The 144,179-nt window shown below is 42.2% G+C and overlaps 2 protein-coding genes across 25 annotated transcripts; one reads left to right on the forward strand and one right to left on the reverse strand.

Moving 5' to 3' along the window:
* Positions 1–426: 426 nt before the first annotated feature.
* SRP54 (signal recognition particle 54) lies at positions 427–50,178 on the reverse strand. Of its 6 annotated transcripts, none has more exons than XM_089309762.1 (16): positions 50,039–50,178; positions 37,403–37,509; positions 33,483–33,574; positions 32,482–32,566; positions 28,045–28,149; positions 25,386–25,452; positions 25,248–25,305; positions 22,372–22,522; positions 20,833–20,981; positions 20,495–20,595; positions 19,919–20,005; positions 17,016–17,089; positions 16,706–16,814; positions 7,901–8,071; positions 1,778–1,873; positions 427–939 (listed from the first exon to the last, which is right to left on the reverse strand). In XM_089309762.1, exons 2-16 carry the CDS (start codon positions 37,478–37,480, stop codon positions 848–850), a joined length of 1,515 nt encoding a protein of 504 aa, XP_089165888.1. In that variant the 5' UTR covers positions 37,481–37,509; positions 50,039–50,178; the 3' UTR covers positions 427–847. The 6 variants fall into 6 exon arrangements, with proteins under 6 accessions (XP_089165888.1, XP_089165887.1, XP_069909852.1 ...); XM_089309761.1 differs by having other exon boundaries at positions 16,694–16,814; XM_070053751.2 differs by having other exon boundaries at positions 49,954–50,092.
* Positions 50,179–50,243: 65 nt separating this feature from the next.
* On the forward strand, positions 50,244–116,173 carry LOC100355643 (uncharacterized). 19 transcript variants are annotated; one of them, XR_016217878.1, is made up of 9 exons: positions 50,244–50,487; positions 67,676–67,797; positions 70,296–70,434; positions 72,508–72,714; positions 76,068–76,178; positions 80,175–80,281; positions 85,377–85,467; positions 98,467–98,729; positions 115,838–116,173. XR_016217878.1 is itself a non-coding variant. In XM_089309774.1 (9 exons), exons 4-9 carry the CDS (start codon positions 70,383–70,385, stop codon positions 87,361–87,363), a joined length of 600 nt encoding a protein of 199 aa, XP_089165900.1. In that variant the 5' UTR covers positions 50,244–50,487; positions 51,492–51,617; positions 67,676–67,797; positions 70,296–70,382; the 3' UTR covers positions 87,364–87,582. The 19 variants fall into 19 exon arrangements, 10 of the variants coding, with proteins under 10 accessions (XP_089165900.1, XP_089165897.1, XP_002718182.1 ...); XR_016217876.1 differs by having other exon boundaries at positions 72,508–72,629; XM_089309774.1 differs by lacking the exons at positions 98,467–98,729; positions 115,838–116,173 and adding exons at positions 51,492–51,617; positions 87,247–87,582 and having other exon boundaries at positions 72,508–72,629.
* The last annotated feature ends 28,006 nt before the right edge of the window (positions 116,174–144,179 follow it).

Raw genomic sequence — 144,179 nt, forward strand, 5'->3', positions numbered from 1 at the left:
ACAGCCTAATACTTGCAATATTTTCTCATTTGGTCTATACATTAGCTGTTTTTATCAAAGTATATCTGTTTCTTTAAGTAGATTTTTGGTATGTAAGAAACATAAGTGGCTTTAAAAAAATCAAGAATTGCCATTAAGGCTTTAAAAATAGGTTAAAAACACAAGTTATATACAAAATATTACACATTGCAAATTGTAATCAAATTATCAATCTGTTTTAATGGCAGAGCTAAGATTTTCTATGGCAAAATTATCATAATTCTAAGTTAAATAAAAATACCTAATACTCATGGTTAAGTTACGCTACCATATTTCTCATAAGGTATATTTCCAGGCATAGCTTTAAATGACATGTATATATTTGCTTTCCTACCTTTTTGTGTGATACACTGATCATTTTAAACCATAAAGAAAGTTAACAACCCCTTAACTTATAACCACTTTTAAGTTTATTTTACAGCATTTTTATTGAGATATCATTTAACTACTGACCAGGACTGTTTACAAATGTAATGCTTGGCCTTTTGAGACAATTAAAAACCTTTAAGTACTAAAATTTTACATCATGATTTGATTAACTTAAGAAGTATTATTATGGTGAAAACTAAGAAGAAAATCTAAAGCAAAAATATAATGATTTCCACAAAAACCATATATATTCTTCCCTTGTATGAAAGGAAGGGAGGGAAAGAAGGACAGAAGGGAAAAGAGGGGGAAAGATGAGAGGAAAAAAAGAAAGATAGGCAAGAAAAATACTCTTTTTTCCCCCCATTTGCAAAAAGAAGGGAAACTGAGGTCTCAGCAAATAATGCAATCAACTCAGTCAGTTTATAGTAAGGCATCTTCTTTACATATTATTGAATCCCATCATGCCTTTCATATTGCCAGCAGCACCCTGTTGAAATTGCCTCATCATGGACTGAAGTCCTGCCATACCACCTAGAGCCAAAGTAAAGTAAAAACAGATAATTATTAAGCAGAAGTTGACACACTTTATCACTTTTATCTAACAAGTACATTAACTACTAAAAAATACTGGATTCTGGCTATAATTTTGTCATCAGTCTTAAAGAATATATCAACTAAAACTTTATATTATCAACAGTATCCTCATCTACAAGAAATGATGAATAATCTATCTCATTGAAGAATACAGGCAACCATCTTAGAATAATACCTGCCACACATTCAATAAATCTAACTATATTTTTCTGTCAAGTCCAAAACAATCTTGCCATAAACAGTAGTAAGTTACATAAAAGTAATCAATGAGAAGCTGTTTCAAATGACTTACAGAAAGAAAAAAAATTCACCATTTATTAAAAATCTACTATATGCTTTCATTATATATTAGCTTATTTAATTGTCACAATTTCCTCATTAGCTATTATCTGTGATTTCACAGAAGGGTAAAGTAAAGTTTAGAAAGTTTAAGATACTTATCAAAGTTACACAGTAAAAGTATTCACAATCCTTGAGTAATTTCAAAGTCTCATCATTGAAAACATCTGGGTTCCAAAACAGAGCAAAAAGTCACTAAAACAAGCATTCGCAAAAGATGATTACATAGCTTGCTCAAAAATCACACAGGTGGCAGCAGGAGTGAATAAAATCCACTCACAGAGCTCCACTGCAGCAATTCAAGATTCAGACAGCCACTGCCCTCAAATCATATGTTTTGAACACATTTTCATATCACAACAGAAGGCTTATCACTAAAGCTCAACCCTTATAAACTAAACTATGTGTTAGCAACTGGCAATAAGTTCGTATTTACCCATGTGATGAAGAACTCTTGGATCCATCATCTTGGCCATTTGTTGATTCAATTTTGCCATCTGTGACTGGCTCACATTTTTAGACATGTCACCGCCTGAAAAATTTTGAACAGATGCAGGATGTAATATCAGAGTATCACAGAAAGTTGTTTTTTTAAAGTTTTATTTATTTATTTATTTGAAAGAGTTACAGGCCGGCGCCGCGGCTCACTAGGCTAATCCTCCGCCTAGCGGCGCCGGCACACCGGGTTCTAGTCCCGGTCGGGGCGCCGGATTCTGTCCCGGTTGCCCCTCTTCCAGGCCAGCCCTCTGCTGTGGCCAGGGAGTGCAGTGGAGGATGGCCCAGGTGCTTGGGCCCTGCACCCCATGGGAGACCAGGAAAAGCACCTGGCTCCTGGCTCCTGCCATCGGATCAGCGCGCTGCGCCGGCCGCAGCGCGCCGGCCGCGGCGGCCATTGGAGGGTGAACCAACGGCAAAGGAAGACCTTTCTCTCTGTCTCTCTCTCTCACTGTCCACTCTGCCTGTCAAAATAAAATTAAAAAAAAAAAAAAAAAAAAAAAAAAAAAAGAAAGAGTTACAGAGAAGGGGAAGCAGAGAAAGAGAGAGACAAATAGACAGATCCATCCCCTGGTTCACTCCCCAAATGGCTGCAATGGCCAGGGCTTGGCCAGGCCAAAGCCAGGAGCTAGGAGCTTCATCTGGGTCTCCCAAGTGGGTGCAGGGGCCCAAGTACTTGGGCCATCCATCCCTGCTTTCCTAGGTGCATTAGCAGGGAGCTAGATCTGAAGTGGAGTATCCAGGACTCAAATTGGCACCCATATGGGATGCCAGCACTGCAGGTGGTGGCTCCACCCCTACACCACAGCAGCAGCCCCAAATACAAAAATATCAAGATCATTTCTATTTGTACATATGCCCTTCTAATCTTTATCTCAATTACACTTTTTTTTTTTTTTTTTTGAGGAAGAACAAGAAAAATTCCACATAAAGGGACAAAGAACTTTCTTAAGGCTATGATTTTGTTAATCCTTTCAGGTGTACATGTGAATGACGCATTATCAACAAAATCGTATCCAGCCATTACTAACAGAAAACAATAGTAACAATAGCTCAGTAGCACTTTGGGAGAAGGTGAAACAAAAAGCTGAGTTTACAGATACCAGTCAGTTTGGAAGGAGACTGGGTGACTGGTAAATGAATGTGAAAAAATGAGTCTGAGAGATCCTGAAGCATGGTATAATTCTAAGAAGCTTTTCAAAAATGCACACACTGGAGCAGGCATTTGGCTAACAGTTGATGTGCCCACATCCCATAGTCAGGGTTAGATTCCTAGCTCCAACTCCTGACAGCTTCCCACCAATGCAGAGCCTGCGAAGCAGCAATGGCTCAAGTAATTGAGTTCTTGCTTTCCATGTGGGAGATCCGGACTATGTTCCCTCCTCTGGGCTATGGCCCAGGCCCAGGCACAGTCATTGTGGGCATCTGGGAAGTTAAACAATGGATATGCACTCACTTTGTCCTCTGCCTCTGAAATAAACAGAAAAAAAGTTTAATTCCACACACTTAGATTTTCAAAGGAAACAGGGCAGCCAAGGAGAGAGATGCCCTCTGGGCCAGAATAAGTACAAACATCTTTTAAAGAACAGCTGTATGATCAAGATGCAGGAAAGAAGATAGATCATCAATGCAATAACAATAGGTAGAGCTGCATCAGCAAAATTGTTTCAAAAGAACATCAACTATGAACTTCTCAGGAGCAGTGACAAAAATGAAAATCAATGTTTTCCCTGATTCTCTGATCACAGCTGGCTAATCTGAAAAAAATTACATGAATTAGCACTAAAGTGGGGACCAGCACTGTGGTACAGTGGTGTGGGTTGCCACCTGTGAGCTGACATCTCCTGTGGTTTGAGTCTTGGTTACTCCACTTCCTGTCCAGTTCCCTCCTGGGTGCCTGGTGCTTGTGGAAGCAGTGGAAGATGGCCTAAGTGCCTTGGCCCCTGTACCCAGGTGGGAGACCTGGATGGAGTTCCAGGCTTCCAGCTTTAGCCTAGCCCAGCACTGGCAACTGCAGTCATCTGGGGAGTGAACATGCAGATGGAAATCTTGGTCTCTCCCTCTCTATCTGTAAATCTGCCATTCAAATAAATGAAATAAAAACCTAAAAATAAATAAATACTATGAATGAAAGAGAAGATATGTTTTTACAACAAGACATAAAAATCTGTGAAAGAAATTCATGGTTAATAAATATGTAAAAGATGTGAATTCCATGTTCACTGGAATTTGTTCAAAGAGTTTGCTTCTCAGAACTTAAAGCTTCTGGCCGGCGCCGCGGCTCACTAGGCTAATCCTCCACCTTGCGGCGCCGACACACCAGGTTCTAGTCCCGGTCGGGGCGCCGGATTCTGTCCCGGTTGCCCCTCTTCCAGGCCAGCTCTCTGCTGTGGCCAGGGAGTGCAGTGGAGGATGGCCCAAGTGCTTGGGCCCTGCACCCGCATGGGAGACCAGGATAAGTACCTGGCTCCTGCCATCGGATCAGCGTGATGCGGCGCCGGCCATGGCGGCCATTGGAGGGTGAACCAACGGCAAAGGAAGACCTTTCTCTCTGTCTCTCTCTCTCACTGTCCACTCTGCTTGTCAAAAAAAAAAAGAACTTAAAGCTTCTAAAAAATAAGGGTTTGCTGTGACAGGTACATGTGCACATCCACTGCCCACTTTATTTGGGTATGTCTTTTTTTTTTTTTTTTTTTTTGACAGGCAGAGTGGACAGTGAGAGAGAGACAGAGAGAAAGGTCTTCCTTTGCCATTGGTTCACCCTCCAATGGCCGCTGGGGCCGGTGCGCTGCGGCCGGCGCACCGCGCTGATCCGATGGCAAAAGCCAGGTACTTCTCCTGGTCTCCCATGGGGTGCAGGGCCCAAGCACCTGGGCCATCCTCCACTGCACTCCCTGGCCACAGCAGAGAGCTAGCCTGGAAGAGGGGCAACCGGGACAAAATCCAGCACCCCGACCGGGACTAGAATCTGCAGTGCCAGCGCCACAAGGCGGAGGATTAGCCTAGTGAGCCGCGGCGCCGGCCTTGGGTATGTCTTTATTGAAAACCAATCTTTAAACAAGATCTGGCTGATAGATCTGCAATAGTTCCATCAAGAATAATCAGGATCAGTTGAGAAAGATGGTAAATTGACACAATTTGTTTATTAATCACTACCTGAAATAGCATGAACTGTTTGGAATTATAACCAATTTTAAACATGTTTGTCTAACTTTTCTCCCTCATCATAAGAGAAAATAGGACACTGCAAACAAGGAAAATAAAGTACCAGCAACAAAAGATAACAAAAATACCTGTAAATACTCATTCTCTTTAAAAGCTTATCATTGGGGGCCGGCGCTGTGACAGTGGGTTAAAGCCCTGGCCTGAAGTGCCAGCATCCCATATGAACACCGGTTCTAGTCCTGGCTGCTCCTCTTCCAATCCGGCTCTCTGCTATGGCCTGGGAAAGCAGTGGAAGATGGCCCAAGCCCTTGGGCTCCTACACCCACATTGGAGACTCGGAAGAGGCTCCTGGCTCCTGATGGGCGCAGCTCCAGCCGTTGCGGCCATCTGAGGAGTGAACCAGCAGATGGAAGACTTCTCTCTCTGTCTCTACCCTTCTCTGTAACTCTGTCTTTCAAATAAATAAAATAAATCTTTAAAAAAAAAGTCTTATCATTGGTGCTATTCATCTCTGGAGCTTCCCTACTCAAATTTTTTGGAATAAAATAAATTCATTTTAATGGCTGTTTACATTATAGAAAAAAACTTAAAAAGAGGTCTAGAACAGTTGATCAACTCTTTGGAAAAACAAGTTATCTTTCTACCTTACACAATACGTGGCAAAGTAAATTTGAATTTCGATAAAATGAAAAAAAAAATTAATAAAAAAGAAACCTAACACAAATAGAAAAACATACAGATATCAACATGAGAAAGGCTTTCATAAGCATAAAACAAATCCAAGGAAAAGATAAATAGGTTTGGCTACACAAAAAATGGAAACTTATCTTTATTAAAAATAAAAATAAAAGCAAATGAAAAACTGGAGAAATATTTAGATATAAACCAAGGATTTTAAAATATTACTACAAAACAGTAAGGGAGGGACTGGGGTGGTGGTGCAGTGCATTAAGCTAGCATCCCATTAAGAAGTTCTAGCATCCCATATGGGCGCCCATTAATGTCCTGGTTGCTCCACTTCCAATCCAGCTCTCTGCTAGTGTGCCTGAGAAGGCAGTGGAAGATGGCCCAAGTGCTTGGGCTGCTGCACCCACATGGGAGACCTGGAAGAAGCTCCTAGTTCCTGGCTTTGGATTGGCCCAGTTCTGGCCATTGTAGCCAATGGGGAGTGAATCAGCGGATGAAAGGTCTCTCTCCCTCTCTCTCTCTCTCCTAACTCTGCCTTTCAAATAAACAAATAAATCTTTTTTTTTTTTTTTTAAAGGGAAAACAATGGAAAGACTGGACAAGGAACATGAAGAAGTGGTATACAAATTAAATGTCAATAAATGTACAAAGAAATGTTAAACTTAGGAAGTAATCTAAAACACATATAGTGAAAAAATATTGGATCATTAACTTGGAGACGGCATTATTACAAAATTGATTCAACATCCACTATGTTTTTGATGAGAACAGAGAAAATCCATGGCATCCTGGAATGATACAGAAACTGAGACAAATATAGAAGTGAATGAACCAGCCTAATTATTAGACAAAGAGGAATTAAACAGTTACATGTATAACTGGAACAGCAATAATCAGGGATAAAAATTAATATTTTCATGGCCAGCATTGTGGCATAGCGGGTTAAGCTGCCGTCTGCAGCACCAATGTCCCATATGGGTACCTGTTGCTCCACTTCTGACCCAGCTCCCTGCTAATATGCCTGGGAAAGCAGTGAAGGATGGCCCAAGGGCCGTTTCATCCATGAGGGAGATCCAGAAGAAGCTTCTAGCTCCTGGCTTTGAACTGGCCCAGCTCCAGGCATTGTGGCCATCTGAGGAGTGAACCAGGGATGGAAGATCTCTGTCTCTCCCTCAGTCTCTCTCTACAATTCTGCCTTTCAAATAAAATAAATAAGTCTTTTAAAAAATCTAATATTTTAAAGAATACTTAACATTCTCAGATAGTCATGATTTACTAGATGAAAGCATTAGTTATATCAAATGTTTTGCAATAAGGTCCATAGTCTGTTTTTTAAAATATTAATGTTTATTACCTTGAATCTGAAAATAGATTAAATCAAAGATCACAATGGAAATCCAAGAAGTACTTAAATATAACATGAAATTCAGCAGTGAATTTTTCAATATTGGCAGTACTTCCTGACTTTAAAATTTTTTTCTATTTTCATTCATATAAGACAGCTTTGTAAAAAAAATTTGGGAAGGGCTAGCATTGTGGCATAGGGAGTTAAGTTGTCACCTGTAGCGTCAGCATCCCAAACAGGTGCCGGTTCAAATCCCAGCTGCTCCACTTCCAATCCAGCTCCCTGCTAATGTGTCTAGAAAAGTAGGGGCTCAAGTGATTGTACCCTGCACCCACATGAGACACCTGAATGAAGCTCCTGCTTCCTGGTTTGGGCCTGACCCAGCATTGGCTGTTGCAGCCATCTGGAGAGTAAGCCAGCAGATATATAATCTCTCTAACTCTGCTTTTCAAATACATAAAATAAATCTTTAAAAATAAATTTATTTATATTGTCTAGTATTGGAAAAGCAGAGAGAGACAAAAAGAAACCTCTCCCATACTCTGCTTCACTTCCCAAATGCCCACAACAGTCAGAGTTGGACCAGCTGAAGCTGGGAACTGTGAACTCAATTTCAGGTCTGACATGTGGATGGCAGAGACTCAATTACTTGACTCATCACTGTTGTCTCCCAGGGTGCCCAACAGCAGGAAGCTGGAACTGGGAGCAGAGTTGGGACCCAAACCCAGGCACTTCAATATGGGACACAGGCATCTCAAGCAGCATTTTAACCCCTGGACCAAATGGCCTCCCTAACTTTTTAAAATCCAATTTCTCAATTTTATTTTTTTTCAGTCTATAATCTAATGATGAGCTTATTTTTCTTACCTTTGAAAAGTCCTTTGATACCACCCATTTTTTTAACCATCTGTGCAAACTTGGTATATTGCGTCAAAAGTTCTTGAACATCTCTCGTTGACACACCTGATCCTCTTGCAACTCTTTGGATTCTTCCCGGCTGCTTGCTAAAAACCTTGGCACCATCTGTACTGTCCAGTTCTGTAAGCAAGGGTGCAATTATTTTCTCTTATATACCAATCATCATCAAAGAAGTTATATGCAAATGGGCAACATATAATAAGAACTTAGCAGTTACTTTTTTTAAATAGGTAACTATTGAACTTTCTTTTTATAATATGAAATGTTTTACATAAAGAAAAAGAGATATAATAAATGGTCACATCACCACCCAGACTTAACAAATGGCACCATGTACCACGTTTGCTTCTGTTTTTTTTTAAAGATTTATTTATTTATTTTAAAGTCAGAGTTATATATAGAGAGAGGGAGAGGCAGAGAGAGAGGTCTTCCAACTGCTGGTTTACTCCCAATTGGCCACAACAGTCGGAGCTGCACCAATCCAAAGCCAGGAACCAGGAGCCTCCTCCGGGTCTCCCACGTGGGTGCAGAGGTTCAAGGACTTGGGCCATCTTGTACTGCTTTCCCAGGCCACAGCAGAGAAAGACCAGAAGTGGAGCAGCCAGGAATTGAAATGGCGCCAGCACTGCAGGCGATGGCTTTACCTGCTAAGCCACAGCGCTGGCCCCAGCTTGATTTTTAAAAATTAAACAAGGGGGGCTGGCACTGTGGTATAGCAAGTTAAATTGCCATCTGCCACGCTGACATCCCATATGGATAGTGGTTCATGTTCGGCTGCTCCACTTATTTATTTTTAATTTTGTTTATTTGAAAGGTGGAGTTACAGAGAGATAGAGAGAGAGAGGTCTTCCATCCACTGGTACACAAATGGCCGCAACAGCCAGAGCTGGGCTAATCCGAAGCCAGGAGCCATAAGCTTCTTCCAGGTCTCCCATGACGGCGCAGGAGCCCAAGCACTTGGGCCATCCTCCTTTGCTTTCCCAGGCCATTAGCAGAGTGCTGGATTGGAAGAAGAGCAGCCGGGACATGAACTGGTGCCCATATGGTATGTTGGCACTGCAGGCAGAGGCTTAGCCTCCTACACCACTCAGTTGTACCACTTCTAATCTAACTCCTTGCAAATGGCCTGGGAAAGCAGTAGAAGATGGCCCAACTCCTTGGGCCTCTGCATCCACATGGGAGACCCAGAAGAAGCTCCTAGCTCTTGGCTTCAGCCAAGCCCAGCCCTACCCATTGTGGCCATTTGGAGAGTAAACCAGTGATGAAAAATGTCTCTTTCTCTCCCTCTCTCCCCATTACACTGCCTTTTAAATAAATAAATAAAATCTTTTAAAAAATATTTATAGTACTCATAATCTGTGAAAACAATAAAACAAAGACACACATATGTTTCCTACAGTTTAAGTAAAACAGAATCTTCAGAGAACCTCTGAAACCTCATGCCCATTGGGGCTGGCATTGTGGCATAGCAGGTTAAGCTGTTTGCAGTAGAGGCATCCCATGTGGGTGCCAGTTTGAATCCGGCTGCTCCACTTCTGACCCAGCTCCCTGCTAGTGGCCTGGGGAAGCAGCAGAAGATGGCCCAAGGGAGACCCAGAAGAAGGTCCTGGCTCCTGGCTTTTGATCGGCCTCCGCTCTGGCTATTGAGGCCATTTGGGGAGTGAACCAGCAGATGAAGATCTCTGTCTCTACTTTTTTCTCTCTGTAACTCTGCCTTTCAAATAGATAAAATAAATCTTTAAAAACAAAACCAAAATTACCTCATGTCCACCATTTCCATATCTCATATATCTACCCTCTCCATGCCCTCTAGACACAAAGAGGTATATGGTATATTTCAAAAAAGAACACCAATGCTCACCTTAGTTCTCCCTAAATAACTACTATCCTTTAATTCATAAATTTAGGCTATATAAATCAACAGAAGAGAGCTTCTATCCATAATGAAGAGAATATTATATTTTCTGTAATCAAATAATTATAACCAACTGAACTTTAATCATTTCTGTTTAAGAATAAGTTAATCCCCTCCAATTTTGATTACTCTTTGAATACAAGGTGCAGGGGCCAGCACTGTGGCATAGAGGGTAAAGCCACCAAGTGTGGTGCTGGCATCCCATATGGGCACCAGTTTGAGTCCCAGAAGCTCCCCTTCCCATCTAGCTCCCTGATAATGCACCTGGGAAAGCAGTGAAAGATAGTCCAAGTCCTTGGGCCCCTGCATCGACATGGGAGACCCAGAAGAGGCCCTGGCTCCTGGATTCAGAACAACCCAGCTCTGACCGTTACAGCCATTAGGGGAGTGAACCAGCAAATGGAAGCTCTCTCTCTGCCTCTCTGTAACTCTGCCTTTCAAATAAATAAATAAATCATATAAAAAATAAAAGACAGACCATGATTATCTACTGTTAAAAATAAAAGTATATAAAAATAAATAAAAAAATAAATAAAAAGTATATAAAAATAAAATAAATAAAAGTATATTAAAACAAATGTATATATTATCTAGTATATAAAAAAATAAAAGGATCACAAGGTGCATTTCTTCTAGCTTTAGATGCATACCATCTCAGGAATGGTACATACTTTAGTCAAAATTCCTATTATGTTTGCATTTGTTAACATCTCCTAATAAGTAATTATTGTGCCTTGGTCTTTGCATCCCTAAAAGAGATGATCTGCCATCTAAATAAGGCAGCCCATGCCATTATTCTGTTATCCCTGTAATCATGGAAAGTGTTTTCACTTACTAAACTGAAATATGTTTGCCAGGTACTTTTATTCCTATTCTTGTAAACATCTCCTTACCAAGCATGAAAAACAAGGCTTTTAAATACCTGAGAGCCATCAATGTCTCCCTTGAGTTTTCTCCAGGTGACATTTACCCAACTCTTTCATCTTTTCTTATAACACGGTACACAACCCCACTTACCCTGATATCCTACATGCATCTTTTCATTCATCTATACCCTCCCAAGTACTGACAAATGGTGCTTTCCCTTTAACTGAGTAGTCCTGAAGGACAAGTATGAGTTAAACAAAGAAAAGAAAGGAGCAAGGGGCTGGCGCCGTGGCTCACTAGGCTAATCCTCCGCCTTGCGGCGCCGGCACACTGGGTTCTAGTCCCAGTCGGGGCGCCAGATTCTGTCCCGGTTGCCCCTCTTCCAGGCCAGCTTTCTGCTGTGGCCAGGGAGTGCAGTGGAGGATGGCCCAAGTGCTTGGGCTCTGCACCCCATGGGAGACCAGGAGAAGTACCTGGCTCCTGCCATCGGATCAGCGCGGTGCGCCGGCCGCAGCGCGCCGGCCGCGGCGGCCATTGGAGGGTGAACCAACGGCAAAGGAAGACCTTTCTCTCTGTCTCTCTCTCTCACTGTCCACTCTGCCTGTCAAAACAAACAAACAAACAAAAACAAAAACAAAAAAAAAGAAAAGAAAGGAGCAAGGGACATGGATTCCAACAATAAACAAAGCTAGTTTGGGGGCAGGCGTTTGGTGCAGCAGCCAAGATACTGCTTAGGACACCCACATCTCATATCAGAGTGCAATGGATTCAAATACTTAGGTTCCTGCCCCTATGTGGGTGACCCAGATTGAGTTCTAGAATTCTCAGTTTCTTGCCCTGTGCAACTCTGGCTGTTGCAGGCATCTGGGGCATAAATCAGTGGGTGGAAGATCTTCAGTGCATTTACCCTGTCTCTCTGCTTTCGGGGTAGTGAACATCCAGCCCGCAGGTCAGACAAAGCCTGCAAAATCATTCAGTGTGGCCCTGCCATTGCAACCATAGGTGGGGCTAGAAATTCAAGAAGTCTATAGCAGGCTAATTTTTAAGGGGATAATTTTGTATGATCTGTAAATAATGTTATAAATCTCCAAATGGCTCTTGGCAGAAAAAAGGTTCCCCATCCCTGCTTTAAAACAAAATGAAAATAAACAGTAAATTAAAATATATAAATAAACCTAATTTTGTGTTAAGGAACTGAGAATGAATGAAAGCTGAGATATCTAAGAGGCTGCAAAAGCAAGTAAGGACAATATTACAACAGAATTTGTATGCCAAGCTCAGGAATTTGGAATTCATTGTGGAGGTAGTAGAGAAATACAATGAAAGATCTGGACATCAGGACTGTTATTAGAAAGATCATTCTGGTGGCACTGAGGAAGACGAACTGAGAGGGAAATACTAGGATCCTATCAAAGTAATACAGGTAAGAAAAGATATGAATGTAAACTAATGCAGGGGTTGCAGAGACAAAATAAAGAGAAATATTTATGAAATACAACTTAATAAATCTAAAGTGATGTTAAGATTTCTACCACTTGAAGTGGCAAAATACTGATAGATGTAGACTATGATATATTAAGCATGTAAAATATACTACCTAAAGCAACCATTAAGAAAACTACTCAAAGAGATATACTAAGAAATATTTATAGGTAACTTAAAACAGAACACTAAATAATGGTCAAGTAACCCACGAAGAAGTAGAAAAGGGAAACAAGAACAAAAACTAGGAGGAACAGACAAAAAGCAAATAATAAAATGGCAAAACTAAATCTTAACACCTCAATAATATAGCAGCTAAAAATATTACTAGAATATATATATTTTTTAAATAATCCAAAAAATATATACTATCTTCATGAAATTCACTAAGGTGTAGATAGGTACTATGATTTGATTATTCATGTCATTTCCAAACTTATGTTGGATTTAATCTCCAAAGCAACAGTATTAAGAGGTGTGACTTTTGGGAGGCAACTAGGTGAGAAGAGTTCTAATCTCATGAATCGTTTGGTGCTCTTTTTATTTAACAGGTAGAGCTATAGACAGTGAGAGAGAGAGAGAGGTCCTCCCTCCGTTGGTTCACTCCCCAAATGGCCGCTACAGGCAGCGCTGCGTCGATCCGAAGCCAGGAGCCAGGTGCTTCTTTCTGGTCTCCCACTCTGGTGCAGGGGCCCAAGCACCTGGGCCATCCTCCACTGCCCTCCGGGGCCACAGCAGAGAGCTGGACTGGAAGAGGAGCAACCGGGACTAGAACCCGGCGCCCACATGGGATGCTGGCGCAGCAGGTGGAGGATTAACCAAGTGAGCCACGGTGCCGGCCCTGGTTTGGTGCTCTTAAGAAAGGACTAGAGGACCTAGTTTTGCATTTCTGCTCTTTCATCATGTGAGAACAGATTATGAAAGGTACCATCTTGAGCCGGCGCCGTGGCTCAATAGGCTAATCCTCCACCTTGCGGCGCCGGCACACCGGGTTCTAGTCCCGGTTGGGGCACCGGATTCTGTCCCGGTTGCCCCTCTTCCAGGCCAGCTCTCTGCTATGGCCAGGGAGTGCAGTGGAGGATGGCCCAGGTGCTTGGGCCCTGCACCCCATGGGAGACCAGGAAAAGCACCTGGATCCTGGCTCCTGCCATCGGATCAGCGCGGTGCGCCGGCTGCAGTGGCGGCCATTGGAGGGTGAACCAACGGCAAAGGAAGACCTTTCTCTCTCTGTCTCTCTCTCTCACTCTCCACTCTGCCTGTAAAAAAAAAATAAATAAATAAAAAAATAAATAAAAAAAATAAAAAATAAAAAAAAAAATAAAAATGTTATTTAAAAAAAAAAAAAAAAAAGAAAGGTACCATCTTGGAAACAGAGACTGGGTCTTCACTAGACAATAAAATTGCTGGCACCCTAATCTTGAATTTCCTAGCCTCCAGGGTCTCAGGTATTTTGCTAAAGCAGCACATACAGACAAGCACAGTTAGGTTAACAGTGAAAAGGATGGAAAAAGACATACAATGCAATCACTAATTAAAAGAAAGATACAGTGGCTATAACAGTATCAGATAATGTAGATTAGAAACAAAGAGGGATATTACACAATGATAAAAGGGGCAATTCACCAGGAAGATAATCCTAGATATGTATCTACCCAATAAAAGAGTTTTAAAATACATGATGCAAAAATGACAAACATGAAAGGAGACAAGTTGGTCACTTTAATATGTCTATCTCAATAACAGAACTAGACAGAAAATCAATAAAGATATAAATCTAAGCTTAACCTAGATTCTAGTTTGTATGACTGGATAGATGGATGGAAGTATCACTCACCAAGGAAGAAGTTCTAGTTTTGGGGCACACATGTATCACAAAACTTTCAAACATATAAGGAGACAGGTCTGTCCAGCATGTATAAAGAGGCAGTGATCAAGAAAGAACATGAACTCTTGAGAAAGAATGTCTAGGTCTAAAGCTCAGCCTCTCTAGTAATCTTGGGCAAATTACTCAACTTGCTTGTATCTCTGTTTCCTAATCTGAAAAAGGCAGATAATAATGGACCATCCTTTAAGAGTTGTTGTGTTTATATAGGAGCCAGCCCTGTAGCCCAGCAGGCTGGGCGTCAGTTCAAGTCCTGGCTCTTTTATTTCTGCTCCAGCTCCCTGATGTTGTGTCTGGGAAAGCAGTGGAAGATGGCCCAAGTAGCTGGGCACCTGCACCCACATGGAAGACTCAGAAGAAGCTCCTGGCTTCTGGCTCCTGGCTTCTGACCAGCCCAGCTCCAGCTGTTAGGGTGATTTGGGGAGCAAACCAGCAGATGAGAGATTCTCTCTCTCTCTCTAACTCTGCCTTTCAAATAAAATAAAATAAAAATCTTTAAGTGAGTTATTATGTCCAAAGTGCTAAGGACAGTGCCTGGCACAGAGTAAATATTCTAGGTACTCAAAAAATGTTTGCAGTGTTAGAGATGGAAACAGGAAACACAAAATCTTATTTGGGTTACTATGAAAGTCTAAAGGTCAGTGAAGAGGTAAATATCCCAAAAATTAATAAATTAGTTTAAATAAAGCACAGATATGTATGAATTTTTCAACAAAAATGAGCAGAGTAAGAAACACTAAGTGAGAACAGAATGCTGGAACACTTACTCATGTAAGAGGTGGGCAGAAAGGGGCCGGTGCTGTGGCACAGCGGGTTAACGCCCTAGCCTGAAGTGCTGGCATCCCATATGGGTGCTGGTTCAAGACCTGGCCATTCCACTTCTGATCCAGCTCTCTATTATGGCCTGGGAAAGCAGCAGAACATGGCCCAGGTCCATGGGCCTCTGCACCCGCGTGGGAGACCTGGAGGAAGCTCCTGGCTCCTGGCTTCGAATCGGAGCAGCTCTGGTCGTTGCGGCCAATTTGGGAGTAAACTATTGAATGGAAGACCTCTCTCTTTCTGCCTCTCCCCTCCTCTCTGACTTTCAAATAAACAAATAAATCTTTAAAAAAAAATAAAAAAAAAAAAAGAGGTGAGCAGAGAAAGAGACCAGTGGAGACTGAGCAAGAGTAACAAGAAAAGTAAGGTTAAAAGTAGGGTGATCATATAATGGAAACCAAGAAAGGACAGGAGATTAACAACATCATAAAGATCACGAAAAAATGCAAACTATCCACTGAAAAGACCAGCAGGAAGTTATTAGAGCTTTCCATGTGCTCTACTTCAGAATACTGGGTAAGGACAGAAGCCAGATTTAAAAAAAAAGATCTGGAAGTACAAGAGGCAGGAATGGGGCCGGCGCTGCGGCTCACTAGGCTAATCCTCCGCCTAGTGGCGCCGGCACACCGGGTTCTAGTCCCGGTTGGGGCGCCGGATTCTGTCCCGGTTGCCCCTCTTCCAGGCCAGCTCTCTGCTGTGGCCCAGGAGTGCAGTGGAGGATGGCCCAGGTGCTTGGGCCCTGCACCCCATGGGAGACCAGGAAAAGCACCTGGCTCCTGGCTCCTGCCATCGGATCAGCGCGGTGCGCCGGCCGCAGCGCGCCGGCCGCGGCGGCCATTGGAGGGTGAACCAACGGCAAAGGAAGACCTTTCTCTCTGTCTCTCTCTCTCACTGTCCACTCTGCCTGTCAAAAAAAAAAAAAAAAAAAAAAAAAAAAAGAGGCAGGAATATAGAATGACAAATAGGGCAGTATACATTTGAGGAAAATAAAAATTCAGAGTTTCTGAGCAAAGTCTGCAAACAATGTTTAAGTTACTTCTCTCTTACAGATTCCCAATGTATATTAACATATTAAAGCTCTGAAGAGTCTTACAATAAATTTACCTAACTTTTTAAATCCAGCATTGTCTCAAATTTAAATATAGATTCTCTTTTATAAGATATTTCTAGGGCTGGTGTTGTGGCACAGGTGGTTAAAGCCAAAGCCTGCAGCACTGGCATCCCTTATGGGCGCCAGTTTGAGTCCCGGCTGCTCCACTTCCAATCTAGCTCTCTGCTGTGGTCTTGGAAAGCAATAGAAGATGGCGCAAGTCCTTGGGCCCCTGCACCCACGTGGGAGACTTGGAAGAAGCTCCTGGCTCTTGGCTTCAGATCAGCTCAGCTCTGGCCATTGTGGTCACCTGGGGAGTGAATCAGAGGGTGGAAGACCTCTCTCTCTGTCTCTACCTCTCTACCTCTATATGTAACTCTGTCTTTAAATGAGTAGAACAGATTTAAAAAAAAAAAAAAAAAAAAGAAAGAAAGAAAGATATTTCTACCAGTATCATGCAGTTCTTTCCTTGGAACTTATTTGGAGAAGCAAATTTCTCAAAATGACAAAATTTCTCGAAATGACAAAATCAACCCATTAAACATTACCTCTTAGAGAAAGAGCTTTCAAGCTACTGTAAATCCATCTAAAAATAATTTCAGTCTAAAGGTTTCCCCACCCTATCACTAACAAAACAGTGAAACTGTCAACTTGCTGGTATTCAGATTACTGTCCCCCAAGTATTACCTGCCACCCTACCTTGATCATTCATACTATCCATTATTGTCATTAACTTCTTTAGCCTTGCCATTGACTCCTGTTCATTTCCTTTGCTCATAAAATCTGTTCCAAAACCTGGGATCATCCCCTAAAAGATTTAAACATAAAGTCATTAATACCTTACTTAAGACAAACTGTACAAAACGTTCACATTTAACTACTGTTTTTAATAGTAACACTGTCTTAAAATATCTATTTTATCTAAATATCAAAAATTAAAGTATACTATCTGTTCTTAGAATGTTTAGCAAGAAACAAAGGTATAAAGAAAGTTTTATGGATAACTTACCAAGATCTGACTGAAGGGGCCCATTTTCATGATATTTTGAAATTGTTCATACATGTCTCTTAATGTAAACTGACCTGAAATAAAATATAAATGGCTCAGATATATCAGAGAGCATACATTTCCACTCAATAAAATTAATCTTTTCCTTAAGATGAAGCACACTTATGAAATACCCAATCAATATTCACTAAGCAATCAGTACGTGCAATATGAATGTTGTGAATATATGGATGCACAGATTCTATCCCAGGGACATATACATTCTATCAAAGAAGATGGACATATAAAAATACACAATAAACTTTAAGCAAAGCACAAAGACTATAACTATTAGAATGACCAAAATTAAAAAGCTTGACAACACCAAAAATTAAAGAGGAACCAAGTATAAATCCCACATTTTGCTGATAAAAATGTTAAACAGCAAAAACATTGTGAAAATTATCTTAAAATAGCCTAGCTGTCTGTCCATAAATAGGAAAATGGGTAGAATGAAATACTACTCAGACACAAAATGAGCAAACTATAGGTATATCCAAGTACATGGATGAATATTAAAAATACACTGAGTCAAAGAAACCAGACTTAATAAGAAAGGATATACCCTATATAACGTGAAATATTACTAGGAAAGGGCACAAATAAATGTTCTTGAGTAACAGAATTGTTCTGTTTCTTGATGGGGGTGTGGATTACCATGCAGTTGTTAAAAAAAAAAAAAAAAAGATGGAATGATGTCCCAGATTCAAACATTTCATTGCAGGCAAATTAGCTTCAATTAAAAAAGAGGATAAAACAATATTTTCTATTAATGTCCTAAAGGTAAAAACAGAAAAGGCATTTCTTTTTAGGCATTCTAAAGCGGCAGTACAACATCCAAAAGAAATATTACAGTAGGTAGTTAGAAAGGCAGAATTAAACAGTGAACCAGATGATGAAGGCTGAAAGATATATTTGGTCACTGATACAGAAGTGGTAACTTAAGCTAATATAGAAGGATTTGAAACAGAAAAGGTAGATAACACTGTCATATACTAGAATCAAAGAAAAATGAGAAAGATCTTTACATGTGGAAATTAGGTGGCTGTCTGCGACCTCAAGAAATTTGTAGAATTTTAGAATCAGAAACAGAAAACAGAGAGAAATGAGTCAGAAAGTAAACAGGTCAGGAACAGACTACCCACTTTGGCAGTGGTAGTAGAACTAATGCTAAGGTTATTCAAGAGAAAGGAAAGCAATGGGAAAGGATTATGCAATGAGAGATAAATTCATTTATTAAATAAATATTTACTGAAGATCTATGATGTGCCAGACACACAGCAGGTTCTTAGAACATGAATAATGAAGAACACAGCTCTGAACCCTATTTTTACCTTCAAGCAGGGAAGAAAGACATCAAATAATTGTGATGAATAACATAAGGGTATTTCAAAAAGTCAATGGAAAAACGGAATTAAGACATGCTTATTTTGGTGCAAGAAAATTTTGAAATTCTTGCACAATACGCACGTCCATGAACTCTTTGAAAATCCCTCTGTGCCGATTTCAAAAAATTTTTGCATCAGGGTGAGTGTTATGGTGCAGAGGGTTAAGCTGCCACTTGGACACCAGTATCCCATATCAAAGTGCATAAAGTTGAATCTTGCCTCCATTACCAATCCAGCTTCCTGCTAATGCACACCCAGGGAAGCAGCTGATGATGGCCCAAGTATTTGGGTTCCTGCCACCCATGTGGGAAACCTGGATGGAACTCCTAGCTCCTGTTTTAGCCTGGCCTAACTGTAGCTGTCATGGCCATTTGGGGAGTAAATCAGAGGATGGAATTTATCTTTTTCTTTCTTTCTGTCTTTTAAATAAATAAAATATTTTGCATCAAAATAAACTTATCTATTAATTCAGTTTTCCATACACTTTTTAAAGTACCTTTGCACAATAATTAATTATAGGGTACAACAGAAGATGTACATCAGAGTTCTAATTTAGTCTAGAGGTCAGATAAAATGTCCCTGAGGAAAGACATCTAAGGAGGGAGCTCAAGTGTGAGTTGGAGTTAGCCAGCTTGCCCAGGAAAGGGGAAGGCAGAGGTAAGAGGAGAGGCTGTGTTTAACAGGCAGAGGTACTAGAAAGGCAATGGAGCAGAAGTTAGAGATAGTAATGCAGTTTTGAGAAATTGAAAGAAGTTCAGCATGGCTGGCACAATGAAAGCCAAGAAGAGTGCCAAAACATGAAATGAAAGATATGGGCTAGATGGTGGAATCATTTAAAAACAGCCGAAGACACTGAAGGATTTTAAGAAAAGCAGTAATGGGATCACACTCGCATTTCTAAAAGTCACTTTGGTTATATTAAAAAATAAATAAATAAAACAGATCAAAGGGGAAATGTCCAGAAAACTGAGAGATCTGTTTAAAGATTTACAATAAGAAATCCAGGTAAAAAATAAAATAGCATAATTTCTTTTTCTTTTTCTTTCTTTTTTGACAGGCAGAGTGGACAGTGAGAGAGAGAGACAGAGAGAAAGGTCTTCCTTTTTTGCCATTGGTTCACCCTCCAATGGCCGCCGTGGCCGGCACGCTGCAGCCAGTGTATCGCGCTGATCCGATGGCAGGAGCCAGGTGCCTCTCCTGGTCTCCCATGGGGTGCAGGGCCCAAGCACCTGGGCCATCCTCCACTGCACTCCCTGGCCACAGCAGACAGCTGGCCTGGAAGAGGGGCAACCGGGACAGAATCCGGTGCCCCGACCGGGACTAGAACCCGGTGTACCGGCGCCGCAAGGCGGAGGATTAGCCTAGTGAGCAGCGGCGCCAGCTACTATTAAGTATTATTATTTCAAACTCATAGTAGCTTTATCAAAAAGAAATCAAGGAAAGATATCGGGGATGCTTTTTTAGCTAATCATATACCATGTTTCAACTTCTCTATAAGTGCTTCATTGTCATCCAACTTCAACTCATTGACTTTATCTATCAGTCCTTCAATGTCACCCATACCTGTAAGACGCAAAAAAGAGAAAAATTAACAACTAATAGTATATTTTACATTAAGCAATACACATTTACATACATAATTATCTTGTGAGGTATGCAAGTTGGGTATTCTAACTATACAGCTGAGAAAAGTAAAGCTAAACAGGAAAAGTGGCAGAAAAGAAAAAAACAGAGCAGGGACTCCAACTTAACCTCAAATTCCAGGTTCTCTAACCATACTACATTGAGACAGTAAGGAAGTTTTACTGCCACTATCAATGTTATTACTACAACCACATAATTTTGTATTGTAATAAACACTTTTCCAAAGTATTTTCATGTAATATCTCAGCAGATAACTATCACCCTTAATTTACAGGTAAGGAAGGTAAGTCATAGTAGGAAAGGAATTTTCCTAAACCAGTTAGGGAAGGTAGGATTAAACTCCTAATCTACTCTAAAGACCCATATTATTTCTTGGAAATTTTTCTGTATCGCCACCGCAGTACATACCAAGAAGTTTGCTGATGAAGGGCTGTGTTTTGAAAGGTTCAAAGTCATCTATATGTTCCCCTGTACCAATGAAAATAATTGGACTTTTTGTGGCAGCAACTCTATAAAAAAATATAAAAATAAACTCAAAAAAGTGAAATCCTGAGATTTTCCAATTAATTAGATTAATTAAAATTTCACTAATTAAAGCAGAATTGTATTAGAAACTTCTTTACAGATCATATTAGGTCCACTACTGGAATATATTTTCAAAGATCAATAAGAAAGCCATAAACACTCATTCACTCATAATCACACAACTCTAAGATAGAGGACAAAAAAGCACCAATGGTACTTACGCACTGAGCGCACCACCTCCTTTTGCATGACCATCAAGTTTTGTTACTATTACTGAAGCCACATCTACTTTATCTTTAAAAGCCTTAGCCTGGGCTTCACAAGCCTGCCCAATGGAAGCATCCATCACATAAACAATGTTATCAGGTTGCTAAAAAGTTTAAATAGAAAAGATACATATTTTTACTGATTTTTAGTAAAGTTCATCACTAAAAGCTATAGAACATATTTATTGTAAATAATTATACAATCAACAAATATTTGTTGAGGAGTACTATGTATTAGGTACAATGCAGATTCTGAGGACAAAGAGGTCAATAAGAAAACCCTGTCCTCACAAAACATGGAACATGAAGGGTAGAGAAGACCTCTCTGGAGAAACCTTCAGGGCTAAAGCCAGAATAAAGAAAGGAAAGTTATGCACAGATCTGGAAGAACTGCATTCTAGGCACAGGAATAGCAAAAGAAAATCAGAAAAAATGTGAAGAATACATAATAGAACCAAAATAAATAAAACAGACGGAGGCTATTTCCTCTAGATCCATTCAACTAGAGTAAAATAACAGCATAACTAAAAGAAATTATCAGCATTAACCACTAACCAAAGAATTACTACCAATACCTCAATGGCAAAATATGGGTTCCTAATGCAAGGAATTTTCAAAAACTTCATGGAAAATACATATTACAGAAAAACTATAGATTTCAAAATTATTTCATATGAAAATAAACATCTTTTAATTGAATTTTCCACAAACCTCATATATGCTACAGATATTTATAAAACTTCTCAATTTTTATAATTTTAAAGATGAGAAACTAAATGCTACTTGATATTTTAAATGCTGTAACAAAGTCTCATATTCATCTAAAGTAAATGCTTCCAATTGAATTTAAATAACTTACATTAAGGAAATTCAACAGATATTACAGATTATATTAGATATAATTTTTAAATTATAGACATTACAGGTTAATTTTTAATTTTTCTTCTGTTTTTTATTTTCTACATTACAGTTCAAAAATGATGAGATTAAATTTTTATCATATAAAGGCAGGTACCCAGAATGAAAAAAATGATTTTGGGGGCTGGCACTGTGGTGTAGCACATAAAAGCCGCTGCCTGCAGTGTCAGCATCCCACATGGATGCCAGTTCAAGTCCCAGCTGCTCCACTTCTGATCCAGCTCCTTGCTAATGCACCTGGGAAAGCAGTGGAGGATGATAGCCCAAGTCCTTGGGCCCCTGCACCCATGTGAGAGACCCAGAAGAAGCTCCAGGTTCCTGGCTTCAGATCGGCCCAGCTCCAACCAGTTAGGCCATTTGGGGGGTGGTGAACCAGCGGATGGAAGACCAATCTCTCTCTCTGCCTCTCTGTAACACTGCGGTTCAATAAATAAATAAATAAATAAATCTTTTTAAAAAATCATTTGGAATTTGCCTTACTGGTAAGGACTAAGTGAATTTATATTTATCATATACTTGATTGGTTTCATAATTAACTAAAGTCGTTGTAGTGGTTTCACATTGAAAGCTACTTACTATAGCATTAGCAACTTGAAGCATTTCTTCGAACAGAGAGTCTTCTTGTTTGTGGCGTCCACTTGTGTCAACAATAATAATCTCAAAATTTTCATTTTTGAATTTTTCTACTCCTTCTGAAGCAATGATAACAGGATCCATTTCTGTATAGCTATTTAACATGGATAAAGGATTTAACAACAGCCACAACAGCAAAACTTCCAAATACTATTAATCTGGACATTGTTAGTCTCCTTTTAAACTATTCTGAAAATCAAAATGTTCATAATATCAATTTACAATACAATTATAATAAGTTTTAACTAATGAAATTTACTAGAGCCACATGCAGGAATACTCAGCATTTTAATTACAGAACCCCATACAATTCTGCATGTCTTTTCTGAACGAGTTCTGTTTTGCTCAATCTTTTTCCCACTCTTAATGAACTCTTGTGACAAAGCGTTTCCTATCTGCTTTTGCACTTAACACTATTTTTTATAACCATTTTATAAAATTACATTTCCTATAAAATCTAACTTTTAGGCTATACAGGATGCCATCAAATGGCTATGATATCACCTGTTAAATAAGTGTGCTATCATTGGATATTTAAGATTTTCCCAGTTTCTTAAAGACAGAGCTAACATGCACAGTACATAAATATGGTTTCTTTGAAATTATTTGAAACAATGATATACTCTTACAAGTTGAAGTTAGATCAAATGGCATTATCATTTAAACTTCAGACTTTAAAAATATATTGTTTTACTAGAGAAACAGAGTTAAATGAGCTCTCATCCGCTGGTTCACTTCCCAAATGTCCTCAAGGGACCTAGGCTAAGCAGGGAAACTGAGCAGGGAAATGGGAACTCAATTCAGCTCTCCCTCATAGGTGGCAGGAACCTAATTACCAGAGTTAGTGCTGCTGGCTCCCAGAGTCTGCATTAGCAGAAAGCTGGAGTCAGGAGACAGGTACTCTAACATAGCAAAACAGATGCCTCAAGTGCTGGGCCAAATGCTGGCTTCAGGACTTCTAGCTTTTATAAAGAAAATGTCCTCCAGAGACATCTTATCTCATTTCTTTTTCACAGTTGCTGACAAAAATCCTCCTCAAATTAAAAATCAAATTAGATGTCATTTTAATTTTAATTCTTCTGATTAGGGTTAAGTTTTCATACAAATAAATACTGTCAAATGAAAATATGAATATTTTACCCTAAATTAAGAACCACCACTGAAAAAAAAGTAAAAACATATGCAATAAGAATACACACAAGGAGTGGGCATTTGTCTTAGTGTATAAAAAGCCATTTGGGACTTCCACACCCCAAATCCAAGAGTCCAGATTTGAGTTCTAACTCTGCGTCCCAATTCCACCTTTCTACTAATATGCTTCTTAGGAAGCAGCAGATGATGGCTCACATACTTGTGTGTCTGCCATCCAGGTGGGAGACCTGGACTGAGATCCAGGTTCCTTACTTCAGTCTGTCCCAGCCCTTGCTGTTACGGGCATCTGGGTTGTCAACTAGTAGAATCAAGATCTCTGTCTGCCTCTTTCTCTCTGCCTTTCAAATAAAATAAAAATAAATAAGTCTTAAAAACTAAAGAAATAGAGCCGGTACCACAGCTCACTAGGCTAATCCTCCACCTGCGGCACCAGCACCCCAGGTTCTAGTCCCGGTTGGGGTGCCGGTTCTGTCCCGGTTGCTCCTCTTCCAGTCTAGCTCTCTGCTGTGGCCCGGGAGTGCAGTGGAGGATGGCCCAAGTGCTTGGGCCCTGCACCCCATGGGAGACCAGGGGGAAGCACCTCGCTTTTGGCTTCAGATCAGCGCAGCGCGATGGCCACAACGCGCCGGCCTTAGCTGCCACTTAGGGGGTAAACCAACAGAAAAAGGAAGACCTTTCTCTCTCTCTCTGCCTGTCAAAAATCAAAAATAAATAAATAAATAAAAAACTAAAGAAATAAAATGCGTGAGATTTTAAAAATTTTATTTGTATTCATTTGAAAGGCATAGCAAGAGAAATAAAGTGAGAGTGAGAGAGACAGAGTCCTTTATCCACTGGTTCATTCCTCAAATGCTCACAACAGCTCCCATCTGGGGACAAAGCCAGGGGCTAGGAATTCAACCGAGGTCTCCCATACAGGCAGCAGCAGCCCAATTAACAGAGCCATCACTGCTGCCTCCCTGCTAATGTGCCTGGGAAAGCAGAGGAAGACGGCTAAAGTCCATAGGGGTCCCTGCACTCATGTAGGAGACCCAGAAGAAGTTCCAGACACCTGGCTTTGGCGTGGCCCAGCCCTGGCCACTGCAGCCATTTCGGGAGTAAACTAGCAAATGGAAGATTTCTGTCTCTCTCTCTCTATAACTTTTTCAAATAAATAATAAAAAAAAACTTTAAAAACTAATAATTGAAAAATAAATTCTAGTATGTACACACTATCAAACTGAAGATTAGAAATAATCACAATTGCTACCTGAGATAATTCGAGATTGTAAGGCATTTTAGGATGATCAAAAACAAATGTTTTTAAATGGCATATTAAAGAAATAGACAGTTGCACTATTTGCTCATCAGTGTGTATTTCAGGCAGATGCTTCAGAGAAGTCTAAAAACTAGCAGCAGGAATAGAGAGGAAGATGGATGTAGGATAAAATGCCAAGGCAAGCTGGTAAGTACAGACAAAGCCAAAAACTAAACAAGGTCCACTCTTATATACTAGGCTGCTTCAGAAGAGTCAAAGCTAGTAATAAAACACAACTTACTGATTATACCTCCACTTTCTCCAGAAGAATTACATCCAGAAAGTATATACTGAAGTGTAAACCGACTGCATGAAATAAGTTCAGATAACATGAGTCACATGAGCATCAAAACAAAAGACAGTAACCTACCTTCCATAGAATGGAATCCTTGCTTTGGTAGCATTCTGTTTGAGTTGGTCAAAAGCCCCTAGAAAATAAAGAGTTAATAAATACTCCAATTTGAAAATAGAAATTACAGAAAACAATTTTTGAATTTCAACACAGTACCTGCTCTGAATGTGTCTGCACATATCAAACAGGTCTTCCAACCTTTCCTCTGGTAATAATATGCTAACTAGGAAAGGAACATTAAAAAATATTATTATACAAGTAATTCCTTCTGTTTACCCTCATTATTTACCTAAGACAGAGGTGGGGAACATTTAGCACTTGGGCTATACAAGGCCCGTGAAAATCATTTGCTCTGACCCTGCCAAGACAAATACAGACAGCACTTCAAATGCTACAGCAGGCTAATTTTTTTTTTTAAGATTTATTTATTTATTTGAAAGTCAGAATTACACAGAGAGGAGAGGCAGAGAGGTCTTCCATCCACTGATTCACTCCCCAGATGGCCACAATGACCAGAGCTGCGCCGATCCGGAGCCAGGAGCCAGGAGCTTCCTCCGGGTCTCCCACACGGGTGGCAGGGGCCCAAGCAATTGGGCCGGGCCATCTTCCACTGCTTTCCCAGCAGAGAGCTGGATCGGAAGAGGAGCAGCCGGGACTAGAATCGGCACCCATATGGGATGCTGGTGCTTCCGGCCAGGGCATTAACCCGCTGAGCCACAGTGCCAGCCCCAATAGCAGGCTAATTTTTAAGCAGATCATTCTGTATGGCCCACAAATTATGTTATAAATATCCAAATGGCCCTTGCCAGAAAAAAAAGTTCCCTACTGCTGACTGAAGGAATAGAATAGAACTGCACATAATTCTCCGAAATACAATATTATGGATTTTGAATATAGCAAATTTCCTAAAGAGTTTAAATTCTAATTGTCGTTTAGTCACATTTAAAAGACATAAAGACAGTGCCAGCGCTGTGGCACAGCAGATTAACGCCTTGGTCTGAAGCGCCGGCATCCAATATGGGCGCCGGTTCAAGACCTGGCTGCTCCACTTCCAATCCAGCTCTCTGCTGTGGCCTGGGAAAGCAGCAGAAGATGGCTTAAGTCCTTGGGCCTCTGCACCCGCATGGGAGACTGGGAAGAAGCTCCTGGCTCCTGGCTTTGGATTGGTGCAGCTAAAGCCTTCGTGGCCACCTGGGGAGTGAATCAGTGGATATAAGACCTCTCTCTCTCTGTCTCTACCTCTCTCTGTAACTCTGCCAAATAAATAAAATAAATTTTAAAAAATGACATAAAGTGATCAAGCAGCAAATGACCATCATCAAAAACAGGAACCACTGTTCACGTTCAATAAAAGAGATTAGTAATAATAAAACTGTCTCTTTAAATGAGTTTTTGTATTCCCCCAAAACTAACATGGTTGAGGCTTCTGGAAACAATGATGAAGCACTCAACTAGAGGAAAAGGGATGATATAATAAATAAAAAATTAGCATAAAGAAATGCAAAATAGGCCAGCGCCACAGCTCACTAGGCTAATCCTCCGCCTGCGGCGCTGGCACACCGGGTTCTAGTCCTGGTTGGGGCACTGGTTCTGTCCTGGTTGCTCCTCTTCCAGTCTAGCTCTCTGCTGTGGCTCGGGAAGGCAGTGGAGGATGGCCAAAGTGCTTGGGCCCTGCACCTGCATGGGAGACCAGGAGGAAGCACCTGGCTCCTGGCTTCAGATCGGCGCAGCGCACAGGCCGTAGCAGCCATTTGGGGGGTGATCCAATGAAAGGAAGACCTTTCTCTCTGTCTCTCTCTCTCTCACTGTCTAACTCTTCCTGTCAAAAAAAGAAAGAAAGAAAGAAAAAGAAATGCAAAATAAAAATCTGTATTATGCTGGGTAGGACAATGAAAAGGGAGTTTTTTGTTTTTTTTTTTTTTTTAATTTGTTTACTTATTTCAAAGTCAGAGTTACACAGAGAAGAAGAGATAGAGACAAAGAGAGAGTGGGATCTTCCATCTGCTGGTTCACTCTCTAAATGACCACAATGGCTGGGGCTGGACCTGGACTGGGCCAAACCAAAGCCAGGAACCAGGAGCATCTTCTGGGTCTCCTACATGGGTGCAGGGGCCCAAGGACTTGGGCCATCTTCTGTGCTTTCCGAGGCACATTAACAGGGAGCTGGATCAGAAGTGGAGCAACCAGGCAGTGGCACCCATATGGGATGCTGGCATCACAGGCGGTGGCTTCACTAGCTATGCCACAATGCCAACACTGAAGAGGGATTCTTAAGCCATGAAACAAAGTTAACTCTAAATTCTCTGCTCCAAAAATCATATACTCATATCCTCAAAGGAGAAGAACTGTCTTTTTGTATAAAAGTAGTATCAGATTTATATAGAAACCTACAGGTCTTTCAAGAAGCAATCACAATGGGCTGCCGTTGTTGCTTAGCAGGTTAAGCCACTGTCTGTGACACCACCATTCCATATGGTTCAAGTCCTAGAGTCTCCACTTCCCATCTAGCTCCCTGATAATGCACCTGGGAAAGCAGCAGAAAATGGCCCAAGTGTCTGGGCCCCTGCACCCATGTGGGAGACCCCAAAGAAGCTCCTGGTTTCAGCTTGGCCCTGTCCGAGCCACCCATATGGGTGGCAGGGGCCCAGGGATTTGGGCCATCTTCTGCTGCTTTCCTACACCATCAGCAGGGAGATGAATTACAAGCAAACAGCTGGAACTTGAACTGGTGCTCCCATATCACATGCCTGCAGCTTAACCTGCAGTGCCATAACACTACCCCCCACCCCTATTTTTTTTAGTAAGGGTATATTACCTTTGAACATGTTGTTGTTTTGCCACTCCCCTGCAATCCAACAAACATAATCACATTCTGTTTTCCTTTGGTGGGTGTCCATGCTTTAACTCCAGGGTCTACAAGCTATACATTAAAAAAAAAAATAAAAGCAAAATCAAGTTAAAATATGTTTATATTCAAAACCCCCTCTCTTACCACTTTAAGATTATAAAAATAATTTAGGACATTTTCCTTTTATTTTTTTGAAGGTTTATTTTAGGGGCTGGTACTGTGGCGTAGTTGGTAAAGTATCTAGCTGCGATGCCAGCATCCTATATGGGTGCTGGTTCAAGTCCAGGTTGCTCTATTTCCCATCCAGCTCCCTGCTAATGCACCTGGGAAAGCAGAGGAAGATGGCCCAAGTGTTCGGGCCTCTGCACCTAAGTGGGAGACCCAGATAAAGCTCCTGGCTCTGACTTCAGCCTGGCTCAGCCCTACCCATGACGGCTACTTGAGAGTGAATGAGGAAAAACCTCTCTCCCTGACTTTCAAATCAATCAATTAATCTTTGGGGAAAAAAAAAAAAGTTGACTTAAAATAATTCAACTGTCAGTGTCCTGGGACTTGAAACTGGCCCCCAAGACCAAAGTTTGGCAAACTATGTGTAAAGAAAGTCCTAATGCATCATAACCACACTCATTCATTTACAACTAGAAGCAGAACTGAATGTCTGCACAAAGACCATGTAGCCCACAGAGCCTAAATCTTTAACAGGAAGCTTGTCAAGCCCATGCCAGCCAATGCTTTTATGGTCACACGATCCATTTTACTTCTGAATTTCAAGGAAAGCCATGTGGTAGGGAAGAGGCCCAGGCCCAGGTATAGCCTTAGGCAAATTTCGGAAATAGGCAAAATCTATCTTACACCAAAATCCATTTTTTTTTGGTCCTAGGTCCTTTCAGTACACTAATACACTTCCATTCTCTACATTTTATGGCAGAATCACCCATCTTTCTATGGACATGTTATTTGGAAGATATGTAATTATTTTATAAAACTATCTTTTCTTCTTCCTATCCCCTTGACCAAGGGTCTTTTTAACATTTATTGATTTATTTGAGAGGTGAGTAAAAGACAGAGGTACAGAGAGAAAGGTCTTCCATCCACTGGTTCACTCTCCAAAAGGCCACAAAAGCCAGAGCAGGGTCAATCTGATGCCAGGAGCCACGAGCTTCTTCCAGGTCTCCCACCCAGATGCAGGGGCCCAAGCGCTTGGGCAACCTACTACTGCTTTCCCAGGCCATAGCAGAGAGCTGGATCAGAAGATTACTAGTATAGTTTGGTGCTACTGCTGTGATTCATGCTAGGCAAGAAGTCTTAGACAGCAGTAAAAAAGGCAAATAATGTATTAATGTGAAAATAGTTTTAACCTCACTTTACACATCACTGCTCCACGTAAGTTTGAATACAAGAACTAGTCATTCATCTCTTATCAGAAGCATTTGGCACACTGCCTGCACTGATGTTACTATTCAACAATTGTTTTTTTAACTTGAAAGGCTGAGACAGAAAAGGCAGCTGCTTTCCTGGGCGCATAAGCAGGGGGCTGGTGGAGCAGCCGGGACTTGAACGGGCAGCCATATGGGATGCTGGCTCCTACCCTCTATGCCACAGCGCCAGCCTCAACAACCTCTTCTTTTTTTTTTAGATTTATTTTATTTATTTGACAGTCAGAGCTACACACAGAGAGAAGGAGAGGATGAGAGAGAGAGAGAGAAGTCTTCCATCCACTAGTTCACTCTCCAGTTGATTGCAATAGCCGGAGCTGTGCCCATCTGAAGCCAGGAGCCAGGAGCTTCTTCCAGGTCTCTCATGTGCATGCAGGAGCCCAAGGACTTGAGCCATCTTCTACTGCTTTCCCAGGCCATAGCAGAGAACTGGATTGGAAATGGAGCAGCTGGGACTTGAACTGGCACCCATATGGGATGCCAGCACTGCAGGGGGTGGCTTTAACCACCATATCACAACGCCAGCACAACAAACTCTTTTTTTTTTTTTTTTTTTTTTTTTAGATTTATTTATTTACTTGAAAGTCAGAGCTACGGAGAGAGAAGGAGAGCCAGAGAGAGAGAGAGAGAGAGAGAGAGAGAGAGAGAGGTCTTCTATCTGTTGGTTCACTCCCCAGATGGCTGCAACAGCCGGAGCTACGTGGATCTGAAGCCAGGAGCCAGGAGCTTCCTCTAGGTCTCCCACGTGGGTGCAAGGGCCCAAGGAATTCGGCTGTCTTCTACTGTTTTCCCAGGCCATAGCAGAGAGCTGGATCAGAAGTGGGGCAGCTGGGACTCAAATCAGCACCTATATGGGATGCCGGCACTGCAGGCGGCAGCTTTACCCAGGACGCCACAGCGCTGGCCTCCACAAACTCTTCTTAATGAAGCATTTGATGCTCCAAAGTTGCCGCCCGGCGCCGCGGCTCACTAGGCTAATCCTCCGCCTTGCCACACCGGCACACCGGGTTCTAGTCCTGGTCAGGGCGTCGGATTCTGTCCCGGTTGCCCCTCTTCCAGGCCAGCTCTCTGCTGTGGCCAGGGAGTGCAGTGGAGGATGGCCCAAGTACTTGGGCCCTGCACCCTGGCTCCTGCTATCGGATCAGCGCGGTGCACCGGCTGCAGCACGCCGGCCATGGCAGCCATTGGAGGGTGAACCAACGGCAAAGGAAGACCTTTCTCTCTGTCTCTCTCTCTCACTGTCCACTCTGCCTGTCAAAAAATTAAAAAAAAAAAAAGTTGCCTAAAGATACCTATTTCCTAACAATGAATATTTCCACTCACCCTGTGGTGACCTCAGATACTAGATAAAAAGCAACCTAGAAATAATTCAAAGACACAGGGTGTTTAGAGATCAGGCCTGGGTCTGACTAACTAGTTTTCTCAACAGCAAACTAAGAAGTATGAACTAGGCAAATTTTTGACTTCTTTTAGGATTGAATTTCATTTTTAAAAATAATTTTTTTATTAATCAGTCTAGTGGACTGAAATGTAACATGTGACATACTAGACTCTTTCAAAATACCTGTTAGTACCAAAAGAGTAAATGAAAACATTCATGAAATGTAAGAAAAAAATAACATACCATTAGCAGACACCTATTGGTCTAAACAATTTGTGTAACAGTACCTTTTTTTAATGCTTACCATTAGCTCTCTCTCCCTTCTCTCTCTCTCTCTCTCTCTCTCTCTCTATATATATATATATATATATTTAAATGATCTAAGAATTTTACCATAATTTGCATGACAAGAACAATAACAGTATGAAGGTGAGGCAGGGCAATAAGGTATATTTATTTGAAAAATAAAACTTCAGGGCCGGCTCTGTGGCACAGCAGGTTAAAGCCCCAGCCTGCAGCACTAGCATTCCATATGGGCTTCGGTTCAAGTCCCAGCTGCTCCTTTTCTAATCCAGCTCTCTCTGCTATGGCCTAGGAAAGCAGTTAGAAGATGGCCCAAGTCCTTGGGCCCCTGCACCCGCATGAGAGACCCAAAAGAAGCTCCTGGCTTCGGATCAGCCCAGCTCCAGCTGTTGCAGTCATTTGGAGAGTGAACCAGCAGATGGAAGACTTCTCTGTCTCTACCTCTCTCTGTAGCTGTCTTTCAAGTAAATAAAATAAATATTTAAAAAAAAAAAAAAGAAAAAAAAACTTCACTGATTTAAAATTGCTCCTAATCTAGGCAAGAGCTGGGATAGTTGTTCTTTTCAAAAAAAACTCTTTATAAAATAAACAGGGTAGAAAATACTTGCTAGGTGTCATGACATTGCTGTACAAAACTAGGGAGAAAATTAGGCAATATCTAATATTAACAGACAAAACTCAAAGAAGTGTATCAATTTATTTGAGTAAAGTTCTACTCTTTGCAACTTGGCTTTGGCACTTTTTGAAGGAATAGTATTGGCCTTCACTTCTGTTCCCAATAAACTTCATAATAAAACAGGCTACTTTATAAAGTGAATAACCCTGGAGCTGGTGCTGTGGCATAGCTGGTAAAGCCAGCTCTGGTTTGAGTCCTGGGTGCTCCACTTCTGATCCAACTCTCCACTGTGGCTTGGGAAGCAGTATAGGATGGCCCAGATGCTTGGGCCCCTGCATTCACATGGGAGACTCGGAAGAAGCTCCTGGCTCCTGGCTTCGAATTGGCTCAACTCCAGCCTTTGCGGCCACTTGAGGAGTGAGCCAGCAAATGGAAGACCTCTCTCTCTCTACCTCTGCCTCTCTTTTATCTCCGACCTTCAAGTAAATAAATAAATCTTTAAAAGAAAAGAAAAGAAAGTTAATAACCTTTCAATCAATATTTTAATACCGATGCCTATTCCATAAAAACATATTACAAAGGATTCTGAAGCAGTATTATTTACAGGGCTAGTGTATTTTTATCCACTAAACCTACAGAATCACACCACTATCATGATATTTGCTTACCTTCACAAGTTCTTTAAATACAGCATGCTGAATCATTTTTCTTTTGTTAAGACCTGATGCCATTTCTTCAAGATCAATAGCAGACCTGCATAATGGTAACGTTTAGGAGACGGAGGAGAAAAGTCAGTTAAGGCACACTAAAAAAGAAGCTTCTATCCCAAAGAATATTAAGAACATTCTATCATTCATATTCATAATCTAACATGCACATAATTATAGTCACAAGTCATACCATAAGAATTTTACCATGAAATATTAGATGCAAGATCTTCATTAAGTTTTTTATTTAAAAGTATAAATATTTATTCATTCTCATATCACTGTAAAGTACCTATTTTCATTTTTCTTACTTTTTTTAATGTATTTTACACATCTCTACAACAGAACAGGACTTTCTCCAGTTCTAAGTGTTTAAATGTTAGTGCTTGCAATTATTCACAATGCAACAATATAGAAAAAAGGGATAGCTTGAATATGATAAGGGTGGGATTCAAGCGGCTGAGGTGCCTGTGGAGTTGAGTCCTGCCTCTTCAGTGCCTCTACCAGTAAATACGACTGAGGCCACACACATTGCTCCTTCATTCAAACACAGAGAAACCAAAATGAGGACAAAAAAGAAAATAACTCTCCAATAATCAGGGAGGCTGATTAATACCATCTTAAGTCTGAAGAAGATAAAATGGCCCAACTTTTCTATGAAAAATCTCAATTGTTGTCTTTACATTAAAAAAATTGTACAGTATATGACTCAATCCATCCAAATAAACAAGTAGTAAAATAGAAAAAAGTCCATGACTAAAATGAAAGCCATATGTAGTTTGTTCTTTAAACTATCAGTTCAGAAACATATGACACATGCAAATTTCCAGTATGAGTTCCACACTATTTCAGTGCTACACAGCAGAAATGTTTCATGATAAAATAAGCCTTTCTCGTTAGCTCCTCATCCTAGTAAACTAAACTTAATTTTGCTTGGTTTTTACCTGATTGATGTAACTTACTTAACATTTTCTCTCAGTTGCTTCACTAATTTAATATTAACATCTGCTTCCAATAATGCTGTACATACTTCCTTTAGCATAGCATTTAACACCTGAAAATAAATAAATAAAAATTTAAAGTGTCCAATGTATCATTTCAATTACATTCAATTACATGAAAACAATGGTTAATAAAGATGAAACACTACAACGTTACTGGGAGAAAGTTTTTCAGTAAGCTTTGAAAAAAAAAATCTTAATAAATGTCTATTTTGACAATATAAGACATCCCATTTATTTTTTTGGATTTTTTTTTTTTGACAGGCAGAGTGGACAGTGAGAGAGAGAGACAGAGAGAAAGGTCTTCCTTTTGCCGTTGGTTCACCCTCCAATGGCCGCCGCGGCCAGCGTGCTGTAGCCGGCGCACCGCACTGATCTGATGGCAGGAGCCAGGTACTTATCCTGGTCTCCCATAGGGTGCAGGGCCCAAGGACTTGGGCCATCCTCCCCTGCACTCCCTGGCCACAGCAGAGAGCTGGCCTGGAAAAGGGGCAACCGGGACAGAATCCAGCGCCCCGACTGGGACTAGAACCCGGTGTGCCGGCGCTGCAAGGCGGAGGATTAGCCTATTGAGCCGCGGCACCGGCCATTTTTTCAGATCTTTTTAATGAAAGGCAGAGTGACAGAGAGAATGATCTCCCACCTGTTGATTCACTCCCCAGATGCCTAAAACAGCCAAGGGTGGGGCAAGCTAAAGCCAGGCTATCCATCTAGGTCTCCCATGTGGATGGCAGGACCCAAGTAATTGAGCCATCATCTGCTGCCTCCCAGGGTACAAATTAGCAGGAAGCTGGATTGGAAGAGGAGGTGGGATTCGCTCTCAGGCACTCTGATATGGGATTTGAACATCCCAAGTGACAGCTTAACCTGCTGAACCACAATGCCGGTCTCTCTCCCATTTAGCTTTTTTTTTAAAATCTATTTGACAGGTAGAGCTATAGACAGTGAGAGAGAGACAGAGACAAAGGTCTTCCCTCCATTGGTTCACTCCCCAAATGGCCACCATGGCCTGCGCTGCACCGATCCGGAGCCAGGAGCCAGGAGCCCACGGGTACAGGGTCCCAAGCACTTGGGCCATCCTCCACTGCCTCCCCAGGCCACAGCAGAGAGCTGGACTGGAGGAGGAGCAACCGGGACTAGAACCAGCGCCCACATGGAATGCCAGCGCCACAGGTGGAGCATTAACCAAGTAAGCCATAGCACCGGCCCCCCATTTAGCTTTATATATTCAAATACGAATTTCATTTTACACTTTTACTCTAAAGTATAAATAATAAAGACAATACGGTAAACCAAAGTAAGTTTACACAATGGATGCTGCCACTGATGTTTTCTGTCACTGAAGAACCCTGTTGCCAGTACTCAGCGGTATATATTCACAATACATATCTGCTTTTCTTAACTGAACTACCAAGGAGGAACATTACCTAATATTACCATTTCTACTCAGAACAGAGGAATTAAGTTAGAAAGGAAATACCTCCCACTAATAATTCACATCATCAGGGCCAGTGCTGTGGCGCAGCGGGTTAATGCCCTGGCCTGAAGCGCTGGCACCCCATATGGGTGCCAGTTTGAGACCCGGCTGCTCCACTTCTGATCCAGCTCTCTGCTATGGCCCGGGAAAGCAGTAGAAGATGGCCCGGGTCCTTGGGCCCCTGCACCTGCGTGGGAGACCTGGAAGAAGCTCCTGGCTCCTGGCTTCGGATCGGCCCAGCTCTAGCTGTTGCAGCCAATGGGTGAGTTAACCATTGGATGGAGGATCTCTCTCTCTTTCTCTGCGTAACTCTGACTTTCAAATAAATAAATAAATCTTTTTAAAAAAATAATTCACATCATCACAAGTTTGTTGAGCTTCAAGGCACTGTGGTTAAAATGTCGTACATAAACTAGGCTTTAGCCACTGAGGTATGTAATGTGCTTCACTGGAATATAAATTCCACAAACGGAAGAATTTTAGATTATGTTTCACTCTTACACCCCTGGGGCCAGCAAAAAAAAAATTTCATAAATGCAGGCCCTCCAATACTTCTTGAATGAAATCTCTCCCTCAACTCACTTGATATTATTCCCTATGCAGGTGTCCAGGTTTCTCTAGTCACCCATTATTACAGGGGTCTGATACACTGGAAATGATATCTCTTAGAAGGACTTCTTGTTAATTCACTAGCAGAACAGTACCAAGAACAGAGAAGCTGCCAATTCAGGAAAAAGCTGTTACTCTACTTTCCACCAAGCATGTCTTCCCTGGTTCTCTATGTTTACTATACTACAAACACAAAAAGTACTAGGGCTATATAACCAGAAAAACTATTTGGAAAGCTGCTGTGTTATTTATTTTGCCTTATGACATTAAATAATGGCTTATTATTTAATAAGAATTATTAGAAAAAGCACCAGATGAGGAATTAGAAAACAAAGATTTTAAACTTGGTTCTCCAATAAATAAACACATGAAATTGACTTTTTATTACAGGAAAAGCTGGACTAAGTGATCTCTAAGATGGTCTCAAAATTATTTAATTCTATAAATTTATGAAAGTGTTGACATAAAATTGATACAAAATTTTATACTTTTTTCAAACAAGCTAGAAACTACTTTTATTAGTTCATTTGATCTTTAAAACCATTGTTTAGATAAATGCTATTTTCCCATTTTATTCATTAAGGAATCTGAGGTTGACCTGCCTAAATTTATATTGCACAGCTACTAAATGGCTAAAATGGGACTCTCACTAAGGTCTTCCAAAACCAAATTCAGCAGTTTTTCCATTGTTACTATAAAACATAAAGTGTCCTTGTGAACTATAACCATCTTTTTAAGTTAACAAGCCATTAAGACTCATACAATCTGTAGGGGAAAGCAGGAGAGAGACATACAGAATGTTAAAATAACTAAGTCAGGAAGAAGAATATTTCAGAAATGACATAAAAAGCCAATTCACAAAATCTCTAAAAAAGAAAGTGAAACTGCTAGCCTTTTATTAAAACAATATTAAACAGAAGTGAGAGCAAAAAGATCAAGAAAGCACATGCCTAGCCAAGAAGCAGGATAATAAAGTTTCAGGTTAATGTCAAGATACAAGCAAAAGTACCACTCCAGACTTAAGCCATTTTCAAAAGTTACATTAGTTTTTACATGTAAGCTAAGGTCATTTTTGTTTTTATTTTTAGTATATGTGCTGCCAAAGCAAGCACTTGTTTTTATTCTTAAAAATTTTTATAAGATTTCTTGATAGCTGCCATTTTATTAAAAAAGAAACTGATAGCCAGTGCCATGGCTCAAAAGGCTAATCCTTCGCCTTGCAGCGCCGGCACACCAGGTTCTAGTCCCGGCGGGGCACCGGATTCTGTCCCGGTTGCCCCTCTTCCAGGCCTGCCCTCTGCTGTGGCCAGGGAGTGCAGTGGAGGATGGCCCAGGTGCTTGGGCCCTGCACCCCATGGGAGACCAGGATAAGCACCTGGCTCCTGCCTTCAGATCAGCGCGGTGCACCAGCCGCAGTGCGCCGGCCGTGGCGGCCATTGGAGGGTGAGCCAACGGCAAAGGAAGACCTTTCTGTCTCTCTCTCTCTCACTGTCCACTCTGCCTGTCCAAAAAAAAAAAAAAAAAAAAAGAAAAAAAAAGAAAAGAAACTGATGGGGCTGGCACTGTGGCTTAGCAGGTCAAGCCTCTCCCTGAAATATATAAAGGGGAAATAATGGTAAGGTAGTTAATTTTTCAATCAAGAATACTACTTACAGTACCTAGCTTTAGGCTTTATCTGCAAATATTAAGTCTGTATCAAAATGAATATAAGCATAGGGATTATTAATTATCCACCCTGCCAATAACTAGTGAAGATACACAATCGTTAACATACTTCACATAATATTTCACGTACCTCTTCATTGATAATGGTAGCATTGCTCAATGAGCGTAATGCTGATGTTATTTTTCTTCCAAGGTCTGCAAGTACCATCTTGAAGGCTTTAAGATGTGCTTATTTCTCTAGAAAGTAAAAAAAATTAAAACAATCAATTTCATTTCCCATGACTGAAGACTTCTAAATGAGACTAAGTTCACATAAAGCACTCTCACGTTCCAGCTTCTATAGCCTCAACCTGCAGCTTCAATAGTCATATCCAAAAGATTAAACTGCCACCAAGTTATGCTTATGTTTAAATATCAAATTGGAATTTTATATGTCAAATAATATCCTTTGAGGAAGGAATAATATGATCTCAAATATGTTCTTTTTTATTTTTAAAGTTTATTTGAAAAAATAGAGTGACAGAGACAAAGGAAAAGGGCGAGAAAGAAAGAAAAACCTTTCATCTGCTAAACCACTCCCTAAATGGCTGCAACAGCCAGAGCTTGGTCAGGTCAAAGCCAGGAGCCAGGAACTCCAACCATGTCTCCCACAGCAGGCCATCTCCCGCTGCTTTCCCGGGCACTTTAGCAGGGAACTGGACTGTAAGTGGAGCATCCAGGAATCAAATGGGCACTCAGTACTCCAATATGGGATGCTGGCATCTCAGGCCACAGCTTAACTCACTGTGCCACAATGCAGGGCCCTAAGTTCTCTTTGTGAATATGAATCACTGAATGAAAAGAGAAAAAGAAGTTGAAATCTCCAAGAATATTGCTTCTATTAAAGGACTTTGTGGGGCAGCGCTGTGGCATAGCAGGTCCGGGCGCCGCCTGTGGTGCTGGCATCCCATAAGAGCACCGATTTGAGTCCCAACTGCTTCACTTCCATTCCAGCTCTCTGCTGTGGCCTGGGAAAGCAGTGGAAGATGGCCCAAGTCTTTGGATTGACCCAGCTTCAGCTGTTGCGGTCATCTGGGGAGTGGACCAGTGGATGGAAACCCGCCCCCCTCTTCTGTGGCCATTTGGGGAGTGGACCAGCAGATGGAAGACCTCTCTCTCTGCACCTCTGCCTCTGCCTCTCTTAACTCTGCTTTTCAAATAAATAAATAAATCTTTTTTTTTTTTTTTTGACAGGCAGAGTGGACAGTGAGAGAGAGAGACAGAGAGAAAGGTCTTCCTTTGTTGTTGGTTCACCCTCCAATGGCCGCTGCGCTGCAGCCGGCGCACCGCGCTGATCCGAAGGCAGGAGCCAGGTGCTTCTCCTGGTCTCCCATGGGGTGCAGGGCCCAAGGACTTGGGCCATCCTCCACTGCACTCCCTGGCCACAGCAGAGGGCAGGCCTGGAAGAGGGGCAACAGGGACAGAATCCGGTGCCCCGCCGGGACTAGAACCCGGTGTGCCTGCACCAAAGGCGGAGGATTAGCCTACTGAGCCGGGGCGCCAGCCTAATAAATAAATCTTAAAAAAAAAAAATAAAATAAACAACTCTGTAACTACTCTGATTTTTGCTCCTAAGGGAAAAAAAAGTTTTAATTAATAAGTAACACTTCTTGCACAAAGAAGAGCATCTATTGAGCTATTAATTATGTAACAGGCACTGTGCAGATTACACATAAATTACATTATTTAATTTTTTTAAAGATTTATTTATTTATTTGATAGGCAGAGGTACATAGAGGGAGAGGGAGAGGGAGAGAGAGAGAGAGAGGGAGAGGGAGAGGGAGAGGGAGAGGGAGGGAGAGAGAGAGAGAGTCTTCCATCTACTGGTTCACTCTCCAGATGGCTGCAATGGCCGGAACTGCACCGATCTGAAACCAGGAGCCAGGAGCTTCTTCCAGGTCTCCCAAGTGGGTGGAGGAGCCCAAGGACTTGAGATACCTCCTACTGCTTTCCTAGGCCATAGCAGAGAGCTGGGTCAGAAGTGGCGCAGCCAGGACTCAAACTGGCAGCCCCCACCTGCTGTGTCACAGCACCAGCCCCTCATTTTATTCTTCTAACCACCCAGGAAAGAGGTATATTATTAGTCCTTTCCATTTTAAAGCTTTTCCTAAATCCCTAAATGCAAAGTAAGCTAACCTCAAAAACCCTTCCCAGATCTAAAATGTTATAGTTTTGCTGCCGTGAGATGTTTATCTTAAAACGGAAATACTGGTTCCTCCTGAGCCTCACATTTGACAGTCTTCACACAGTAACTGCACCCATCAGCTCTGTTAGGCCTCTACCTTGCCAACTCATCCTGCAGACCTTGGAACTTGTCACCACCCTATATAATTTCCTTCTCTTTCTCTTCCCTTGCCCTCACCCCACACACCCTTATTTGGTGTTTCTCTGAAGAACTCTAATTACTAATGAAGGGATAATTCAAAGGTAGCAGCAAAGGTTTACAGCCACTGAAATAAGGGTAGAATTTGGTATATGCTGAAGGAGATGAAAGGTGAAATAACAAAGGAGAAATGGAGACAAGGAAAAGCCAGGAACACATGTATGCCTGGTATATGTATTCTACTTATAGATAACTGAGTATTATTTGGAGAATAGTCAACAAAATATTCTGGTCAGGAGAGAGGGCTATTTAGTTATAAGGAAATGCAGGTTGTAAAAGGCTCTGGACACCAATTGTACAACATATACAATATTGTCAGAAAACCTAACTGTTTGAAACAACTGTTTCAGAAACCTTTCCAAGCTAATCTATTCAGTCAACCAAGATGATCCACACTAGCTCCTAGTACAGAGTACATGGGGGTTGAAAAATAAGAGAAATATGAGGATAAAATGGATGACTCATTCAACACAGGGAGAATAGAGAGGTGTGGGGAGACAAAAGCAGCAGGAAGGGAACAGGTATTTTAGGACTTAACAGGCACTCTAGGTCTTAACGCTGGCAAGGAGCTATGCCAGGTTGTGCTATAAATTAAACACTACACTTCTACTCAAATAAAATCTGGTAATTTAGAGCTTAAAAAAATTACTACACTACTTGCAAACCAGAAAAAATTGCTTACCACACATTTTTACTATCACATGTTTGCTTAACCTGAAAGTCTAATGTCTTCATGGAAAAGATCCAGGACTTCCCATTTCTTATTCCATATCCATCACACTTACTAGTTCTTACACAAATACTGTCCATGAAAGAAACAGATTCAGATGTTTCAGTTCATCTCCTCTACCACTGTTACCACAAGTGATACAGTCCCGTTTGTGACACCACAATCAACATTTTTTAGAGATCATGTCATAAACAAATCAATTTAAAAAGCTTTAGTTACAAATGTTAAACTAGTTAACTCTTAAAAATAAGTCCAACTTTTCACATTAACTGGCTCTTTTAAATTTAAAAAAATGCTAAAGTTTTCTTACAGACTTTTCCTTATTTAAATACCTATTAGCAGCATATTTGAAAACATTCAATTCAGTAGAGGGATAAGAATATCTAATAAGTGGCTACTGTTGTGGTGCAGCAGGTCAAATTGCCACCTGCATCCTGTCTGCAACCAGTGTTCAAGTGGCTGCTCCACTCCTGATTCAGCTCCCTGCCAATGCGCGTGGGAAAGCAGCAGATGGCTCAAGTGCTTGCTACCCACATAGGAGAGCTGGACTTGGATAGAGTTCCAGACTGCTGGCTTCAGCCTGGCCCAGTCTTGACTGTTGCAGCCATTTGGGCAGTAAACCAGTGGATGGAAGCTCTCTCTCTTTCTCTCTCTCTAACACTGCCCACTACCTTTTAAATAAAATATATCTAAAAATACCTTTCACTTATGTCTCCTTAGAAATTTCCAATGATTTTTTTTCCCTGAAAACTGGTGTCAAGACTCTGCTTAAAATTTCAGTGACTTCCCATTGCATGCAAAGGTAAAGTCCTCAGAATGGACCACAAAGTACTCCTGAATACACACACACACACACACACACACATACAGTTGATTTTCATCACACTAACCTCCTTGCTGCTGCTGTTGCTGCACACCCACGTGCCTCAGGACTAGCTTACATGCTCTTCCCCGGCTGAAAACACAGCTCTCTTCTTCATCTCCACCAGATCCCTGTCCAGGTACCATTCCTCAATGAGGTCATATCTAATCACTCATTTAAAACTGCAATCGCCAATGAATTTGAACAGCCCTTGTCTTGACTATTGAGGAACAGGTTTATTTGTTTTCGTGTAAATTTTTGAAGTCTTTACTTAGTATAGAGTTAGTCTTCTTTGTATAAAGTTAATCGAAAATGGATCTTAGTGGAGAATGGGACTGAGAATGGGAGAGAAGAGGAGGAGAGTGGGTGGGAGGGTGGGTATGCTGGGAAGAATCACAATATTCCTAAAGTTGTACTTATGAAATGCATGAAGTTTGTAAAAGGTTTCTTTGGGGGAAAAATAAAGTTAACTGAAAATAAAATAAAAAATAAATAAACTGCAATCTTCCTTTTCCCTTTATTTCTCCCACTGTTCTATTATCACTGATACGTGATTTGCTTAATAATATTTGTGATCCATAATTTCCTTAATGAAATGTGAGATGTGTGAGGGCAGGGATTTTTGCCTCTGGTTCTCATGAGTTCACTGTTTTACTGACCCTCAGTCTTGTACAGAAAACCCTTAATAAAAATGAACTTTATGAATAAATAAAATAATGTATTTATAACCTTTGGGAAAAAGAGACTGGGGAACCAAAGTCATGGAAGGCATTGCAAAAATCTCTTAAAGGCCACCAAAATAAACCAATGAAGATGGTATGACAAGACAAAGGAAATTCAGCATCTAAATAATTGACATTATACACTTAACATCCTTTTGCTATTGCTTACAACTTTTCGGAATTTCCCTAGCATGTACTTCCAGAAAGACACTTAAAAATTAACCTCACTTTGTTCTAATATGTACCCTAAAATGTAAAACTTTTTTCACTTTTAATAACTAATTCTGAATCTTAAATTGGAGTAATATACAACTCAAGTACACTCACCCAAAGTTTTCTTGGTTATCTAAAAAGATTTATAAAAACAAAACTGTAAACCACAATTTTACAAAAGCATCATTTTTACTTAGATGAGGCTTTTATTAAGGTGAGGGATTACTCTACAGCACTTTCCACAGTTTAACTCTGTTATCTCATTGCACCCTTACAACAATTTTATGGCATAGCCATTCTCTACCAAAAAAAGCAAAATGGCTTTTTTGGTTAAACGTCCTTAAGTCCTAGAGTATGAATGATGCTTTAAATAACAGCACTGAATATCCCCAGCTGGTAAACTACAGGGACAAATTTTGCTCCTAGACTATATAGAGGAGATCATAATTTGAAAGCAAAGATGTACTTCCCTTTTAGTGGAAGAGTAACTGCAATGTAAAGAACTGATACAGATCACTGCAATCAGTATGTATAACAACTGATCTTGGCCTGAGTCAACGGTTCTCCTAAAAGGAGTCTACCTAGAGTTGAACAATGAGGGATGAAAACAGACTCAAGTTTGGGAGGCCCTATATACAGCAAGCATATAGCCAAGGAGCATACTCACCTGTTGCAACGTGAAGTGCTGTAAAGAGCATGGGCTTTTTGGAGCCTGACAGACTTGAATTCAAATCTCAACTCTGTTACATACTGGCTGTTATTATTTTGGGCAAATTACTTAATCTCTCTGAGCCTCACTTTCCTCACCTGCAAGATGGAGACAATACCATTATCAAGGTAGTTACCCTGAAAGGCTGTTGTGAGGATTAAGTAAGATAATACAGATAAAGTTGTCTGCAAGTGTCTAGCATATTGACCATGAACTTCCTTCCTTTCTTGATTGACACCAATGAGCTCAATCTGTATTATCTGGAATGTGAGTAAAATGGAAGTTTTCAAAACAATTCTACTAAATGTCTGTCCATTCCAGGGCACCAGCCCTGGAATCTTTAACATGCAGTGCCAGTCCAAGTACTTGGTTGTTACTTCGGGTAAGTTCTTAATTTCTCTGAGCCTTACTTTCTTCGGCTGAAAAATTTATAAAGTTACCCTGAAGCTGCACCATCCAAAGAGCCACCATTCTCCACATAAATAATTATAAAATTCCTGCCAGAACTTTGCCTGACCTGAGATCCATCATATAAACAGATCTCAAAAAGGATTTGAGATTTCAAAACCTATCACAATGAAATCCCTACACAGAAGTTCTTCTGGGGCCGGCACTATGGCACAGCAGTTTAAGTTGCTAGTTGCTACACTGGCAATCAATATTGAAGTGCCAGATCAAGTCCCAGCTCCCTGCTAATGCACCTGGAAAGGTGCTGGAAGATGGCAAGTGCTTTGGCCCCTGTACCCACGTGGGAGACCAGGATGGAGTTCCTGGCTCCTGGCTTCAGCCTGGCCCAATCCTGGCTGTTGCAGCCACCTGGGGAGTAAATCAGCAGATGAATGATGTCTCCATCTCTGTTTCTCCCCTCTCTCTGATATCCTTTCAAATAAATAAATAAATAATTTTTTAAAAAAGTTCTAAGTTCTTGTTCACAACTAGCTTTCTGAAAATTCGTATTACTCTCAAGAACAAAACATATAAATGTATTATTTTTAATGAACAATCTTTGAAAAATCACATCTACACAGTATACTCTTCCAAAATAGTCATTAATTTATAGTTTATATTATTTTCCTGATTATACTAATAAATAGACTTTTAAAAATTCCATAGAGCATATATATTCAAAGTCTGGGAGCACAAAGAAATAAATATAGTCAACAAAATAGTCTGTAGGTATTTGATTTGATAAAATTACTATATCTGAATGACTAACTTTATAATATTATGTATGATTTTCTTTTTTAAAAAATCTTTTTATTTATTTATTTATTTATTTGAGAGGTAGAGTTACAGACAACGAGAGGGAGAGACAGAGAGAAAGGTCTTCCGTCTGCTGGTTTACTCCCCAAATGGCCGCAACAGCTGGAGCTGTGCCCATCCGAAGCTGGGAGCCAGGAGCTTCTTCCGGGTCTCCCACGTGGGTACAGGGGCCCAAGCACTTGGGCCATCCTCCACTGCCTTCCCAGGCCACAGAAGAGAGCTGGACGGGAAGTGGAGCAGCCAGGACTAGAACCGGCACCCATATGAGATGCCGGCACCGCAGACAGAGGATTAACCTACTGCACGACGGTGCCGGCCCCTTGATTTTCAAATTTAGGAATTGATTTTTATTGTGAATCTAGTTAGACCCCCACGGAAATAATTTACCTTTATGTTTTGTGATTAAAGAAGTATACATGTTCTAATCCTACATGGGGTAAGATTAGGTAAGAGGTGGAAAATATTATTCCCCTAATCCTACACATTCCCATCCTCTGGTAACATCCAGTAGTAAGTTGATATATATTCTTACAGATTTTATTTTCTAGGCATACAATATAGGCAAGTTTTCACAAGAATCATGGTTTTGGGGGACTAGAGAATAGAAATAAGAAGAATTTTGTAAATTATATTTGCTAATGCTAAAACTATGCTTAAATGCAAAATGCAGACTACAAAATTGCCTATACTGTAAAATCCACAATCTGTTAAACATAGCCTAAACACAATATTAAAAAAAAATCAGCGATGGGGCTGGTGTTGTGGCGCAGTGGGTTATAGCCCTGGCCTGGAGCGCTGGCATCAAATATGGATGCCGGTTCTAGTCCCGGCAGTTCCTCTTCCATCCACCTCTGTGCTATGGTCTGGGATAGCAGTAGAAGATGGCCCAAATCCTTGGGCCCCTGCACCCACGTGGGAGATCTGGAAGAAGCTCCTGGCTCCTGACTACGGATCAGCACAGCTCCAGCAGTTGCAGCCATCTGGAGAGTGAACCAGTGGATGCAAGACCTCTCTCTCTGTCTCTACCTCTCTCTGTAACTCTTTCAAATAAATAAAATAAATCTTTAAAAAAAAAATCAGCCACATGGAATTTTAAGTCAAAATCATGAGATATCGCTTTACTCACTAGGATGCCTAAAATAAAAAAGACTAATAATAACAACTACTGGGCTGTGCAAAATCATAACCCTTATACTCTGCTGGTAAGATTGTGCAGCTCTTTAGAAAACACTTTGGTAAACCCTTTGAACATTAAACATAGCAGTTCCACTACGTACTTAACCAAAAGAAAGGCAGACACACATCCACAAAAGGTCTTAGCAGCATTATTCATAAAAGCCAAAAATAGGGGCCAGTGCTGTGGCACAGTGGGTTAATGCCCTGGCCTGAAGCACCGGTATCCCATATGGGCGCCAGTTTAAGACCCGGCTGCACCACTTCCAATCCAGCTCTCTTCTATGGCCTGGGAAAGCAGAAGATGGCCCAAGTCCTTGGGTCCCTGCACCCACATGGGAGACCTGGAAGAAGCTCCTGGCTTTGGATTGGCGAGGCTCCGGCTGTTGCGGCCAATTGGGGAGTGAACCATCGGATGGAAGACCTCTCTCTCTCTCTCTGTCTCCTCTCTCTGTGTAACTTTTTCAAATAAATAACTAAATCTTTAACAAAATAAAAATAAAAATTCTAAAAAAAGCCAATGAAAAATAAGTAACCCAAATACCTCAACTGGTAAACAGATAAATAAAATGTGGTATGTATATCCACACACAGGGATATCAGTAGGAAATAAAAAGAAATGTACTGAACACGGGCTTCAACATGCATGAATCTTTAATTACACTGACACAAAGAAGTCAGTCCAAAAAAGACCACATATTATGACTCTATTTACACAGTATATCCAGAATAGGTCAATCTATAAAGATAGAAAGTAGAGTAATTGCTGCTCAGGGTTCAAGAGATGCAGTAAAATGAGAGTGACTGCTAAGGGGTATGGGTTTCTTTGTGGAATGATGAAAATGTTCTAAAATCGATTATATAAGACAGGTGGTTGGCACAATGGTTAAGATGCCACTTGGGATACCCACATTCCGTATCAGTGTGCTGAGGTTCAAGTCCTGGCTCCACTTCTTATTCCAACTTTCTGCTCATGCACATCCTGGGATGTAGCAGGTTATAGCTCAAGTACTTGGGTCCCTGCCACCCACATGAGAGACCTGGACTGAGGCCTGGGCTCCTGGCTTTGGCCTTGCCCAGCCTCAGCTGTTGTGGGTATTTGATGAATGAACAAATGGATGAAAGAACTTTTGTCTCACTCTTCCCTCCTCTGTCTTAAAATTAAAACGAAAATGAATAATTAAAAAAAATTGATTATGGTAATGATTGCACAACTCTGTAAACATGTTATCTCTGGATGATGACAACTAGTAATTTTTATTTTCTTACCTACACCTTTTTTAATTTCTATGTTTTCATTAATGACAAATAATATTTTTTGAAGAGTCATTGGCTTTTTATTAGTTTTTTTTTAAAGATTTATTTATTTATTTGAAAGGCAGAGTTAGAGAGAGGCAGAGGCAGAGAAAGAGAAAGAGAGAAAGTATTCCTTCCACTGATTCACTCCCTAGATGGCAGCAACGGTCAGAGCTGAGCCTATCCAAAGCCAAGAGCCAGGAATTTCTTCCAGGTTTCCCACATGGGTGCAGGGGCCTAAGCACCTGGGCCATCATCTACTGCTTTCCCAGGTCACAGCAGAGAGCTGGATCGGAAGAGGAGCGGCCAAGACTGGAACCGGCACCCATACAGGATGTCATGGAGGCAGTGGATTAACCTACTGTACCACAGGGCTGCCAGTAGCTGCTCCACTTCTGATCCAACTCTCTGCTATGGCCAGGGAAAGCAGTGGAGGATGGCCCAGGTGCTTGGGCCCATACACCTGGGTGGGACACCCAAGGGAAGCTCCTGGCTCCTGATTTTGGATCAACACAGATCCGGCTGTTGCGGCATCTGGGAGTAAACCCTCAGATGGAAGACCTCTCTCTCTGTCTCTGCCTCTCTGTAACTCTGCCTTTCAAATAAAAGTAAATAAATCTTTAAAAAAATAGATTCATTTAAAAAAAGAACATGCAATGAAAACATGGAATAGGAGGGATAAGACATATACTCACTCAGTCACTCAATTATTCCACTGATATTTAAATAATGCTGATCAGCAAAAAATGAAATTCCAGGGATGGTAAAGAGGTTTTAGGGGAAGTAGCCTCATCTGAATTCTTGATTAGGAGAGCAAATAAGGCATAAATATTTTGAAAAACATTACTAGCTATACTGATGTACAACCAAGCTAAGAATCACTGCAGTAATAAACCATACTCCTCAAAGCAAAGAATGGAATGAAAACTGTTCTACACCGTAAAAATATCTTTAGACAATGTAGCACATGCAAATGAGGGAGAAAACCTCCAGAGAGGAGACTAAAAATACTACATACTCCAAAAGTCTAGTTGAGAGATGCAGTATGCTTGAAATAGAGAAAGAGAAGGCAAAATGGAATAGAATGAAGAGCTAACCCAAGAGGCAGAATCTATAAGACCTAAATATCAGCTGGTTGTGCAAAGTGAAACACAAGGTAAAATGACTACAATGTCCCCAGTATGTGATGCCATGAGCCACAGAATGAGCAGAGGCAAAAAGGATGTTGGTTTCAAAGTCACAGAAAACAGAGAAAAGTTCAAGGGTCTTAGTTATTTGCAGTGCTCTACTACTTGAGTCAGATGTCTTCTTTTTCTAAATTCGACATGCATATAATTCCCAAACTAACAAGTGATGAAAACTCAAAACAGGCCGGCGCTTCGGCTCACTTGGCTAATCCTCCGCCTGCAGCGCCGGCACCCCGGGTTCTAGTCCCAGTCGGGGCGCTGGTTCTGTCCCGGTTGCTCCTCTTCCAGTCCAGCTCTCTGCTGTGGCCCGGGAGTGCAGTGGAGGATGGCCCAAGTGCTTGGGCCCTGCACCCGCATGGGAGACCACGAGGAAGCACCTGGCTCCTGGCTGCCATGGAGGCCGTTTGGGGGGTGAACCAACAGAAGGAAGACGTTTCTCTCTGTCTCTTCTCACTGTCTAACTCTGCCTGTCAAAAAAAAAAAAAAAAAAAAAAAAAACCCGCAAAACACACTGAGACTCACTGCCGTTACACGCTTTTGTATATGTGCTTTAGTTGATAGTGCAAAAGGGAGGAAAAGGTGAAGATAGCACATTTGGTTTTGGAACTACGGAGTTTTCACAAAGCACAATACTGTCACTCACGAGATGGATGCTAAAGAAAAAGGTTTTGTAACGGTCAGCATATAAAGATGACACCATGGAAGCCATGGAGGTAGAGGAAAGGTCATTTGGGTTACAGCAGTGACTAAGCGCCATCTCAAAGGAGAGAGGCACCCAGGACTGAAAAGAACCAAAGGCATAAAAGCTTTTACTAATTCCCTTCCACTTCCCCAAAAGCAAATCAACTACAAGGGGAAAAAATACCATTTATGGCTTTCTTACTTTGCTCCAGGGGCAAGTCCAGAATTTCCAGATAAACAGAATAATCTGTTTTGAAGAGGCTTTTGTACAGTGCTCCATATTCAGTTAGAAAATACTAATTGCCCATAGCAAAACACTGAGAGAAAGGGGTGTGAGGGAAATACCTCCCTCTCTTCTGGCACTACCATTGCTATGTATTACACACTCTACCAGATACATTCTCGTATCTCCTTTCACCCTCATATTAAGCCTATTGGTAGACAAGGAAACTCAGGCTAGACTGAAACAGCAACTTGCTCAGGTTCACAAATTCCCTAAGAAGTACAGTAACCCTCATCTGTGTTCCTACAGCTCCATGGCTGTCACCAGGGTGTCTCGTGACTGATCTTGATATAATGTGTATTTACACGCCTCTCTCACTGTACCGTTAGCTTCTCAGTGTCAGGATTTGTGTCATTTATTCCTGCATCCCTACAGCTAAGAACAAGTAAATACTTTGTTGAGTTAAGCATATTAAAGAATCAGGTAAATTCGGCATCCATAAAGCCAAAAGAGTTAAGTTTCAAGAAACAGACAGCAATGTCAAACGGAACAGCAACGTCAGTATGTCTTCAATCACCCCTGACATTCCTAATTCCGCTACTGAACGTCTACCACATGCCGGACGACGTACGAAGCACTACAGACACACAGAAAATATAACCTGGTACCCGTCGAAAGGTTTTCGGGAAGGCAGTCACATGTAAATGTTTGCAGAGAAACACAAAACACTCAGGCCTGAACCTGCCTACATCTGACTTGGCTCGGGTACATCTGAAGAGAACCTGAAAGGGTCACAGCGCATCTCTGAACTAAACTTCGGCTGGAAGTCACGAGATGAAGACGGACCAGAGCATCTCTGTCTCAAAGATGACAGTCGCTGGCCAGGGGGGGGGCAAAAATCCCTCCAGGGCCTCTAGCCTCCTAAGCAGGGCTGAGGCTGCCCCTAGCTGCCCCTCCGTAGTCTGGGGCGGGAAAAGGCAGACACTTACCGCAAAAGGCACCAATAACGCCGTGGCCCTAAGGGGCCAGGGAGTCTATCGAGAGGCCCCACGCCGTGCGAGGAAAACCAGGAAAGCCAGGGGTACACACACAGGAACGGCCCCACAACCTGACTTCCCGAACTATATAAACTAGGGGCCCAGCGCCCAGCACCGCGACGCCAACTCCCACCAGCTGGAAGACCGACGACTGCCACCGAACCTTCCGCCCAATGAGGAAACGTCACCACTCGGCGAAGTCCTGCCTTTCAGGGAGAGGAAGCACTTCCGCTTCCGGGGCACGCTACCGCGTTCCGTCGGCGGGTCTCCCAAAACGCCTGGGTGAGGTGTTTGTTGCTTCAACGGGCTTTTGGCCTTAGCTTTCCACCGCTGAATAGCTGCGTCGACAGAGTTCGGGGAAACAGGAGACTCTTTAGGGATGCAGGCCTCGTGGAGCCACCTTAAGAAAAAGTGACCACTCTGAGCGCTACCCGCTAACTGGCTCGTAGAGAGACGCACGTGAGAAGTTCGCCAAGGGGCGGGGCTTAGGGCCTTCGCCGCCGCGACAGGTGGATTCCTCGAGGGGTGGAGCCTGGGGTCGGGCCCTGCTCTGCCTGCGCGTGCGCAGTACTAATCAGCTCCTGCTACCCTTGCTGCAACATGGAATTTGCTACAGCTCGGCGAGCTATACTTCAGCTCCTCGGTACTGTGGCTCCCGCTGACCTCCCCGCGCTTCTCCAGTGGATGCGAACCACCCGTAAGCGACCACAGTCAGAGGCGGGTGGTTGGGGCAGGGAAATGTGGGAGCAGAGCTTGGGGACTTAGACGGTGTGAGGCCAGAAGCCGTTCACTGGGTCGCTGTGCCGCTGTCTGCTCTTCCCAGGGGGTAGGTCTGGCGGGGCACACCTCAGACCGTGAGCCGCTCTCAGTGCTGCTTGTGGTTGGGGGCAGGAAGATCCGGTTCTGCGTGGTTTGTGAGTTCGTTGACTTCGGACAAGCCCTTAACAGGCTCCGAGTGCCTAGCCCCGTTTCTCCCCATTACGCCCAGAGACTTTGGAGAACTCTGGGATACTACCCGAAAAAGCACCGTGCAAGAGAGGCTTTATGCTGCGGAGCAGGAAGCTATGACCCTGGAGGTATAGTCTCTCCAGTTGCTATTAGTGCATTTATTTTCCCAGTTGCGAAGTAGGCTATTTAATAGCAGCTTTCGATTGGGAGGAGAGAAGGGAGGTGACTGGTTATAAATCGTTAACATGACTAGTAATAGAAATAAAAAGCACAGGTTAGAATCAAGGAAGGGTAGTACTTAGATCTAGTTATTGATGAATGGAATAGACCTGTTCTGGCAAAGCGAAGCCTGGTGAAAGCCCTCTAGAATAGGCCGTGCTTGGTAACTGTGCCCAACCATGCGATGCCTTTCCACCAGCCAACCTGTGTCTCTGTGGTTATTTTCATCCAGAATCATTGTGTGAAATGACTCCTCATCCTAGGTTTGCCTCCTTGACATCTTCTTGAAACTCAGTTAAGTCAGAGCCCATCAGCGGGTTTAGGTATTATAATACACATTTGAGGGCTGTTTTAGATAAATATGGCAAGTTAAAATTAATCTGGGCATGTGATAGTGAGGCTTACCTGGGAAAAATACTTTAATAGAAAAACTATTGATGTAGCTTTGTCTTTATACAAACAAAATTATATCAAGATAGGAATTTTCAAAATATGCTGAGTATCCTATCATTTCATTTAAATCCTTTATTGCAGATCCCACTGGGACTGCGTGTGGAGCATCTGTCCCTCTGGCCGGGGCCATGGGCCCTGAAGCTGAGGTCCTGTTGGCACATGAGATGAATAGGCAGCCCCTGCCTCTGACCTGGCTTCCCTGAACAGGTGGTGGTTTCTTGTGTGGTGGGTGTCCGCCATATCAAATGTCTGGGCAGAGCGAGTGTGGAGCCAGAGGAAAGTTAGAGCCTTTGGCAGCAGTGGGATTGAAAAGGCTTCTCTGCATCCGTGGACTGGGGCACAGAGCCCTAGGCTGAGGAGACTGCGGAGTCAGGAGACGTAACCGCCGGCTCTGGGTGGAGTGGCCATGGCAGGGCTGTGATCTGACAGGATGTGTCTCTGGATGGGGGCCTAACCTGGCAGGCAGCTGAGCACAATGGAGAGGAACAATGCCCCAGGAAGGCTTGGACCTGGCTGGCATCGATGGTGGCTACAAGCCCCTGTGCCAGCCGGGCAGAAGGAAGTGCACGTGATCTGTAAGGCTGTGGAAGACAGCTATAATGTGTAACCCGACGCTATGGCCCTAATCTGGAACCTTCAAGTAAGCTCAGCAGTGCGTGGCACGGTGTCTGTGTCTGTAGCCCTATTCTCCATCCATCCTTTGGGCTCATTGCCACAAAAGACCTTTCCCTTTCCTTCCACTTCTCATAGCCCTATGCCATGCCTTCCTAAGGCGTATCAAGGCACCCACCCTCCTCCAACAGTGTTACATACCCCTCTGACCCTGTGCAAGGAGTCAGGAGCTGTTGGTGCAGGGGGCTAAAGAGAAAAGGAATTCTGGAGATAAGAAACTTTTTTATTTTTATTTTTTACTTATTTGAAAGAGTCACAGAGAGTGGAGGAGAGAAAGAGAGAGAGAAAGAGGGGAGAGAGAGAGATCTTCCACCCACTGGTTCACTCCCCAAATGGCCGCAATGGCCAGAGCTGGGCCAGACTGAAGCGAGGAGCCAAGAGCTTCATCCATGTACCCCACATGTGTGTAGGGGCCTGAGGAGTTGGGCCATCCTCTGCTGCTTTTCCAGCCACACTACCAGGGAGCTGCATTGGAAGTGGAGCGTCCATATGGGATGCCAGCCTTGCAGATGGAGGCTTAACCTGCTATACCGCAACGCCGGCCCCCGAGATAAGCAACTTTCTATTTCTCTTCTTACCCCACCTCCACTTCTGATCTCCATTATCAACAAGGAAGCTGGGGGGTTGTGAGAAAACCTAGGGGCATAATTCTCTCCCTTTACAATTCTAATTTTCTAAATCCGTCAATAAAATGATATCTTTTTTAAAAGTTCCTTTTTTGGGGACGGAGATGTGGTATAGCAGTAAAGCCTGCAGTCTGCAGTGCTGGCATCTCATATGGGCACCGGTTCAAGTCCTGGCTGCTCCTCTTCCAATCCAGCTCCCTGCCATGGCCTGGGAAAGCAGTAGAAGATGGCCCAAGTCCTTGGGCCCCTGCACTTGTGTGGGAAGACCCAGAAGAAGCTCTTGACTTCGGATCAGTGCAGATCCAGCCATCGTGGCCAATTGGGGAGTAAACCAGTGGATGGAAGACTTCTTTCTTTCTGCCTCTCCTTCTCTCTCTGTGTAACTCTTGACTTTCAACTAAATAAATAAATCTACATAAAAAAAAAAAAGTTCCTTTATTGCCTGTCTCACCTATCATATCCCAGTTGTTTATAAAATGGTGCCAATTTCCATAATCTTTTTTTTTTTATTTTAAGATTTATTTACTTATCTGAAATGCAGAGTTAGAAAGAGAGAGATCTTCTATTACTTCCCAAATGACTGCAGTTGCTGGAACTGGGTCAGGTTGAAGCCAGGAGCTTTATCCATGTCTCCCACCTGGGTGCCAGGGTTCCAAGCTATTGGGCCATCTTCCACTGTTTTTCCAGGAGCATTGACAGCAGGCTTGATCAGAAGTGGAGTAGCTGGTACTCAGAACTGGTATCCATATGGGATGCTGGCACAGCAGGCAGCAGCTTTACCCACTGCACCACAGCATCTGCCCCATTGCTGAATCTTTTTCAAAACTTATTTATTTGTTTGAAAAGCAGAGAAAGGGTCTAAGTCCTTGGGTACCTGCACTCACAGGGGAGACCTAAAAGAAGCTCTTAGCTCCTGGCTTCTGCCTGGCCCAACCCTGGTCACTGTGGCCATTTGGGGAGTGAGTCAGCAGATGGAAGATATTTCTCTTTACCTCCCTCCCTCCCTCCCTCCCTCCCTCTAGATGGAAAATATTTCTCTCTCTCTCTTTCTCTCTCAAATAATTTTTTCAAAATTTTTCAGATATTTTGAAATAAAAAAAATCTTGAAAAGCAGAGAGAGAGAGAGATCTCCATGTACTCACCAAATAACTGCAAAAGGCAGGACTGGGCCAGGAGCCACAAACTCCATCCAGGTGTCCCACATGGGTGGCAGGAACTAAAGCACTTGGGCCATCGTTGGCTGCTTCCCAGGCCCATTACCAGGGAGCTGGATTGGAAGCAGAGCAGCTGGAATGTGAAGAGCATCCCACATGTCAGTTTAATCTGCTATGCCACAACACCCACCGTATATTGTTGAGTTTTGAGGATTCTTTTTAGGTCCTAGATATGAGACCTTTTGTCAGATTTATGGTTTGCAAGTATTTTCTCTCAGTCTATAATTTGTTGTCTTCTTAACACAGAGTTTGTAGAGCAAAAGATTTTATTTTTGATGTTATCTAGCTTACCTATTTTCATGATTATAGTTTTTATGTAAAGCCTAAAAAACTCTGTTTAGCCCTAGATGCCCAAGGTTTTTCTTCTTTGTTTTTTTCCCCCAAAAGATTGTGGTTTGTGTTTTAACCTTCAGTTCTTTAGTCTCTTTGAGTTGTTTTTCAATGAGCTCTGTAGTTTAAGACAGAGTTCATTTTATTCTACTGTCAGTGACCATTTGCTTCATTTACTGTTGAAAAACTCTTTTCTCCATTGAATTTCTTTTGTACCTTTATCAAAAATCAGTTTGGGCAGGGCTGGGATTATGGAGCAGTGGGTTAAGCTGCCACCTGCAGCAGCACCATCACACATCAGAGTGCCAGTTCTCAGTGCTGATCCAGAATTCAGCGCTCCCAGGAAGGCAGCAGATGATGGCCCAAGTACTTTGGTCTATGCCACACATGTGAAAGACCACATTGGAGTCTCCCCTTCGTCATTTGGGAGTAAACCAGCAGATGAATGGTATGTCTCTGTTTCTCCCTTTGCCTCTGTTGCTCTGCCTTTCAAATAAATACATCTTTTTTTTTTTTTTTTAATTCCATTTTTTAAAAAGTTTTTAAAGGTTCGGTTTGGGAGAACCAGCACCGTGGTGTAGCAGGTAAAGCCACCTCTTGCAGCACCAACATCCCGTAAGGTGACAATTTGTGTCCCAGGTACTCCACTTCCAATCCAGCTCCCTGCTAGTGGCCTGGAAAGACAGTGGAGCATGGCCCAAGTACTTAGGCCCCTGCTACTCACATGGGAGACCAGGAAGAAGCTCTTGGCTCCTGGCTTAGTCCTGACCCAGCACTGGCCATTTTGGCCATCTGGGGAGTGAACCATCATGTGGTAGATCTCTCTCTCTCTCTCTCTGTAACTTTTTCAAAATAAAAAATAAATCTTTAAAATACAATAACTAATAGATCAATTGGGTGTTTTTATGTGACTCTTGTTCTGGGTCCTCTGTTTTCTTCCATTGATCTGTGTATCTCTCCTTGTACCAGTATTACACCATCTTGATTTCTGTTTAATAATCTTAACATCTCAGAGAGATTGATTCCTTACATGTTATTCTTTTTCCAAAATTGATTGATTTATTCTAGAGTCTTTGCCTTTTTATATATATTTTAGGATAAATTTACTATGTCAACAAAAAGCTTGATTAGATTTTTTAGAAAGATTTATTTATTTATTTGAAAGTCAGTTACACAGAGAGAAGGAGAGGCAGAGAGAGAAGTTTTCCATCCATTGGTTCAGCACTTAATTGGCTGCAATGGCCAGAGCTGAGCTGATCCAAAGCCAGGAGCCAGGAGCTTCTTCCGAGTCTCCCACATGGGTGCAGGGGCCCAAAGACTTAGACCATCTTCTTCTGCTTTTCCAGGCCATAGAGAGAGCTGGATCAGAAGTGGAGCAGCTGGTGCCCATATGGGATGCTGGCGCTTCAGGCCAGGTCATTAACCCGCTGTGCCCAGCGCTGGCCCCCAACCTTTGGTGTTATAATTTTCTGTTAGCTGTGGAGTAACTGAATCCCACAAATTTCAATTTTCAATTTTAATTTTAATTCTGTTCTATGTTTTTTTTAATTATTAAAAACTTTCTCTTATTTAGAAGTGTGTTTAATTTCTGTGTATTGGAGATTTGCCTTTCGTCTTTGTGCCATCAATTTTTAACTTGACTCCATTATGGTCAGAGAAAATACTCTGTTTTATTTTAATTATCCTAAATTTTTTTTAAGATTTATTTTATTTATTTGAAAGAGTTATAGAGAGAGAAAGAAAGAAAGGTCTTTCATCCATTGTTTCACTCCCCAAATGTCCGCAACAATTGTAGCTGAGCCTGTCAGGAGCAAAGGGCTTCTTCTGGGTCTCCCACTTGGGCACAAGGGCCCAAGCACTTGGGCCATCTTCTACTGCTCTCCCAGATGCATTAACAGGGAGCTGGATCAGAAATACAGCAGCCAGGACTTGAACCAGTACCCATATCCAATGCCAATGCTGCCCACCAGGGCTTTAACCCACTGCGCCACAGCACCAGCCCCAGTATTTGCTCTTAACCTACACCTCCCATATACTTGAAATCATCTCTACATTACTTATAATACCAAGTACTATATAAATCATTGAAAATTATTTATATACAGAGTGTTTTTAAAAATTTTATTTATTTATTTTTTTATTTATTTATTTATGTGAAGCCGTTATAGAGAGAGAGATGGAGAGACAGAGATCATCTGTATGCTGGTTCATTTCCCAGATGACCACAATGGCCAGGCTGAAGCCAGGAGTTTCTTCCAGGTCTCCCATGTGGGTGGCCGGGGGCCAGGCACTTGTTCTGTTGCTTTTCCCAGACCATTAGCAAGAAGCTGGATCAGAAGTGGAGTGGCTGGGACATGAACCAGTGTCCCTATGGGATGCCAGCATTGCAGGCAGCAGCTTTTCCAACTATGCTGCAATGCCAGCTCCCAGAGTAATTTATTTATTTATTTATTTATTTGGGATGCTGGCACTGCAAGCGGCGGCTTTACCTGCTACGCCACAGCGCCAGTCCCTGGTGAGTGAATTTTAAAAAATGATATATACTTGTATATATGGTGGAATACTTTTCAGTCTTAAGAGGGAAATTATGTCATTTTTGGCAATATGGATGAATCTAGATGATATTATGCATAGTGAAATATGCCAGACACAGAAAGACAGTTACTACGTGATCTTACTCCATCTGTGCAATCGAAGAACAGATCATACAAGCAGAGATTAGAATTGTGGTTTCCAGAGGGTAGAGGAAGGGCACAAGTAGACAGGAAAAGGGAAGGTGTTGGGGAAGAGGAGACATTAGTGAAGGATGCAAGAGGAGTAAGTTCTGGTGATGTACGGAACAGCATGGTGACTATGGTTAATAAGAATGTGTTATGTGGAAGAATGGATTTTAAATGCTCTCACCACAAAAATAAGTATGTGAGGTAATGGTTATGTGAATTAGCCTGATTTGATCATTCTACAATGTATGTTTGTGTTGAAACATATAAATATATACACACACACACATATATACATGCATATTTATTTATATATTCAATTATTTTTTGTCATTTAAAAATAAAATTTTATAAAGAAGGCTGGAGCTATGGCGCCTGTGGCTCCAGCCTCCCATATAGGTGCTGGTTCAAGTCCCAGCTGCTCCACATCCAATTCAACTCCTTGCTAATGCACCTGGGAAAGCAGTGGAAGGTGGCCCAAGGCTTTGGACCCCTTGCACCCACATGGAAGACCCGGAAGAAGCTCCTGGCTTTGGACTGGCCCAGCTCCAGCCGTTTTGTTCATTTGGGGAGTGAACCAGTGGATGGAAGACCTCATTCTCTTCCTCTCTTTGTAACTCTTTCAAGTAAATAAATAAATCTCAAAAAGAAAGAGAGAAAGAGGGGCAAGTGTTTAAACAAGAGGAGTGCCACGTCAGACTGCCTAGGTTTGGTATCTAGCTCTAGCTCCTGACTCCAGCTTCCTGCCAATGTAGACCCTGGGGAAGAGTGGTGAGAACTCAAATAATTAGTTTCCCGCTGCTCACATGGAAGACCTGGATTGAGTTCCCAGCTACCAGATTTAACCCTGGGCCTAGTCCTGGCTGTTGTAAGCATTTGATAAGTGAAGCAACAGTAGATGGAACCACCCTCTCTCTGTCTCTCAAATAGTTTAAAGTTTAAGAAATTAAAAAAAAAAAAAAAAAAAAACAGGATAGTTAGACTGGTGATAGGATATCCTTAAAAGTCTAGAATGAGACTTGACACACTGAAAAACAGAAAACCCATCCAAACATTGTAAACAAGAGTGCCATGATCAGCAGGTGAGGCTTAAACAAGATAAATTTAAGATGCGTATGTAAGGTCTTTTATAGTGGGGTGAAATTTATATCATGGAGCTAGTACTGAATTTTTTTTTTTTTTAAGATTTATTCATTTATTTGAGAAGTAAGTTACAGAGAAGAGAGTTGAAGAGACAGAGATCTTCCATCTGCTGGTTCACTCCCCAAATGGCTGCAATGGCCGGAACTGGGCCAATCTGAAGCCAGGAGCCTCTCACATGAGCACAGGAGCCCAAGCACTTGGGCCGTCTTCTTCTGCATTCCCTGGCCATAGCAGAGAGCTGGATCAGAAAAGGAGCAGCCAGGACATGAACATGTGCTCATATGGGATGCTGGTTCTGCAGCTGGTGGTTTAGCCTACTATACCAGGTATAGCGCCAGTCCCTTTTAATACTGAATTAATAATGATAGTCTAAAAATGAGGTGCTCATTGACTGTGGGGGTCCCAAACTGTGTGAAGAGGAAATAGGATTCAAAACAAATGGTGGCACCAACATTGTGGCACAAGGGATTAAACTATAGCCTGCCATGCTGACGTCCCACTTGGGCACCCATTGAAGTCCTGGCTGCTCCACTTCTGATCCAGCTCTCTGCTAATGCACCTGGGAAAGCATTGGAAGATGGCCCAAGTCCTTGGGCCCCTGCACTCATGTAAGAGACCTGAATGTAGGTGTAGGTTCCTGGCTTCGGCCTGACCCAGCCCTGACCATTGGAGCCATTTGGGGAGTGTGCCAGCAGATAGAAGATCTCTCTCTTCTCTATCTCTCCTCACTCTGTAACTCTGCCTTTCAAATAAATAAATACATATTTGGTGGGGAAATGGTAGTCTTAATACTTGAGTGGATATATAGAACATGGAGTTTAATTCATGGATTGTCAGCTTTGGTGACTTTTCCCATATTTATAATTAAATATGAGTAGGAAAGATTTTTTAATGGTAACATTTTTTCATCTCCTTGAGTGAACAAAAGAGAGAGATCTTCAATCTGCTGTTTTTTCCCCAAATGCCTGTAACAGCCAAGGCTGAGCCAAGCACAAGGCAGGAATAAGACCTCTATCTGGGTCTCCCACGTGGGTGTCTGGGGCCCTCTTGAGCCATCATCTACTGCCTCCCAGAACACATTAACAGGAAGTTTTAGATCAGAAGCAGAGCAACCAGGACACAGACTGTGGCTCCGATATGTGATGTGGATGCCCCAAGCCTGCCTCGTGAAACTAATTTTAGATATTCCATGACTCCCCAGATGCAGGTAGGAGCCAGGGCTGGGCCAGACCAAAGCCAGGAGTTCAGAATTCAATCCAGGTCTCCCACATACAAGACAATGACCCAGCTACTAGAGCCATCATTTGCTACCTCCCATGGTGCATAATAGCAGGAAGCGGGAATTAGCAGCAGAGCCAGGACTTGAACCCAATCATTCAGATATGGGTTGAGAACATCCTGAAAATCAGTTTAACTGTTACAGCAAATGCCAACTTTAAGAAGGATTTTTTAACATTTATTTATTTTATTTGAAATGCAGAGTTACAGGGAGAAGGAGAAATGGAGCTCTCCCATCTGCTGGTTCATTCCCCAAACGGCCACCATGGTCAGGGCCGTGCCAGGCTGAAGCCAGGAGCCAGGAACTCCATCCTGGTCTAAAGTACGTGGGCCATCTGCTGCTGCCTCCTCATGTGCATTAGCAGGGAGCTGAATTGGAAGTAGAGTGGCTGGGACTGAAAGTAGGGTTTGTATAGTATGTTGGCATCATAGGTAGTGACTTCACACACTGCATCACAACAACAGCTCCGAAGTAGGAAATTTTTAAAGAAATATGTTGTGGCCAGCCTGCAATGCTGGCTTCATATACGGACACCTGTTCATGTCCTAGCAGCTCCACTTCCGATCCAGCTCCCTGCTAATGTGCCTGGGAAAACAGCAGCAGATAGCCCAAGTGCTTGGGCCACTGTACCCACATGGGAGACTTGGAAGAAACTCCTGGCTTCAAATTGGCCCAGCTCTCCTACACCCTCCCTCTCTCTAACTCTGCCTCTCAAATAAATAAATCTTAACAACAACAACAACAAATGTTGTCCTTCTTCAGTTCAGGTCCTGGCTACTCCACATTTCTGATCCAGCTCCCTGCTAATGAGCATGGGAAAGCAAGGAAAGATGGTCCAAGTCCTTGGGTCCCTGTACCCATGTGGGAGACCTGGAAGAAGCTTCTGGGTCCTGACCTTGGCCTGGCCCAGCCCTGGCTGTTGCAGCCATTTGGGGAGTGAACCAGCAGATGGAAGATCTCTCTCTCTCTCTCTGCCTCTCCTTCTAACTATGGCTTTCAAATAAATAAATACATATATACATACGTTAAAAAAAAAAGTTGCCCTGTAGAAAAGCTCTTCTTTCTCTCTTTGCTTCCTACCTACTGCTTGTATTTAATTTGAGAAAAACTTTAGTGTCCTTAGGCAACTGATTAGTGCTTTTCTCTAATCTTTTTCCAAGCAACATGACCATACATTCTAAAATAGCTGTTATGCATGGTTTGTTTTTTTTTTTTTTGGAGGGGGGTAGAAGAATAATTGGAATCTAATGATGGCTGTCAAATACTGAATTTGACAATGTCTCTTAAAGTTTTGATGATTTTTTTTCCCCAGAAACCTTCCATTTAAGGAATACAAACTTCATAGATTTCATAATTACAACTTTAGGAACATAATGATTCTTCCCACCATACCTGCCCCCTATTATGCATGTTAAAAGATGTTCATCCTCAGTTGTAATTAAATGCATACAGATTAAGACAACTAAGTTTGTTTTTATGATATTGTTCAATGTTGTAAGGATTTGGTGAGACATTTTTACATACTTTGTCTAAAGTAACTTAGTATAATATTTCAGCAAAGAAACTTGCAGATAGCAGAAGCCTTTAAAATGTTTAAGCACTTTCATGTCTAAGGATTTATAGTAAGGAAATGATCAGAGATACAGATGTGTGGAAGAATGTTAGCTGCTTGTCTCAACTTTTCAAAATTACAACTATATGGAACCAGCGCTGTGGCATAGTAAGTTAAGCCTATGCCCAGAGTGCCAGCATCCCATGGGGTGCCAGTTTGAGTCCTGGTTGCTTCATTTTGGGTCCAGCTCCCTCCTAATGGCCCGAGAAAGTAGTGGAAAATGGCCCCTGAGGGAGACCTGGAAAAAGTTCCTGACTTCAGATGGGCCCAGTTCCAGCAGTTGCAGCCATTTGGGGAGTGAACCAGCAGGTGAAAGACCTCTTTCTCTTTGTCTCTCCCTCTTTTGTCTGTAACTCTGCCTCAAATAAATAAATAAATCTTTTTATTAAAAAGTTGCGATTATTTGAAAGAGAGAGTTTGATCTTCCATTGCTGGTTCTCTCCCAAGAGGTCACAACAACTAATTATAGGCAAGGCCGAAGCCAGGAGCCAGTAGCTTCATCTGAGTTGGTGGCAGGACCCAAACACTTGGACCATCTTTTGCTGCTTTTTCTCAGGCCATTAGCAGGGAGCTAGGTGGGAGGTGGAACAGCCAGGACACAAACCAGTGCCCATATGGGATGCCAGTGCCACAGGCAGCAGCTTTACCTGCTACACCATAATACCAGTCCATTAACTGAATGATTCTTAACCTTTCTCTTACTAGTCTTCAGTGTAATTTTGTTTTGTTTTGTTTTGAGTGTATGTGTTTGAAAGGGAGAGCAACAGAGAAAGAAATCCTCCATTTACTTGTTCACTCCCATCATGCCCAAAACAGCTGTGGATGAAACAGGCCAAAGCCAAGAGCCAGGAATTCTATTCTGGTTTCTTATGTGGGTGGCAGGGACCCAAGTACTTAGGCTATCATCTGTTGCCTAGCAGGAAGCAAAGGTAGGACTAGTCACTCCGATATGGACTGTGAGCATCCCGAGTGGTGGCTTAATCCTGTTGTCCCACAATGCCTACCACATTAATTAGTGTTTGGTAACAGACTCTGGAGCCCAAAATGTAAACAATAATAGTAATAACTCATTAGAAATGGTTTCGGGACTAAAAGAGAGTGCACGTAGAGCATGTAGCATGGTGCCTTACATAAAATACTCAGTGAACACCTCTTAACCGCTTCCTAGAAAACTATAGATATTATGCATACATGATAGAAGATTGGCCATTTGTTGACTGCATAAAGCTCATATTTGGACCCTGTTAGCTAGAATCAGGGTAAAGAATCCTTTTTGGGGCCAGCACTGTGGCCCAGTGGGTAAAGCCGCTGCGTGCAGTTCCAGTATCCCATATGGGCGTTGGTTCGATTCCCAGGCTGCTCCACTTCCAATACAGCTCACTGTATTGGGTCACCCATGTGGGTGACCCAGATAAAGTTCCTGGCTCCTGGCTTCAGGCTAGCCCAGCCCAGGCCATCATAGCCATTTGGGGAGTGAACCAGTGGGTAGATGATGTCTCTCTCTCCCTCTCTTTCTCTGTAACTGCCTTTCAAATAAATAAGTAGATCTTTAAAAAGAATCTCTTTTTACCCTTGAATGTGGTTGACTCAGAGTTTGTTGTCTAGGATAAGGGATACAAAGTTAAGACTTTGCTTTTTCACTCATTATCCTTGAGATAAAAGGAATGCAGTCTTCATTTATTGAAGGTTTTTCTTGATGACCAAATGATTTAATACACAATGTCATAGGGTCTCTCATTTGACTGATGGTGCTCACATCAACTGACAGATTGACTCCCAGAGAAATAGGTAACTGGGGAGCTGGCTGGAAAGCCCCAATGATAGGTCGGAGTTTACAGCCATTGTCATCCTTCCTTCCTCCAGCTTTCTAGATTTTTACACATGGTTAAGACATTTGGGCCTCCACTGCCACCACTATCCCTTCCATCTCTATCAGAATCCTATATTGGGGCCAGCACTGTCGCGCAGCAGGTTAAAGCCCTGGCCTGAAGTGCTGGCATCCCATTTGGGTGCCAGTTCTAGTCCCGGCTGCTCCTCTTCCAATCCAGCTCTCTCCTACGGCCTGAGAAAGCAGTAGAAGATGGCCCAAGTCCTTGGGCCCCTGCACCAATGTGGGAGACCCAGAAGCTCCTGGCTTTGGATCAGCCCAGCTCCAGCTGTTGCGGCCATCTGGGGAATGAACCAGCAGATGGAAGACCTCTCTCTCTCTCTCTCTCTCTCTCTCTCTCTGCCTCTCCTCTCTCTAACTCTGGCTTTCAAATAAATAAAATAAATCTTAAAAAAAGAAAAAATAATCCAATTTAATAGCAGTTGGAATTCTAGAAAGCTATAAAATGATAGCAGAGCTCAAGTAATATATTAGAGAATTAGATTGCCAAACTTTGTCCAGTCCAAGGCCATATTAAAAGGGACTGTTAAGGAAGTCCAGAAGATAGAAGATAGCAGCAGCCAGCCAGATGGCAAAGGATGTGATGACCACACCATATGAAGAACCATAGCTAGAGCTGGGGAGAAGAGATGAATAAGGTGGTGATGGGTGAGCTGTTCCTAGCCATCGTCTTTGCACTCCAGAGAGGCTGTGTGGCAGAGTTCGCCGTTCAGATAGACCTGCGTTCTCTGACCAGCATGACCTGGGCAAGTAGGCCATCCTTCAGCTTCCCTTTTTGTTGTGAAAAAAGGTGGTACTGTTAGCATTTCTGTGTTTGGAAAGTACTGTACAAAGCTGAGCGTGCTTTAGAGCTCATTCAGGAAATATATAACATTAAACATGATGATACCTCTTAGGCTGAAATTGAAAAAATATGAGTTAATGTTACAGAGAAGCAGCTTCTGGCTCAGACTGAGGAAGAATTCCTGTACTTGAGTGTATTAAAGGCTGAACACCATTAGCTAAGAGTTCGTGATCCAAGTACCCTTTCCACGCCAAGAATCTTCTTGTATTTTCTAACTCAAGCCTGTATGAAGACTGTTTTATTGATATAGCTGTATATGTTACAGAATTAAATCCAAAGAAGTTAGGCCCTGAAATATTTCATCTTACTATAATGAGATCTTTATTTTTGAGGTTTATTTTTCATTTATTTGAAAGGCAAAGTTACAGAGAGAGGAGGAGAGACAAAATGAGAGAGATCTTCATCCTCTGGTTCACTCCCCAAATGTCCATAACTGCTGGGGCTGGGCAAGGCCAAAGCCAAGAGCCTGAAGCTGTTTCTGGGTCTCCCACATGGGTGCAGGGACCCAAGAACTAAGACCATCCTCTGCTGCTTTCCTAGGCGCATTACAGGGAGTTGGATCAGAAGTGAAAGAGCTGAGTCTCGAACTGGCACCCATATGGGATGCCAGCATCAGAGGCAGAGGCTTAACCTTCTGTGTTACAGTGCTGGCCCCTAAAATGGGATTTTTAAAAAATATTTTATTTATTTATTTGAGAGATAGAGTTACAGACGGTGAGAGGGAGAGACAGAGAGAAAGGTCTTCCTTCCACTGGTTCACTCCCCAAATGGCCACAACAGTTGGAGCTGTGCCGATCTAAAGCCAGGAGCCAGGAGTTTCTTCCATGTCTCCCACACAGGTGCGGGGGCTCAAATGATTGTGCGATCTTCTGCTTTCCCAGGCCATTGCAGAGAGCCAGATCAGAAGAGTAGCATCCAGGTGCTCATATGGGATGCCAGTGCCACAGGTGGAGGATTAGCCTACTGTGCCACAGCGCCGGCCAAATAATATGGGATTTTTGTTGACTCCTTTAATTTATACCACTTATAGATTGAGAGAACTTGCCAAGAACCACTATTGTGAGTAGTATTTTAAAATTAAATTTGATGGGCTGGCACTATGGCACAGCGGGATAAAGCCCCAGCCCACGGCGCCAACATCCCAAATGGGGTTCCGTTCAATTCCCGGTTGCTCCACTTCTGATCCATCTCCCTACTAATGTGCCTGGGAAAGCAGCAGAGGATGGTCTGAGTTCTTGGGCCCCTGCACCTGTGTGGGAGTCCTGGAAAAGAAGTTCCTGGCTCCTGGCTTCAGATTGGCTCAGCTCTGGCTGTTGTGGCCATTTGGGGAGTGAACCAGTTGATAGAAGATCTCTCTCTGTCCCTGTCTCGACCTCTCTCTGTAACTGTCTTTCTTTTTTTTTTTTTTTTAATTTTTTGACAAGCAGAGTGGACAGTGAGAGAGAGAGACAGAGAGAAAGGTCTTCCTTTGCCGTTGGTTCACCCTCCAATGGCCGCCGCGGCCGGCGCACTGTGGCCGGTGCACCGCGCTGATCCGATGGCAGGAGCCAGGTATTTTTCCTGGTCTCCCATGGGGTGCAGGGCCCAAGCACCTGGGCCATCCTCCACTGCACTCCCTGGCCACAGCAGAGAGCTGGCCTGGAAGAGGGGCAACCGGGACAGAATCCGGCGCCCCGACCGGGACTAGAACCCGGTGTGCCGGCGCTGCTAGGCGGAGGATTAGCCTAGTGAGCCGCGGCGCCGGCCTGTAACTGTCTTTCAAATAAATAAATCTTTTTTAAAAAATTAAATTTGAGGCATGAAAGCTCCCATAGAGTCAACCGGTGGAGGGAAACTAAGCAGACACTAGGTACTAATTAGCACCTTGGGAAAATTAATTAGATTTTAGAAATACAATGAAAAAAACCTAGTGGGGGGGTGGTGGACTACATCAAAGACGCTGTTTAAGTTCTACCTAAAACAATTTGGAATGCATCTGAGTAGTATTTTTATTTTTCTATGATTTATGTTTGTTTTAGAAATGATTTGAAGCACTAGCTTAGAATATTATACTAAATATGTGAGGAGAGAAAAGAGAGCTGACAGGTCTTCCCAGTTGAGTTCAGAGAGCCAAATAGTAAGTCTGGGTGTTAACTGCTGTTGTTCAAAGGGAAGTTAGGCAGAGAAAGAATCTGAGTAGGGACACAGAGTGGTGTAATGAAAAAGAGGAGTCCATTTGCCAGGCAGCAGTTAAATCCTTGTGCAGCCTGCTTTGCAACTTTGGAATTCAAGCCTCGGTTTCCTAATCTGTAAATGTGTCTTGCTTTGTCTTCCTAACAAGGGTGTCATATTAGTTAAACATTTATTTTCTGTAAAACATCCAAATTTCAGATGTTACTTGTGACATGAATATATCATTCTGAACAATAAATCATTTTATGTTTAAGAAGGAGACCAAGAATTTATTAGAAATAACCAAAGATTGGCCGGCGCCGCAGCTCACTAGGCTAATCCTCCGCCTAGCGGCGCCGGCACACCGGGTTCTAGTCCCGGTCGGGGCGCCGGATTCTGTCCCGGTTGCCCCTCTTCCAGGCCAGCCCTCTGCTGTGGCCAGGGAGTGCAGTGGAGGATGGCCCAGGTGCTTGGGCCCTGCACCCCATGGGAGACCAGGAAAAATACCTGGCTCCTGCCATCGGATCAGCGCGGTGCGCCGGCCGCAGCGCGCTGGCCGCGGCGGCCATTGGAGGGTGAACCAACGGCAAAAGGAAGACCTTTCTCTCTGTCTCTCTCTCTCACTGTCCACTCTGCCTGTCAAAAAAAAAAAAAAAAAAAAAATAACCAAAGATTGAAAAAAAAAAAGAAACTAATGAAAGGGAATAGTGGCCGGCACCGCGGCTCACTAGACTAATCCTCCGCCTTGCGGCGCCGGCACACCAGTTCTAGTCCCAGTTGGGGCACCGGATTCTGTCCCGGTTGCCCCTCTTCCAGGCCAGCTCTCTGCTGTGGCCAGGGAGTGCAGTGGAGGATGGCCCAAGTCCTTGGGCCCTGCACCCCATGGGAGACCAGGAGAAGTACCTGGCTCCTGCCATCGGATCGGTGCGGTGCGCTGGTTGCAGCGCGCCGGCCGCAGCAGCCATTGGAGGGTGAACCAACGGCAAAGGAAGACCTTTCTCTCTGTCTCTCTCTCACTGTCCACTCCTGCCTGTCAAAATAAAATAAAATAAAATAAAATAAAATAAAATAAAATAAAATAAAATAAAATAAAATAAAATAAAATAAAATTAAAAAAAAGAAAGGGAATAGTGTTGGTACAGCAAGTTAAGTTGTCACTTGTGATGCCATATCGTAGTGTGTTTGAATCCCAGCTACTCCACTTCTAATTCAGCTCCCTGCTAATGTCCCAGGGAAGGGAGCAGATGATGGCTCAAGTGATTGAGCCCTTGCCACCCTTCTAGGAGACCCAGATTGCATTCCTGGCACGTGGCTTTGGCCTGGCCTAGCCCTGACTTGGGGCCGTTTGGGAAGTGAACTTGAGGATGGAAGATCTCTCTTTTCCTCCCTCCTTCTCTCTCTCTCTCCCCCCCTTTCCCCCTCCTTCCCTCTCTCTCTTCCCCCCCCTTTCTCCCTCCCTCCCTCCCTCCTCCTCCTTTCCCTCTCCCTCTCCCTCCCTCCCTCTCTGATGTTCTCTTTCGAAAAAACTAATGACAGTGCTATTCTTGTATGAAAATTAAGTAAAAATTTTAAAAATAGTTAAAATGCTAGATTTTTTAAAGTGCCTTTTATTTGATGGGCAGTTTGGAAAAAGGAAAAACTCAGTATTTTAAAATAGAATTTATGTTAGGACCTGAATTTGTCATAGGTTAAAAGGTATATTATTATAAACGATGCCACCTAATGGAAAAGATATCCATTGTCATGAGAACTGTAAGAGCAACTCCTTGCTTTTCTTCTTTTTCAGGAGACTTTGACGAGTTCACTCTAGAGAATAACGACATTATATTGAAAAGCATAGCAGAAGACCTTCGGAATTGCTTACCTCCGGGCACCGTGCTTTCCTCGGAACAGCGAGCCCTTCAAAAAGTAAATGCATTCAGTTGAATCAGGTTACTCCTATGTTCCTGTTGTTCTCTACCCACACAGCCTCTCCAGTCAAGTCCCAACTTCAGCTTTAAACAATTTCTCATTTAGTGCTTCAGCCACGTCCCCGATTCTTTTGAGTCCTCAACCCCTTCAACCTCTCAGTACTAGTCATTCAGCAATTTTTTTTTTAAGCACCCTATTTGCTACTCACTCAGAAATCAAAAACTGGGAGCAGACACTCGATCTGGCGATTAAGACACCAGTTAAGATACCAGTGTCCTACATCAGAATGCCTGGGTTTGAGTCCCAGCTGTGGCTCCCTAGTCCAGCTTCCTGAAACTGTAGACCCTTGGAATCATAGGTGAGGACTTGAGTCGTTGGATTTCTGCCGCCCACATAGACCTGGATCAAGTTCCTGGCTCCTTGTTCCTGGCCCAGTCCAGCTGTCAATTTGATGAATGAACCAGTCTCGCTTTCTCAATTCCTCTCTGAATCTCACATCATTTATTTATGTATTTATTTAGAAGATTTGTTTATTTATTTGAAACTCAGAGTCACTGAGAGGGAGAGACAGAGATCTTCCATCTGCTGGTTCACTCCATGGGTAGCTACAACAGCCAGGGCTGGAGCAGGGCCAAAGCCAGGAGCCAGAGCTTCATCCAGGTCTCCCACATGAGTACGGGGGCCCAAGCACTTGGGCCACCTGCTGCTGCACTTCCCAGGCAGTTAGCAAGGTGCTGGATCAACAGTGGATGCTGACATTGCAAGTGGCAGCTTTACCCACTATGCCACAATGCCAGTCCCCTCTGTCTCAAAAAAAGAAAAAGTTCAAAAATTTTCCAGGTCCAACAAAGGCCAACAATCTGTGTATTTCATTGTCCTGGTTTTCTCTTTGCTGTTCCATTTCCCATACTCTTACCAAGATTAGGTTCATCTTGTTTCTTTCTGCTTTTGTATACCAGGTTTTTGGCTTATTTTCTGCTTTATTTGTGGAAGTGGTTTTTATTTTTTTTCTCTAGACAACCACTTCACGTAAACTTATTCAAAATCAGCCCTTAAGGAGACATATGCTATGAACATTGGGTTTTTTTTTGGTTTATATATATATATATGTATGTAAATTTTTTTTTTTTTACGATTTATTTATTTATTTGAAAGGCTGAGTTAACAGAGAGAGAAAGAGAGATGGAAATCTTCTATTCTCCTGGTTGACTCCCCAAATGGCTGCAACGGCCGGAGCTAGGCCGATCCAAAGCCAGGAGCCAGGAACTTCCTTGCTCCACGCAGGAGCAAGGGCCCAAAGACTTGGACCTTGTTCTGCTGCTTTCCTAGGTGCATTAGCAGGGAGCTGGATTGAAAGTGAAATAGCCGGAACTTGCACAGGTGCCCATTTCGGATGCCAGCACTTCCAGTGGTGTCCCTACCTACTACGCCACAGGGCTGGCCCCACAAATAGTGTTTTTTAAGCAAGGTTAATAATAAAAATAATATTCTCTTCTTTACCTACTAATTGAAAACAAGAATCCTCTTTGTGGTTTTTCAGCCTGTAACTGAGTAGAGGAATTAAATCCAGACGTTCTTAATAGTACAATGCACATTGTGAACACTTAGCAAATCTTCGTAAGTAGCCAGTCATTCAGAGTGGATTCTCAAAGGAGGAAAATAACTGATAGTATGAAAATAGAGAGAAATATTTCTAATACGGTTTGAATGTTCTTAGTAAAATAATTTTATCGGTGTCATGATATGCCACAATATAAAAAAAGGGGGATAAGTGTTCATCATATGTTAATAATTGGTACAATCTTCTTTCATAACAAGTTAAACTGTTTTTTTATCTTCCTCAATTTCCTTATCCTTGTGTATATCCATACCTGATTTTTATATACTTACAGAGTTTTCTTGTGCATGTATGTAGATAAAGTTTTTAGATATCCAAGCAGGATTTTGTATTACAGTTAAGGTAAAAGGAATCAGACTTTTTTTTTTTCTTTATAGCCTCTTGCTATACATTATGTACCCCCAGTATTAATAAAAGCATGAAGGTTTAATAACATTTTTGTTGTTTGGAAGACTTTGCTTTCTGGATAAGGATTACTTGTAGGTATTTTGATGGTAAGACACTGACAAGTAGGACTCAAAAGACCTGGTCTTAAAGTCAGCTTTTACCCCCCTTCCTGACTAGAACTCTCTCTGTATCCATTTCTTTGTAAAGTGTACTACTTAAGATGGACAAGATGGTCTCCATTATTATTTTCAACTAAAATTTTTTTTATCTTTTTCATACTGTTTTGCATCATGCCAGGTCACATAAAAGGTTGGTAGTGTCTCAGAAATGAAATGTAAGGTTAGAGTTGCCAGCTTAAAATAATCCAAACTTTGTGTGCCTTGTTATTGCTCTCAGAATTTCAGCATATGAACCACTGATGTTTTGCCTTACTTAGCAATAAAAAGATTTCTTTGTACTTTATTTCTTTTGATGTCTCTCTCTCCACCAGATATTGGAGCAGCCACAACCCACGGTTCACGTTGATGCATTCCTTTATGATGATGACTTTATTGATTCATTATGTGAGAAAGGAAAAATGAGCAGAAACTACTGTACAGTGTGTGGCTCACACCAGACAGCACCTTTAGGTGGGCACTCAAGTGTGCAAATACTGTGTCTTTATGTGTAGTTTTTCTTATGTCTCATGACAGTGCAAATTTTTGACTAAGCCATTCATTGTTTTTGGAAAGCAAAAGGCCAGCCTGCAGCATGGCCATTACCACCTATTGCAGTCAGAGAGACTAAATAGAAACATTGTCTAGGAACACTAAGCCACTTAATGTCCCCTAGGACACATGCCCAAACAGTTTTTCACATCTAGAAGCTGTATAATCAGAGGTGGCTCTTTAGGTTCAGAAACTAATCAGACTGATTAAATACAGGAGAAGTGACTCATACTCTACATACTCAACAGAGATTGATATGTAAACCACATACTGATAAGTTACAATGACTTGACTTCCAAGGGGTCCAAAATGTTCCCCCTATTAAAAAAATTTACTTTAAGAAATCATATAGTGATCAGATATAATTAGGAAGGCATGGACTCAGAGGCCAGAGGCAGATTATCATGCGGAAGAGTTTATTCAGGCTATGTTTTGACCAATGAAGCATCCCTGACACATAACAGAACCTCTCTAGCTACAGAAGCATCCTGCACCTCTGCCCCTCAGGCGCAGCACCAAGCAGGAAATGACGCTGACTCAATGCTGCTAATATGTTCACTCTTCTGTTAATATAGTCATTGTTCAAGCTGAATATTGTTTTCTAGACTGTTGCTTTAACCTTCGTTTCCCTGCCCACTTAAATGCACAGTTGTTGCTTAGAGTGGGCTAGGCCTCCAGGTCAGTAGTAATCTTGTGTTTACATTGAATATTATTCTCTGAAGTTAACTACTACTAAGTTTGGAGTATGTTGCTAACACAAATATATTGTGCCAGTGTTATAATTTGGGATTAAACTTCTGTGATTTATAGATTTAAGATTCTACTTCTAGATAACACTTAGAATAATCCCTTTGAGGTAAATTAAACTCATAGAAAAAAAAAAAAAACTTGGACAGAACAATAGAGGAAAAACTAAAAAGTAGATTATAACCGTAACACCAAAACAGATAGCTGAGTTTTAGAGATTTTTAGAAGAGCTGTGTTTTCAGGTGGTAAATAATGACAGGGTACCCAGGCTAGCCCAGATAACTTTCATGACTGAAACAGTATTACCAGGAAGGACCCACCCCTACCCATATAACAAAGGTTTTGTCCAGCTACAGCACACTAATGGTGACTCTGTAGCCCAGAGAAGATGCAGCTCATAAGGGAAAGAAGGTAGTGAGGATGTAGGTCCTGAAGAGAAGGACTGGAATAGTCAAGCCCACCTCCCAAGGATTACTTTTGAGGCCTGTTGACCCCTTTTATTCTCTTCTAGAGGACTAACCTGCCTGCTTCTATTTTCTTTGCCACTGTCTATTGGTTCCTGACTGTTATATAATTTAAAACATAAAGCAGTAAGTCTTTGATTACCTCCCTATCAGAAGAAAACCAGACTCAAGCTATCCCAGATATTTCATCGCAGGAATTAGATGGAAAAGATAAGATAGACTAGGAAGCTAGAAATGGTAGCAGTTAAACTAAGAAATAAGAGCGAGTCGTGGGAATGTCTTAACCTTGCACTCCAGAACACAGTCGTGGTTGGTCAGTGCTGCCACATCACACAACTCCAGAAGTGGTCATGTGTTTAGTAGTTCATGTTCTTCGCAGCAGTATGGGGTGGTTCTAAGGTTCACTCTGGTGTAAGGTGGAAGTCAAGTATTACAGCAGATAGGAAGCCACCCCAGGCAGCAACAAGTCCCATGGAGAAGAGGATGGGGAAAACCATTAGGAACACAGTCAGGGGCACAGAGATAGGGATAGTCATTGGAATAGCTATTCCTGGAGGCCTTTTAAATGCCAGAGATTGAATATTTGTACTTCTCTGATACAGCTCAGAATGGATGACTACAAATTTATCACACTAATTTTTTTCTAAATCAACTCTGATTAGCTTTCATTGATTAAGGAAAAAATGTGAAATATACTTTAAAAATATAGGAAGAATGAGAAGTATAGGATGCCATTGTTAGTACTCAAGTATAGCTTGATGTTCACTCTTTTCTGATTCTCCAGGATTTATTTCTCACTCCTTCTCCCTCATGGAATTGAAGTTCATTTATCATCATGTACTCCCTGATCTCTCAGGAAAGATCTTGGTGGACGTCGGCTCCAGGCTTGGCACAGTCCTTTATGGGGTAAAGTCCAGCTTGCAGACATACCCAACATATGGAAAATACTTTCTACTCCTGCTAGCAACAGCTTTGCCTGCCACCATGCAAGGTGACAGCTTGGCTTCATTTATTAATGTAACAGAATAATAAGATTAATATAACATAGCAGAGGCAGGTACCTACATTCCATTGATGATAATCATTAATCATTGGCTTTGGAGTTTCAAAAGCCAGGGTCTGATTTTCTTTACTGGTTTGTCTCTGGCAACCCAAATGAAGAAATAAACAAAATAGAACCATGGAACTTTCATAACACTTGACTGTTCTGTTCATCACTTCTGCTTTCTAACCCCTCCTTTTTCTTTGTACTGTTCTAAAATAGTGTGCTGAGTTTTGGTAAGAGCGTTTACAAAGCTGACAAGTTTACTTGACCAGGGAAATAGCTGTGTGGCGATAAGCAAGTCATTTAACACCTCAGACCTGTGAATCATGTCTCCAGGGACACATCCTGCCCTGATTTTCTGCCGTTCAGAGTTTGAATGTGTATGCTGGTTTCTGAAACATCACTTCCATGTGGCTTCTTTATATCTGTTTTTGTTTGTTTGTTTTTTGTTTTGTTTTGTTTTGTTTTGACGAGTAGAGTTATAGACAGTGAGAGAGAGAGACAGTGAGAAAGGTCTTCCTTCCGTTGGTTCATACCCTCCCCCCACCAAATGGCCACTATGGCCGGCAGTGCGCTGGTCCAAAGCCAGGAGCCAGGTGCTTCCTCCTGGTCTCCCATGCAGGTGCAGGGGCCCAAGCACTTGGGCCATCCTCCACTGCCTTCTCGGGCCACAGCAGAGAGCTGGACTGGAAGAGGGGCAACCGGGACTAGAACCCGGTGCCCATATGGGATGCTGGCCCCTATATCTGTTTATTTTAATCATGAGGATTTCTAATGTCCTCAAATGATTTTGTCAAAAACTGAATCTGGATTCTGGTTGTGATTAGTAGACATCTTCAAACATATGGCCAACAGCAGTAGCGCCTCATGCCAGAAATAGGCACTATCAGTTCTCAGTATCTTTCCTGCTTTAGACAGAAACAGGTAACTCTTTAATGCTTCATTTATTTTTCACTATTAAAACTTTAATTTTATGATTAGGAAAGATAGCAATAATAGAAAATGTAGTTTTTCAGATAATTTTTGTTTGGAAAACACTAGAGATGATGATTTTTACCACATTTTGTCTATTCTACTCAATTTTCTGATTTTTAGAAAAGTGTAAAGCTAAAATGGCTAAATGTGGCTATGCAGATATAGCATCAGTGTTGATAAACTTGAATACGATGTCTTAGTTCTCCATATTATGTCACTGATTGAGTCATTAATTTTTTTAAATGCCTACATATGTACCCTTAGATATATTCTAAAGATCCACAGTGGGTTATATACAAAATTTTTAAAAATATTTATTTATTTATCTATTTATTTATTTGAAAGTCAGAATTACAGAAAGAAAGATCTACCATCTTCTAGTTCACTCCCCAAATGGCCACAAGGTCCAGAGCTGGGCCAGACTGAACCCAAGAGCCAGGAGCTTACTCTGAGTCTCCCACTTGGGCAGCAGGAGCCCAAACACTTGGGCCATCTTTTGCTGCTTTTCCTAGGCCATTAGCAGTGAGCTGGATCAGAGGTAGAGCAGCTGGGACATAAACTCACGCCCATGTTGGATGTTGGCATTCCAGGTGGTGGCTTTACCCACTATACCATGATACTGGCCGCTATAGATACAATTTTGATTTTCATGTAGATTGATAGAAAATTATCTTCAGGGCTGGTGCTGTGGCATAGCCTATAAAGCCACTGCCTACAGTTCCGGCATCCCATATGGGCGCCAGTTTGAGTCCTGGCTGTTCCACTTCTGATCCAGCTCTCTGCCATGGCCTGGGAAAGCAGTAGAAGATGGCCCAAGTCCTTGGGCCCCCACACCCGGAAGAGACTCCTGGCTCCTTGCTTCAGATCAGCACAGCTCCAGCCATTGTGGCCATTTGGGGAATGAACCAGCGGATGGAAGACTGACCTCTTTGCCTCTCCTCTCTCTGTGTAACCCTGACTTTCAAATAAATAAATAAATTTGAAGATCACTAAAATGTTAAAAAATGTTAAAAAAAAATCTTTAGAAAATGATTTGACCTTTCCTTCTAAATTATTTTTTCTTGCAACCAAAAATAGATAAATAAGTATATATAGTTAATTTTTTTAAAGAATTATTTTTTATTTATTTGAAAGACAGAGTTACAGAGAGAGGTAGAGCCATTTGGGGTTCACTCCCCAAATGACCATTAACGGCCATAGCTGAGGTGATCTGAAGCCAGGAACCAGGAGTTTTTCCGGGTCTCCCACGCGGGTGCAGGGGCCCAAGGACTTGAGCCATCTTCCACTGCTTTCCCAGGCCATAAGCAGAGAGCTGGATCAGAAGAGGAGCAGCTGGGACTCAAACCAGCATCCATATGGGATGCCAGTGCTGCAGGCTCAGGCTTTAACCTGCTGCGCCACAGCGCCAACCCCAGTTAATTCTTAATTATCCTTACTAACCCATTAGTTGCTTATCATCAGCCAATTGCCAGATAGTAGACTAACTTCCCTAAACAAACAATGCATACCTCAAGCCTTCTCCTGCCATCAGATGGCATGTAATTTTCCATTATATTTCCCACAAGTTAACTCATTTCTTGCTTTCTCATACTGTAAATTCCCAAGAAATTACGCAAGTTGAATATTAGAGAATCTATACATAGCCATTTTTCTCATTTCCAACTTACCCAGTTCTATCAGGAAAAATAAGAAGTCAATCTTTTGTTATGACCGGAGGCAAGCAGTGTGGCACAGCAGGTTAATCACCTGCACCCCATATCCGGGTCCCAGTTTGAGTCCCAGCTACTCTGCTTCCAGTCCGTCTTCCTACTGATGAATCCTGGGTAGCAGTAAATGATGTTTTGTTAAAATGCATGGGCCCCTGACACCAACGTGAGAGACCCTGATGAAGTTCTGGGCTCCTGACTTTAGCCTGGCCCAACTCCAGCTATTGCAGGCATTGGGGAGTAAAAGAGTAAATGGAAGATTCTCTCTCTCTCTCTCTCTCTTTCTCTCTCTTTTTCTCCCTCTCCCTCTCCCTCTGTCACTCTGTGTGCATGTGTATGTGTGTGTGTGTAGTGTGTGACTCTGCCTTTCAAAAAGATGAAAATAAACCTTTTTTTAAAAAATTTAACTACATAATGGGAATTAATATACTACAAAGCCTTGATCAGAATCTTTTTAAGTTCTGAGGTTGTTTTTCATAAACTGCAAGATGGTTTTTATCTTTCATTTATTTTTACTTTATTGAATGATTTTTTTAAAGTTCAGATTTTTAAATTTAAGTAGAAATAAATCCCCAATTAAATGTGAATTGATTTGCATCACAATCTGTCTTATTTTAGGGTTATCTTTACAGCTCAGCAATGCAACTTTATGGAGTAGAGTTGAATGGAGACTTTTGCCAGTTGCAGGAAATGGTCATAAAGAAATACCAGTTCGGTGACAGAATAAAGGTATCTTTTAAAATGTGTCTTCTTTAATCCATTTTTTGCTAAACTTAGCATACATCTTCTGCATAGTTTTCTAATCTGTACTTGGTTGCCATGCATAGAAATAGATGAGTTGACTTAATATTTTAGAATCGAATTATTTTAAGTATGTTCCACTCACATATTTCTCTTTGTAATTTTATTATTCAGAACTTTTTTTCATAGTTTGCTCCATATCAGCTATGACTTTGGTACCAGCATTTTTGAATCTCTAGACATTGATTGTAAATATATTTAATAAAATCCTGAATGTTAAAAGTAAGCAGTGGAGTTCCATAGTCCTCAGAGTTCTTTATCTTCTTTTTCTCAGCTTTTAGGAGGTATTATGGACTCCAGGAATAGCAGTTCATAGAAGAATGATCCTCTTGGTTAGGTTACACCAGAGGATTTCTTTTTTTCTATATTTAAGGTGAAAAATAACAAAAATGAGATATAGTAAGCCTTATCATCTCACTAATAATCCTATTTTTAATGGCTATTCAGAGATAATGAGTTTCTGATGTTAAAGACAGTCTAATATAGGGGGGCCAGCGCTGTGGCATAGCAGGTAAAGCCGCCACCTGCAGTGCTGGCATCCCATGTGGGCAACGGTTTGAGTTCGAGCTGCTCCACTTCTGCTCCAGCTCTCTGCTATGGCCTGGGAAAGCAGTAGAAGATGGCCCAGGTCCTTGGGCCTCTGGACTCCATTCGGGTCTCTCATGTAGGTGGCACGGACCCAAATAACTTGGACTATCTTCTGCCCTACTGGACACATTAGCAGGAAGTTAGATCAGAAGTGGGAATGTCAGGACTCAATCCAGTGCTCTGATATGGGGTGCTGACATCACAAAGCGGTATGTTAACCTGCTGCACCAACCCCAGAAATTAGGAACTTTAAGAATCGTGGTTTACCGGCGCCGCGGCTCACTAGGCTAATCCTCCGCCTTGCGGCGCCAGCACACCGGGTTCTAGTCCCGGTCGGGGCGCCGGATTCTGTCCCGGTTGCCCCTCTTCCAGGCCAGCTCTCTGCTGTGGCCAGGGAGTGCAGTGGAGGATGGCCCAGGTGCTTGGGCCCTGCACCCCATGGGAGACCAGGAAAAGCGCCTGGCTCCTGGCTCCTGCCATCGGATCAGCGCGGTGCACCGGCCGCAGCGCGCCGGCCGTGGCGGCCATTGGAGGGTGAACCAACGGCAAAAGGAAGACCTTTCTCTCTGTCTCTCTCTCTCACTGTCCACTCTGCCTGTCAAAAAAAAAAAAAAAGAATCGTGGTTTATAAGTGGATAACCAAGTACTTTTGTTTGTTTTATAAGAAGATGAGTTAAAGGTGTATAAAAGAAACCCTTGCTTTTCAAAAGAAACCAATGCATTTACGTATATATTTATCAGCTTGTGGTTTCCGTAGCTGTCAGCAGTTCTCTGCTCTGTGGTAGAGAGTTTTTTGGTACCATCTTATGACTGTTGGAAATCTTAGGTTTCCTTCCTTGAAGCTGCAGACACACTGGCATTGAGGGGCCTTCAAATCAACAAAAAGGGATTTTTTTTTTTTAAGATTTATTTATGGGGCTGGCATTGATATAGCAGGTTAAGTTGCCACCTCAACACTGGCATCCCATATGAGTCCCAGCCATTCCACTTCCGATCCAGCTTCCTGCTAATGCGCCTGGGAAGGCAGTGGAAGATGGCTCAAGTGCTTGGGCCTCTACACCTACGTGGGGGACCCTGATTAAGCTCCTGACCTTGGCCTGGCCCAGCTCTAACCATTTCTGTCATTTAGGGAGTAAAACCAGCAGATGGAAGATCTCTGTCTTTGTCTCTGTCTCTTTCTCTCTCCCCCTCTGTCCTCTCTAACACTGACTTTCAAAGAAATAAATAAATCTTTAAAAAAAAAAAAAACACATTTATTTATTTAAAAGGTAGAGCAACTGCGAGATTTTCTATGCACTGATTCATTCCCCAGATGGCCACAACAGCCAGGGCGGGGCCAGGCTGAAGCCAGGAGGTCCATCCTGGTCTCGCACATGGGTGGCAGGGATCAAGACCTTGGATTGTCTCTTCTGCTGCTTTCTCAGGCCCATTATCAGGGAGCTAGATTGGAAGTGAGGCAGCTGAGACTCAAACTGACATGCGATGCTGGTGTTACAAACTGCAACAGCTCAGAAAGAGATTCTAAAATTATTTTCTATAGAAAATAATCTTACTAGCTTCAGAGGCTTAGTCTTTGATTTTTTTATTTGTTTTTGTTGCTGTTTAGTGTATTTTAACAGGGCTTCCCTCAGAAGTCTAGGAATCCTTGGTTGTCTGATCATACTTAAGAGTGAAAAAAAAAGCAGACTGATGCTCTAAGCATCTGAGGGGAGATTATTAATTGTAGGCTTTGCCTCATTCATTCATTCCTTTTGGTAAGAAAGCCATAGACAGAAATCTTCCATCTACTTGTTACTCCCTGACAACTTCCCAAGGCTGGGCCAGGCTAAAGCCAGGAGCAAGGACCTCAGTCTGATTCCTTCCCCATGGGTGGCAGGCCCCCAAGTACTTAAGCCATCACCTGCTGCCTTGCAGGGTACACATTAGCAGGAAGCTGGAATTAGAGGTGGAGGCTGGAGTTGAACCCTGGTGTCCCAAGGATGAGCTTAAACATTGCACCAAATGCCCACCCCTGGGCTTCATTATTGATTGATCTTGTAAAGGAGTCAATTAGTTTGGCAAGTGTCTGATGAAGTATCTTAAGGTCCTTCCCCTTGTGCCAGTCTGATTACCCACAGAAAACCTTTCAAGTCATATGTGAACAGCAGGCAGCCTTGGAACTGAGTGGTGAAGTGGGAGTACTCATCATGCTGTGTGCATGGTTTCAGTACGTTACTCTTCACTTCAGTTAGGCCCGGTGTCATCACCTGGGCCAGAAAATTCAATTTACCTCCAGAGAACAGACCTCTGTTGTTTGCTGGGGAAGCAGAAATATAAAGATTTGGCTGCTTTTGGAGCTTTCAACCAGATTTCCCATTTTCCCCTATTTCTTCCTCTAGTACTACCAATTAAGTGACTTAATTTTTCTAAATTTGTAGCTTAGAAATGAATTTTCACAATCTCCTAAATTTTTTATTTCTCCCCTCTTTTTTGGTTCTCACATAGAAATTTCTGTTTCTGTTGTTTCCTTTTCCATTATCTCCACTTTTGTAAGTTTATATCTCTATAAAACCATGTAAACTGGGGCCTACATTGGGCGTAGCAGGTAAAGCTGCCGCCTGCAATGCTGCCATCCCATATGGATGCCGGTTCAAGCCCTGGCTGTTCCACTTCCAATTCAGCTCTCTGCTATGGCCTAGGAAGGCAGTAGAAGATGGCCCAAGTCCTTGGGCCCCTGTACCTCGTGGGAGACCTGAAAGAAGCTCTGGCTTCGGATCAGCACAGCCCCAACCATTGTGGCCATCTGAGGAGTAAACCAGCAGATGGAAGACCTCTCTCACTCTCTTTCTCATTCTCTCTCTGCCCCTGCCTCTTTGTAACTCTGCCTTTAAAATAAATAAATAAATCTTTTAAAAAAATGAAATGTCATTACAAGAGGACTTCAGAAATGTAAAAAAGTACATGCATGTGTTTTATCCACTGTAGGCCACTGACTTACATTCTTATTTTTGCACCTACTTGGGAGATCCAGAGACAGAGAGACATCTTCCATCCTCTGGTTTACTCTCTAGATGTCCACAAAAGCCAGGCCAAAGCCAAGAGCTTCATCCAGGTCTCCCATGTGGGTGGCAGGGACCCAAGCACATGAATCATCTTCCGCTGCCTTTCCCAGGCATTAGCAGGAGGCTGGATTGGCAGTGGAGCAGCCAGGACTCGCACCAGTGCCCATGTGGGAACCAGCATCACAGTCAGAGGCTTTACCTGCTACACCATGACCCCGGCCCCCCAGCGTGTTTTCCTTATGTGACTGTATGTTATGGTGTCCTTGGTCTCTTACATGCACTTATTCTTTTTTAGGTGCTTCACGCAGACATCTGTACCCAGGGCTCACTTCTGCAAAATGCTGATGTTATTATAATGAATAATGTCTTTGAATATTTTCTTAATGAGGCAGAACAGGCCAGGTACGTGATTTATTCAAGTGAGAAATCTATTACTGAAATATATTCAGTTCCATATGGAAAGAGATACATGATAGAAATGTTTTCATATGAAATTTTTAAGACAACCTCAATTGTAAGGAGACTGTTAATAAGGAAATGTGTTAACGTGTGTGTATCTATGTATGTATATATAAACAAATTCTGATTGTCTGAGTCTATAAAATGTTACCTGTAATTCTGTTAACAGATAAAAACTGTTTGAGTGACCCAAGCATTCACTTAGCAGTCAAGGGCACAGGAAGAGATCACTTCCCAATGGGCCTTTAAAACTTAATCTTTTCTTCCTTAGTTTTCTGTGAAATAACGTATCATTTTCCTATCCTGTTGCAAAATAATGAGAAGTAACTTAGACTTATACAAATGAATATAAGCAGGATATAAGAATATTAACCTGGAAAACAGCAGTTAATTATTGAACTTTAAAAATGTGCTAAGGTAGGGGCCGGCACTGTGGCACAGCAGATTAACGCCCTGGCCTCAAGCGCCGGCATCCCATTATGGGCGCTGGTTCGAGACCCAGCTGCTCCTCTTCCAATCCAGCTCTCTGCTGTGGCCTGGGAAAGCAGTGGAGGATGGCCCAAATCCTTGGGCCCCTGCACCTGTGTGGGAGACCTGGAGGAGGCTCCTGGCTCCTGGCTTCAGATCGGCACAGCTCTGGCTGTTGCAGCCAATTGGGGAATGAACCATCAGATGGAAGATCTCTCTCCCTCTCTGCCTCTCCTCTCTCTATGTAGTTCTGACTTTTGAATAAATAAATAAATCTTTTTTAAAAAAATGTGCTAAGGTAATAATAGTGGGTCCCTTGAGTTTCTTCCACTATTCAAGTAGTGGAAAGACTAGCAAATCTACAATCATTTTTCTGACACCTAAAGGATTTTCTAATGAGAGAACTCATGTAGGCTGTTTGTTGTCTGAGACACTGATATTCTGGCTGGCTAATTTCTTACTTTGCCTGTCAGTGTAGATATACTCTAGAGACTGGAGAGGAGCTTTCTTGTCTCTACATCTACGCTGATAGGAAAAGGTAGGTGGAATTGAGAGGCAGGAGAGGAAAGGAAGGGTAAATTAATGTTCTAAAAAAGTACCTGTGCATTTGTTTTGAGCATCCTTTTTTCTTAACCAGCAAACAAAAGTAAACACAAAGTGAGGACTGAGTGTAGAATGTAAATACTCACTTTTCAGTGTGAAAAAGTTTGGGAAGATACTTGGGTTATAATTGCAGGAAATGGTCATTAATCACTTAGAATTGTGGCAGAATAAGAAAGAGAAGACCAGAAGAAGCAGACAGCAGGGAGACCAGGCATGGGGCGGTAGACTTCCACTTTAAAACAGAACAGGGGAGAAGATTGTCCAGAATGACACCCTCTGCAAGGTGTAGGAATCTTTACCACCTCAGGAACTAGTGCTAATAAAGTATAGAAACAAGTATAGAGACATACAGATGACAAATACATGCATTATTTAGATCCCCAGGTAAATCAAAAACAGTTTTAAAAACTATTTCCCACCACACCTTTCAAGTTACCCTAGAGTAGGAAGTAACCACATCCAAATGAGTTAAGCTATAAAAAGCAGAAAGGGTCACAACCTTTATTAAAAATAAACATAGTGTAGTATGTACAGGTGGCACATGGTGCCGATTTTATTTGCAGAAATTGTACTCCAGTTTAGCCACAGCCACAGCCATGGCTAAATATTTTTATTTTCTTAAAACTTACTTATTTATTTGCAAGACAGAGTTACAGAGAGAAAGAGATCTTCCATCTGCTGGTTTACTCCCCAAATGGCCACAACAGCCAGGGCTGGGCCAGGAGCCCAGAGCTTCTTCCCAATCTCCCACATGGGTGCAGGGGCCCAAGCACTCAGGCCATCTTCTGCTGCTTTCCCAGGCACATCAGCAAGGAGCTGGATCAGAAGCAAAGGGGACTCAAACCGAGACTTGAATTGGTGCCCTATGGGATGCTGGTGTTGCAGGCAGCAATACTTAAATACTTAAACTCTAGAGATTGATTATAGATTTTGAGCACTAAAGAATGAGGAAAGCTATTGGTAAATTTGATAGGTGAAATACTGCATATTTGAATTGTTTTTAAATGTTTCTTGATACATTCCTTCACAGACTTTACTCAGTTCACTAAATAAGCATTGACCATGTGGCTTAATTTAATCACTTATCCTGAATTACTACACTGCTGTGAATTTTAACTACAGACAGGTCACAGCCTCATGTGGTTAATTCTCTCCATCATGAATGGCAATATGCAGAAGTAAGAGAAGTTTAAAAGATACAGTAAGGCATTCTGATGCTGGAATCGTTCTCACTGAAGTGACCATTTACCTATAGTAATTCTGTTTTGTGGCAAATGAAACAGAATAGATGGCACAGCACCTGCCTTCCAAAGAGTCATCATCTGTCAGAATCTAAGGACAGGGAAATCAAGCACTGTCAGAGTTAGTACATAAGAGAAAACCAAAATCCCATCAGCCTGTTCTCCAGCCTGTTTGACACTCTGTGTAAGCCTTAGTTCCCATTATTTTGAGGTAGATTAGGAACATGATACAGTATTTCGTGGAAGAGAAGCTAAAGCAGCAGAGAGTATGAAGGCCCACCGGAGTGAATGCTCTGGAAGGGCCAGGCTTCAGAAAAGTTAGATCTCATTAGAGGAAAACAACTCAGCTTTGTAATTTTTTGTTTAAAAGGTACCTTTCAGTAAGAGAAACAGATTCAGCTACTTCAATGACAGTCACCAGAAACATACCCAGCTATTCTTAGGAACCACCTCAAAACAAGAAAACAGCTCTGGCTCAAATACAGTGACATGTATTACCAAACTCTATGGTATTTTATCCAGCCTAAGAAAAAGAACATTTCTATCATTTTTGCCCTAAAAAACCCAGAACTTACCCTAATAGCCATTGCTGTAACTAGAGTTAAGTGCAAATGATACTACTCTCCACTTGCCCCACTGCAAAGGATGCAAACCCCAGCATTGCCAGATCCTTGCTCCCCAGTAGTGTGTACATTGTCTAGACTCACATACAGTGTAGAAATACAGCTCATGTCTACACTGATCAAATAAACACTGCCTTTTGACATGCATGCCCATGGCAGTCCATCATGTGTTAAAGCTGGCTAATCCCATTAAACTTTGTACCAGAAGTCCTTCCATCAAATATTATTATCTGATCTGCAAGGTGCACTGTTGTTAATCTTTGGTTTCTGGCTTCTGTGACCTTTCTTTTTCCATGATTGTTCTCTGCCATCACTCCTAGTGCTTTTAGCCCTATTCCAGTACGTAGAACCAGTTCTGACTTAAAACTTGTGAGCTTGGAGAGCAGATGTTTAACCTGGCAGGTAAGATGCCAGCCTCCAACATTGAAGCACCTGGGTTTAATTCCTAGCTCTGGCTCCTTACCCTTGATTCCATTTTCTGGCAGTGCAGACCCTGGGAGTCAGTGGTGATGGCTAAAGTAACTGGGTTCCTACCACCCATGTGGGAGACCTGGATTGAGTTCCCAGCTCCTGGCTTGCACACTCAGCTCGAGGCTTTCCTGGGTGTTTGGGGAGTAAACTAGTGGATATTAGGGTAGACTGTCTGCCTGTCTGTCACTCCCCTCCTTTCTTCTCCCTCTGCCTTTCAAAGTAAAAAATAAATAATTAAGAAATAATAATTTGGGGCCAGTGCTGTGGCACAGTAGGTTTAGCCACCTCCTACAATGGCTGAAATCTCAGAGTGCCAGTTCAAGTCCTGGCTGTATCATTTCCAACCCAACTCCTTGCTAATGCACCTGGGAAAGCATCAAAAGATGATCCAAGTACTTTGGTCCCTGCCACTCATATGGGAGACCCCATTGGAACTTCTGGCTTTGGCCTGACCCAGGCCTGGCCATTGCAGCCATTTGGGGAGTGAGCCAGCAGATGGAAAATCTCTTCTCTTCATCCCTCCCTCTCCCTCTCTCTCATTTATTCAAATAAATAAATCCTTTTTTAAAGAAAAAATAGGGACTGGCAGTATACCATAGCAGGTTAAACCACTTCCTGCAATGGCAGCATCCCATATGGGTGTGGATTCAAATCCCAGCTGCTCCTCTCCTTATCCAGCTCCCTGCTAATGCACCTGGGAAGGTAGAGGAGGATGGCCCATGTACTTGGGCACCTGCACCCATCAGGGGGGCCTGGATGAAGCTCCTGGCTCCTGGCTGCAGCCTGACCCAGTCCTGGCCATTGCAGCCATTTGGAGAGTTAAATAGCAGATGGAAGATTTCTCTCTAACTCTGCCTTTCAAATGAATGAATAAATCTTGAAACATACAGGCACAATTTAAGGGGCTTTAACTGCTCATTCATCATTGACTTAGATACTAGTTCTTAAAATTAAGTTTGATCTTATTCACAATCGTTTGTCCAAATTTTATATATCCAGCTTTAAAACATGCGTACTATTTCCACTGCCCTAAAAATCCTGCTCCATTTACTTATCCTTCTCTTTCCTGTTACCCCTCACAACTACTAACCTTTACACCATTTTTATTGTTTTGCATTTTCCAGACTGCCATGTAGTTACAATTGAAATCCTACAGTATGGGCTTTTTCAGATCAGTTTCTTTCACTTAGTAATGTGCATTTAAGATCCATCCATGTCTTTGCTTGGCTTGAAAGTTCATTTTTTTGTAGTGCTGAATACTGTTCTAGTCTCTGGATATACTATAATTTATCTACTCACCTACCAAAGAAAATCATTGCTTCCAAGTTTCGGCAACTTTAAACATCCATGTGCGGATTTTTGTGTGCATAAGTTTTCCACCCCTTTGGTAAACACCAAGGAGCACAATTGCTGGATTGTATGTTAAGAGCACATTTAGTTTTGTAAGAAATCACTAAACTGTTTCCTAAAATGGCTGTACTGTTTTCCATTCACATCAGCACGGGATGAGCGCTCCCATTCCTCTGTATCCTTGCCAGTTTTTGATGTTATCAGTGTTGTGGATTTTGGCCATTCTAATAAGTGTGTAGTGGTATCCCATTGTTTTACGTATCTGTTTTTAATGTATTTTAGAGCCTGGGAATATATCAGCCATAATGTAAGGAAACCAGGATCATTATTAGTAACAGTGCCAAGTCTTGAAGAGTCTCTCTCAGGTCTTCAGGTATGTTAATGTCTTTTCCAGCATTTTTACTGTTGAAACTTTTCTCCAGCTTTTTTCTGACAGTTACTGAGATATTCTAGAAAGGATCTATCTGAAAATGGTGACAGATGATGGAATACCAAGACCTTTCAGCTCAAGCACTGGCTTGTGGTTTACTGGTCTCAGCATCTTTGGCTTTGTAATTCTTAATTTCCTACATATTCCCTTGCTTCTTTACTCAGTTTTTCTGAGGACACAATTTTAGTTTAGCATATACGCTTGAATATTTTAAAGAGATTTAGGACACCCACTTTGTAATTTTGTTCCTTAGAATAAAAGGAAAGGAGTTGTTCAAAGCTTCTGGAACCAAATGAATAGACTAGAGGCCTGCTGTTCAACCCAATAAAATGACTTATGTGAAGGTTAATTAGTGTTTGTAAAGCTCTTTGAATCTCCCAGATTAAAGGTACTGCTGTATTTCTTACTAGAGATACCATCATTTTCTTTAGTGGAGCTTTCCTTGCATATAAGTACTGCCAGTCTAAGTACCTGTTTCTTCCTTTTAAAAACTAAACAATCATTATTAATACCTTTTTAAACAGTTAAATCATCTGAATTTCAAAAATAGTTCATGCTTGTTATAACAATAATCTACAGGTTTTTATTTATTTATTTATTTTGGTAAAACCAGTGACCTCCCCAGTTTCCTGCTTCATTCCCACACGTGGTGTGATTTTGTCATACTCATAAAAACATACTCCTTAAAACATATAGTCTATAGTCTACCTTATATCACAGTTTCTGTATGTGTTGAATAATTTAGTGATTTTTCACTTACCAAAATAATAGCTTTTATGCTAAATACATAAATCTGTCTAGATAACCATTAGAAATTAATATTTATGAAAACTTTATATGTAAATTCTTGATAACTATTGCTTTCCTACTTAAGCAGACTTCTTTAAATAAATCCATTCTATAGTTTTAGTTGCTTAGAATTCTGTGACACAGAGACTCAAATTTGCAGTCAAAGAGAAAAGGGCTTGATAAAGACAATGAAGGAAGGTTAGCCTCGCCCCTTAAGCAACCCTTTAGCACTGTCACTGTAGATACATGAACTGCTTTACTTTGTTCTCCATGTATTCCTATTGTTCTACTGCTTTTATTGAATAAGCCTAATGATGGTTATTAAACTAACCATGTTAAAGTGATTCTGTATTTTCTTTATTCTTTCAAGTTCCAGAATCATAGTAAACTGAGTCCCTAAATACACAGACCTATCATGTAGTACAACAAAAAATTATTCAGGGACTGGTGTTGTGGCACAGTGCCACAGCACCAGCAGGAAGCCACTGCAACAACAGCATGCCCTATTGGAGTGCCACTTCTAGTCCCTATACTGAGCTTCAGATCCAGCTTCCTACTAATGCTTTTTGCAAGGCAGCTGAACAAGGCCCACATACTTGGGCTCCTGCCCTCCTTTGGAATACCGGGATTGGAGTTCCTGGCTCCTGCCTTCAGCCTTGCCTGGACCTGAATGCTGCCAGCCATTTGGGAAGTGATCTAGTGGATGAAAGATCTCTCTATCTCCATCTGTATCACTCCACTTCTCTCTCTTGTCACTCTGCCTTTCAAATAAATAAATCTTTTTCAAATGTATTCATGCGGCACCATGTAGACTTAATCCAACTCATAATAAAAATCTGTTGTTTTGCCTCATGAGTGATGATTTCATGAAATTCCAGAGAATAGAATTATTCTGTAATTTTTATGTTTGTTTATAATCTTTTCTTTTCCTAGACTAATATACAGTTATCCCCCTGGGTTGAAGAAGTACCACTGAACTATGAGGTATACCCACAAATGGATATTGACAGAGAAACTCTTGAACAAATTCACTTATATAAGATTCTGTAGGACTAAAATAGTCCTACCTCAGTGTAATGTTTCATTGAGTCTGTTACAGAATAATGAAAAAGAAATGTAATCCCAGTATCCTAATACATCCCTTCTAGTATGAGTACATATTGGTAAATAGTTGTATGTGTATATAAAAGTTTATGTATGTATCTATATATGTACAGATACACATACAACTGTTTTGTGTAATTATATAATTAAAATATTCATCTGAAATTCTTTTGTTTTTTCATTTCTCTTATTAAAAGTATGAATGTGTATCTTTATTTACCAATTTTTTATACCAAATCCGAATATGACTAAAAAATAAAGGTTAGAAATAGCTTCTATCATGAGAGGAGGGTGGAAGGGAAGAGAAGAGTAGATTATATTGTATCCTGTTTATTATATCTCGGTTCAGCTCTGCCTATGGCTAGCATAAGGCTGAAAAAAAGAACTGCAGTTTTAGAAAAAAATGAACCTGAAAAGATAACCTCCAAAATGTATATAGAAAGTATATTGAATGGGTACCAGGTCGCGTCCTGGCTGCTCCACTTCTGATCCAGCTCCCTGCTAATGCACCTGGGAAAGTAGTGGAGGACAATGGCTCAAGTCCTTGGGCACCTGCAACCGCATGAGAGACTCAGAAGAAGCTCCAGGCTCCTGGCTTTAGATTGGCCCAGCTCCGACTGTTGCAACCGTCAAGGGTGTGAACCAGTGGATGGAAGACACATATCTCTCTCTCTCTCTCTCTCTCTTTCTCTCTCTCTGCCTCTGTCTCTCCATGACTCTGCCTTTCAAATAAATAAATCTTAAAAAAAAAAAAAGGTCCATGTCCCACATCAGAATACCTGGGTTTAATTTCCTTCTCCAGCTCCAGACTCCAGCTTTCTGCTAAAGCAGATCCTGGGAGACAGCAACGATGGCTCTTGTCACCCACATGGGATGCAATTCCAGATGGCAGCCTTGGCCTAGTACCAGCCTTGACCATTGCAAGCATTTGGAAAGTGAACCATCAGATGGGATCTCTGTCTTCTCTGTCTCTGCCTCTCAAATAGAATTTTTTAAGATTGATTGATTGATTGATTTAAAAGGTGGAGTTACAGAGGCAGAGAAAGAGAAAAACATTACATATGCTGGTTCACTCCCCAAATGGCCGCAATGACCTGAGCTGTGCCGATCCAAAGCCAGGAGCTAGGAGCTTCCTCCAAGTCTCCAATGCTGGTACAGGGGCCCAATGACTTGAGCTACCTTCTGCTTTCCCAGGCCATAGCAGAGAGCTGGATCATAAGTGGAGCAGCCAGAACTAGAACTGGCCCCGATGTGGGATGCCGGCATTATAGGCAGCAGCTTTACCCGCTTTGCCACAATGCCGGCCCCTTGAAATTTTTAAAAATGACTGACCTTCCTAGAGCGTTCCATGTTTTGTCACCCCCTTCCTTTGTCCAGTCTGTAATACCTTCTTATTAGCACAGATGCCCTTGATGTCCCAGCCAGGTTTCATTTGAGGATGCCACAGCTTAAACATTTCAATATTTTATGAAAACGCCATCAGTAAATACTGTATTTTTGATTGATAGTGAATTCCACAGGAATTCAACTACTCATTGTGCTCATTGATCATACAAATTGTGTATATATCCAGCACTCTGTCAGGCTCTGTGGATCCAAAGATGCCACATTCGGCAGAAGAAACTCAACAATCTAAGAAGAGAGAGCAGCATATTTGTTTAGATACAGAGTAAGGAAAGATGTTCCCTCCTGTGTAGAGGCCGAGAGGTTGCCAAGGATGTTAGGAGACCAGAATGCAGGGTTGGATTCTGCGAAGTTGATGAAAGAGGTGGGTGCCAGATGAGGAAGGGCATGAAATGCCAAGCAAAGGAGGGCACGTTTTCTTCTTGGAGTGGGAGCCATTGGAAGGTTTTAAGTATGGGCAGAGTGAAATTATAGGAATAACTGGGGGCACTACTCTGGGTGGGTTTAAAAGGGGTGAGGTGGATGAGGCAAGGACAGTAGGTCAGGAAGCCGCAGGCTGGTGACCCAAGGAGCCCAGCAGTGACAGAGCAAGGCAGAGTTCCTGAGCGAGCAGGGGAAGAGAGGAACCCAGGTGTTCAGAGAAGCTCCGCACTCTGAGGGGTGCACATAAATCCTGAAGCCAACAGAGTTGTGATAATTACATCTGTGAAGAAACTTCAGAAAATCAGTGGGGCATGACAGCACACTGATTAAGTCCAAAATAATAGCAAGAAATGTATTCTTTGAAAATATAACAGCATAAAAAAATAGTTAAATACTAAGTACTACATGGTCCAAAAAAGGCCTAGGGCAAAAATTCAGACAATAGATTGAACAAACAACTGCCAAAGGTGAAAAACACATACCTGGACACACACAAGATAAACAAGGATGTGAGCATTGAAGAGAAGGATTTGGGTAGGACATAAAGTTCCAAACATTTCTTGAAAATAAATAAGAAACACGGATATACACACAGATTTCACTAGGGGCCTGGGAGTACTGTAAAAGACAGCTGCTTGGAAGGGAACTCATTTCCTGCATGCCATGTTAGCTAAGATGTGGGACTTCCACTGTTGCTTACCTCCCTGGCCTTGTGTAGCTGCCTTAAGCAACTCAACTACTTTAGGCTGCAGCATATCCACTTATAATTAATGTTTTCTGAACACAAATTTCACAAGAATATGATACACATTAATTGAAGGTTAAACATACCTTGAGATACACAAAGGAAAAAGCACATAAACAATACAAATTGGAAGTGATTAGACAAAGCGAGAGAGAGAGAGAGGTCTTCCATCTGCTGGTGCACTCCCCAAACGGCCACAATGGCCAGAGATGAGCCAATCCGAAGCCAGGAGCCAGGGGTCTCTTCTGGGTTTACAATGTCAGGGGCTCAAGAACTTGGTCTATCAGCTACTTTCCCAGGCCGTAGCAGAGAGCTGGATCAGAAGTGGAGCAGCCGGGACTCAAACCGGTGCCTATATGGGATGCCAGGGGCTTCACCTGCTATACCACAGTGCCAGCCCTAAATCCTCATTTTCAAGAGCATTCAAATTCAGGTTCCTTTTTGCCTAGAACAATGATCGTCTGGTTGAATTCTCTTTAACACCAATTGATATTCTCCAGTTACTTTTTTGAGGAAGAGGAAGAAAGAAAAATATGCTCAGTATAACCTCCTAGAAATAAATTGAATATGGGTTAATGGAAATACAATCCTGTGAACAAAAACACCACTAAGAAAAGAAAACACTGAATTTAGGGGCCTACATCTTAAGCTACCACCTATGATGCTAGCATGTCATTAGAATGTCAGTTCAAGTCCTGGCTGCTCCACTTCCAGTCTGGCTCCCTGCTAATGCTCCTGGGAAAGCAGCTGAAGATGGCCCAAGTACCTGGGCCCCTGTCACCCACATGAGAGACCTCGATGGAGTTCCAGACTCTTGGTTTCAGCCTGACCCATCTCTAACCACATTTGGAGGGTGAATCAGTAGATAGAAGGTGTCTGTCTCTCTTTCTGTAACTTTCAAAAAAAAATCTTAAAAAAAAAAAATGCTATGTAAAATCTCAATCATTTCTAATGTCAGAAGATGATCACAGGCTGTGAAATCAGTTCTTACGTAGGCTCTGTTAAAATACTTCTGTAGTTTTCCAAATCAACCACAGATTTTACATCATGAAGATGAAATTTACTGAGGTACTTCAAACAGTTTGTGGAAAAAAAGGGAATTAAAAAATCAGTTTATTTTGGTTCAAAAAAAATTTTGAAAGCCATGCATAGGTTTTTATAATGGTATTTTGCGTGAATTTTTTGAAGGTCCTTTGTGTGTGCATGTTTGTGTTTAAATCCTGGGCCTGAGCACTCAGGATTTTCAAGAAAATACACCTAAAATTTTTTTGACATATATTTACCTAAGATGAATTAACTATTGTTCCTGCTAACAACCCAATAAGGTAGGAGCCATTGATCCCATTTAACAGATGAATAAACTGACTTTTAGGACAAGAAACTTCTCAGAAGTTATACAGTTAAAAAATGGCCACACCAGCTTTCAATCCTCTTTGTACCTGAACCCCAAAGCCTATTTTTTTGTTAGGCTGCCTCTGAACTATAAATGTCATAGCCTAATATTAAGCACAAAAGCAACAGATTCCAATGAAAAATCCCCATTGTTTCATTTTGCCTTTGGATTCCTCATCAAATGTGATGGTTGTTTAAACAGTAGTCTATTATAATATATGAATAAAATCTGTGATTAATAAACCTGTTGGGTGCTGAGGACAAGAGGAAAAAAGATCATTTATACTTCAAAATTTGTGACTTTGGAATAGAGAGATATGACATGACTTTAATATTAATTTAATTTCATAATTGGTATTGCTTAACACTATGCATCTAATACCCTCAGTGGACACTATTAATATGCATTTTTACATTGGAAGTTACCCTTATAGAAAGTAAGCTCCGTTTCTTGGTTTTCTTTTACTAAATTGTTCAGACATTATAAAATAATATCTAAACTTTTCAAAAGCAAATTAATAAGTTATTATGACCAGTTTTTTGTTAATAGGAAGAATACCTCATAGAGAGAACAAACAGTTTGCTTCTTACAATGAGTCAGTCCCTTGGACCCCATCCTTGTTTATTTTCCTTGCCAAACAGACATTATTGATAGGTCAGACTTTAAGGTGCAAATAAAAACTATGCTTTGTATTTGAAGATGAAAAATTCAGAGCAGCACAGACTTTTAGAGTTAGAAAATACCTCAGGATAAACTTGTCCAACTCTCATTTTCTTAAAGAAACAACAATTGTATTCGAAGCTTCTTTGTAAAGTTGGGAAAAGCAACTTCCTTAAAACTTATCTGCATTCTGGCCACCTGGGACCCAGAATTTATGGGATAAAATGAAGCTTGAAAAGCACTTTTGAGGCCGGCGCCGTGGCTCAATAGGCTAATCCTCCACCTTGCGGCGCCGGCACACCGGGTTCTAGTCCCGGTCGGGGCGCCGGATTCTGTCCCGGTTGCCCCTCTTCCAGGCCAGCCCTCTGCTGTGGCCAGGGAGTGCAGTGGAGGATGGCCCAGGTGCTTGGGCCCTGCACCCCATGGGAGACCAGGAGAAGCACCTGGATCCTGGCTCCTGCCATCGGATCAGCGCGGTGCGCCGGCTGCAGCGGCGGCCATTGGAGGGTGAACCAACGGCAAGGGAAGACCTTTCTCTCTCTGTCTCTCTCTCTCACTGTCCACTCTGCCTGTCAAAAATAAAATAAATAAATAAATAAAAAAGAAAATTACTTTTGATTGATGTGGAGAAATTTGGAAGCTTCTAGCATTGTGGCACAGCAGGTTAAGCCATTGCTTGTGACATAGATGGGGTTCCAGACTCCTGGCTTCAGCCTGGCCCAGATCATGCTCTTGTTTTGGGAACAAACCAGAAGATAGATTCATTGTATCTCTCCCCCTCTCCCCCTCTCTCCCTCTCTCCCCCTCTCCCCCTTTCCCCCTCTCTCCCTCTCTCCCCCTCTCTCCCTCTCTCCCACTCTCCCCCTCTCCCTCTCTCCCTCTCTCTCTGCCTCTGAAACTCCACTTTTCAAATAAATACATAGATCTTTTTAAAAAATTTTTAAATGGTGCAGATACTTCGGAAAACAGTTTGCTCCTCCAAATGTTAAGCATTGTTTCCTGATGACCTAGCAGTTACACTCCTAGATACATACCCAAGAGAAAGGAAAACATGCCCTATACAAACGTTCACAGTACATTATTTCAGTAGCCAAAAAGTCAGGGGAGGGTGGTAACAAATATCCCTCGGCTGATGAATGGATAAATAAAATGTGATATATCCATGCAAAGGAATTTTATTCAGAATAAGGAAATAAGAAGTATTGATCATGTTACACCATTGATACCTTGAGAATCTTGGTGACATTGTATTAAGTGAAAGAGGCCAGAAGATCACAAGTTACAGAATTCAGTTTATGCTGCCGGCACTATGGTTTAGCGGGTAAAGCCACTGCCTGCGGTGCCAGCATCCCATATGGGCACCAGTTCGAGTCCCAGCTGCCACTTCTGATCTGGCTCTCTACCATGGCCTGGGATAGCAGTAAAAGATGGCCCAAGTCCTTGGGCCCCTGCACCCACGTGGGAGACCCGGAAGAAGCTGTAGGCTCTTGGCTTCACATCTGCGCATCTCCAACCATTGCTGCCACTTGAGGGGTGAACCAGAGGATGGAAGACCTCTCTCTGCCTCTCCTTCTCTCTCTGTGTAACTGTGCCTTTCAAATAAAATTTTTTTTAAAAAATCAGTTTATAAGAAATGTCCAGAATATGCAAATCTGTAACAACAGAAAATACATTACTGTTTGCTTAAGGCTGGAGGTTTGGGTGGGGGATGGAAGATGGGAAGTGATTACTAAGAGGTAGCCAGTTTTCCTTTGAGGGTGATAAAAATAGTCTCAAATTGTGATTGCACAACTCATTGTTCTAGAACTGTTGAATTGTCTACTTCAAATGTTTGAGTTGCATAGTAGATCTCAATAAATGTTAAGACAAAAATGAGGTTTAAAAATGCCTGAGATTATAAACAATATTTGTGGTTTTAGTAGTATTTAAATGACTAAATCATAAAGTTAGAAGACTACCTGTGCTTAGTTTAATAGTTACATGGTGCTTTCAGAAAGCATATAATTCTATTAAAATTATGCTAATTTCAGTAGGCTCATTGGGGGAAATGAAATAATTTTAGCACTATTGCCTCTTGTAATTTTTCTTCATTTGAAAGGCGGAGAGAGGAAGAGTTCTTCCTTCTGCTGGTTCAAAATGGTCACAACAGCCTGGTTGGGCCGGGCTGAAGCCTGGAGCCCTGAACACAACCCAGGTCTCTCATGTGCTGCCTCCCAGGGTGCACATGAGCAAGAGCGCTGAAATTGGAAGCAGATCCGGAGCTCAAACCCAGGCACTCTGATAAAGGATGCTGGAAACACAGGCGGCACTGAGCCGCTGTGCTTAACAGCTGCTCCACAGGCAAGCTTGCATTCCTGCTGTTGTGCAAGTCCACTGTGGACTCCAGGTGAATGTCTAGTATTTTCATAGTTTTCATACATTTTTCCATGGTAACAGTGAGTTACATTGTGATTGTAGACACAAAACAAGGTCTGGAACATGTCTGACTGACAAAAATCCAAAAGAAAGCAGGCTGTTCCAAAACCATCGAGGCTGTAGGCCTAAAGCCAGTGAGATGTGCTTTCCTCTTTCTCTCTATACTTAGTAAAAGCTTGTTGGGAAATTGAGTACCAGAACTAGGAGGTATATATTCAAAACTAGCTCTGGGGTAAGAAAGGTGGCACTGATAAACTACATCATTGATCATTGCAAAAGGATAATTTTTGCGGGTAATTAACTTGAAAAACAGCTAAGCCAGCTGCCAGCCTCTTGGCTTCATTTTACTGGATCTAGAATTCTAGGTTGATGCTTTTGTTTTCTAGCCCTTTAGAGACATTGCATTATGTTCTGACTTGCAGTACTTGAGGCTTAGCTTTGTTCTGCTGCCTTTGTATACTTCCTCCCTGTCTGCTTTTAATATTTTCTTCTGGCTTCTAGTCAAAACAATGTCATTTTGATGTGCATTAATGTTTTTTATTTCATGTTTCCTTGAAATTTCTTGAGTTTCTTGGATCAATGAGTTTATACTTTTGATTCAATTTAGGAAGTGTTTAGCCAATTTTTAAAAAATATTTATTCTATCCCAGCACTTCTCCTCCAGTACTTTTTTATTTTTATTTATTTATTTATTTATTTATTTATTTATTTTGACAGGCAGAGTGGACAGTGAGAGAGAGACAGAGAGAAAGGTCTTCCCTTTCTATTGGTTCACCCTCCAATGGCCACTGTGGCCCGCACGCTGCAGCCGGCGCACCACGCTGATCCGGAGCCAGGTGCCTCTCCTGGTCTCCCATGGGGTGCAGGGCCCAAGGACCTGGGCCATCCTCCACTGCACTCCTGGGCCACAGCAGAGAGCTGGACTGGAAGAGAGCGACCAGGACAGAATCCGGCGCCCCAACTGGGACTAGAACCTGATTGCTGGCGCTGCAGGCAGAGGATTAGCCTATTGAGCCACGGTGCCGGCCTCCTCCAGCACGTTTGAGCCATCAACTCACATATATTAGACTGTCTGATGTCCCACAGGGTTGTCCCATACTTCAAGTGGACTTCACTGCTTTCTTCCCTTGGATCATTTATCTTCCTGTGTTTCATTTAGATAATTTCTATTTTTATATCTTCAATTTTACTAATACTTGTCCGGCAGTATCTAATCCAGTCTAGTCTAGCACAATGAGTTGCTTAGATTTTGTTTAGTTTTTCATCTATAGAAGTTTGATTTCAGTATTTTTTAAAAAGATTTATTTATTTATTTGAAAGAGTAACAGAGAGGCAGAGAAAGAGAGAGAGGTCTTCCATCTGCTGGTTCACTCCCCAGATGGCCACAAAGGCTGGAACTGTGCCAATCCGAAGCCAGGAGCCAAGAGCTTCTTCTGGGTCTCCCATGTGGGTGCAGGGGCCTAGGGACATGGACCATCTTCTACTGCTATCCCAGGCCATAGCAGAGAGTTGGATCGAAATGGAACAACCGGAATTTAAACCAGCACTCATATGGGATGATGGTATGGCAGGCAATGGCATTACCCACTATGCCACAATGCCAGCCCCACGTAATAAATTTTTAAAAAGTTATTACTGGAGTTACGCTGTGGCACAGTAGGCTAAGCCTCCACCTGTGACATCCAGTATGGGCACCGGTTTGACCTGGCTGCTCCACTTCTGATCCAGCTCTCTGCTGTGGCCTGGGAAAGCAGTAGAAGATGGCCCAAGTCCTTGGCCCTTGCACCTTCGTGGGAGACCTGGAAAAAGCTCCTGGCTCCTGGCTTCAGATTGGTGCAGCAGATCTGGGGAGTGAACCAGCAGATGGAAGACTTTCTCTCTCTCTTTCTCTCTTTCTCTCTCCGCCTCTCTGTAACTCTGCCTTTCAAATAAATAAATAAATCTTAAAAAAAAAAAAAAAAAGGAAATGCTTCAATTGCTTATTACATCTCAACTTTACAGCTTCAAGTTATAAATAGATTTCAGGGTTAGCAGCATTTTGAAAACCGACATTTTCATTGCAATATTGACCTTAATCCAAATTTGAGAAATTTACTTACTTAGAAGTGTGAGAGAGATTGAGCATAAAACTTAATTTTCAGGTGATCATTAATGAAATAAAGTATTTTCCAGCACAAGTTCAAGTTGCAGCATGACAAAGAAGGCAAGAAGACAACTTAGCAGTTTTTGTTTGTTTGTTTTTAAAGATTTATTTTTATTTATTTGAAAGACAGAGTTACAGAGAGAGGTAGAGACAGAGAGATAGGTCTTCCATCCACTGGTTCACTCCCCAGATGGCTGCAATGGCTGGAGCTGCACCAATCTGAAGCCAGGAGCCAGGAGCTTCTTCCAGGTCTCCCACGTGGGTGCAGGGGCCCAAGGACTTGGGCCATCTTCTACTGCTACCCCAGGCCAAAACAGAGAGCTGGATCAGAAATGGAGCAGCTGGGACTAGAACCAGTGCCCATATGGGATGCTGGTGCCTCAGGCCAAGGCTTTAACCCACTAGGCAACAGCGCTGGCCCCTGTTTGTTTTATTCAGAGAGAAAGACATACAAAGAAAGAGCTGCCACCTGCTTCTTCACTCCCTCTATGCCCACAACAGCTGGGGCTGAGCTAGAGCCAACCCATGTGCTGGGAACTGAATCCCGGTCTCTCCTATGGGTGGCAGGAGCCCAACCAGTTGAGTCATTACCATTGCCTCCTAGAGTTCACAGAAGTAGGATATTGGAATCAGGAGCCAAGGGCAGGGGCTGTACACAGGTACTCTGATGTAGGAAGCAGCCATCTTAGCAGGTATTATAACCATTAGGCCAAACACCCATGCCAGAAGAAATTGTTTTTAAAGGAAAACTGCAAAATTAAATATATCTTTTCCTATGTGTGTTAAAAAAAGAAAATCACCTCTGGTGAGTTTTATTACATTTTCCAAACAATAATCACCTTTGGACCATCAAAAGATGTGGAAAGTTTCAGACACAGAATGTGGAGAGAGAAGGTACAAGGGAAAAGGGGTTGTGATATAACCACCCCTCCAAGAGCTTTCTCCACCCCACCCAAGAGCTTCCCACCGGCACTGCTGGCAGATGGATGAAATGAGCCCAGAGGCTACTTCTGCATAAAAGGAGGGAACAGCCGAAATGCCGTTATGTAAGTGCCAGCAGTGGGCATGTGGTTGCCACCCTCCACTAATTGCCTAGGAACACAGCATCCTCTGTCCCTTCTTGAAACTAACAGTGGTGGTTAGTAAGTGGGGAGGATGTGATTTCCTAACACAGCATGATAATTTTTCAAAAATATTTTTAACCATATGAATTAGTCATGTGCAGAAATCCCAGCAATGATAATTTATCTAATCTTTTCAACCAAAGGGCTCTTGGAAACTGCTAGGATACAGACGGTCATTTGGCCTAGCAGTTAAAGATTAAGACTCTTGTATCCTATATCAGAGTGCATGGATTCAGTGCCTGCCTCTGGCTCCTGTCTCCAGTTTTCTGCTAATGTGGACTCTGGGAGGTAGCAGTGATGGCTTAAGTACTTAGGCCTCTGCCATCCACTTGGGAGGCCAGGATGGCGTTCCAGGCTTCTGGCTTCAGTCTGGTCCACACTTCGTTGTTGTGGCCATTTGCAGAGTGAACCATTGGATGAAAGATATCTCTATATATATATTTTTGAGTCTCTCTCTGATTCTCTCCATATGTGTGTCTCTCTCTGTCTCTGTCTTTCTCTTGCTTTGCCTTTCACTTATGTTTAAATAAATCTTAAAAGATAAAATGAAATAATGGCTCCCAAGGACCCCACCTCCTGATTTTCAAATTCTTGTGTGATTTCTTGTTTGTGGGCTGGCCCTAGTAACATTTATGATAAACAGAAAAGTGATGGAAGATCATATCTGAGATTGATTACAAAACCTGTGTGACTTCAGTCTTCTCATTCTCTCTTGCCTTCTCATTTGTTCATTCTATTGAAGGAAGCGGCCATGTGGTGAACTCCCCAATGGATAGGTCCATGTGGCAAAAAAGAGAAGGCAGCTTCTAGTCTACAGCCAGTGAGGAACTGAGACCCTCAGCCCAACATCCTGCCAAGAACTAACTCCTGCCAGCATCTACTCCTAGTTATGCCTTAAACGTAACTGCAGCACCAGCTGACACTTTGAGTACAGCCTCATGAGAAACTCAGAGACAACACAGCCATCTCAGCTGTGTCCAGCTTCCTGGCTTCATGGACTGGAAGGTAACAATCATTCATCGCTTTAAGCCACAGAGTTTCACAAGAGTCTGTTGACAGCCATCGATAATTAACACAGGTTCTGTTGGATAAGCATTAACTTACACTTAACTCAAATTTTACTCAGCTAAGTAAGTTAATACGGATGTGAGAGTACTTAACCAATGAAGGTGGTTGTTGGCCCAAAAAATCTTAGATACTTACCAAATGATTGTCATACTCTCGTTTCTGAGTTTAGAAATTAATCTTAAAGAATTATAGTTTCTAGTCATACTTTTCCATTTAAGCACTATAAGGTTTTATTTTTATAAGCTGTAAGTACCTAATTCTCCAGTCTTTGGGAAAATAATACAGTCCCAGTTCAGAAGTAACTGGTCAGTTTTGGAAACAAGTACTCTAGTACAAAGTATCAGAGCCTGTAGATTTGAACATAGCTATCTATCTAAATAAACAGCTGCTATTTTGTAGAGGCTCAACTGGAAAACAGGAAATCAACTTTACAGTTCTTAAAAATAGTTAATTTAAGAAATTATTCTTAAGCTGATGAGTGTATAGTTGTTTTGTGTGTGTGAGAGAGAGAGGAGAGGAGAGAGAGAGAGAGAGAAACATTCTGGTATGTAGGATTCACTTCTTAATTTGTAAAAGATTTTTTTTAAAAACCAACCTTCCTACCTTATTAATTTTAAACTTTGGTAAGAAGTTCAAGCTTTAAGAATGCATATGAATAGTCATCTGAAAAAGGAGGGTACTTTCTAAACTTCCTGTCATCCTGTCATAGGCTTTAACTAATTCCCCTACAATTGCGTGGGTTACCTATTTACCAAATATCAGTTTCTCGGGTCCCCCAGAGTTAACTAATCCTTTAGTTTTAGGTGACAAAGAGTGAAAAAACAAAAGTTAAAGACAAATCTACAAGATCAGAGAAAGATAAGTCACGCTTCCAGTTGCCTCTGATTTCTTTCTAGTTTTAACACCTATCTACATGGACCAATGCCCTTCTCAAACGTTTATTCAGACCCCAAGGGCTATATTTGACCCTGGTATTATAAATCCCATTCTGCCTTTATTATTTGCATCTGAGCTTTAACTGTTAATATCTAATTGTATCATTCAGTGGCGAACTAGCAATACCTGCTAAAGTTTGGAATTAGATTAAATGTTCAACTACATTGACAAACCTCGTTTGTGTTAGCACTAGATACTTTTTAGAAGTTTTTTTTTTTTTATTTTGTTTTTGTAGGCCCAGTGCATTTTTTAAAATAACCTTTTAAAATTACCTCCTAACTTTTCATTCATTCAGCAAACATATATATATACTTTTTACTGTATAGCCAAATACAGCATAGGAGTGCAGCAGCGAACAAGACACACAGGCTTTTAGTCTTTACATAGCGTCCATTCTACTTCGGGTAAAGAGTACTAGACAAGTAAGATAAATTACCAGTTGTGGGGCTGGCCTTCAGCCTGCCTGGTAAGACGACTCTGTTTCATATTGGAGCACCTGATTCAAATACCTAGTTCTGCTTCCTGACTCTAGCTTCCTACTAATGCAAAGCCTCGGAGACAGCAGTGGTAGACCAAGTTACTGAGTTCCTTCCACCCATGAGGGAGACCTGGATTGATTTCCTGGTTCTATGCTTCAACCTGTCCCAGTCCCAGTTGTTTGGAGCATTTGAGGAGTGAACCAGTAGTCGGGAGCTCACGCTCTCTTGCCCTGAAATAACTTTTTTAAAACTATCAACTCTCGGGCGGGCGCCGTGGCTCCCTAGGGTAATCCTCCGCCTGTGGTGCCGGTACCCTGGGTTCTAGTCCCGGTTGGGGTGCCGGATTCTGTCCCGGTCGTTCCTCTTCCAGTCCAGCTCTCTACTGTGGCCTGGGAAGGCAGTGGAGGATGGCCAAAGTGCATGGGCCCTGCACCCGCATGGGAGACCAGGAGGAAGCACCTGGCTCCTGGCTTCGGATCGGCGCAGTGCGCCGGCCATGGCAGACATTTGGGGGGTGAACCAATGGAAGGAAGACCTTTCTCTCTGTCTCTCTCTCACTGTTTAACTCTGTCTGTCAGAAAAAAATTTGAAAAAAAAAAACAAAACTATCAACTCTAATTTTAATATTTTTCAATAACACATGGACCTATTATTGTAAGGGGATAACTACATATATCTGTATGTAGAATATTTCAGGATCTGAGCAAATATTCACAACACAGGGTTAGGTTAAAAAATAATTCTAGAAAAAATGTTAGAAGATCTCAGTATATATGTGTATATGTACATTCAAATAAAAATGTAAGAGAATATAAAAAGTGTATATGCTAAATGCTAGCAGTTTTGTTTCAGGTGTATTTTTTCACTTTTTTCTGCCTTTCTATATTTTCAAACCTCTTTTATTAATTCATTTATTGAGAGACAGAGAGCTCCCATCTGTTGGTTCACTTCTGTAGTGCCTGAAGCTCTGAAGCCAGGAGCCAGGAGCTTAGTCCAAGTCTCCCACGTGTGTGGCAGGTCCCTAACTCTTGCACCATCACCTGCCACCTCCCAGGATGTACATTATCAAGAAGCTGGAATCTTTTCTCCTCACCTAAAGGTTTTGAGGTTTCAAGCATGTGAATGGGTGGGTCACTGTTTCCTCAGAGAGTGCAGCTCCAAAAAATCGGGACCAGGAACCACACCTTTTCACCAGAGGTGCAGATAGAGCTGGGATCCCTACTACTGGGAAATGGAATATTAAAATACCCGTCTACAGAGGGAATTGCCAAGAAGACAGGACACCCTGCCTGGTTGAGAACAAGAGCAGTGAGTGTTACATGTGCACACAACACAGGACTCTGCTGTCACATGCAGCTCTAGCAGAAAGAGTTGGGACACCAGCAACAGTGGCAGGCTGCCTTCATCCAAGTAGACAGTCACAACTCGCGGGGCCACTGGGCTGGCAGTCATAGCAGCAGCTGCTTCAGTTAAGGGAACATAAAACTGAAAGCTGTCAGGTATGTTTTTTCTATTCTCTGCTTTACTTTCCAGTAAATCACATGTTTATCAGGCTTCTTGTTATTGAAAAACTGGATAATACTTTCCCACCTTATAAGTGCCTCCCAAAATACAGTCAACACAGTGCCGTGCGTTGGCTACTTCAGTTAAGATTAGTCCCAAATCAGGGTTTTTGATCAACTCTGTCAGACCAGATTGAGAGAGGCAGACTAATGTGTTCCAGTTGCCACCCTCTCTGCTATGACGAAGCAGGAAGTTTCCAAGCAAACCTCCACCTCTCAGGAAGTTAACGTCAAACTTACAGTTTACATCCTGTCGAACATAGTCTGAAATATTTTCCAATTCTAGATATTATTTGAATTAAAAGCTTGAGGATTCTGTCCTGAAATCGTTTCTTGTTACTCTCAAAAAACCATGTGCATCTGTTCTAAGTGACAAATGGAGTATCTCCATGACTTGTAATGATAAAAATTACAAAGTTGTTTTTTAATGTAAGCTGCCTATAATTATGGCTCTGCTGAAATGCCTGTTCTCCATCCTTTATTCACTTGACCTCTGAAGCAGTTCCTTGTTGACCATGTTCTGATTCATTAATTGTGCAGGCAGGACAGTAAAAACAAGCAAACGCAACACTCAGTAGAGGCTCCAGATGCTCTCCTCTGGGACTCACCACATAGTATCCACTTGAAGGAGGGGACACAGTGCTGGTTCTGGTTCTTTCAGTAACTGGACTTTGGCTAAGTCCCTTAACCTACCATTTTCTGGCCTGAAAATGAGAGCAGTAGATTTAATGATCTTTAGCACACACTGTGTGAGTGTGCGATAGAGTAAAGCCAATCTTAGGTATCATAGTTCACACTTCTAGAATTTTTTAAAAAGCCACATCCAAAGCATAAGCCACAGGATAGATATGGTGGATCTTCCTAGATTTATTGGTTAGGATTCTTTTTTTTTCCTACTTTTAGTTATTTATTTTCATCATTATTTGAAAGGCAAATAAAGAGGCAGAGAGAAAAAGAGAGAGACAAAACCAGATAAACAGAGATATCTCCCATCTGCTGGTTCATTCCCCAAATGTCTAGAACAGCCAGGGCTGGGCCATGCCAAAGTCAGGAGCCCAGAACTCAAAATGAGTCTCCCACAAGAGTAGCAGGGACCCAAGTACTTGAGCCATCACCTGTTGCTTCCCAAGGTATGCAGTAATAAGCTGGATCAGAAGCCAAGCTGGGACATAAACCCAGGCACTCTGAAACGGTGTGGGCATCCCAAGAGGGATTTTAACCTCTGCCAGAGTTCTTCCCTGATACATATTCTTTCTGGATGCAAATAGCTCTTGGCTTCAATAAGATGAATTTGTTATACGAGTACAGAGGTATCTCACAGAAATTAAACTGGGCCAAAGCGGGCAGGAAGGCGAATATCAGAAAGGCTCTCCCCCTCCTGTCTGCTTCTCCCTCTGTGTATCTGCTTCATTCCACCTTTTTTTTTTTTTAATTTATTTATTTATTTGAAAGAGTTACACACAGAGAAGGAGAGGCAGACAGAGAGGTCTTCCATCCACTGGTTCACTCCCCAGGTGGCTGCAACAGCTGAAGCTGTGGAGATCCAAAGCCAGGAGCCAGGAGCTTCCTCCAGGTCTCCCATGCAGGTGCAGGAGCCCGAGGACTTGGGCCATCTTCTACTGCTTTCCCAGGCCACAGCAGAGAGCTGGATCAGAAGTGGAGCAGTCAGGACTCAAACTGGTGCCCATATGGGATTCTGACACTGCAGGAGGCAACTTTACCTGCTACGCAACAGAGCCAGCCTCTCATTCCACCTTTTCTCTGCTGACCAGGTTCCTCTATTTCCCTTTACCACGTGGTGGAAAACAGGACACCCTGGCGGCTCATGAATTTACAAATTGTAGTCCACACACATAAATAAAGATGGATTTTTTTTCCTAAAGCCAGGTGCCATGTTCCCAAGAAAGGGCTCCAACTGGCCCCCTTGGACAGATGCCCACTCGTGAATGAATTAACTGTTATCAAGATTTGGGACAGCTTTGAACATGACAGCTTTCACTACAATCCTGAGAAGGGGATGTAGGGAAATTTCTGGAAAGAGGGTTTAAGCAGAAAATCCGATAAATGCTCACATGTAAAATTGCTGTTGCTGAATTGTATTTTTTTTATTTTGAAACAACTATAGACTTATAGGAAGTCGACATTTAGTACAGAAAGTTTCCATGTAGCCTTTACCAAGTTTCCCCAGATGGTAATGTTTACATGTATCAACTATAAATTTGATATGGGCACAATTCACAGACATCATCGGAATTGTACCAATTTTACATGCCTTCATTTGTATGTGAACTTCTATGCAACTTTATCACATGTATAGATTTGTGTAACTGCTACCATAATCAAGATACAGAACTGTTCCAAGTAGCTCCTTTATATCCATATCCATTTCCCATCTTCCATCCTAATCACCTGACATTCACAAATCTGTTCTCCATCTGAGGGCACTTCAGAAAAGTTCTTGGAAAATGGAATTACAAGTTAAGTTCTTTTCATGCAAAAAAATTGGAATTCCATGCATAGGACAATGTCTTCAAAAAGTTCATAATAATAAATAAATAGTTATTTGATACCATTTTCCATGAACCTTTTGCTATAGCTGCCAAAGGTTATATAAACCTTCATATAACCATCATTCCAAGAATATTACATAAAGGGATAATACAGTAGGTAATCTTTTGAAACCAGCTTTTACCACTCAATATATTTCCCTTTAGATCTGTAGATGTTGTTGTGTGTATCAGCTCATTCCTTTTAATTGCAGACCATCATCCTTGGTATGGATATACCTGTTTATTTAATCATTCATATTGAAGTACATCTGGATTGATTCCAATTTAGGGCTATTAAAATAGAGCTTCTATGAACATTTGTGTAAAGGTTTCTATATGAGCATAAGTTTTCATTTCTTTGAAATAAACACCAAGGAGTGCAAATGTTAAGTAGATATAAGTGTATGCTTAGTTTTTATTTTTTAAAAGATTTATTTATTTATTTATTTGAAAGGCAGAAATACAGAGGGAGAGGAAGAGAGGAAGAGAGAGTGAGAGATTCCATCAGCTGGCTCACTTCCCAAATGGCCGCAGTGTCCAGCACAGGGCCAGGCTGAAGCCAAGAGCCAAGAGCTTCTACCACATCTCCCACAGGGTACAGGGGCGCAAGCACTTGGGCCATCGTCCACTGCTTTCCCAGGCGCATCAGCAGGGAGCTGGATCAGAAGCGAAGCAGCCAGGACTCAACTGAACTGGTGTTCATATGGGATGTCAAGTGTTACAGGCAGTGGCTTGACCAGCTGTGCCACAATGCCAGCGCCCTCATTGTGATTTTATTTTACATTTTTCTAAAAGTTATGCTGAAAATCTTTTCATGTGCTAATTTGCCATCTACATGACCTCTTGGCAAAATGTCTATGTCTTTTTCCTATATTCTAATTCAAGAATAATTCAGAACATTACTTTTACACTAAGACAAGTTGATACATTATTAGTAGGGGTGCAAAATTTTCATGAATTTTTAAGGTGAATTTCACATTCTCTACCTCTTTTTTTTTTTTTTTTTTTTGACAGAGTTAGACAGTGAGAGAGAGAGACGGATAGAGAGTTATAGACAGTGAGAGAGAGGCAGAGAGAAAGGTCTTCCTTCCATTGGTTCACTCCCCTAATGGCCGCCACAGCCGGCGCTGTGCTGATCCAAAGCCAGGAGCCAGGTGCTTCTCCTGGTCTCCCATGCGGGTGCAGGGACCCAAGCACTTGGTCCATCCTCCGCTGCCCTCCCAGGCCACAGCTGAGAGCTAGACTGGAAGAGGAGCAACCAGGGCAGAATCCAGCACCCCAACCCAGGGTGCTGGTGCCGCAGGCGGAGGATTAGCCTAGTGAGCCGTGGCACCGGCCTCATTCTCTACCTCTTTTAAGGCATATTCCTCATTTTTTTCTCTTTCTATTTATTTATTTATTTATTTATTTATTTATTTATTTATTTTGACAGGCAGAGTGGACAGTGAGAGAGAGAGACAGAGAGAAAGGTCTTCCTTTTTTTTTTTTGACAGGCAGAGTGGACAGTGAGAGAGAGAGACAGAGAGAAAGGTCTTCCTTTGCCGTTGGTTCACCCTCCAATGGCCGCCGTGGCCAGCATGCTGTGGCCGGCGCACCGCGCTGATCCGATGGCAGGAGCCTGGTGCTTCTCCTGGTCTCCCATGGGGTGCAGGGCCCAAGTGCTTGGGCCATCCTCCACTGCACTCCCTGGCCACAGCAGAGAGCTGGCCTGGAAGAGGGGCAACCGGGACAGAATCCGGCGCCCCAACCGGGACTAGAACCCGGTGTGCCGGCGCCGCTAGGCGGAGGATTAGCCTAGTGAGCCGCGGCGCCGGCCAAGGTCTTCCTTTTCCGTTGGTTCACCCTTCAATGGCTGCTGCGGCTGGCGCGCTGCAGCCTGCACACCACGCTGATCTGAAGCCAGGAGCCAGGTACTTCTCCTGGTCTCCCATGGGGTGCAGGGCCCAAGGACTTGGGCCATCCTCCACTGCACTCCCGGCCCATAGCAGAGAGCTGGCCTGGAAGAGGGGCAACTGTGACAGAATCCGGCGCCCCGACTGGGAGTAGAACCCTGTGTGCCGGCGCCGCAAGGTGGAGGATTAGCCTAGTGAGCCACAGCGCCAGCCTATATTCCTCATTCTTTTTCATAAATGTTTTACTGAGGAATAACATGCATAAGAAAAGTGCACAAATCCTAGCTGCAAAAGTCAATGAATTTCCATGAGGGAAATGTACTCATGTGTCTTAGCCCAGTTCAAAAAGCAGAAAATCATGACTACTCCAGAGGACCATCTTCTGCTCCTTTTCAGTTCCTACCCTCCCTTACACGTGAATCCCACTCCCAGTGCTCTTCTGTGTCAGGCTTCCTTTGCTCAGCATTGTGTCTGTAAGGTTCATCCATGTTGTTCTATACAATTACCGTTTGCTCATTCTTCCATGAGTTTAAGTTGTTTTTTTTTTTTCAGTTTTATTGAAGTTATATAACATGTAATGAACTGTTTGATGCATTTTGATACATTTATACCCATATAAACACTACAACCGAGGTGATTCATCTGTCTGTTTCCTTAAAATATATCATGAATGTTTAAAATTAGAAAATGGAACCTGAGGGGCCAGTGTTGTGGCGTAGCAGGTAAAGCAGGATGCAATGTTGGCATCCCAGTGAGTGCCTGTTTGAGTCCTGAGTGTTCCACTTCTGATCCCGCTCCCTGCTAATGCACCAAGGATGGCCTAACAACTTGGGCTCCTGTACCCATGTGGGAGACCCGGGTTAAGCTCCTGGCTCCTGGCTTAGGCCTTGCCTGCCCTGACTATTGCAGCCTTTTGGGGAGTAAAAGATTATCTATCTATCTACCTACCTACCTACCTACCTATCTTTCCCTCTGTAATTCTGCCTTTCAAATAAATAAATAAATCAGAGAGAGAGAGAGAAAATGGAACCTGAAAAAAGTAAACATGTTAGGTCTCTTCTGGCTTCCAGATCCTTTGTAGAAGATTGCGATAAGCCATATTTATTTTTCTCTTTTCTTAAGAAGACTTTAATGAGAAAGATTTGTATTATATATGTTCTATTTTTTAAAATCTAGCTTTTAAAGACCATAAACATGAACAGTTATTCTAAAGTGGTTCTATGAAATAATCGTATCTGTGACTGCCAGCGACAGATAAGAAATCATGACACAAAAGCAAAAGGAGAATTTACACACAAATGTACATGCACATGCATTCGAAATGGACCAAATACCTGGATTAACTAAAAGTTATAAATCTGAAACTATAGGACAATAGCAATAGTTAATAGACCAAAGAATATTTTATCTTCCTGTCTTTAGCACTGTTTTCTTAAATGTGCACAATATTTGTATAACTGTTACAATGCACAGTCTTCATGTAGATTCATTGGCAGAGCCTCAGAACCTCTCAGTAACCTTACTTAACTTACTTGGCGCATTTTGTGCAAAGGATATAAAGAAACACTAACCAAAGCTGAAGAGCAAGTCAAAGGGGGTAAAACTGGAATTAGGTCTCTACTTCTCTTCATTTCATTGCTTAGGTCATAAATAGCTGCAGACTATTTTCATTCTCCTGAGACAATACCACATATCTGTTTAAAAAAAAAAAGAGAGAGAGATATACTAAATGAAGTAAGTGAAAATCTTTGCTTGTTTTGCTCTGCTGTCTTTATCTCGGCAGTCCAAAAGGTGATATATTCATAAACAAACATTTACTGAACAGCTCCTGCCCTAGGTACTGGGACCACAAAGACAAACAGCTTAGAGGGTTTATGTTCTAACAGACGCATCTACTCACCCTTATAAGATAATAAATAATCTTTATGTGTTTATTAAAAGCATGGTGCTATAAATGCCAGCTATTTTTAAATTTCTCTTTGATAAAAAACAAAATATTTGAGCCAGGCATTTGGCCGAGAGGCTAAGATGCCCTTTTAGGGACAGGGAATAGGAAAAGGAGGAGGAGGTGTGGTGGGAGGGCAGGTATGGTGGGAAGAATCACTATATTCCTAAAGTTGTACTTAGGAAATTTGTACTCAATGAATAAAAGATTTCTTTGGGGGAAAAAATGCCCTTTTGAACACCTGTGTCCCACATCAGAGTATCTGGGTTTGATAGCTACTGTGGCTCATGATTCCAGCTTCCTGCTAATGCAAACCCTGGAAGACAAGAGTGGTGGAGTGGTGGCTCTCCTGCCACTCAAGTGGGAGACTTGAATTGAGTTTTTGCCTCCCAGCTTATGCCCCTGGCCATGGGGGCATTTTGGAGTCAGCCAATGGAGAAAAATACTCTTCCTATCTCTGTCTTCTCTCTCCCTCTGTGTCTTTGTCTCTCAAAGAAAAAAAAATTAAATATGAAATAATGTTATAAAACTAAGGTTGAAAAATCTAACCAAATGCAGATACATTTAGATACCAAAAGAATTGATGTTTTTCCTCTGTAATTTTTTCATATTATAGGTATTATTAGAAATGTCTTCAGCATCTCACTACACAGAATTTTGCTAATGTAGACAAAAATTAACCCAAAATTTGAGAGGTATTGAGATTATTGTCCTATCAAATTTTAAATCACTTAATAAATATCAATGGAGAGTCTCCCATTGACAGGATTTCCCTAGGACATTCTCAAAAACATTTCTCATTATTGACATTTAAAAGTCAGTATGTATGTATGTATGTATTTGAAAGCCAGAGCTACAGAGAGAAAAAGAGAGAGAGAGAGAGAGAGAAAGAGAGAGAGAGAGAGAGAGAGAGATCTTCCATCTGCTGGTGTACTCCTTAGATGGCTGCAACAGCCAGAGCTGAGCCAAGCCAAAGCCATTAGCCGGGAGCTTTGTCTGCATCTCCCACATGGGTGCAGGGGCCCAAACACTTAGGCCATCTTCCACTGCTTTCCCAGATCCTTAGCAGGGAGCTGGATCAGAAGTGGAGCAGCTGAGACACAACTGGCACCCATATGGGATGCCACTGATGCAGGTGGCAGCTTTACCTGCTACACTAAGTGCTAGCCCCTAAAAGTCAGTTTTTAAATAAAGCTATGTTTGATATCTATATCTGTGTTGTAGAAACAGATAAATTTATAACTTCCACAAAAGTTTGGCAGTGGGGCCAGTGCTGTGGTGTAGCGGGTAAAGCCACCATTTGCAGTGCCAGCATCCTATATGGGCGCCAGTTCAAATCCTGGCTGCTCCTCTTCCGAGTCATCTCTCTACTATAGCCTGGGACAGCAGTGGAAGATGGCCCAAGTCCTTGGGCCCCTGCACCCATGTAGGAGATCCGGAAGAAGCTCCAGGCTCCTGGCTTTGGATCGGCCCAGCTCCAGCTGTTGTGCCCACTTGGGGAGTGAACCAGCAAATGGAAGACCGCTCTCCCTCTCTCTCTCTCTCTCTCTGCCCCTGCCTCTGCCTCTGGCTTTCTGTAACTCTACCTAATAAATAAATAAATCTTTTAAAAAAAGATAAGTTTGGGAGAACCAAGACAAAACCTAGGGAGGAACCTCACTGTGATTACCACAGTAAGTCCTTATCAGGTTATTTATCAAAGATTATCAAGTTCATAGATTATGAACATATCAGTTAACAAACTTCTTAATTATTGGTACAAGTGGAAACTACTTAAAATACAGCTTTTTAAAACCGATAATGTGATAAATTGTAATAAAAACCCCATTTACTGGGGCAGGGGTTTCGAGCAGCAATTAGGACACTGGCATCTCATCCTGAGTGCCTGGTTTGGAGTCCCAGCTCTGCTCTCAGATCCAGCTTCCTGCTAAAACACAACCTGGGAGGCAGCAGATAATGGCTCAAGCAATTAGGTCCCTGTCACACATATGGGAGACCCAGGCTGAGCTCTGGACTCCCGGCTTTGACCTGAGCCAGCCCAGTCTTTGAGGGTATTTGGAAAGTGAATTAGCAGGTGGCAGATATCTCCCTTCTCTCTCTGTCTGCATTTCAAATAATTTGTTTTTCAAAAACAATTTAAAAACCTAATTACTGTTTGTTGTGTCAGTTGGACACATTTCACTTTATATATTGATATATCTATTGTCAATACATACCCTCTCAAATCTTGCCTTTAATCATTTTCCAATTTCTTTGTAGACTTGTTAGGAAGCTATTGAGTAAATAAATAATTTGATAGGCAGCAATGAAATGTATTTGGTGTTTACCTGATGCACACTGATGCAGCTTCCAAGCTTATTCCCACCCCATTCCTCCTACCTGCAGAACCTGCTCTCCGTGTCCCTTTGGAACAGCTCCATTGCCATTAGCCTCTGTGGGGCTGAACCTGCCCAACAACCCAGCGTGGACCAAGAGAATTTCAGACCAGGCCATCTCCTGCCTTCTGGCATCACAGTGATTCATAGTTGAGGGATTGTGAGAGAGAGGTCAGAGGACTGTCATGTCAGGACAACATAATTTTAATAAGGAAAGGATGATTTATTCTGGGAAGCATAACATTAGTGCCAGCAACAAGTCTAGAAAGGATTCTCACAGGTGATTTGAGAGTATGAAAGGGAAGATGCAGTCACTGGGAGCCTGCCTGAGTTTGCCGAGAACAAGTTAAACCACATTAATTTTATTTCTTTCTCCAATAAGACTGGTAGATTAGTAGTCAATGAGAGTTCTAGCCAAGGAGTATAAAACATTGACCTCTTTGTGGATGAGACAGAAAACTGTGGAGTGGATTATAATGCAGTTAGATCTTGAAGAACTTTGCTCCAGGAAAACAAACAAATGTACCATTGGATTGAGGCCTTCAGTTACATTTCAAGGCTCTAGCACTTATTCTGATACATTGAACCATTTTAATAATGATTTGAGTAGAAATTCACATATAATTTTTTGGTTCACATATGATTGTTAAAATTATTAATTTATTCATTGATACTATATAATTATTTGATAAGCATAACTGTAAAATTCAGCATTTTGGTTAAGTATCAATCAGATAAACATGCCCTTCTGCAGTACATGGAAAGACAAGAATTTTAGTTGACAACAATCTTGGGCTCTGTTAATTAAAACTGAGGCTTCCAAATAGACAAAATTTGGTTCCCTCTTGCGTGGTGAGACCACATTCTACATGCAAAGAAACATTGATAACCCCAAGGTAATCACAGGTGCTCAGCATTGATGAGAGGGATTTAGGGCCATAACCTATGAAATTGCTGCAGAAATAGTTTTGTCCACAGACAAAAAGCTAGGAGAGATGAGGTAAATCCTCAAATGTCTGAAGGAAAGTAATATGGCAGATACTAAACTTACTATTTGTGACTTCAGACTGTGACTTCTGAGGACAAAACTTCTGTCTACAATGTTCAGAAATTACATATGAACAAAGTTTACCTCAGTAAGAGCTCTTTTCCATATTATTTTCATTTTATTTGAGGTCACAGAGTTGGAGATGTACCACTCACTGGTTCACACTTTCTTTTCTTTTCTTTTCTTTTCTTTTCTTTTCTTTTCTTTTCTTTTCTTTCTTTCTTTCTTTCTTTCTTTCTTTCTTTCTTTCTTTCTTTCTTTCTTTCTTTCTTTCTGTATTTCTTTCTTTCTTTCTTTCTGTATTTCTTTCTTTTTTTAAGATTTTTTACTTTATTTTATTGGGGTTGGCACTGTGGGGCCGATGTTGTGACATACCAGGCTAAGCCTCCACCTGTGGCTACACCATCCCATATGGGTGCCAATTCATATCCTGACTGCTCCTCCACTGATCTGGCTCTCTGCTTATAGCCTGAGAAAGCAGTGGAAGATGGGGCCCCTGCACCTGCATGGGAAACCCAGAAGAAGCTCCTAGCTCCTGGCTTTGGATTGGCTCAGCTCCAGCCATTGCAGCCATTTGGGGAGTGAGCCAGCAGGTGGAAGACCTTTCTCTCTGTCTATAACTCTACTTCTCAAATAAATAAATCTTTAAAAATTTTAATTATTTGAAAGGCAGAGTTACAAAGAGAGAGAGAAAGAGAGAGATTTATTTTCATCCACTGATTCACTCCCCAAATGGCCACAACAGTCCAGGCTGGGCCAAGCCAAAACCAGGAGCCTGGAATTTCTTCCAGGTCTCCCACAAGGTTACAGGGACCCAAGCCCTTGAGCCATCCTCCATCCTCTACTGTTTTCTCAGACCTATTAGCAGGAAGCTGAATAGGAAGTGGAGCAACTGGATTTCAAACTGGTGTTCATATGGGATGCCGGCATTGGAGGTGGTGGCTTAACCCGCTACACCACAACACTGACCCCTCAGTAATAGCTCTTAAACCATTTGGATTGTAGGCTTCTTTGAGAGATGTGTCAGACTAATAGTCCCTCAAAGATCTTTATATCTTAATCAAAAGGTGCTTTGCCAGTGTGATTAATTTAAGCATATTACAGTAGGGGGTTATGTTGGCTTATCCAGGTGGACCCCATGTAATCATGAGAATCCCTAAAAAATGGAAAAAGGAAACAAAAGAATCAGGAATGTGACACTGGAAACCAGTCAAAGAGAGAAATGAAGATTCTGTCTGTGTTCCGTGCTGCTGTAACAAAATACCACAGACTGGGCAATTTTAGAAAGGACCACAATTTACTTCCTCAACCGTCTGAAGTCCAATATCCAAGGTCATTTGGTGAGCACCTTCTTGCTGCCATCCATGGCAGAGATGGAACTGTAGAGGGAGGGCAAAGGAGAGAGGAGGGGTTCAGATTCACTCTGGATGATGGCATTAATCCATTCCTAAGGGCAGAGCCCTTCTCATCTAATCACCTCTTTCAGGTCCCTACTCTTAGTACTGTTTAACTTAATACAATTAAATTGCAGTAAGCGTCTGGAGAAGGATAAACATTCAAATTCTAATAGATGCTATGCTGCTGGCTTTGAAGATGGGAGAAGAAGACATAAAGCAAGAACTGTAGGCAGCCTCTAGTTACAGTGAGAGGCCAGGAAACGGATCCTACTCTTCAGCCTCTGAAGGGAACACAGCCCTGCTGGCATCTTGATTTGGCCTGGTTGAAATCCATATTGAATTTCTGACTCTAGAACTGTAAAATTAAAATTTTGTGTTGATTGAGCCCCATAATTTGTGATAATTTGTGACAGTGGCAGTAGGAAAATTAATGCAGGGTAGTAATGAGTTTCTATTACTGGAAGTAGAGAAGTAGAAACTGTTTGATTTTGTTTGGGAAGGTTGAGATTTGTGTAAATGGTTAGACTGCAATGATCCATAAAGCCTTTCCTGCCTGCACCAAGCATTAAGAGCTTACATATTTCCTGTAACTTCAACTCTAGCCTCTAAAATAACATCCAAAATCATACCTCTACCCCTAAGCTCTTGAATTCTAATCCCACATATCTAAGATAACATTTTCATTTGGACTTCCTGAAATCCTTTTAAATCCAATATGCTTCCAGGGACAAAAGATCAAGTATTTAAATGCAAAGAGATAATGTAGCCTTTCCCTGAAAAAGGAAAACAAAACCAATTTCTTCCTTTCTTTCTTTCTTTCTTCCTTCCTTCCTTCCTTCCTTTTTTTTTAAAAAAAAAGATTTATTTATTTGGAAGACAGAATTACAGAGAGGCGAGTCAGAGAAAGAGAGAGAGAGAGAGAGAAGTCTTCCATCTGCTGGTTCACTCCCCAGATGGCTGCAACATCCAGGGCTGGGCCAAGCTGAAGCCAGGAGCCAGGAGCTTCTTCCAGGTCTCCCTGATGGGTGCAGGGGCTCAAGGACTTGGGCCATCTTCTGCTGCATTCCCAGGCACGTTAGCAGGGAGCTGGATCAGAAATGGAGCAGCCAGGACTTGAGCCCATATGGGATAATGACACTGCAGGTGGCGGCTTAACCTGCTATGCCACAGTGCCAGCCCCACCAACTTATTTATAAATGAATAAATGTACAACTGAGCAAAATTGGCCATGAGGAATTCTGATGACAAAACTGCAAGAGAATTTGTGCAGCTAACTAAATGGAGGCTTTTCAGTTATGAAAAGGATAAAGTGGAGACCAAGGATGTGGCATAGTAGGTAAAACCGCTACCTGCAGTCCCGGCATCCCATATGGGCACCTGTTCTAGTCCCAGCTGTTCCACTTCCAATCCAGCTCTCTGCTATGGCCTGGGAAGTCAGTAGAAGATGGCCAAGACATTGGACCCATGCACCCACGTGGGAGATCTGGAAGAAGTTCCTGGCTCCTGGCTTCAGATTGGTGCAGCTCCAGTCATTGCAACCATCTGGGGGAGTGAACCAGCAGATGGGAAACCTCTCTCTGTCTCTCCCTCTCTCTGTCGTAACTGTTTCAAATAAGTAAATAACTCTTTTTTTAAATTAAAAAAGGATAAAGTTAAATATTTTTTCTCCTTAAATTGTACCTCAAAATTTTTTTTAATATTGTGTTCTTAACAAGAAAAATTAGACTAGACAGTAACTGGACATGACATCTAAACATAGCCCCATATCCATATTGGACATGTCTAATTAATACCTGCACAGATCTCCTGCCATCTCTCTTAAGACTAGGCTGAGCCCAATGAAATGATAAGTGGTAAGCAGGAATTAAAGCTGCAGGGAGGGGTAGGTATTTGGCACAGCAATTAAAATACCGCTTTGAACACTCACATCTGATACTGGGATGTCTGGGTTTGAGTTCTGACTCTACTTCGAGTCCAGCTTCCTACTAAGGCACACCCTGGGAGGCAGCAGGTATGGCTCAAGTACTTGTGTCCCTCCTACACATGAGGAAGACCCAGGTTAAGTCTGGTTTCCTGGATTCTGTCATCCCACTCCTGGCTATTGCAGGCATCTGGGGTATGGATGCATGGATGAAAGATTTCTCTGTCTTTCTCCATGGCTCTCTGCCTTTCAAATAAATAAATAAATTTTTAAAACTGCAGGATTTCACAGTGCAAGCTGTGGAGTGAGGCAGCCGGGATTGGAGTCACAGCTCTATTATTTATTGAATGAATAACTTTGGACAACCTGGTTAACTTTCTTTGCCTTAGTTCTTTCATTTATAAAATGCAGCTAAATATATTATCTACTTCATAGGGTTGTTGTAAAGATTAAAGAAAATGCTCAGAATGGTGATGACACACAGCCAGTACTCAATATATATATATATATATATATATATATATATTTTTTTTTTTTAAAGATGACTATGACTATGGAAAACTCTTGACCCAGAGGAAGACTCATTTGTTTGCATACAAGATTTAACCCCAGGACACAGTGGCTTTTTCCCATCACAGCCTGACTCATGGTGTCCCTAATTCCTGACCTGGGAAAGCACCTTTTTGGTTTCTTCATTTCTGACTCGTTTAGGTCCTGGCTTGATGTCAGCATTCTCCCCAACAACCCAGTGAGTGAGTCTCAGCACGTCGTAACTCCTTCTTGTCCCTACACTGGACACCTGACCAGCTGTTGTTCTTCAGGGCTCTCAGGGATGCAGACTCCAGTAGCTCTCTCTTGCCTTCACCATTTACTCTTGGTAATAACACTCAATGTTCCAGTTCTGACTTAAGCTCAAAAGAAACTTTCTCATTCTGGGGCAGGCACTGTTGGCGCAGCAGGTTGAGGCCCTGGCCTGAAGCACCAGCAACCATATGGGTTACAGTTCTGGTCCCGGCTGCTCCTCTTCCGATCTGGCTCTCTGCTACGGCCTGGGATGGTGGTGGAAGATGGCCCAAGTCCTTGGGCCCCTGCACTCACGTGGGAGACCCAGAGGAGGCTCCTGGCTCCTGGCTCCTGGCTTCGGATCGGCGCAGCTCCAGCCATTGCAGCCATCTGGGGAGTGAGCCAGCAGATGGAGGATCTCTCTCTCTGTCTCTACCTCTCTCTGTAACTCTGTCTTTCAAATAAATAAAATGAACCTTAAAAAAAAAAAGAAACTTTCTTATTCTAACAAGTTATTAAAAGAGTTAAAACTGAGTAAGGGAGGAGCTTTATATATAAGTGTTGTGCTTCTCTGTTAATCTTATTGAGTATTATGTCCAACATATGCCATACTATTCTTATTAAGAAATAGGGGGCTGGCACAGTGGCGTAGTAGGGTAAGCCTCTAGCTGCAGCACCAGTATCCCAAACAGGCACTAATTCTAGTCTGGCTGCTCCTCTTCTGATCCAGCTGTCTGCTTATGGCCTGGGAAAACAGTAGAAGATAGCTCAAGGGCTTTGTCCCCTGCACCCAAGTGGGAGACCCAGAAGAGGCTCCTGGCTCCTGGTTTCGGATAGGTTCAGCTCTGGCCATTGTGGCCATTTGGGGAGTGAACCAGATGATGGAAGACTTGGCTCTCTGTCTCTCCCTCTCTCTGTCTGTAACTCTACCTGTCAAAAAATAAAATAAAATCTTAAAAATAAGAAAGAAAAAGAAATAGATGGAAAAAAAATGACTAGATTATAGACAAATCTAAGTTACTTTACCCAAATCAGAGAATAAACTAGGCAGTAAATCCACACAACAATTACACCAGGCACCACCGTATACTTAGTGACTAATACCTGAATTGTAAATACATTGGCTCACAGAAAGTAACAAATTTTCATAAGATTGCCCTTAACAAAGGTATACCTATAATATGGTAAAAGGAACCATTTTAAAGTAGTGTCCAGGGACCAATACAATGAGGTAGAAAATAGAAAATGCCTAAAAGTGCCCGAGCTCGAGAGGAGCATGGGACGCCGTGGTGGGCTTGGAGGACCATAAGGCTGCCGGAGCAGCAAGGAAGCGAGGGCCACGGGCAGGGCCACCCCTGGCAGGCAGGAGAGCAGCTGTGCCCTCTACCCTAGGTCAGCACTAAGTCCCTGGTTGACGTTGGACAGAAGACCAAAATGCTTTGTAAAGTACCCAGAAATGTCTTTATTCCACAGGAACGTTAGAGGGCCCCTGAAGATTCAGTTTATTTTTTTTTAATATTTATTTATTTATTTGAAAGTCAGAGTTACACACAGAGAAGGAGAGGCAGACAGAAAGGTCTTCCATCCCCTGGTTTGCTCCCCAATTGGCCACAAACAGCTGGTGCTGTGTAGATCCAAAGCCAGGAGCCAGGAGCTTCTTCCAGGTCTCCTATGCAGGTGCAGGGGCCCAAAGACTTGAGCCATCATCTACTGCTTTCCCAGGCCACAGCAGAGAGCTAGATCAGAAGTGGAGCAGCCGGGTCTTGAACCGGTGCCCATATGGGATGCCAACAGTGCAGGCAGTGGCTTTACCCACTATGTCGCAATGCCGGCCCAGAAGATTCAGTTTCTACTTATCCTGTGCTTTTGCTGGCATTTCCTTTCTCTGTCTCTGTGGCTTCTGTTTTTCAAACTGCACTAAGTCCTATTTTCTCTTCCGCAAGATGACTTCATAGGCTCCTAAGACACTGTGGTGGTACAGATGCTCAGCTCTGCAATACGACCAAAAAAACGTGTCTTGTCTAATTGAAATCTACTTTACAGCCCACAATGCAGTCATCTTATTAGCAGTATAACACATAATTTTCATGAAAATAAAGGATACAGCTATTATAACCTAAATTTATAAACAAGAAAAGGAAATTTAACCAAAAAGCGTATGAATCATCATAAGCAAAAGAATAAATTTGGGCCTTCAACTTATACCACATGCAAAAATTTACTGAAAATGGATTACAGCTCTAAATGTAAGAGCTAAACCATAAAGTTCATCAAGGGCTGATGTTGTGGTGTAGCAAGTAAAGCTACCGTCTGCAACACCAGCATGCCATATGGGCTCGGGTTAGAACAAGGCTTGACTGCTCCACTTCCAATCCAGCTCCCTGCTAATCTGCCTGGGAAAGCAGCGGGATAGGGCCCAAGTCCTTGGGTCCCTGCGCCTATGTGGGAAACCTGGAAGAAGCTCCTGGGTCCTGCCTGGTCCAGATCTGGCCATGGCAGCAATTTGGGGAGTGAACCAGTAGATGGAAGACTTTCTCCCCCCCACCCTATAACTCTGCCTTTCAGATAAATAAATCTTTAAAAAAATTGTCCTAAGAAAATCTTTATGGCTAAATTTGGTGAGGATTTCTTGAATATGATATCAGAAGTACAGGCAACAAAAGAAAAAGATAGATATAATTGAACTTCATCAAATTAAATCATTTTGTGTATCAAAGTGCCTGTCAGAGTGAAGATAACTCACTGAATGAAATATTTACAAATCATTTGTCTGAAAAGGGATTAATGTACATAATATCTAAAGAATAATCAACGACAAAACACCCAAACAATTCAATTCAATGATATACTAATGGTACTACTGAGCGCAAGGAGTTCACTCACTTTGCGTGTCACCAAATAGTCTTCTTCAAATGGGCATTGCTCTGAGGAAAGCTTTATTTACTTGTGACAGGTGAAGGAAACAGCAGGGAGGTATAGTTCTGAAAAGAAGCTGCCCCTTCAAGAAGTAGTTTGCCAGGGCTTTTAGAGCAGAGGTTAGGAAGTATCTAAGATATAGTCAAAAAAGGAGGGCTACGGCCACTCCTTCTCTTGCAATGTGAGCAGCGCATCTGCATGCTTCTTCGTGTGTGCGTGTTCAGAAAACGGCAGCAGTCTCCTCCCCCAGGCAAAGAATTTACTGCTGTAATGAGGGAAGTTTGGAGAAGGTCACAAAGATCTCACTCAAACTGGTTTCCTGCAATCTTAACTGCTTCTGGTTTCTGGTGGTCTGGTCCTCCCAGTACAATGTTGCAAGATAAAATCTGGAGCATTTTCTGAAAAACAAGCTCAAGAAAATTTAGATTCTCTGCTCCCTTTTGCCTAAATACTACATTCTTTTAAAAAATATATATGTATTTATGTATTTGAAAGTCGGAGTTAGAGAGAGAGAGAGAGAGAGAGAGAGAGAGATCTTTCATCTACTGGTTCACTTTTCAAATGGCCACAATGGCTATGTCTGGGGCAGGACAAAGCCAGGAGCCAGAAGCTTCATCCAGGTATCCTACATAAGTGCAGGGGCCCAAGCATTGGGGCCATCTTCTGCTGCTTTTCCGAGGCCATTAGCAGGGAACTGGACTGGCATGGAGCAGCTGGGACAGGAACCGGCACCCGTATGGAATGTCGTTGCTGCAAGCTGAGGCTTAACCCACTCTGCCAGAGAGCTGGCCCCTAAATCCTCCATTCTTTATTTTAATGGCCAACAAGCCCATGAAAAGATATTCAGCATCACTAGTCATTAGGAAAATGCAAACCCAAACCGTCATGAGATACTACTTCATGCCCATTAGGATGGCTATTATAAAAAAGAAAAAAAAATTACAAGCATTGGCAAGGATGTGGAGAAATGAGAATCCTTGTGCGTGGCTGGTGGGAATGTAAAATGATGCAGCTGTTGTGGAAAACAGTATGCTAGTTCATCAAAAAATTAAGCATAGCATTGCTGCTTGATCTGGCAATTCTTCTTCTGGGTATATACCCAAAAGAATAGATAACAGGAACTCAGACATACTGTACACCGTGTCCACCCACAGATAATAACATGTGATTGATCCATGCAGTGGAAGATTACTCAGACTTAAAAGGGATTGAAATTCCGATACATGTTACAACATAAATGAACTTTCAAAATGTCATGCTAAATGAAATAAGCCAGATACAGCACAGAGGCCCTTGCCAGATGCTGCCTCAGTGCCGTGGACTTTCATTTTATGTGATCTGGAGGGGTGGTGTCTTGGGCTAGGCTTAATTGAATATTCATAAGGGATAGAGTTTGGGGTGGGGTTTGAATATCACCTATTTCCTTGCCCTTTTGGGAAATCTGGGAAGTGTCATCGTGTCAGGTGCATGATAGGAGTAGAAGTATTAGCCATGGTAATTTTATTCTAATGATATTATAATTGACTAAAGGTCATCACGGTTAGGTAGCTAGCAGCCACATTGTTAGTTTTGCCTGCTGCCTGTTCACAGAAAAGGGAGGGATTGGATGGACCATGGGGGGCTGCAGGGGAGGGCTGGTGACCTCAGCTCCTCCTTGCTAACGTTAGGTGTTTGGGGTCGCAATAATTATCCTGTTCTAGGGATTTTCTGGGGTTTAAGGACAACCCCACTGGATACTCTCTACAGTGCCAATTGATTATATTAGATGTTCTAAACTTTCCAAATCATCATGGAGTACAGATTGAATTACAGATTGTGCCAACAGTATAAATTTTTGGTTTTCTACTGAGATTTTTGGTTCTAGTATCAGATTCAAATATGGATTTTTTTCTATATTAAGTATTTTATACTTACTTATGGATACATATTTACATCCCAGAAAATTAAGGCTCAGATAGTTTAAATAACTTCTATAAAGTTACACAGACCTAGGAAGTGTCTCTAATATTCATACTCTTATTCATATCTCATTTTGTTATTTAAGAGGCAGAGAGATGGGGGCTGGAGCTGTGGCACAACAGGTTAAAACCCTGGCCTGCAGTGCCAGCATCCCATATGGGCACTGGTTTGAGTCACGGCTGCTCCACTTCCAATCCAGCTCCCTGCTAATGCGCCTGGGAAAGCAGTAGAAGATGGCTCAAGTCCGTGGGCCCCTGCACCTACTTTGAGGACTTAGAAGGAGCTCCTGGTTTCGGATCAGCCCAGTTGTAGCCATTGTGGCCATTTGGGGAGTGAACCATCAGATGGAATACCTCTCTCTCTCTCTCTCTGCCACTCTGTAACTCTGCCTTTCAAATAAATAAATAAATCTTGGGGGAAAAAAAAAGGAGAGTTACACAGAGAGAGAAGAAATATTCCTTCTGCTAATTCTCTTCCAAAATGGACAAAAGAGCCATGACTGGGCCAAGCCAAAGCCAGAAGCCAGGAACCAGAAGCTGCTTCCAAGTCTCCCACGCAGGGGTGCAGGGGCCCAGGCACTTGAGCCATCTTTTGATGCTTTCCTAGGCACATTAGCAGGAAACTGGATTGGAAGTGAAACAGCTGTGCCACCATGCCACCAGCCTGATGTAATTTGACCCTTTCTCTATTCTTGTTTCAACTTTGATTTGAGAGATCTTAATTCCTTTTTACTGTTAAAATTCCATACTCAGGAGGCCGGTGTTATGACTTAGAGGTAAAGCCACCACCTGCGATGCCGACATCACTAGTTCAAGTCCCAAGTGCACCACTTCTGATCCATTTCCATGCTAATGGCCTGGGAAAAGCAGTGAAAGATGGCCTAAGCATTTGGGCCCCTGCCACCCACGTGGAAGACCAGAATGGAGCTCCTGGCTCCTGGCTTCATCATGGCACAGCATTAACTGTTGTAGCCATCTGGGGAGTGGACCAGTCGATGGAAGCTACCTCTTTCTCTCTGTTTCTGTCTCTGTCTCCCTCTCTCTTTAAAAAAAAAAAAAAAAAAATCCTTGCTCATAAATAGTTGCTGTCACAGTGATCTGCTCATCTTGTGATTCAGCCACGGTAGTTTGTGATAGCAGGCTATGGAATTCTTCTGACATACCAACCCAGTAACCTTAGCAAAAAAGTAAACGTTTTTTTTAAAGATGTATTTGTTTGAAAGTCAGAGTTACAGAGAAGGAGAGCCAGAGGCAGAGAGAGAGAAAATGATCTTTCTTCAGCTGGTTCATTTCCCAAATGGCTGCAATGGCCAGGGCTGTGCCAGGTCAAAACCAGGAGCCAGAGTTTCATCCAGGTCCTTTTGCTTTCCCAGGTGCAATAGCAGGGAGTTGAATTGGAATTGGAGCAGCTGCAACCTGAACCGGTGCCCATATGGGATGCCAACACTGCAGGCGCGGAGGCTTAACCTACTACACCACAGTGTTGGCCCCAAGGATTTGCTTTTGAGTGACACTGTAAGACATTGAATCCTATTTCTTTTTAAGATTTATTTATTTATTTGAAAATCAGAGTTACACAGAGAGAGAAGGAGAGGCAGAGAGAGAGAAAGAGGTCTTCATTTCACTGGTTCACTCCCCAATTGGCCACAACAGCCAGAGCTGTGCCAATCCCAAGCCAGGAGCCAGGAGCTTCTTCCAGATCTCCCACGTGGGTACAGAGGCCCGAGGACTTGAATCATCTTCTACTGCTTTCCCAGGCCACAGCAGAGAGCTGGATTGGAAGTGGAGCAGCTGGGACTTGAACTGACGCCCATTTGGGATGCCGTCACTGCAGGCAGTGGCTTTACTTGCTACGCCACAGCGCTGGCCCTGACATTGACTCTTAATCATCACTATGTACTTACCTAAGTGCCCATACACAAATGTTTCATAAAGTATGCTAGAATGTTACAGATTATCAGAATCAAGCTTTTTCATTATGTAATTATTGGAACATTATGATATTGAAAATTTGGAAAGTTATTAGTATGCAGTTTTCCAGAAATTTGCTAAGCACTACCCCCTTTTTTTTTAACATTATTTCCCAGAGACCACTATTAGTGTCTCAGAAGTTAGTGTGCAAGCATCTTGCAGCATCTAGGTGTAAGTCTAGAATCCAGTCTTAAACTGTTGAAGTGAATGGATATACACTATTTCTTCATTATTGTGGGCTTCAGTCCATCTCTAGTAGTTCATTTACCATGTACCATAATGTGCTAAACTTAGACAAAGTTGAATAACCAAGGAGTTGGTTTCTTCATTTGGAGATGGAAATATGTCCCCAACCTATACAGATTATGTGAATGAAATGGATTGGATGGGGTCAATGAAGTTCCGTGAAAGTAGTTAGTCTTAAATCTCAGAATTTCACATAGTGGTATTACAGCTGTACAGATTTTAACAACTGTTGCTAGGGAATAATGTTGACTTTTATCTTGGGGACTTTCAAGTAGTAGTAGTATTTTTTCCAGCTTTTTGATTAAAATATGGAAATAATATAGTAATCAAATAGCCGAAATCACTTTTTTTGGCTATTAAACCATACTATTTCCATCAGACAAGTCTATTTATTTTTGGAAGCATTCCTCCCACAGATTCTTAAGGAGAGTTTCCAAGTAGAAGACAATGTATATCAAGGTAGAGATTTTAATATTTTGGCAGGGTGGTATGAATTTCAGTGTTGGGGATAAAGAGTATCAAAGGCAGATTTGAGTTAAAAAAATTTATCAAAGGGTCAGTCACAATGTCTTTTATGATTTACCTCGAAATCTACTTTCCCAACTTCCCAACAGTGGTAGGGGCTGGTGTTGTGTGCCCAAGCTTGAGATGACCACATCCCATAACAGAATGCTGGTGTGTGTCCTGGCCACTATGCACTTTTTTTTTTATTTACTTTAAAGTCAGAGTTACACAGAGAGAGGAGAGGCCATGGGCGGGGGGGGGGGGGGGGGGAGGGTTCCATCTGCTCATTAACTCCCCAATTGGTCACAACGGCCGGAGCTGTGCTGATATGAAACCAGGAGCCAGGAGCTTCTTCCGGGTCTCCCATGTGGGTGCAGGGCCCAAGGACTTGGGCCATCTTCTACTGCTTTCCCAGGCCATAGCAGAGAGCTGGATCAGAAATGAAGCATCCGGTACTTGAACCAGCACCTGTATGGGATGCCGGCACTGTAGGTGGCGGCTTTACCCACTACGCCACAGCACCAGCCCCCACTCTGCACTTCTGAGCAAGCTTCCTGATAATGCAACTGTGAGGCAGCAGATAATTGCTCAAGAATTTGAGTTCCTGCTACCCATGTAGCTCCTAACTTCAGCCTGGCCCTGCCCTGGCTGTTGCAGGCATTTAGGAATTGAAGCAGTAGAGGGAGGATCTCTCCGTCTGTGTCTATCTGCCTTTCAAACAAAAGAAGGAAAAAGAAGGAGAAGGAGGAGAAGAGGAGGAAGAAGGAGGGGGTGGGGAAGGGGAAGAAGAAGAAGAAGAAGTGATTGGGAGGAGAGGTAATAATAATGACTATACAGCTAAAATTGATTCCACACCAGGCACCTACATTTTTGATTCTTGTAACAATCATCAGATTAGGTTCTGTTATTGACTCATTTAGAGGACTGGGTTTGTGGCAGAGTGAATTTAGCTGCTGCTTGGGACTCCTGCATCCCATATCTATGAGCCACTTTGAGTTCTGCTCCCTCCATTTCTTTTCCCTCCCTCCCTCCCCCCTTTCCTTCCTTCCTCTCTTCCTTCCTTCCTTCCTTTCTTCCTTTCTCTCTTTCTTTCCCTCCCTCCCTCCCTCCCTCCCTCTCTTCCTTCCTTCCTTCCCTTCCTTCCTTCCTTCCTTCCTTCCTTCCTTCCTTCCTTCCTTCCTATCTTTTTTCTTTCTTTTTTTCTTATTTATTTGAAAGGCAAAGACAGAGAGAGAGAGTTTTCCATCTGTTGGTTGACTCCCCAAATCTTCACAACTGCCAGAGCTAGGCCGATCCGGAGCCAGAAGCCAGGAGCTTCTTCTGGGTCTCCCACACAGGTGCAGGGGCCCAAGAACTTGGGCCATTGTCTACTTCTTTCCCAGGACATCACAGAGGGCTGGATCAGAAGTGGAGCATCCAGGTCTTGAATCAATGCCCATATGGGATGCTGGCACTGCAGGCGGCAGCTTTACCCATTATGCTACAGCACTGGCCTGATCCCGCCATTTCTGATCCAGCTTCTGCTAATGCACCTGGGAGGGCAATAGATAATGGTCCAAGTACTTGGATTCCTGCCATCCACATGAGATACCTGAATGGAGTTCTGGGCTCCTGTCTTTGGCCTGTCCCAGACCTGGCTGATATGCGCATTTGGGAAGTGAACCAGTGGCTCAAAGATCTCTCTCTCTCTCTCTCTCTCTCTCTCTCTCTCTGTGTGTGTGTGTTTGTGGGTCTATCACTCTGCCTTTCAAAATAAATATATAAATAAATCTTTGTAGAAAAAAACCCTCCATTTACAAATCAGGAAATACAGATATTAACTCACATAACATAATCACACATTGTTTAGTTATAGCTATTAAGTGCCAGAGATAGGGTTTAAATCCTACCTGACTTCAGGGACTGAGTTTTTTTGTTGTTGTTGTTCTCTGCTGTGCTGTTAGGTAAAGCTCTCCTTCCTGCCTTCAAGTTGTCAACAGGATATTGAAGATTTAGACTTGAAATAATGGTTGGCGGCCCCTGACTCAGCAAATTCATCCCTATTGTATGTGTGTGTGTGGTTATTCTAGAACCCCTTGCTTTTCCTTCAGTGATGTGAGGGCACTTCAAAAAGTTCATGGAAAAATTGAACTAAAAGATGTTTATTTTGGTGCAAAAATGTGAAATCCATGCACAGTTTTGTTTCTACAATATGCATTTTCATGAACTTTTTGAAGACTCCTTATATGCATGGATTTCAAAGTTTTTGCTCCAAAATAAACTTAATTCCATTTTCCTTAAAATTTTTAAAGTACTCTTGTAAATGAAATAAAATGGAGGGGAGAGCTATGGTGCAGTGGGATAAGCCTCTGGAGTGCTCGTTCAAGTTCCAACTGCTCTGCTTCCCATCCAGCTCCCTGCTAATGCACCTAGGAAAGCAGCAGCAGATAGCCCAAGTACTTGGGCCCCATGAGAGACCCAGATGAAGGTCCAGGCTCCTGGCTTCAGCCCAGCCCAGCCCCAGCCATTGCTGGCATTTGGGGGAGTGAATCAACAAATGGGAGATCTCTTTTTCTCTCTCTCCCTCCCTCTCTGTCACTCTGCTTTTCAAATAAAATAAATAAATCTTAAAAAAAATGGAGTGTGTGTGTGTGCTTTTAGCCTCTCTACCTGGTTCCTGAGGAGAGGTTCATGGGCTCAGTGGTACCCACAGATACTATTTGAATATGTGATTTCTTTTGTCTTTGACAGCCCTGTATGTACCTGAAGCAGAAATATAGACATGTATCTTCCCCAAGTACCCAATCTTACTTTACATTTTCAGAGTATGAACTCGATACCACATTATAGCCCATTTATCAAAATTGTGTATAGAAAATAATAGAAAGGAGATGATGTTTTTCTGTAGTAACTTAAACATTCAGTAGCCTCGTCTTCTCTAACAAAACAGATTTAAAACATACACACCCACTTCACTGTAAATTAGAATAAGTGACTCTACCACTTCAGTTTTGGCTCAGCTACTAATTATGGTCACTTTCATAGAATGTTGAGGTTATACTACTGTTTTCCTGTAGGTTACTGGTTTTTAACTGCTAGAAGGAAAAAACCAGTAGAGTAAATAGAACACATTCATAGCAATTTGAAATTCAGCCTATAACTTTCCAACACCAGCAAACAAGGTAATTGTTGATGGATTTCTTAGCTGTTTAGAGCTTTTGTTATCTTTAATTGCAATTAGTATTTAGGAGCTATGACATTAGAATACTGTTTGCATTTGATTGTTAAGTTATTAGTATTCCAGGTGATTTGAAACATTGTGAAATGAGTGAAGTTTTTCTCTGTGAACCCTTTCTTTCCTCTCTGGGACAGCCATCTGCACTCTCCACTCTCCCAGGCGCTTGTGCTGCCCCGCACACTACCCATGAGGCAGGCATATGTTCTTTCTTTCCTTCTCCCCACTAAGCTGTAATGTCCTAGCTTCTACTAGCATCACACAAGTTGGTAACTGATAAACTAATTCAAACTAACATATTAAGGAGTAGCAGCTGCCGAGGGAATTTGGGGAAGATGTTTGAGCAATGCCATAACCTTGGCTTTCAAATCCTATCTGGGCAACAACTTTTTTTTTTAAGATTTGTTTTATTTATTTGAAAGGCAGAGTTACAGAGAAAGGTAGAGACAGAGAGAGGTCTTCCATCTGCGGGTTTACTCCCAAATGGCCGCAATGGCTGGAGCTGGGCCAATCCAAAACCAGGAGACAGGAGCTTCTTCTGGATCTCCCACATGGGTGCAGGAGCCCAAGCACTTCGGTGGCCATCTTCTACTGCTTTCCCAGGCACATTTGCAGGGAGCTGGATCCGATGTGGAGTGGCCGGGACTTAACTAGCGCCCATATGGGATACTGATGCTGCAGACTAGGGCTTTAACCTGCTGTGCCATGTGCTAGCCCCTGGGCAACAACTTAATTTGAGTGTTCCTAATCAAATTAATTGACAAGTAGTGTACATTTGGAAGTTGTATATTGTTTAAATAGAAAATAGTTTTTTATTAAGTGAGTTATTGTTTAGATTTCATTGTGTTTCCAACCAGGTTTAAAAAAAAAAATGGGGGCCGGCGCCGCGGCTCACTAGGCTAATCCTCCGCCTTGCGGCGCCGGCACACCGGGTTCTAGTCCCGGTCGGGGCGCCGGATTCTGTCCTGGTTGCCCCTCTTCCAGGCCAGCTCTCTGCTGTGGCCAGGGAGTGCAGTGGAGGATGGCCCAGGTGCTTGGGCCCTGCACCCCATGGGAGACCAGGAAAAGCACCTGGCTCCTGGCTCCTGCCATCGGATCAGCGCGGTGCGCCGGTCGCAGCGCGCTGGCCGCGGCAGCCATTGGAGGGTGAACCAACGGCAAAGGAAGACCTTTCTCTCTGTCTCTCTCTCTCACTGTCCACTCTGCCTGTCAAAAATAAAAAATAAAAATAAATAAATAAATAAATAAAATTAAAAAAAAATGGGGCCGGCGCAGTGGTGCAGAGGGTTAAAGCCCTGGCCTGAAGCACCGGCATCCATATGGGTGCTGGTTCTAGTCCCAGCTGCTCCACTTCCAATCCAGCTCTCTGCTATGGCCTGGGAAAGCAATAGAAGATGGTCCAAGTGCTTGGGCCCCTGAACCTGCATGGGAGAACTGGAAGAAGCTCCTGGCTCCTGGCTTCAGATCAGGGCAGCTCCAGCCATTGCGGCCAGTTGGGGAGTGAACCATCGGATGGAAGACTTTCTCTCTCTGCCTCTCCTCTCTGTGTAACCCTGACTTTCAAATAAATAAATAATAATAAAACAGGTTGAAGAGAATTAGCAGACTAATTCTAAAAATCACACAAAAGAGGCAAGCATTTAGCACTGAAGATGCTACTTAGTGGGGGGGCTGGTGTTGTATGGGTAGTAGTTCATGTCCCAGCTGCTCCACTTCTGATCCAGCTCCCTGCTAATACACGTGGGAAAGCTGTGGAAGATGACCCAACTGCTTGGACCCCTGTACCCATGTGGGAAACCTGAGTGGAGTTCCAGGCTCCAGGTTTCCAGCATGGCCCTGCCCTGGCCATTGCAGGCATTTGGGGAGTGAGCCAGTGGATGAAAGATCTCCCTCTCTCTTTAACACTGCTGGTCAAATAAATAAATTTTAAAGAAGAAAAAATTCCACTTAATATGCCCATATCATGTCAAAGTCCCTGGGTTTCAGTGCAGGCTCCACTTTGAATGCAGTATTCCTGCTAATGCACACTCTAGGAAGCTACAGATTATGGCTCAGGTACTTAGGTCCCTGCCACCCATGTGGCAGATGCCAGTTGAGTTTCCAGTCTCCAGCTTTTGCCAGGCCTTGCCTTATTGTTGCAGGCATTTGGGGAGTAAACCAGAGGATAGAAGATTTCTGTCTGTTTGCCTCTGTCTCTCTTACTTCTCCTTTAAAATAAAAGGAAAACAAATACATTTTTAAAAATTTTTAAATACTAAAATAAAATCAGATGAGAAATTCATCTTTTTTGTTAGCTTTGAACTACTGAATACTATATTTACATTCTTATTTAATCATTTGTAAGATAGAAATAGGGGCTGGCGCTGTGGCTCATTTGGTTAATCCTCTGCCTGCGGTGCCAGCATCCCATATGGGCGTCAGTTCTAGTCCTGGTTGCTCCTCTTCCAGTCCAGCTCTCTGCTGTGGCCCGGGAAGGCAGTGGAGGATGGCCCAAGTCCTTGGGCCCTGCACCCGCATGGGAGACCAGGAGGAAGCACCTGGCTCCTGGCTTCGGATCGGCGCAGCACCAGCCATGGCAGCCATTTGGGGAGTGAACCAATGGAAGGAAGACCTTTCTCTCTGTCTCTCACTGTCTGTAACTCTACCTGTCAAATAATTTTAAAAAAGATAGAAATAAAATGTTGCCATATTTCACAGGAATATCAAGAAAATTAGTGATTATTCAATATATTATAGTATAAAACAAGTAAGTCTAATAATTCAAAACATGATCTTGTAGGTTTCTATAATGTTACCATTTATAAAATTACAGAGATAAATAAATTAGCATGATAAATGTATAATTTAAGAAGTATGTGAAAATGTCAATGTCATAAATGTTAAATCAGGATGGATAAACTTTGTTAAGTGTTAAATTCTCAGAGTGAACTTGCTATAGAATTTAAAATTTTTTAAAGATTTATTTATTTATTTGAAAGGCAGAGAGGCAGAGGCAGAGAGAAAGAGAGGTCTTTCATCCACTGGTTCATACCCAAATGTTCACAGTGGCCCGAGCTGGGCTGGTCAGGAAGCAAGAGTTTCTCCCAGATATCCCCCACAAGCACAGGAGCCCAAGGACTTGGGCCATCTTCTGCTGCTTTCCTCAGCTATTACCAGGAAGCTGGATAGGAACTGGAGCAGCCAGGACTCAAACGAGCACCTGTATAGGATGCCAGCACTGCAGGCAGTAGCTTTACCTGCTATGCCACAGCACTGGCCCCTAGAATTTAAATTTTTTATGTTTAAGTTTTTTTTACTAATTAGAAAGTCACAATCAATTAAGAAAACTATTGGCACCTTACATCATTGCAATTATAGACTGTAAATCAATATTGCTGACTGATAGAAACCGAATTCTCATTTCAAATTTCATATGTTGTCTGTAACCCAAGTACTATTTCAAAAGCGGACCTTATGGATTCTGTTTTTAAACTACAGCAACTAATTTGGGTTTCTCTTTGAGATTTTTAGAATTGGTATAAAAATTGGACATAGTTTGATAGCAGAATTGTTTCCAGCAATTATATCTCATGTGTGCTTACCATCATATAGACAGTATAATTAACTGTAACAAAGAGAGAATGAGAGACAAAGAGAGAGATCTTCCATCCGCTGGTTCACTTCCCAAATAGCTACAACTGTAGCCAAAGCCAGGAGCCAGGAGCCAGGAACTTCATCTGTGTTTCTCACATGGGTGTAGGGGCCCAAGTACTAGGGCCATCTTCTGCTGCTTTCCCAGGTGCATTAGCAGGAAGCTGGATTGGAAGTGGAGCATCCAGGACATGAACTGGTGCCATATGGGATGCTGGTGTCATAGGAGGCAACGTAACCAACTATATCACAACACCAATCCCAATATTCAGTACTTTTGTAGACAATGTGAATAATATTCATTTATTTCATTTAAGTAAAATATTTAAAATTTACATGAATATGAATTATTGTGATCATTTAGCAAACATTTACTTGTCTGTTTTGCTTATATAAATAGTGAATCTGAACTTTTTAACTGATCAGTAACTACACTTAAAGGAACAGTGATGTTCTTTTTTCACTTTTGTTGCATCAAATTATATAAATTTAAGTTGAACCCATATTTTCAGAACTTAAGAGTTGAAACTCAGAAGTAATTTGAACTCTGCTCAATCCTCCTGATGTATGTAAAGCAGTTTTCTTCTGTTTACCTTTGAATTCTTCATATATTTGTTTATACTACATGATAATCATTGAATTATTTAATATGGATTTCTTAGGTATCTACAGTCTTAGCACTTGGCTAAGTGATATTTGAGTATGATCATTTTATTTTCTAAACCAAAAAAAAAAAAAAAAAAGAACCCCCCTCTCCAACAAATATGTCTCCGGTGACAGGGTTTCCAAAACATAGAAATGCAGACTATCTTGGAAAATACAAAACACAATATGCCAAACGTGGGAATCACTTGAAACAATAAAGACATCCTGCAAAGCAACAATAAAAAGTGGTTTGTTGAATATCTGCCATGTACCAGTCAGGTGCTGTCTAAGCACTCTGCCTAACGTGCATAGCAGACCTGTAAGGTAGGCGCTGTTATTTCCACTTACAAGACGTCGGTGTGTGAGGTGAGACACTTAATGCAGTTTGCTCAAGATCAAGTAGCTATTCTGTGTCAGAGGGGGGTCTCACACTCAGGGACTCTAACGCAGGCTTTGGCCCGGGCTCCTTCTTCGAGAGCATGTCATCTCAGACCTCACGAGGTCCTGGTGTCTTTTAGTGTACAGACAGTCATGGTTCAGAAAGGAAGGGGAGGGTGATCAGGAGTCAGATAGACCTGGGGTGACTATTGGCTGTATCTTCTCCACCACTTAGTATTGTATGACTTCTCTGAACCTTAATTTTCTCTTAAGTGAAATGGGTTCAATAATACCTATCTCAGAGGGCATCAAGAGGATTCAGTGAGGTAATACATTAACAGGACTTCATACACTGCCTGACACGTGGTGAGCAGTCCATAAATACCATCTAGGGGAATGCGCTAGTGCAGTAGGTTGAGCCTCTGCTTGGGGCACCGCATTCCATAGTAGAGTGCCCTGATTTGAGTTCCACCTCCATTTCCAATCCATATTCCTACTGATGCACACCCTGGGAGTCAGTGGGTGAGTGCTTGGGTCCCTGTCACCCATGTGGGAGACCCAGATGGCATTCTGGCTCCTGGCTTCCACCTGGCCCAGCTCTGGCTATTGCAGGAATTTGGGGAGTGAACCAGCAGATGGAGGAGCTCTTTCTCTATATATTTCTCTCTGTCAGCTCTCTTTCAAATTAATTTTTTAAATAAATAAGCAAGCTTAAAAAAAGAAATGCCATCTGTTATTTTTGTTGTTATTTCATAGTAGCAGATCAAATGAGAAAGTTCCATTGATAATACACTAGAAAAGTTTTATCACAAGTCTTCTAATGTCATATAATTCTCTGCTATCCAGTTTAATAATTTAATAAAAATAACTTCTAAATAATGATTTTTTATGATGCCACCCATTAATTCCTTCTTTTGAACCTTTATTACCCAAGTACCTATAGTAGATCTGCTTGAAGTATTATTACAACAGAATTAACAAATATTTGTTGAGTACAGACTCTGCATCAGGCACTCTTCTAGGAGTTGAGGATGTAAAGGTGAGAAAAAATCAACTCCTGTCCTCATGGAGTACACAGCCTAGTGGGAACTGCAGGATAATCAAATAAGTGCACGAGAAAGCGTAAAGCTATAGCTGTGGTAAGTGTCATGAAAGAGACGTGCATGGTACCACAAGAGAATACAGCAAATGTGCATTTAACTTAGGCCCAGAAGTCAGGTAGGTGTCCATGCGGCAGACACAGGTGGGGCCTGAAGGTTGAGTATGAGTAGCCAAGACAGTGGGAAGACTATTCCTGCAGAGAAAACAGCACAAGTACACTTTCAGAGTATCAGGTAGTACTCAAATAGAGTGAGTGTGACCACAGAGAAAGCCAGGAGAACGTGAAGCAGAAAGCTGAAGAGTCCATGATGGGCGAGAGTGGCTGTGGTTTTGAAGGCTATGCTGGGGTGTTTTTGGCTTTAGGAATAATGAGAAGGAGCAGGCATTTAGCCTAGTGGATGAGATGCCTGTATCCCACAAGGAAGGGCTGGGGTTCAGTTCCCGGCTACAACTCCTTGTTCTAGCATTATCACCAGCACAGACCATGGGAAGTAGGGTTTCGGCTCAATTCTTTGGATCCCTGCCACCCACATGGGAGACCTGGATTAAGTTTCTGGTTCTTGGCTTTGGCCCAGCCTAGCTCTGGCCATTGCTAATATTTGGGGAGTGAACAGAGGGGAGTTCTCTGTCTCTGTCTCCCTCTCACATGAATTTTTTAAAATATTTTTTTTCAAGAATAATGGAAAGATATTGAAGGATTTACATTCAAGTGACAAGATCAGGTCTTAACAAAGAAAGTATTCTGTGTAGTGGAGGAAAGCTACTAGGAGGAGGAAGAGGGAGTACAGGTAGATGAAAAGGTACTATTTTAGCAGATGATTGGCTTAGCTTAGAATGGTGTTAGCAGTGGTAATAAGAAAGTTAAACTCATTTAAACAAAAGGGGGAAAAAGATTTTATGGTGAATTATAGAAATTAAGGGAGAATGTGATTTAACCGTGAAACATAGGCATGCTTCAGAGATGAAATTTGGAAGCTGATTAACAATCCCAACAATAAAACCAGCAAAATCCCCCTAAAGGTACTTGAAGATTAAATTCTGTTAACAAAGATGATATGTTTTAGTTATAAGTAACTACAGAATGTACTGGTAAAGATCTAAATTATGTCTAATCTTGCTATTAACTGTGATGTGACATGTTAACGTATCCTCTCATGAAATTTGATGTGGTATTTTAGATGTATTTTTAGTTTTGTGCACGAAGATTGTGGCTGCATTGTTGATGACTCATTACTCTTAAATGTCTTTCATCCCAGCTTGGTAAAAACTTTTATAGGTATTAAACTTCACAGCACCTCTGACAGTTTATAGTAATTAAATTCTGTGATCTACCCACTTGACATATGAATCAGTTCCCAATTAATGTACTCTCCTACATATTTAACATGACATGAGAAAATTAGAAAATTTAGATAACAATAATGGCAATGCCATGGGGAAATAAGAAAAAATTTAAAATAACCATGAAATCTTTATTTTTAAAAATAGAGCTTTTTAGGGCAGGCATTTGATGCAACAGGTTTGAGCCCTGACTCTGCCCCCAGTTCCAGCTTCCTACTATTGTGCAACTTCTGGGAGGCAGCAGGTGACATGGGAGAGCCAGACTGAGTTCCATGCCCCTGGCTTTGGCTTTGGCCTTGCCCAGTCCCAGCCATTGCAAGTATTCTATGGATGTATTGCAAATGGGTGGGGGTGGGGGGGGGGGGAGAGCTTCTTTCTCTCTTTCACTCTGTGTGTGTATGTGTGTGTGTGTGTCTGCCTTTCAAATAAATAAAATTCTTTAAAAAAAATAGAACATTTTTAGAAATGTGGGAAGGGGTCAGTGCTGTGGCCTAGCAGATAAAGCCACCCCTGCACATCCCATAAGGGTGCTGGTTTGAGTCCCAGGTGCTCCAGTTGTCATCTAGCTCCCTGCTAATGCGCCTGGGAAAGCTGCCGAGGATGGCCCAAGTGGTTGGGACCCTGCACCCGTATGAGAGACCCGGAAGAAACTCCTGGCTCCTGGCTTTGGCTGGCCCAGCCCCAGCCCCAGCCATTGTGGCCATCAGTGGAGTAAGCTACAGATGAGAGATCTCTCTCTGTCTTTCCTTCTCTCTTTCTCTCTCTAACTCTGCCTTTCAAACAAATAAATAAATCCAAAAGAGAGAGAGAAAGAAATGTGTGAAACTTTGCACATGAACAAGTTCAGGATAGACCTAGAATATTAAATATTCATTCTTCAAAGGACATTTTTGGAGGACCACTATATATCAGTCACTGTCCTATAGTGACAATTCAATGACAGATATTATTGGCAGCACCAGCACTTGTCCTTGGGGATCTAGCTATCTCATGAGAGAAACCATCTAAGAACCATTAATTATAATACAAAGTGACAAGTGCTATAACAAAAGTGTTTACAACATGCCTTTCCACTGATGTACAGGGACAATGGTTTATAAGAAGGCAGAAGATCTCACTATAATTATTAACAGCCACTCCAAAGACTGTTAGTGCCGATTTCTCTGAAGCACAAAGATACATTTCTGTGCTGTGAAATAATGCAGGAGCCTCACAAAATCTCTGAAAGGTTCATTGTCTGGCAAGCACCTGAGTGAAACCTCACGTTTGACAGATGTGGTAACCCTCCCACTGAGAAGACTGAGTGCACCTTGGAGTTGAGTGAGCAGAGTCGAGAGCAGAAACATCTCTCAGTTTTTACTGGTGTTCTCTCCATCCCACTTGTAACCTGCATTTATCACAGCCCTGTTCATGATTCAAACAAGGAGAAACCCAATTTCAGTTTCCTACAAATTCTTAGAATGGAGATGCTGAAAAAACATAATCCAGAGTCTTTGAAGCATCCATCCAGTCACTGAGGGTCTATTAAGTAAGGAACGTCAGTGTGTCAGGTATTGCTTTAGAGAAGGAAGATGCTGTCCCTACCCACCTCCATACCTGAATCATTGACTTATAAGCAAATGGATACAAGGAGTTACAGGAGTTTCGTAGAGGAATAACACCAAGAAAGAAGTGTTTAGTGTTATGTCTGTTTAGGGCCTCATAATACAGGAAATATTTCCTATAGAAGATGCTAGATGCTTAGGCTAGTGTGTATTTTTTTAAGATTTATTTTATTTATTTGAAAGACAGAGTTACAGAGAGACATAGAGCCAGAGAGGGAGAGAGGGAGAGAGGTCTTTCATTCCGCTGGTTCACTCCCCAAATGATCACAATGACCAGAGCTGAGCTGATCCGAAGCCAGGAGCCAGGAGCTTCTTCCAGGTTTCCCATGTGGATGTAGGGGCCCAAGGACCTTGGGCCATCTTGAACTGCTTTTCCAGGCCATAGCATAGAGCTGGATAGGAAGAGAAACAGCTGGGACTTGAACTGGCACCCATATGGGATGCCAGCACTGCAGACGGCGGCTTTACCCACTATGCCACAGTGCCAGCCCCTGGTGTGTATGTTTTTCCAGTATGTATTTTTAATCTGTACCTGCAAAACAATAATTCTATCTGACTTATAAACTTTGGGGTTACAATAGTTTTTATTCTGGCTAATTAAAGTTATGTAAGAACTTTTGGGTCCTTTAAGTTTTTCATAGGCCCTACTTATTTTAGAAATATTAACTGCTTTACTTAACTACAATTCATGTTTTGTCCAACTGTTAAGACTCTGATGAACTTTTCTTCACATTGACTGCTTGCTACAACTTTGAGATGTATTTTTAAAGTTAAAAGACAAAAATATTCTTCAAAATTGGCTTCTTATTAGATCTGCTACTTTGCTGCAGACTTTAAACTGAACGTAGGTAATGTGAGAAACAGATGAATGCAAGTCTTCTGTGACAATTGCCTCTTGGAAATTTGAACACTTGACTATACTTCCCAGGGTCCAAGCATGGAGTAGATATGGACTCCAGGAGAAACAGGGGTCTACCTCACTGTAACCACATTATCGGGGCCTGCACTGTGGCATAGCGGGTAAACTCACCACCTGCAGTGCTGGCATCCCATATGTGTGCTGGTTCGAGTCCCAGCTGCTCTCTCTCTCTCTCTCTTTCTTTTTCTTTTCTTTCTTTCTTTTTTTATTTGACAAGCAGAGTTAGGCAGTGAGAGAGAGAGAGAGACAGAAAGAAAGGTCTTCCTTCCATTGGTTCACCCCCCCAAATGGCTGCTACAGCCGGCGCTGCACCGATCTGAAGCCAGGAGCCAGGTGCTTCCTCCTGGTCTCCCATGCGGGTGCAGGGCCCAAGCACTTGGGCCATCCTCCACTGCACTCCCGGGCCACAGCAGAGAGCTGGACTGGAAGAGGAGCAGCTGGGACTAGACGTGAGATGCCAGCGCCGCAGGCGGAGGATTAACCTAGTGAACCACGGCACCAGCCCCACTCTTTAATATTTAACATACCATAATTTATATAATCCCTTTTTGCTAAACATTTGAAATGTTTTCTTTTTCCACACTAATATGAATGGAACTTTGATGAACATTTTTACATTTAAATGTGTGCCCATATTATTCATAATTTATGGGGCATATAGAGCTAGTAAAAAATGGGAAGTTTTAATCCATAAAATTTGACAAGTTAAAACTGCTATACATATCTCAAATTTATTTTCATTTACTTGAAAGGCAGAGAGACATAGAGACAGAGACAGTGACAGAGAACTTCCACCACTGGTTTACTCCCTCCCCAGATGCCTACAACAGCCAGGGGTGTGCCGAGCTAAAACCAGAAGCTGAGAACTCAATTCAGGTCTCCCATATGAGTGACAGAGACCTAAGTACTTGAGCCATTACCTGCTGCCCTGAAGGTGTGTATTAGCAGGAAGCTAGAATCAGAAGCAGAGGATCTGGAACTCAAACCAAGCACTCTAGTACCTTGGGCTGCAGGCATTCCAAAGCAGTGCCTGCCCCATTTCTAATTTATAATGAGAAAACATCTCTCTCCATATATGATCATTTATATTTTTATTTTTGCAGTAGGTTTAATGCCCTTTGTCCATTTTTCTGTTGGGTTATTTTTGTTTGTAAAAGCTCATTATCCAGAGGTGCACACACACACAGGCACACACACACAGAGGTGCACACACACATAGACAAGGCACACACAGGCATACACACAGGTGCACACACAGGTGCACACACAGTTACAGGCACACACACAGAGGCACACACATAGAGGTGTGCACACACACAGAGGCACACACACAAACACACAAACACACAGGTACAGACAGGCACACGCCTACATAGGTAGACATACACATGCACATACAAAGAGGTATATACACAGATACACACAGGCACACACACATAGGCTAATACACAAGTACATACACACACAAGCACACATACACAGGCATACACACAGGTACACACACATAGGCACACAGAGACACACACAGGTACATACACATACAAGCACACACAGGCACACACAGAGGCATACACACCGGCACAAAAAAAAATCAAAAAAATATTTTAAAAAAGCTCATTATTTATTAAGGATATTGAACCTTACTCAAAGTTTTGTAAGTTTTCCATTTACTTTTAAGTTAAAGTTTTAATTTCTATATTATTAAATCTATTTTCTTTCTACCTTCTGTATCATGCTTAAGGAGTCCTTCTCCATGCCAAGGTTATATAATACTTGTATGTTCTCCTAATAGTAGACTCTTAAGTCAGAATAATATGCCTTATACATTTATGTTTTCTTTTGCATGTAAATATTTATTCCATGTGAAGCTTTTTTTGTAGTTAGACATAGGGAAGGACATAATTGATTTTTTTTACCCAAATAGTTTGCCAATACCATTTTGAATGATTCATTTTCCATATTGCTTCAAAATATTACGTTTTTGTATTCTAAATATTTACCTGTACTGGGGCTATTTCTGGATTTTCCATTTTGATACATGGTTTCATCTTTTTCTTCCCTCTTTTTTTAAAATATTTATTTATTTATTGAAAGTCAGAGTTACACAGAGAGAGAGAGAGAGAGACAGAGAGAGACAGAGAGAGGTCTTCCATTCCACTGGTTCACTCCCCAGATGGCCACACTGGCCGGAACTATGCCCACCGTAAGCCAGAAACCAGGAGCTTCTTCCAGTTCTCCCATACAGGTGCAGGGACCCAAGGACTTGGGCCGTCTTCTACTGTTTTCCCAGGCCATCACAGAGAGCTGGACAGGAAGTGGAGTAGCCGGGTCTCGAACCGTCACCCATATGGGATGCTGGCGCTTCAGGCCAGGGAATTAACCCACTTCGCAACAGTGCTGCACCCCCCTGCCCCAGTTGGTTTAACCATTCACCCACTGAAGGACTCTGAGTTGTTTCTAGTTTGGGGCTATCATGAATATTCTACCATGAACATTTGTGCACAGATTTTTGTGTGGAATTAAATTTTCAGTTCTTTGGGATAAATGCCCAGGACTGCAATTGCTGGAGTGCATTTTCAGATTTTTAAGAAACTGTCAAACTTTTCCAGAGTGTACAGTTTTACATTCCCACCAGCAACTTATAAGTTTGCATTTCTCTGCATCCTTGGTAGTTTCTGGTCTTATTATGTATTATTTTAGCCATTCTGATAGGGGTGTAGTGACACCTCATTGTGGTTTTAATTTCCATTTCCCTGGTGGCTAAACATGTTGAATAGCTTTTTCCTTTTTTTTTTTTTTTTAAGATTTATTTATTTGAAAGGCAGAGTTACAGAAAGAGAGAGATTGATTCTATCTGCTGGTTCACTCCCTAAATGGCCACAAAAGCCAGAGATGGGCTGATCCGAAGCCAGGAGCTTATTCCAGGTCTCCCAAGTGTGTGCAGGGGCCTAAGCACTCAGGCCAGTCTTCAGCTGCTTTCCCAGGCCATTAGCAGGGAGCTGGATTGGAAGTGAACCAGTCAGGACTCCTACCAGTGCTTATGTCATCTGTAATATCCTCTACGGTGAAATGTCTATTCATGTCTTTTGCCTGTTACTTAAATACATTGTTTTTGTTTGTTTTTTTTGTTTGTTTTTGACAGGCAGAGTGGACAGTTAGAGAGAGACAGAGAGAAAGGTCTTCCTTTGCTGTTGGTTCACCCTCCAATGGCCACCGCGGCCGGCACGCTGCAGCCGGCGCACCGCGCTGATCCGAAGGCAGGAGCCAGGTGCTTCTCCTGGTCTCCCATGGGGTGCAGGGCCCAAGCACTTGGGCCATCCTCCACTGCACTCCCTGGCCATAGCAGAGAGCTGGCTTGGAAGAGGGGCAACCAGGACAGAATCCGGCGCCCCGACCGGGACTAGAACCTGGTATGCCGGCGCCGCAGGCAGAGGATTAGCCTAGTGAGCCGCGGCGCTGGCCTAAATGCATTGTTAAGCTGTTTCCGTTTTCGGAGGTTTTTTTTTTTTTTTTTTTTTTTGTTAATTATACATATAAGTCCTTCAGTGGCGATTTGGTTGCCAAATATTTTTTTCTCAATCCATACCTTGTTTTTTCATCCTTTGGCAGAATCTTTAGCAAAAGTTTTTAATTTTAATGACATGCATTTGATCAATTTTTCCTTTTATGGATGTTAAATTTGATTTCAAGATCAAATTTGCAGGGCCAGCACTGTGGCACAGCAGGTTAACGCCCTGGCTTGAAGGGCTGGCATCCCATATGGGCCCTGGTTCGAGACCCGGTTGCTCCACTTCCGATCCAACAACTCTGTGATGGCCAGGGAAAGCAGTAGAAGATGGCCCCTGCACCCACATGGGAGACCCGGAAGAAGTTCCTGTTTCCTGGCTTCAGATGGGCTCAGCTCCAGCCATTGCAGCAATTGGGGAGTGAACCAACGGATCGAAGACTTCTCTCTCTCTCTTTCTGCCTCTGCTTTCTCTGTGTAACTCTGACTTTCAGATCTCTATATAAAAAAAAAAGATCAAATTTGCCTAGCCCTAGATCCTGAAAATTTTTCTTTTTTAAAATTTCTTTCTTTTTTTCTCACTTTCTTTTCTTTTTTTTTTCATTTTATTTGAAAGGCAGAGAGCCATCCCTGGGTTCACTCCCCAAATGCCCAAAACAGCTAGGCTGAGCCAGGTCAAATCTAGGAGCCAGGCACTGAATCCTAGGTCCCCATGTGTGTGGCAGGGACCCCAGTACCTGAGCCATCATCTGCTGCCCCCCAGGAAGCTGGAACTGAAACCCAGGCACTGCGATATGGGGTGCAGACAGCACAAACAGCGCCTTTACAGCGCCAAAGCCCCTGTCCTTCTCCTCTTCTTGTAGCTGTTTTTATATTTTACATTTCATTTTCTGAATCATTTTTTATGGGTTAGCTAGCTTCTGGATAAAATTTAATATTTCAGGTTCTTGCCATTTACTTAGATAACAACTCTTTTTTTTAAAGATTTTATTTATTTATTTATTTATTTATTTGACAGGTAGAGTTAACAGACAGTGAGAGAGACAGGTCTTCCTTCTGTTGCTTCACTCCCCAAATGGCCGCAACGGCAGGAGCTGCACCGATCCAAAGCCAGGAGCCAGGAACTTTTTCCAAGTCTCCCATGCAGGTGCAGGGGCCCAAGCACTCAGGCCACCCCCCACTGCTTTCCCAGGCCACAGCAGAGTGCTTTAACGGAAGTGGAGCAGCTGGCACTAGAACCCGGTGCCCATATGGGATGCCGGCGCTGCAGGCGGAGAATTAACCTAGTGCACCACGGAGCCGGCCCCTACTTAGGTAACAATTCTAAGCACCAGCTCGAACAAGACATGCAACATGGTAAGGTTTAAGATTTATTTGGAGAGTGAAAGAAATACACAGGGACATGAAGGCTTTATTCAGGAAAAGTGGAGCAGAAAGAAAATGGGAGTCGTTTCCACCGGCAAGCCAGAGAGTGCAAGCGGCAGGCAAGCAAAGCGCTGGAGAGCAGGCAAGAGAAGCTGCGGAACAGGCCAGCTCAGCGCTCTCCAGCCTCTTATTCACTTCCAGAAGTGGAGTGGTTTACATAGGCTGATTGACAGGTGGATGGGTACAGGTAAGGTCATGTAAGGGCAAGGGGGTGTGGCCTGCAACTCATGGTCCTAATCCTATCTTCCTGACTTGTCCTATATCAAATTTTTTTTAGTATAAAGTATGCACTGTAGATTGAGGTTTACTTATTTATTTAGTCTGTGGCTAATTTCTCCAGCACCATTTATTAAAAAGGATATCCTTCCTCCATTGATATTCTTTTGTCAAAAATCCCTTGGGCACATTGTTTAGGGTTATTTGTGGCTCTGTTCCTTTGATCTATGCATCTATCTCTCCTATTTATCCTTTATTTTCATAGATTTATAAGGTTTTTGTTTCTTATAAGATGAAGGTCTTCTTAGTTACTCTTCTTTTTGAAAAAGTGTTCTTGCTCTACTGAGCCATTATGGCCTAGAATGTGGACTCCAGGAAACAAGCAGTGGCTCCACCACTTGGGTAGCAAGGTGACCCTAGGCAAGCAAATTAAAATCACTAAGTTTCTATCCTCTCATCTGAACATGGAGTTCTGAGAGCTGAATTACTTCATGCTTATAAAGTGCCGTAATATTTTGACACAGAGCAAGTGTTTTAGTAAAGGTGTCTAACATTGTAATAAACAGCCCTGCAGAAAATGTCTTACCTGAAAGAAAGAAACCTGCTTCCTTCTCATGCCACAAGCCAGTGTTGGTGTTCCTGATTCAGCAGCTCCTCGGGGCAATTCTCTTCTAAGCTGTGACTCAGGGACCAAGCCTGCTTCCATCTCACTTCCACCTTGCAGCTCTCTCGCTCCCTAGGTCTTCGGAGTCTTCAGTTGATGGGAAGAGAGAGGAAGCAGAGCAGTGAGGGCTGCTCCTGGGCCTCAAAGTGGCACTTTCCCCCATGCTGCATTGGCCAGAATTCACTCACATTGACCGCACTGGCTATGAGGGAGGCTAGGAAATATAGTCTATGTCCCCAGGAGGAGAAATAAACCTGCCAACACGTAGCGATGCCTGCCACAGGAAATACTCAACAGCATTAGCTGTTGTATCAGAGCCCAACGTAGGTAGAGGTCTGTCTAAAGAACAGGAAATTGAGATGAGAAATGAATATGAGAAAGTGGCAGGTACACAAGATTGAGAGGAAGTGTTTCAAACAGAAGAATGAACAAGTGCAAAGACTCACCCTGGGCTGTTTGTTTATTTTCATTTTATTGCGAGGCAGAGAGACGGAGCACTTTGATCTGCTGGTTCACTCCCCAAATGCCCACAACAACCAGGGGTGGGCCAGGCTGAAGCCAGGAAGCTTTAACTCAATCCCAGGTCACCTATCTGAGCCATCACCTGCTGCCTCTCAGGGTGTTCCTTACCAGGAAGCTGGGTTGGAACTGGAGCCAGTACTTGAACTCAGGCACTGAGATAGGAGATGAACCCAGGTATTCCAAAGCAGCGTCTCCAAACACCTACCCCAGGTTCTTTTTGACTGAAATTTTTCTCCTCTCACATTTTCCAAATGGTTATCACTACTGTATAGCGGAGTTATCTTGTAATTAAACATCTTTTTGAACCTCTCTCATTAATAGTAATAGTTTTATTTGAATTTCAGTTTTTCCAATCAGATCATGTATACATAATTGTAACTTTCTTTTATTATTCTTTTTTTAAAGATTTATTTATTTGAAAGGCAGAGTTACAGAGAGGCAGAGGCAGAGGCAGAGGCAGAGAGAGAGAGAGAGAGAGAGAGAGAGAGAGAAGTCTTCCACCCACTGGTTCATTCCCCAAATGGCCACAATGGCCACAGCTGGGCCAGGCTGAAGCCAGGAGCTTCATCTGGATCTCCCACTTGGGTGCAGGAGCCCTAGGACTTGGGCTATCTTCTGCTGCTTTCCCAGGCATGTTAGCAGGGAGCTGGATCAGAAGTTGAGCAGCTAAGGCTCAGACAAGCACCCGTATGGGTTGCTAGCCCATCTGTTGCAGGCTTTGGACTTAACCCACTATGCCACAACACTGGCCAATTTTCTTTTATTATTCTTAACACCTATACCTCGTTTATTTTTCTTCACTTGTTAGGCAGCTTCCTGAACAGAAAGAAATAATAGCAGTTATGGTGGAGATGTTTAATTGTTGGTGATTTTGATGGAAATGTTGCTCAAGTTTTAATGTTAACTTTGAAATACAGTGTTTATGTTTTATCATGTCTTCATTGACATCAAAATTTTTAAAAATTTATTTGAAAGGCAAAGTCAGAGACAGAGATAGAGAGCGAGAAAGATAGAGACAGAGTTAGATAGTGGCCATCTATCTTCAGGCTTACTTCCAAAGTGCCTGCAGCAATGGCCAAGACTGGACTGGATGGAAGCCAAGGGCCAAGAAGTCCATCTTTGTCTACTACATGGGTGACAAGGATCCAGCTTTTGAGCAGTCACCTGCTGTCTCTCAGGGTCTACAGTAGCAGGAGGTTGGATTTGGGAGTTGGAGCTGGGACTCTAACACAGGTACCTTGATATGAGATACAGCTTGGCTGCTAGGCCAAACACTTGCCTCTCACTGACACTTTAGTTTTTTGTTTTGTTTTGTTTTGTTTTGCTCATTTTTTTTTTACAAACCAGGAACAGACATTGAATTATATCATGTGCTCTTTTATTTTCTCTCAAAACTATCTTGGATTTTTATTCTTTAGATCTGTTAAAGTGATGAAATTTATTGATTGATTTCCTAATGTTGAACCATCTGTACATTCTTAAAACAAGCCTTTCTCAGTTAGGGTGTGTTACTCGGTTAATATATTTGTGGATTTGATTGTTAATATTTTATTTGGTATTTTTTCACATTTTTTTTAACCTAGAAACCTTTTATTTAAGGTATACAAGCTTCATGCATTTCATATATACAAATTTATATGAACATAGTGATTCTTCCCGCCCCCCCTCCCTCCTGCCTGCAGCCCCACCCTTGTTCCTCCTCCCTCTCCTATTCCCATTCTTATTTTTTACAAAGATCTAT

This window comes from Oryctolagus cuniculus, chromosome 12 (assembly GCF_051225735.1).
Source record: "Oryctolagus cuniculus isolate XC-2025 breed Fujian yellow rabbit chromosome 12, ASM5122573v1, whole genome shotgun sequence".
NCBI classification, from domain to species: Eukaryota; Metazoa; Chordata; class Mammalia; order Lagomorpha; family Leporidae; genus Oryctolagus; species Oryctolagus cuniculus.

Coding starts and splice junctions, on each gene's coding strand:
- SRP54 (XM_089309761.1), bottom strand. CDS start 37,480: ATGGTACTTGCAGACCTTGGAAGAAAAATAACATCAGCATTACGCTCA. Junction 32,567..33,482: donor CAACTGAGAGAAAATGTTAA/GTAAGTTACATC, acceptor ACCATTATGCAG/GTCTGCTATTGATCTTGAAG. Junction 17,090..19,918: donor TATAGAGAAGTTGAAACATG/GTATATGATTAG, acceptor ATTTTATTTCAG/GTCAGTTTACATTAAGAGAC.
- LOC100355643 (XM_002718136.6), top strand. CDS start 50,391: ATGGAATTTGCTACAGCTCGGCGAGCTATACTTCAGCTCCTCGGTACT. Junction 50,488..67,675: donor CCAGTGGATGCGAACCACCC/GTAAGCGACCAC, acceptor CTTCTTTTTCAG/GAGACTTTGACGAGTTCACT. Junction 67,798..70,295: donor AACAGCGAGCCCTTCAAAAA/GTAAATGCATTC, acceptor TCTCTCCACCAG/ATATTGGAGCAGCCACAACC.